The 143,010-nt window shown below is 45.7% G+C and overlaps 2 protein-coding genes, 1 long non-coding RNA gene and 1 other non-coding gene across 4 annotated transcripts; 2 read left to right on the top strand and 2 right to left on the bottom strand.

The window, feature by feature from the left end:
• Positions 1-29,408: 29,408 nt before the first annotated feature.
• TP53BP2 (tumor protein p53 binding protein 2) lies at positions 29,409-83,805 on the top strand. The gene is made up of 18 exons (XM_074351665.1): positions 29,409-29,760; positions 52,681-52,828; positions 58,268-58,381; positions 61,820-61,902; positions 63,002-63,103; positions 65,085-65,259; positions 65,805-65,986; positions 66,344-66,508; positions 66,901-67,129; positions 68,418-68,528; positions 68,829-68,977; positions 69,877-70,342; positions 71,638-72,413; positions 74,132-74,269; positions 75,148-75,281; positions 77,745-77,911; positions 80,614-80,813; positions 82,994-83,805. The coding sequence occupies exons 1-18, from the start codon at positions 29,734-29,736 to the stop codon at positions 83,033-83,035; spliced, it is 3,408 nt and encodes a 1,135-aa protein (XP_074207766.1). The 5' UTR covers positions 29,409-29,733; the 3' UTR covers positions 83,036-83,805.
• Positions 60,661-60,733, bottom strand: TRNAI-AAU (transfer RNA isoleucine (anticodon AAU)). The gene has a single exon. It is a non-coding gene; the product is annotated as a tRNA-Ile (tRNA).
• A 2,209-nt stretch (positions 83,806-86,014) lies between the features above and the next one.
• On the bottom strand, positions 86,015-134,982 carry CAPN2 (calpain 2). The gene is made up of 21 exons (XM_010973974.2): positions 134,606-134,982; positions 130,063-130,132; positions 109,508-109,626; positions 108,869-109,002; positions 107,565-107,733; positions 106,336-106,419; positions 104,823-104,908; positions 103,875-103,949; positions 103,002-103,162; positions 100,914-101,083; positions 99,231-99,242; positions 97,998-98,209; positions 96,057-96,093; positions 95,453-95,518; positions 94,119-94,176; positions 92,143-92,207; positions 91,130-91,198; positions 90,515-90,593; positions 88,928-89,044; positions 88,619-88,677; positions 86,015-86,885 (listed from the first exon to the last, which is right to left on the bottom strand). The coding sequence occupies exons 1-21, from the start codon at positions 134,840-134,842 to the stop codon at positions 86,862-86,864; spliced, it is 2,103 nt and encodes a 700-aa protein (XP_010972276.2). The 5' UTR covers positions 134,843-134,982; the 3' UTR covers positions 86,015-86,861.
• LOC141574756 (uncharacterized) lies at positions 114,839-116,733 on the top strand. Its single transcript, XR_012501812.1, has 3 exons — positions 114,839-114,923; positions 115,036-115,086; positions 116,582-116,733. It is a non-coding gene; the product is annotated as an uncharacterized LOC141574756 (long non-coding RNA).
• Positions 134,983-143,010: the final 8,028 nt, after the last annotated feature.

Below are 143,010 nucleotides of genomic sequence, written 5' to 3'. Positions count from 1 at the left end.
GTTTACTTATTTATTTTATTTTTAGAAGTGGTACTGGGGATTGAACCCAGGACCTTGCATATGCTAAGCATGTGCTCTACCACTTGAACTACACCTTCCCCACCCTGATAAACTTATATATTTCAATATGATTGCTGTTGTAGCTAGCACCTCTATCACCTTGCATAATTATCACTTCTTTTTTGTAGTGGAAATAATTAAGATCTAGGCTCCTAGGAACTTGGATGTTTTTCTTCTTTATTCCTCATATCCGACTGGGCTCTTTCCGCAGCTCTACTCTGTAATAGGTGCTTGATAAATATTTGTTAAAATTTGAGTGGAATTAAGTCCGAAAACTGGAATAACAGGAGCTTATTACCTGTGAGCTGTTGACAGCTCTGATACAACAGACGAAAGTGGAAACGTGAGCGGAGTACCAATGAGTGATTATATGGCTCACAGGCCAGTCCATTTGGTTTTGCACAGTTTACAGATTTTTTCCCCCTCCTTGGTAATTAGATGTCAGCCCTATAAAGCCCACACATTTCTTAAACCAGAAAGTCAGAACTTTGGTTCATTTAAAAACATCTCAAAGCTCAACCACACAATGTTCAATAAAAATGTTTTATTGGTAAAAGTTTTTCTTAAACTGCAGAATGAAATGGCTTTGTAAAAACACCAAGAATGATGATGATAATGCAATCTTCCATCCTCTTTGATAACTGTCCTACAGGTAATTTAGAAGGTTAATAAATAACCATGTTTGTGTTTGTGGACTTGGAAAGCCTCTGTAGGTAAGAAAGTTGGAGAGTGGTAAAGGGCTTTTTCTTGACGATGAAAACAAAACTTCACAGAACATCAGAGAAAGGGGAAAGATTGCAATTCCTTGCAAATCAGAGTCACTCAGAGAGTTCATTGCAGCCGCCTGAGTTTCTCTGCTTCATGGAAGACCATTATGGGAGCAGTATTTGACACTAAATATATTCATGCTTTTCTAAATGGGAGGAGGCAGAGGTAGGAATAACAGCACTGGGGTCTTAACGCCTTTAAATTGGACGCCCCCCCATGGGTGTTTCTGCTAAGAGCCACACACGTCTGTCCAAAAGTGTTTTAAATGTTCAGAAAGAAAAAGGTATATTTTCATTAACAGTAAATTTCTGGAAGGGACAAAGGGTTAGATGTAAATTTCCTCCCCGATCCCCTTCATCCAAGCCCTGCCTTCTTCGCTAAGCTCTGGATTCTTTTTCTGCAACACCCTTTCCCCTCTGAGCCTGTGAACGTATTCAGATGTTCTCCTGTCTAAAACAGCAGCTTTCTCCTTGCTGCATTTCTCTGTTTTCTCCTTTACCTCATACTCAAAACGATAGTCTAACTGTTTGATACAGAGTAGGGCACAATATATTTTTAGAATATTGAATGGATATAAGTTTTGGAAAGACCTGTGAGGAAAAACGTTCTTTCCTTGGAGAGTAGGCACTGACCAGGAAGGGAGGGGAAAGAGGAGTCCTGGTGGTGTTAAAACATGGCCTCCCACGTTCTTTGACCTCCCCCACCTTGAGAGGCGGGGTCCTTTCTGAATCTGGGCTTTGTGACCGCTTGACCAATAAAATGTGGTGGAAGTGAAAGGTGCCAGTCTCTGGGCCCAGCCAGGTCTTAAGAACCTGGCAGCTTCATTCCTGTCTCTTGGTCGCTTCTCCCTCTTGGAACCCAGCCGCCATATGGTGAGGAAGCCCAGGTCACACAGAGACTGTGCTTTGATATTCCAGTGTAAGTTTCCAGCCAGAGGTCCCGGCTGACAGCCAGCATCACCTGCCAGGCTTGTGAGTAGCGATGACTCGAGGTGATACAAGCCTCAGTCATGGAGTCTTTCCAACAGAGGCCCCAGGCTTTCTCGAGTAGAGACAAGCCTCCCCGATGTGCCCTGGCAGAGTTTCTATTCCACAGAGTTTGTGAGTATAATAAAATGGTTATTTTATGACATGTAGGTTTTGAGGTGGTGTGTTACGAAGTCCTAGGTCACTGGAATTTAGCCCATCTGTTCTTTTCCTGATTCACCTCCCTTTAATCCTGGCTGGCAGGTGGAACTTCTTTAACTGGCCTGTTGTCTCTCATGCTTCACATCTTCAGCCTTATCTTGCTTCTAGGCAGAAGCCATGGATCCAAATGACTGCACGGTGTGTAGGGCAGAGTGCAGGAGAGATCCAGATCACAGGACTTTCTGTGATGATGGAAATGTTCTAAACCTATGCTGTCCAATATACACACTGTCTGGTGCATGAAATGTGGCTAGTGCAACTGAGGAATTGAGTTTTAAATTAATCTGAATTTAAATGTAACAGCTATGTATAAAGCTAGTGCCTACCATATACACCAGCACAGCTCGAGACATTAGGTGATAAACTGCTTGGACCAAGGATGACAATTGTCTAATTCCATTGCTTTAGCATTTTTTTAATCAAAGTTTTATTGCACTTAGAGTTTTAAAAATTGCATTAATGGTACTAAAAACAATGAACCCCTGCCCTATCTTTTAATCTCACTCCCCAGAGGCACCACTTTCATTTCATATAGGCTTTACTGCTGGTGTTTATCTCCATATATATAAAGAGTATACTAAAGTTATTTTTTTTGATTAATTGACTTTGGACATTGCCTATTGATTTCCTATTATGATAAATGAAGATTTTTGTGAATACTAGGGAACAGAAATGGAAAGTATCCAGTCTTTTTAGCTTCATCAAAGGGATCCCATCTTTCACTGTATTATATTCTTAATGCTGCTGAAACAAATTACCACAAATGTAGTGGCTTAAAACAACAAAAATTTATTATCTTACAGTTCTATAGGTCAGCAGTCTGAGACAAGGCCAACTGGGCTAAAATCAAGTGTCAGCAGGGCTGTGTTCCTTTCTGAATACTCTGGGGAAGAAGCCTTCTCCTTACATTTTCCGGCTTCTAAAAGCTGCTAGAACTCTTGACTCAGAATGACTCGTGCTCACAAAACATGATACAATGCTCGTGTGAAGATGACGCCTTCCTCCATCTTTACAGCCAACAATGGTGCATGTCTCCAACTATTCTGTAGTTACGTCTCCCTCTGACTTTGAACTTGGTTGAGAAAGGGTCTCTGATTTTAAGCCCGATAATCTAGGATCATCTTCTCACCTCAAGAGTCGACTGAAAGATGAGAACAATGTTCTATAACGATCGAGCTATTTGAAAAAAGGGCAGTGAAACGTAACGTGTATTATCTTTGTAAATCAAGTGCTGCTTTATTATTTGTATTATTTAATAGTAAAATATCCTGCTGTGTTTCTGGAGAAGAATTAGAGAATGTCCTGGGGTAAAGGGGTGGTTCTCAAGTCGTTAAGTATTGAATCTTGATCATTCATATGCAATAGTACTGTATCGGCACAGGGCATTTCCAGAGGAAAGATGATAAAGGGAGATATTATATTAATTGAGGGTGACAGATGGCATGAGTGAGAACCCTGGAAAAGATGAGAGGAAGTAATAAGATTTGTAGGAAATAGTGGTGATAAACCATGAACCAGTAAGATGCTTTTGTGTGCATGTAAAGCTGACCAGTAAACGGTGGTCAGTCCAACTCCTACTTAGCTCTTCTTACTGCGTCTGATCTCCAGGAATCAACTGAGGTGTAATTTTCTGATACAGCCGCCAGGTGGCCTTTAATTCCGAGTGCGCATGGGCCAAGTCTAGCGGGCCAGTTGGGCTGCCCTGGGTGGCAAAGGCGGGACATCAGTAACCCTATGGAGGTATTCTTTCCTCTGCTGGTACTGACCCATTACTGTGCCCATCTGCTATTCCTTGTTCTGCCGTAATGCCTGCCAGGTGGATGGGCTGTTTTCTGAGAACTGAAGCAACCGTTTACTCAAAGACTAATGAACAATTCATTATAAACTGTTTCTATTCCTCCAAATTAATTTTTTTATCTTTGATAATGCCTCTTCATAGACTTTATATAATTATAACAGGTGTTTACTATTTATTGTTCTGCTTTTAATTTAATGTTATTTCACATATTAGTCTACATATATACATTTTAGAGAGCTAAATAATATTTTGATGTATTTTTCATGTTTCCATTATTATGAATAGCATTGATATGAGCATGAGGATTTTTGATCCCAAAGGCAAAGTAAAGGATAAAAGAATGATTTTACAGTTTTGGTTGTCTATTCACAGGTTGCTTTACAGAAAAAAGAAAGTTTTTTTTTCCACTTGCCAGTTTTCCTAGATTCTGTAACTCCAAATGAAAACTGCGTTGCTGGTGGGGGGAGGGTATAGCTCAGTGGTAGTCCTGGGTTCAGTCCGCAGTACCTCCACCAAAAGTAATAAATAAATAGATGAACCTAATTACCTCCGCCCAAAAAAATTTAAAATAAAAAAATTAAATTAAAAAAATAAGTTACTGGTGTCATGGGAAGTTGAAGAATGCCCCGCCTTCCCCCATTTCATGTACCACTTGCCACCTTCTCTTTTTGATTGGCTGTGAACTTGTTCCTTCTGAAAGAGTAAGTCGGATGAGAACTTCAATGTATATCAGCAGATATATATCAACATTATTTGGGGAAAAGAGCTCAGACACCATTCGAATAGAACCATTTCAAAAGTTCCAAGTTTATCGATTTTCTGTTCTAATGTTTTCTGATTTGCCTGAATCTCTGTTTCTTTCATTGCTCGTGTGGGTTGGCCCCGTCCTGTGGTGACGATCTGCTTTCCATTTACTTATCTGAAAATGACTCACCACCTCTGACCACTCATCAGGGACATCTAAGCACTAACTTTGTTTTTTGAATATTTTGTTGATAAGTTATGTTTCCCACCTTCTTTCCCAATTTTCAATTTTCATTCAAATTTTTAAGTTGCATTTTTTCTTGTGAAGAAGCTGTTTTGAAATTAAAAAGCTAATTACTTTTAAGTAGGTTAATAAAATCCAAAAGGGTCAACAGAGTATAAGTGAAAAGTAAGTGTCCACCCTCCACCAAGTCTCCCAAATTCCTTTCCCAGAACCAACCACTGTTACTGATTTTTTTTATAGTCCCCTGATATAGTCAATGTATAAACCATGTGTATACATTTACATTTATATATGTGCTTTTGTTTTTAAACACTTGAGAATGACTACATACACACCATTTTAGTACCTTGCTTATTTTTAAATTTTATGATATTTAATCTTAGAATGGATATGATATTAATCTTGGAAGTCTTTCCATATCAAGATGTATGACCTGTCTCATTGTTTTAACAGCTGCATAGTAGTTCATTGCATGGATATACCATGATCTATTAAACAGTCTCCTTTGGATGGGCCGTCAGGTGATTTCCGAACTTCTGTTACTACAAATAGTAGTATAGGGAATATCCTGGTGTATACATTTTGCATTCACTTGCAAGTGTGTCTGTAAGATAAGTGTTTAGGGGAGGAATTGCTGGGTCAGAGTATTTGAATTTAAAATTTGATAGCTATTGCTGTTTATCTCCTATAGAATTTTTAATTTACATTGTTAACATTACAAGTAAGGTCAGGCATTTTTTTCAATAAATTAAGAAACCATCTGTTTTTTTCTCTTCTGGAAAATATCTACTCTTGTCCTTTGTGTTTTATTGGGTTTTAAAAATTGATATAAAAAGGTGAGGGTATAGCTCAAGTGGTAGAGTGCATGCTTAGCACGCACAAAGTCCTGCGTTCAATTCCCAGGACTGCGTCTAAAGATAAATAAATAAACCTAGTTACCACCACAGTCCCAAAAAAAGTGAATTAAAAATTGATATAGAGGAGTTCTTTAAGTGTTAAAGAAATTAGCTCTTTGTCATATGTGTTATATTTCCTTCAATTTTTCACTTGTCTTTTGTCTTTGCCCATTATATTTTCCTGCAGAATTTAAAGATATGTAAAATTAAAAGACATGTATGTGTATATATATATATGTATTATGCATATCATGAGTTTATATTACCATCCAAATCTGACATCACAAGTTTTTTCCCCACCTTACATTATTCCCTATTATGTCTTCCTTTTTCTACAGAAAACCTTGTTCTGTAAAACATCAGTGAATTTACTCATTACTCTATCCTAGAGTACACACAAAATTGTTTTGGAGCTGTATCAGTAATGCAACTACTAAAAATAAACCTATTAAGTAAAGTTCAATGTAAAACTAGAAAGTTCTTTTATTCTTTAGATGATGTCCCACTAATTATGTTTTGTGTTAGTAATTTCTTTGAATACATCTCTTTCTTTATGTGAAATGGAATCACTTTTTAAAAATGTAGTTTATCAATTAAAAAAAATGGCATCTGGATTTTGTGTCATGTGTAGGATCGTGTCTCCCACTAAGATTATATAGAACTTTCCCCATGTTTCTTTAAGTACTTTTAATTTTTTATTTTACATCCAGCTGTTGCCAGAATACAAAATTTAATAGACTAGTAATGGAGGGAAAAGGTGAATTTAAAAAATTACTGGGGGAGGGTATAGCTAGCTCAGTGATAGAGTGCACGCCTAGCATGCAGAAGGTACTGGGTTCAATCCCCAGTACCACCATTAAACAAACAAACAAACAAACAAACAAGCCTGATTACCTCCCCCACCAAAAAAAAATCTGTAAAAAAAACAAAACCCAATAATTACTAATAAGTACAGAAAATGTATAAATAAGGCAGACTTCCAGTCTTGCAGAACCATGGTAGTGATGACATGAATAGAGTGGGGATCTTGGGGGAGGAAACATCTGACTCTCCCTGCCAGGAGCAGGTGGACAGGTACAGAGCCCTGTCCCAGGAATGGGTCAAGCCTGGGAGATGTGAAGGTTCGAAGCTCTAACAGCTATGATACGATGCATAGGTCTCCTCAAGTCATACTTGGCCAGCTATTAAGAAATGTAGGCCTAGGGGGAGGGACAAATTAGGAATTTGGGATTAATACTACTGTATTAAATTAGATAAACAACAAGGACCTACTGTATAGCATGGGGAACTATATTCAATTCCTTATAATAAGCTATCTGAAAATATATGTATGTATATGTATAACAGAGTCACTTTGCTGTACACCTGAAACTGACACTGTAAATGTGTGGGACCACACTTCATAAAAAATAAAATTTTAAAAATTAAAAAAAGAAATGTAAGCCTGGGTTAGTATTGGATCTCTTCCTCACCAAACTCTCCCAGACAAACAGGGGTTTGCTTTTTCTCTTTATGGGTTTGATAAAGGCATGAAGGCCTAAGTATCAATCCCAATCAACCTGTTACGTAAACCAAAAAAGATGAATGATTTTCAACTAAAAGGAAGAGAAGCCACCACATCAAGCAAAGGTGAGGTCCCAGCTGTGGGGGCTAGACTGGTTACAGGGATATCAATCCATCCTCTTGTCACCCTTGCACTTCATTAAGGGGTCAGCCTTGGCCTTCAGACTATAGGCTAGAAAGACCTTTGGAGGTGGGTGTGCTGTTGGGAAGGTGGTATTTGGATCTACTGTTCCTCGCCCTTTGCATGCAAACCTTTATTTTGGGGATCAGTTTTAGTACTTTTTTGCAGATCAGGGAGGCAGCCACTGAAATGGGCCCCTGGCCACCGACTCACCAGTCAGACCGGACATTTTTATTATATAGGGCTCTAAATTTAGTGTGCATGAAAAATATTTTATTTATGTAAATATTACATTTCATTTGGTATGTAGAGTGTTTGTTTATACTGATACTGACAATTGTTAAAAATTAGATTCTAAATTACCATTCTGTCTTGCATAATTATGCGAAAGATTACAAAAGAGCAGTCTGATGTGCACACTTTACAAAAAGAACCCTGTTTTGGGGTGATTAAGATTGGAGGTAAGTAACTGAATGACTGTGGCCTTATTTCCTGAAAGGCTGAGGTACCCTGCTGTGATGGGCAGAATCTCTATGAAGACTCAGAAATTGGCTCCAAAGTGAGAGGATCATTCATTCATTTGACAAAATATTTAGACTCAATTGTTGCCAATGTAGTATGCTTCTAAGTTGGGAACAAAACCAAGATAAATAAAAAATAAAACCTAGGTTTACCAAGCGTGAATTCTCATGTCTAGAAAGGAGGTAAGCCAAATACACAGAAAGCTGTAAAACGAAGATAAAGTGGCAAGAGTCTCAATGAGAGGAAGAAGTCAAGTGTGTGGGCTCCAGATGACGGTGGGGGGAGGCGGGCACCTTCTTCCTGAAGAACGTGCAAAGAATTGATGGAGGAGGTGGCGTATGAGCAGGCGCTGGAAGGATGGGGAGGATCTGGACACGTGGAACTGAGGGGGAGGGATCCTGTCATAACCCTCAGTTTCAGAGGGAGCTGGGAGTATCCATTCCCGAAGGTGAGATGGACAGAGTAGCAGGAAAAACAACAAAGGTGAGCTCGAGTTGAGAACGAGAAAGTCTTCTGCAAGAATGGAAACCTTCCCAAAGGGGAAATAAGAGGATGCTTACTGGTAGTAGCCAGGGGAGGGTTGAGTGTGTGCTCGCAAAGGGTCCTAGCATTTTAGACAGACTGGTCCTAGATCTGCCCAGCCACTGGGCAGCAGGATTGCTGGGGCTGGGAGTGACTGCTCTCCTTTGCTGCCTCTTGGTGCTTATTCAGTGTCTTAAAGCAAACAGTTCCTACGCAAATTGCTGCCTGACTGCTCCAAGGGAAGGGGACACAGGAGCAAAGTTCTGAGAAAGGGCTGCTTGAGACCTGCTTAGAAACAGTGAGCAGCTCAGTTTGGTGTGCAGCGGTGTGAAGGGAGCCCAGAGACAGGCTGTGTGGCTGTATGCTGTACCCATGGGGAGACCATGCAGGGCCTTGGTCACCAGGCAAAGTACTTGGTTATCTTTTCTGAAGGTAATAAGATTCTTTTAAAGGTATATTTGGTCTGTGCTGGGAACATCATTCCGACAGCTGTATAATAATGACCCTGTCCCCATGCCTTTGACTGTTTTTGAAAGTTTTTGCAGCCAAAAGCTCTCATTGTAGCCACCACTTTCTACCATCACCCTCTTAGGAAGGACATGATCCACACTTTGTAGTTTCTTCATGTCTACATTCCCACCCTCGAGGCCAAGGTGAGAAAGAGAAAGGAGTGGGAGATTTTCTGGGAGCAGGGAAAGGGATTTGGGAGCCATATTCTGGTTGAGCCAGGATGTAACAGGATTATGTTGGTGGCCTGGGCAGGCAGCTTCAGAGAGGAAGCCAAGGGCATACCCAGGAGGACTGTAGATGCACAACTCCAGAGGGTGAGCCGAGGATGGAACGGGGACCCATTGAGTTGAGAGTAAGGTAGATCGAGATAATCAGTCTGACCTGAACAGACTGGGACTTTGCAGCTTTTTACTTAGGCCTGTATGTATGACTTGTGTCAGAGACTGTGGTTGGTATCTTGAACACCCAATTTTGGATCCTGATGCAGAGATATGTTAAAATGGGTGGTAAAACAGGGGGAAGAGAGAAAAATAAGTGTGTATGTGTTACACACACAGTAAGAGAGAGAGAGAGTTCATTGTGGATGGAAGGGAAAATATCATTTTGTGGGCAACCAAATACTTACAAATTATTTCCAAGCAAGACCTTTACTTATGATATCATTGTAACACAGGTGTGATTTCTAAGCATTCTGATGTGTACAATGATTTTTTTGCTGAGGAGGGTAGTTGTCACTGATAGAAATCCAGAGGGTCACACAAGTGGCACCTCTGAGAGGTCCCTGAGCTCAGGGCTCAGCTCAGCCCTTGGATTTTTAGGTCCAGCGCCTGGATTTTCTTTGTCCACCGGTGATAGACTCATACCTGTTAAGCTGGCAGCAGACCGACTTGTTCATTAGAATTCCAGCAGAATGGCTTGCAGCAGGGCTTCCCCTGTCCAGTGACCAGGACGCCTGCGTGTCTGAGCCATGCCTATGGGAAGAGGGCCGTTGTTTGTAGTAGAAGGGCTCTTGGGTGACTGCTTTATTAACCAGAAGGCCATTTCCTGTGAATCGAGTCTAGACAAGAAAGCGTTATGACTGTGGGGAGCTCTTCACCCTGTTCCTGTAAAGGCTGATGAAAACCCCCTTCTCCTCATCAGAGGATACTTCTCCAGCGACAGGGCTGTTTGTCCAGTGATCCCAGGTGCAGGATAGAAATAGATGCTGTTGGTTTCTTTTATCTCTGTGAACCCGTTCTTTCTCCTGAGCTCACCTCCTCTCTGACACTTTCCTCTTTAGATGGCTTTAGTGTCACTGATTGAAGCTACTATCAAGGGCTATATCTGTCGGGCTGGCAGATGATGAAAGTCAAGGTTTTCAGAAGTTGAGGGATAGATTACTGTCTCAGCTAATAGCGTTTATTTATTTATTTATTTTTATTAAAGGATAGTCCACTTACAATGTTGTGTTAATTTCTGGTTTACAGCATAGTGATTCAGTTACATATATATAGATAGATATATATATGTAACTGAATATATATATATATATATTCCTTTTCATATTCTTTTTCATTATAGGCTATTACCAGGTATTGAATATAGTTCCCTGTGCTATAAATAGCATTTATTTAATCAGGAGTTTGGGAAGGATTTCAGCTACTATGAATTTTTTCCAAGTTGACTAATCTGTTATTTGTGTTGGGAAATCACCATGACCCCTTTTCCCAGCAGGCTTGACTGAGCTTTTCTCTACAGCTACAGTAAGAGGGGATACGCCAGACAGATGGAACGTTGTGGCATTGATACAAACTCCTACAACACACCTTGTATTTCCCTTCCCCTGATTTCCTATTTCTTCACCCACAAAAGGAGTAGCTGGCTTTGCTGCCAAGAGTGGGTGCGGACATTTCTCTTGACCATTGCTTCCATTGTGAATCTTTAGTTCATATTGCTCTGACCCTGCTCAGGGGCTTCTAATGAACTCCTAACTTTGAATGCAATTTATAGTTATTACTATTTTTAAAATTCTTTCTCACATTTAAAAAAATTGGAGGTACTGAGGATTGAACCCAGGACCCCGTGCATGCTATGCATGCACTCTACCACTGAGCTATACCCTACTCCCCAAACTCCTAACCTTTGAAACTACTTCCAGCACTCCACTACGTTGCAGGATTACGTGTATGTGTGAATATTTTCTCTATGAGGTGTCCCCTTTCAGTCTCACTGCACACGCCTCCTGGGCACCAGAGAGTGAGCCTGCTGTAGACACTGAGGCAGAAGATCTTTCAAGTGGAAATCCCAGGGGTGGAAGGAGATACAAGTCAGTGAATGAATGGCTCTGTGGGTTGATACCTGGGTGAGAACCAGCGAGGATTAGTCATCTCGGGAAATGTGATAACATGGGTGGAGATGGGAGGTACGGTCACAATGGGCACACTTGTTTTAGAGGTAACTTATTGGTATTGATCCACAGGGATTTAGGCAAATCATTTGCCTCTGTTTTTCTGGAAAACAAACATGGGAAACTCCTTGTAATCACCAGGATGAGATTAAGGGTCATTGACCCAGAGGGAATAGTGCTGACCTGTCCTCTCCTTTGCAGCCTGTGACTCCCACGTGCCAAGCCCCCAGGTAGACTGGGGTTACATAGCAGAAAGACTGGGATTCGGAATCAAGCAGACCTGGGTTTTAATTACAGCTCCACTTGCCCGGTTCACGTTACAGTACCTTTTTGAGTGGTTGGGTTTTTTCCCTTTGTAAAATGTAGATCTAATAACTACTTCACAAAGTTGTAAGAATTTAATAAAATAATATCATAAAAGTGCTCAGTAAGTTGTCAGCACTCAAAGAATGAAAGCCCTCATTATTTGGGGGACCTAACAATGTCATTTTGTTCCTTTAGTCACCTGGGAGAAAAGACATTTGGCAAGACTTAAGGCTTCATCTTTGGTTTTGACTATTAGAATCTTCAGTACTAGATTTCCTATTTATGTCCACATAATTGAACTTAAGTTATAATATTATAGTTTTGCTGGAGGCTCAGAAAACACACACTTTTTTTCTTGCTACTATTTGTTTGCAGGTAAGGATAAGACAAAATCTTGCATCTTCCTACCCAAAGAAGTAAGCTCTACATTGGTTCTATAAAGTCTGGTGCTAGGTAAGTAGCCATGCAGAATTCCACTGGGCATGTGACAGTGGGCAGAGGCCAGGAAGAGGATGTTACCACCACAGACAGAGCCACCAATGGCGCCCATGGAGGTGTATGATATTTTGAGAGCTGTTGGCACCCTCTGGGGCTTTTTTCTGTACTCCCACCTCTTTACACAAATAATAAGCATCTATGACTTAGTTTTTGATGACAAAGGGCAGTGGGATATAGGACGTAAAACATGACATTAATGATTATGGTATATAGTCTATGATTTGTATATATAAATATTGATGTTAGTGTAAATGTTGGTTCAAGGACTGCACAAATTACACATTTCCACTCCACACTTGATTTTTCCTGTCAATGACCCTCAGGTATGAAATTTTGGTATCCTCTTGGGCTCTTCTCTTTGTCCTCTTGACATCCCCAAATGTGCGATCTCCTGCCCAATGAGGTACACAGTGTTTCTATCCCTTTCTCATCCCCACTACCAGCCTGGGTTAAGCCCTCTTTGCCTGGATGTATTAGTGTGGATTTTCCCCAAAGAAGAGCCTGATATGAGGACTGGGCTGCAGGGAGCAGGAGTGAGGGGGATGGGAGAGAGAGAGGAGGAAGAGCCAATACCAGGGCGCATTAGTGAGGGTCCGGATTGCTTTGAGCAATGGAGATGTGATTCCACTGGGACCTTTTAAGAAGGGTAGAGAATGCCTCCCGGTACAGTCCACCTGAAGGACAGAAGACAGACATTTATTCAACATGTCTGTCTCCCATGAGTTGAGGGAGACCCTGTACATCTGAGCTGCACTAGCCCAGAGCCTGGTGGGGTCTCAGAGCCTTAGAGAAAGCCTAGGAAATCACAGGTGGGCTGAGGGGATGGGATGTGGGCACCACGGTGTCTAATTCTCTGGGCACTAGTGATGACTTCCTAATCAGTTTTCCTCCCTCTGTATCTCTGCCTCCAGTCCAGCCTACATATAATGTCAGTTTAGTCTCCCTAACAAACAGCTCTTGCCATGTACTCCTCTGCTGGGAAGTCTTCAGTGTCCCTTCGTGATATCCTGGAGGAAAGATCAACTCCTCGGGATGGCATTCCAGATCCCTGTGAGCTGACAGCAAACCCTTCAACCTTACAGGAAACCTGGCACGAGGGGTGTTATCAGCTGCCCCTTGAAAGCTTTTTAACTCTTACCTTTTGCTATGCTGTCCCTCCCCTCTGCCTCAGGAGCTTTTGCCTCCTCTTCTCTGCATTTTGAAATCCTATCAACCCTCAAGGGAAAGTTCAAATGTCACTGTGTTGGTTTTCTATTACCGTGTAACAAATTACCATAAACTGTGTGGTTCAAACCACCAGTCATTTATTACCTCCCAGCTCCATTAGGTCAGAAGCCTGAGCAGGCTCCACTGTGTTCACTGCAAAGGGTCTCATGAGGAGGAAATCAAGGTGTCGGCTGGGGTGAGCTTTTATCTGGAGGCTCTGAGGTAGAATCCATTTCCCAGCTCATCCAGGTTGTTGGCTGAATTCAGTTCCCTAAAGTTGTAGAAAGAAGGTCTTTTTTTATGCCTGGCTATTGGCTGGGGTTGCTCTGAGCTCCTTCCATGTGGCCCCTTCCATCTCAGCAACAGAGAACCTACCTCATCAAGTCCACCTCACATTTCAAGTTTTCTTCTTCTAGAAGATTCACCTGGTTAGATTGGGCCCACCTGGATAACCTCCCTTTTGCCAAAAAGGTAACATAATCATGGAAATAATATCTCACCATATTCACAGGTTCTGCTCACACTCAAAGGGGATGAGATTATATAAGGGGGAGGGGTCACTGAGAGTCATTCTCACAATTCTGTCCACCATACCACCTTTTCCAGAAAGCCTTTTCTGATCCCTTCTTTTTTGTTTTTTCCTATTTTTTAAAAATTATTTTCTTTTATTATTGAAGTATAGTCAGTTTACAATGTTGTGTCAATTTCTGGTGTACAGCATAATGTTTCAGTCATACATACACATGTACAGACATATATTCATTTTCATATTCTTTTTCATTATAGGTTACTACAAGATATTGAATATAAACTTGTTTTTTAGCTTTTTTATGTATAGTAATTAGTATCTGCAAATCTTGAACTCCCAATTTGTCCCTTTCCATCCCTTTGCCCTCTCTGTAACCATAAGTTTGTTTTCTATGTCTGTGAGTCTATTGCTGTTTTGTAAATAAGTTCATTTGTGTCCTTTTTTTTTTTAAGATTTCACATACAAGTGATACCATATAGTATTTTTCTTTATCTTTCTGGCTTACTGCATTTAGAATGACAATCTCCAGGTCCATCCATGTTGCTGCAAATGGCATTATTTTATTCTTTTTTGTGGCTGAGTAGTATTCCATCGTTCATATATATGTACCACAACTTCTTTATCTAGTCATCTGTTGATAGACATCTAGATTGTTTACATGTCTTGGAATCATACTGCTATTGAACATCTTTTCAAATTAGAGTTCCCTCTGGATATATACCCAGGAGTGGGATTGCTAGATCATGTGGTAAGTCTATTTTTACTTTTTAAGGAATCTCCATACTGTTTTCCATGGCTCTACCATTCTGATCCCTTCTAATGAGAACTATCACCTTCCTCTGCTCTTCACAGCATGTTGTGATAATGAATTCATGGTGCCTCTACTGCATTTACTGTGATCTGTTCTCTCTTCACAGAGAGTGAGAGGCACTGGCCTTGCTTACCTCCCATTTGTCTTTCTTAGTCTTGGTTCTTCAACGTCCCTGAATTACTTTTGTGTCAGAATATAGTTTGGTATTGTACTATATTTAAGTACAGAAAGACACATAAAGGGCAAAATCTTTTTTTTCTCTTTTTTTTTGGGGGTGGGTAGGTAATTCAGTGTATTTATTTATTATTTTATTATTTTTTAATGGAGGTACTGGGTATTAAACCCAGGACCTTGTGCATGCTTACCACTGAGCTATACACATCCATCCAAGGACAAAATCTTAAAATGTTAAGAAATAATGTACAGAGTCATGAAATAAATGAAGTTCTATAGAAAAGGAAGTTCCTGAGTATAATTTTTATGAGAATTTCCCATGACATTTTTAGTTAATGTCTTCTTGGTGGGTTAAGTATGAAATATCCCTCTTTGTTCCTTTTATTGTTAATTCCTTAAATTCTGTAATGTTTTTATTAAGATATTAATTTTCTTTTCATAAGTAGTAAGCTGTAAGTCTTATAAAGAGCATTTAGTTGGAATTTTAAAATCTAATCTGAGAGTCTGTCTTTTATTTGGTGTGTTTTACCGTCTACATTTATCATGATTACTAATATAAGTAGACTTGTCACTGCCATCTAATTTTGTGTTTTCTTTTTTCCATGCTTTTGTTACTTTTTTTCTTCTTTCCTGTCTTCTATTGAGTTAATAAATTTTTCTTTATTCTTCTTCTTATAATTCTGGGTGCAATATTTTTGTGATTATCTTAATTTTTAATGTGCATACCTATTTTTTTCTAACAAAGTTTTAAGTTAATCAGTATTTATATCCTCTTCCTGAATGAAGCAAGAAGTTAGTACATTTCAACTTTCTTGCAAACTCTATTCCTATATGTAACCTGATATTGATATCTGTTTTAGTTTGTTTTTAAACTTGCAAAAACTATTTTTATTATTGCTATTAACGATCAATACAGCATTAGATTTAGATGTATTACCATGCATTATCCATTTCTCTGTGATTCCATCCATATAAAATTCTAGAAAATACAAGCTAATCTGTACTGACAGATTAGCTTAGTAGCCACATGAGGATGGAGGGGGAGATGGAGAGGAAGGAGGTAGGGGTTATAAAGGGGCACAAAGAAACTGTTGAGGGTGATGGATTGTTTTTTATCATGATTGTTGTGACATTTTCACAGGTTTGCACATATGTCAAAACTCATCAATTGTACACTGTAAATATTGCAGTTTTTAGTATGAAATCACAAGGGCCCTTAAAAGTCACAACCCTTTAAATATATGAAGACTTTTCTAGCATTTTCCTATGGAAAAATGTAAACTTATAAAAAATATAGAAAATAATATAGTGAAACCACATGTACCCATCACTTCCCTTTAACAATTATCCACTTCAGGCAAATCTCAGTTCAACTGTACTTTCATCTACTCCCTCCATCCTTTATTATTTTGAAGCAAAAGCTGATATCATATCATTCTACCCATATATATTTCAATAGAATTAGAAAATAATTAGAAGATAAGGATTTTAAAAGGTGGCCACAATAATACCATGATCACTCTTGTTTACAATGATCTCATGATATCATCCACTCTCCACTAACTAATTCTTAAGTGCTAGTTTGGTTGGACATAGGACCTTTTAATTTTTTTGAAATGATTCACATAGATAGAACTTTCTGATTTTTTTTTTAAAGAAAATCAGACACTCAAGAGGTTTTACTCAGTTTCACCTCTTAAGTTGCATGCATGACTAATTTTGTGCATATAATTAGGAAAAGGGCTCACTTGGAAAGCTGAGGAGCCATGTTCAGTTTGGCATATGGTAAAAACTTTATTCAGACTTGCAAAACAATAATATTAAAATTTAAATCTAAGTCCTTTACAGCATTTCCAGTTACCTAAAAGTATGTTATTTTAAATCCAATGAGGGGAGGGTGTAGCTCAGTGGTAGAGTGCCTGCCTAGCATGCACAAGTTCCTGGGTTTAATCCCCAGTACCTCCATTAAAAGTAAATAAAGAAGAACCTAATCACCACCCCACCAAAGAAAATAATTTGTAGCTACATTGCATGAATAGATTATTGGCAATAAAAAGTTTCACTTTCAAAAAAAAAATCCAATGAATGTCTGTTTTTGCAAATGGGTTTTATTAGGTTATAACTTAATTTTTAATTCAGTTTCTTATAATCTGACTGAAACTATTTGTATGATCTTATACCATTTACCAAGTGTTTCCACATCTATAACAGGTATATCCCTAGGCTCTCCGGCCTCTGGAAGCACTCAGACAGTGCTAGAATAATAAATCTGTTATTCCCCGGAGCCATCTTACAAATCACCAAGTCCTGCACATCCGGACTTGCCTCTTAGCTGCCAGGTCTCTGTGGGGTGCCCTGGCTGCCCCCAGATTATCTTAGTATGCAGTGAAGCATCTGTCATTTGCAGCTGTGACACCAACACCCAGAGAGTCTGCCTGCCTTCTCCACGGCCCCTCTGGGTGGAAATCGCCTGTGCCCTGAGGTACAGAGAATGAGCAGCTGGGTGACATCATCCCACAACCTTCTTGTTACCTGTTTGGGTCCTGGTACAGAGCTGGCCTTGTCCTACCCATCCTAGCTTAGTCTTGGGCCATTTTGGTCATGAGGAACCATGTTCTGTTCTCTTTCCCTCTTCCAGTGCTGTGTCAGGTGGCCGCCTCCTCACTGAATTTCACTCACTCGCTTGCTCTTTCCTGGAGAGCACCTTTTCATTTTTTCCCACCTCTCCCCAGCTGCTGGTTCTAGAGCTGAGTCAGTCATTTTGACCTAAGTCTCATGTTTCCCTGTGAGGGTTCACTTCACCTATACATAAATAATAATAATATCCGATCCTCCTGGCAATCCCTTGAAGTAGGCAAAGCAAGCATGTTGATCCTCATTTACAGACAAAACTGAGGCTTAGAAAGAGTCAAGTGGAGCTTTGAGAGTTCCAGTGAAGGAACAGCTTGAATCAAAAATTGCTTGAGGTAAGACTAGAGAGTTACTTTGCTTCACAGCCTTGAAGGACTGGGGTCTCTGAGCCGGGAGAGCCAGGGTCCCCAGACAGAGATATTCAGATTTTCCCAGAGGGTTTGCGCTATGTAATCAGCACCCACAGCCCGTGGTCTGGGGTGGGGAAGGCCTGACTTTGCTACTGTGTAAAAATACTTGTAGCTACCTTACTGGCTCACTATGGGCCAGGTTCTGGGCTAAATCTTTCACATGTACTATCTTATTTAATTCTCATGGTAACTTGAGAGCTAGATAACATTTTCCTCATTTTACAGATGAGGAAACTGAGACTTCCAGAAGTTTAAATAAATTGTCCAATGCCACACAGCTACTGAGGGGCAGAGGTGGCTTTCAGTATGGCCCTCTGTGACACGGAGTCTATGATTTGAGCCACCCCACTGTATTTTCTTACAGGGACTGAAGTTCTTAGACACTAAGTAGGCTTTATTTCAAGGGCAGAGTTAGACAGGTAGACTCAGCCTGTCTCTAGTTGAAGGGACTAATTTCCCTTGCTTGTGGCTGAGAAACGCTTATTTACAGACACTCAGTGACTCTTTGATTTCTTGATGAATCACTCTGTGGCTGCCCTGCAGTTCTTGATAGCCAAGAACCAACATGCTTGGTGAGGCTGAAAAGTCCTATTTATTATTGCCCTGTACTTTAAAAAAAATTTTAAAAAGCAACCATATCCTCAGTCTGACTTAAATCCATGACTTAGGTTGCTGGCATTATCAGGAAGGAGCCATTTACCAGATTACTGTCCACCAAGATCTGCAAACATCTCTCGCCATCCTTAGGTTCAGCTGGTGTTGGGGTCATGGGCCCAGCTTGCCACTTGGTGTAGGGCTGAGATTTGACACATCTCCCGAGCAGCCCGGCCTCACAGGCTGTCTTCTCCGAACCCACCTGCACACATCCCCAGAGATGATGGTGTCCGCCTGCCTGCTGCTTCTCTGTGTAACTGTAAGGCCCCAGTTTTATCCCAACTTTGTCACCTGGGAGCAGTCAGACTGTCATCCGGGTCAACAATTCTATTGGTTAACCTCAAGTCCAGGAAGATACTCCCATATAAAGAACCAGATAGGCTGATCCAAAGAGACTTTTTCCAGTCCTCATGGAATCCTAGGAGATGGTGAAACCCTTCTTGAGGGTTCAGTGCATCAACCTCATCCCAGTGGAACACACTTCAAGCTTTGCAGCCTTGAGCTACTAACAAAAGTGACAGACTTCAGGCCTTGTTCGGGACCCACCGGGTTGCATTGCTGCTGTTACTGCTGCCCTGGTTGCTGCTCAGGTGATCTTCCAAGCTGTCTTTACTTATGGTTAGAAGTGTAAGCTTTCACTTCTGCTTCTGGCCAAGATGTAGTAATTGGTATTAGACTAGCCTCCCTGCCACAAACAAGTACAAAACTAAACAAAATATATGAGGCAACTGTTTTCAGGCATTTAACAACAGACAGTATAGGACTGGAACTGTGGGACACATAAATCAATGGGACAGAGTGGGGAGCCCAGAAATAAACCCACACATATATGATTAACTGAGTTTTGACATAAAAGCCAGGATAATTAAATGGGGGAAGGATAGCTATTTCATTGGAGCAGACTGGATATCCATATGAAAAAAGAACTTTGACCTTATTTCATAACATACACACAAAGTAACTCAAAATAGCTCATGGACCTAAATGTAAAAGGTAAAACAATAAATTTCCTAGAAAAAAATATAGGAGAAGAATCCCTGAAACCTTGGGTTAAACAAGGTTTCTTAGGACACAAGAAGCACAAAACATAAAAGAAAAACATGATAAAATGAACTTGACCAAAATTAGAATTTCTCCTCTTTGAAAGACACCATTAAGAAAATGAAATAACAAGCCACATAATGGGAGAAAATAGTCTCAATACACACGTCTGTCAAGGGATGTTTTCCAAGAATATTAAAAAATTCTTACAACTCCATAATAATGAAACAAACAACCCAATTAACAATGGGCTAAAGGATGGATACTTCAAAGAAGAAAATATATAAATGGCCAATAGGCATATGAAAAAATGCTCACTGTAAGTCATCAGACAAGACCAAGTGCTCTCAAATATGTGGAGCAACTGGAATCTCATACATTGTTGGCGGGAGTGTAAAATGGTCTAACCACTTTGGAAAAGAGTTTGGCAATTTTTTAAAAATAAAAGTTTTTGGTTAGTGTATGCTACACTAACCAAATGACCCAGCAACTCTATCGCTAGACATTTACCAAATAGAAATGAAAATGCATGCTCAGAAAAAGATGTATACATGAATCTTCATTGCAGGTTAATGCATCATAGCCAGATTAGGAAACAACCCAAATAGCCATCAACAGGTGAAGGGATTAACACAAGGGAATGTTACTCAGTACTAATAAGAATGCACTATCGATATATGCGGTAACATAAAGGAATCCCCAAAATATGCTGAGCAAAAGATGCCAGACACAAAAGAGTTCAATGCTATGTGATTTTATTTCTCTAACACTCGAAAACAGACCAAACCACCTTCTAGTATCAGAACGTAGATCAGTGGTTGCCAGGTATGGGAAACATTGATGCAAAGGGGTAGGAGGGTGGGGGGAGTGTTATATAGCTTGATTTGATGGTATTTACAAAAGTTTATACATTTGTCACAACTAAAAGGACTGTTCACTTCAGGTATGTGCAATACACTGTGTGTAAATTATACCTCAATACAGCTGATTAAAAAACAAAGAGCCTAGACCTCGGACAGTAAGGACATCTGTGGTTGGCTTCCCACTAATATGTGACCTTGCACAAGTGACTTACCTAAGTCCAAATTTCTCTGTCTGTAAACTGGGACTGTCAATAGCACTAACTTCATAGAGTGGTTGTGAGGATGTAATAAGATACCACATGTTGTTTCAGGGTCTGGCATGGGACTTAAAATCAAAGGTGGTTCTTATTACTATTATTCATAGATTTTTTCCTAATCAAATCATGAAGGAATGTAGTTCATGATTTCTCTCGTTTTTAGAAGAGCTGCCTCTACAGATCTCAGTGTAGAGAGAGCTGCAGCTTGCCCACCGCCCACAGATCACACAGGCAGAACATGCAAATCACACCCTAGAAAAGCATCTTTTTTAATGCCAACTATTGGCAGGAAAATTGGGCTAACCTTCCTCTCCCAGCTGAACGCTCTGGGTACCTGGTTACAGAGGAGAGTCCCAGCCCTTTAAGACTAAGAGAGATCTTTTGGGGACAGGGCTGTCCAGGCTGACTTGCATTAAAAGGGGTTCATCTGACTCAGCAAGGTGTCAGAAAAACCCATCGCTCTCGGATTCACATGTGGTGTCATATTTTGCTAAGGTTTTCTGCTCTTTGTCTGGGACAGCTTGCCTGACAACTTGAGCCTGCCCTGCCCACAACTTGGCCCTCTGCCACTTACCTGATGATTGTGATCTCAGTAACAACTCCTGTGTGAACTACCACCCTCTCCCCTACGCACACTAGTTTAACACACCTGACCAGCCAGTCCTGCACAGTCTCCTGGAGAACCTCCTGCCCGGGTGGTACCTGCCTGACAAGGGCTCTTCTCTTGGAGCCTTTAGAAACAGGGACCCCCTGGACTGAGCAGTTCTCTGCTGGCAACTGTGAGAAGTGGGAAGAATTTTAACTTATGCTTATCTGAACTCCTAATCTTCAGTATTAGAGCTGCCTCCCATCACCCACCAGGGATCTCAGTCTAAGATAAGAACTGAGGACGCATAATGGGCTGAGATTAAGATCGGGGTTAAATGAAGCTGGGTTTGATGCGGCTTGGGCAATACAACGCTTTTTTTATCTTTGTAGCTCATATCTTTAGGGAAGCCTTTCTGCTCTCAAGACTTAACGTCTTTTTTGACTTTTGTTTCCATATGTTCCTGTTTCTTTGGATTTTCTTTGGATTTTTCAAGTTAACTTAAGAACACTCAGTGATGACAACATGTAGAACGTTCGATTTGTTCCTTTAGGCAATGAGTTTAGTGGTAGAGGTGGGCTTTGGCCGTAGGCAGAGCTGGATTTGATGATCATCTGTGCTGTTTATTGGCTGGATGACTTGGGGGAAGATCCCCTGCTCCAGCCACTTTGGTTTTCCTTTCGCTTATGGACAGGCTCAGCTCACTTCCCCCTCAGGGTCTTGGCATGTGCTGTTTCCTCTGCCTGGGACCCTCTTCATCCAGATTTTTCTGAGGATTGTTTCTTGTTGTCATTCAGATCTCAGTGCAAATATCTCTTCAGACAGAACTTGCCTGGCTGCCATTTCTAAAGTACCTACCCCACTCCGGTCACTGTAACATAGTCTGATTTTAATTTCTTCATAGTATTTGTCCCACTTACTTATCATCTCCATCCTCTATTAGAACAAAAACTTCTAGAGAGAGCAGAGCAGGACCTTATCCACTGTGTTCACCACTATATCCCTAGAGTTCAGAATTGTACCTGCACACACACAGTATGTTCTTAGTAAATAGTTATTGAATGAATCAATGAGTTAGCATCTCTAAGCCTTAGTTTCTCCATCTGTAAAATGGAGATAATAGTACCTCCCTACATAGTCGATGAAGATTATACGAGAGAAAGTTTGGAAAAGGCTTAGAATGATGAGGGGCGATTAGTAAGTGTGGTGTAATTGGTGGGCCTTGTTATTCTTATTTCTACCTGCATTTCCTCCTTCCCCAGTTTATAAGCTAGTCAGGGGCCTAGATCAAGTCTTATTTGTTTATTCCATATTGCTATGCATATAGTGGACCCTCAAGAAAACTGAAGTTTAAGTGAAATAATAAAATTTCCTTCCAGTTGATCATGACTTCAAAGAAATGAAATAGAAAATACACCAACTTCAGGTAGCTCATCTTTTAGACTCAGCTCCTGAGCCCTCCAGAGGGCTTTCCAGACTGTCCTGACCTGGGAGGGTCAGGGGATTAAGTAACGATTCCCTGTGTGGACTTCAACCAAGCACCAGTATGTTTGATTTCACTCATATGCTCAGAGGGACATTTTCCTCTGCTAGGCTGCGTGTGTTCTGAACCTTACTTATCTTTATATCCTCACTGTCTGGTCCCGTGCCCCCAGGCACTCAGTGTAGAAGCACTGAAGGACAGGAGGGCATAAAGGAAAATGGCATCATGGTTAAGAAGGCAGACGCTGGACTCAAAGTTCCTGGGCTCAAATCCTAGCTTCTGCCTCTCATGCACTGTGAGACTTCAGTCAAGTTATTTAACCTCTCTGTGTCTCAGATTCCTCATTCATAAGACAGGATAACAGAAGTACCAACCTCACAATTACTGTGGCAATTAAGAGAGTCCCTACATTGGGAAATCTCCAAATAATGCCTTCAATTCTATATGTGTACCTCATTTCACAAAGAGGTAGCCCAGTTTGTGGCTCATAGTAGACATCCGTAGTGTTTATTAAATTAAACAGAAAAGCTGTGTGTAAATTGGGGGTAAATTTGGGGGTAAATGAAAACATACTTAAGTGGACAGGGAGAACTTGCTAAGGTCTGCCCATTAATTGATTGGGCTTTTTCAATTGCATGTTTTTTCTATTAGATGTGGTAAATGTGAAGTATATTTAAGATGAGATTTATAACTTTTCTCCCAAATCAACTTGTAAACACTTTCAGAGAGCAAATTACTTTACAAAAACAGAATCTTCAGTAGTTACAGCTGGGGACTCATTAATTTGAAGTGCACATTCTCTCTAACCAGATAATACTCTCCTTTTTCAGTTTTACAGTCTTCTAAGTTGACCTTCTCTGTGGGCCTTTTTTAAGCTTTCTCTGGGCCTTAACTGAAGCATTACTGTTCAGCCAAGAATTTTAGAAATGTTAGAAATGAGTGTTCTCAACTGTCAATTAATAACCAATTCAAATTTTACACGTGACTGTTACTAGAAGTGAGTTAAGGACTCTACATAAATGGGGCTTAAATGACAGCACAGAAAAAACCTTCTGATTAATTTCTCCTTTTCTAATTATTTGGCTACTGGGAAAACAATTTATAGTAGTAACATGATGACATTGATTTAATACATAATTGATGGTGAAACATTGTGTGCTAGGCGAAAAGGGATACCAAGAACTTTGAGAACTGGTCCTTTCCCCAAAGGAACTTTGGCCATGTGTCTGTAAAACCAGTGTTTTTCACAGGCACTCTTGAAAAATACTTGAACAAAGCCCAAATTTAACAGTGGTTTTAAATCGTTTGGAAATGACTAGAACTCAGTTCGTTCTGATCTAATAGAGTGCATTCTAATAGAGACCAGAAGAAATACACGTACAGCCTCATAGTGAAATAAAGACCCCTTTGCACAGGGGAGAACAGAAGCCACAGGAGGCTCTGTTGATGGCCAAGTGGCCTTTGTGACACCTCAGCACTTGAAAGTGTCTATTTTCAGTAGTTGAGGCAAGACTTCTCTTGCTTGCTAACAGGGAAGCCTGACTTTTATCTTCTGAAATCTCATCAGGTAGATTTTCTTTCTTTTTAAATGCTGCAGAGTAATTATCAACATAGTTCTATATGGATAATGACATCACAGACATCAGAAGGGCAAGCACTTAGGGTTTGTATTCCAAGAAATGGGTTTGAGTCCCGTAGATTCTTTCATCCTCATTCCAACAGAACCACTTAGAGGCATTTATGAGATGGCTTTTGGGGGTGGTGATGAGTATCACATACGGACAAAGAATTGAGAAAACGTGTAAAATGCTGGCTGTTATGGACTGAACTGTGTTCTCCCCAAATTCATATGTTGAAGCACTACCCCTCACCCCTGCTGCCCAGTGTGATGGTGTTGGAGGAGATAATTAGGTTTAGATGAGGTCTTGAACGTGGGGCCCTCATGATGGGATTCTTACCTTTATAAGAAGAGATATCAGAGAGCTTGCTCCCTCTTTCTTTCTCTGCCATATGGGATAAATGCTAAGACAGCAGGAAGAGACCCCTCACAGGGGAACCAAATGGACTGAGCACCTTTGTCTTGGACTTTCTAGCCTCCAGAACTGAAAAAAAATTCCTGTAGTTTAAGCCACTTAGTCTATGATATTTTTTTACGGCGTCTTGAGCTGACTAATACACTGGCTTTAATCATTTGCATTACAGATGAACAACACGTTTGTGTATTCACTCTTGTTCATTCAATTATTCATTCTACTACTATGTTCTGGGCCCCATGTTAGGTACTGGAGAATGAATGGTAAACAAAGATGAGTAGAAATTGCTACCCTAGGGTTTAAAGTCTTGTGGGAGAGACAGACATTAATTGAATAACACCAGCAACGCAAACGAGTCTGTGATGACACACGGCATGAAGGTGAAGTCCTTGGAGCTTCGCTGCAGCATGTACTGGAGGGAGCATGGCGGGCAAAAGGGCCTAAAAAAAGATGGTTAATCTGAGGCTCAGAGATGGAGGGGGCTGTCATACCTTGTAAGGATAGAGGATGGACAGGGACAGACATACAGGGCTTGGAGGTGATGTCAGGAGAGACTTTAAGCAGTGCTGTCTGTTATGGTACGAGTGAGAGATGGTGGTAGCTTCAACAGAGTGGCCGTGGTGATGGAAAATGGGGAGTTTGAAGACATGTTTAAGAAATAGAATGACCAGACCTGGATGACTGAATAGATGTTAGCGATGAAGAAATACAGTCAAGCACGAATAAGGAAAATCAGTGGGGAAAAAAACCCCACCTCGCTCTACCTAGCAAAGAGAAAAGAGGGCATGGTAAACATTAATTCAGTTCCATCAATTCTACATTTACTGAGTATCTACCGTGCCTGAGGCACAATGTTAGGGCTGAAGATACACAAATAAATGAATAACAGATAGCTTTGCCACTGAGTCTAGTTGGGGAGTCAGATGTGTTTTTTTGTATCATATCGTAAGTACCATAATAAACTATATATGGATATACAATTATATATATGGCTATGGAATATAGATGAGATATTGATTAATTCTGTTTAAGAAACATCAAACATGACTTCCAAGAATGACACTTAGGTAGGCACTTAAAAGATGAGTAGAAGTAGGGTAAGTGGGGAGCTATTCAAGGCAAGGAGAAAACCATGGATGGATGCGAGGAGGCTTAAAACTCAAGCTGCTGCCCCATCTCTGTCTTTTGGATTACTGCTCATTCGAGGGGAATGAAAAATGGAGCATCTGAGGTTTCAAGAGGGAGGATAACTGGTGGAATATGAGGTGGTCCCACATCATCCAGCCCCTGGCTACATCTTCCACCTCCCTTATGACTCCCTTCCTTGTTCACTCAGCTTCAGGCACACTGGCCTTTCTGCTGTTCCTTTAAGATGCCATGCACACTCTGGCCTCAAGCTCTTTGCCCTTGCTGTCCCCCTGCCTAGAGTCTGATTCCCTTGCTTGCTTCATTCCTCGGAGGCCTTCTCTCACTACCTTATCTAAACCAAACCTTAATCTCTTGATCTACCTGGTTGCTCCCCTCACCCTCATACCCCATGGTATTTATTATAACCTCATTCATTTATTGTCTAACTCCCTGACTAGAATAGATGCTTCATGAAGGCAGAGTCTTTGTTCTGCACCTCTTGAGTCTGGAACAGTGCCTAGCAAAATACAAGCTCACCGGAGTATTAATAAAATGTATCAACAGAAGGAGAGGGAAGGAGGGAAGGAGAAGAGAGAAAACCAAGGCTGCAGGATGAGTTGGAAGTGGGGGAAATGATATTGCAGGAGTGCAGGCCCCAGTCACCTTTATTTTATTGGGTAAGCAAGATGGGAGTTCATCTTCTGAGTGGGGAGAGGGAGGTGGGGTTTGGAACACCTGTGGGAAATGGGAAAGAAAGTAACATGGGGAGGAAGTTGGGAACTTAAACATCTGAACTCCAGCCAAACAAGTAATTAATGGTTCTGTGCCTGGGGGTGAGTGAGATCCAAAGAGAAGACAGCTTCTCCGCACCCAGCAGGTGGGGATTTGGTTTATCTTTCTTGAGTTGAATACAGAATTATAGAGGAGGGGAGCCGGGGAGAGGGTCTTGACAGAATCAGCAGGTGAGACTGGGATTGAAGAACGAAAGCAGAACTTGGAAGGGAGAAAACAACTCGTCTGAGAGCTATATGTGAGTGGCATAGAATTTGAAGGAATGAAAACAATGCATAGACAAGCTTTCTATTAAAAAAAAAAAAAAAAGGAAAGAAAGAAAACAAAACAAAACCCTCAACAGAAACATACCTGCTATTTGGCAGCAGGAAACTCTCAATTGGCTGAAAGTGAGTTTCGGGACAAATTGCCAGCTACTGTCCTGCTGTCCTGCTTTCCTTCCTCTTCTCGAGAGAAACGGGCAGTAAAGAAATGGACCCAGGCCATCTTAGTCCAAATTCTTCTCTCCTTTCTTCTGTGTCTGTTATTGTGTTATTAATAAGCCAGGGCTGCCAATGCTCACTCTAAATAAATACTGGTGTGTGTGACCAATTTTTGGATAGCAAAGAGATGTTTTTTCATTGTTGAGAACAGGAGGTTTAGTGACCAATATCCACAATTCTTTTTCTCGATGACTGTAGATCACGATATCTTATGTTGTTTCTGAGTTCTTTGCATGCAAGAAAATGAAAGCCAGAGGAATGTGAGGTAAGTTTTTTTGTGTCATATAATCCCTTTATGAGCTGCAGGTTGCCAAAAAGGATTCCTGCTTTCCACAAATGTGCTAAATTCCAGGATTAGGGTTTCTTTTATTTTTAAGATTCTCAAATTTAACATGATTGCCTCTTCCCTACAACTTGCTCCACTAGGGTCTTCCCTGTCTCTGTAGCAACTTCTGTGCTTCAGGCCAAAAACCTTGGACTTGCCCTTGACTTTTTACTGTATCTCATCTGCTGCTCCTCTTCCCCTCACCCAGTCTGCTTCAGCCCTCCTGGCCTCCTTGGTAACCCTGGAATACACCAAGTAGGCTCCCACCTTGAGGCCTTAGCACTGGCTATTCCCTCTGCCTGGAAGCTTTCAAGAAGGCTGTAGTTCACTCCATCTCCTTCCAGTCTGTGCTCACACATCATCCTTTCAGTGAAGTCTACTTTGACCACCCGATTTAAAATTGCACCAGAGTGCCTCATCCCCTTAACCCCTTTAATTTTTTTCTTGTAACTATATTTGGTAATTTATGTAATTATTAATTATTAATATACTTAGCTATCGGTTTTATTATCCATCCAATTTTTGTTTTCTTCATTAATGTATCCCAGCACTTAGAATACCCAGCACATGACAGGTATTTGGTAAATATTTACTGAATGAATGAAAGGATGAATTCCCTTTAATCAGGACAATCCTCTTAACATCGCTAGACTTTAAACTAGATTTTTGGAGAACTTCTAATCGAATTAGCCATAGTTAGTGTTTCCAGTTATGTAGCTGCGAAGAGTACAATAGGAGTTTGATGGAGATCCTGGGAAGGGACATGTTGGACTAAGAATTGTCCATCCTTGACGCTAGATAAATCCAGGTGCTTTACTCTACTTAACTTTTTGGAATCATAGAGAAAAGTGATTATGAGCTCGCTTATACGGACAGCCTTACCAGAACTGAAGCTTCCTGGAGTCCGGGTTCTCGGAATCTCCCTCCCTGGAAGGTGGAGAGGATACCTTAACCAGCTCTGCCACTCTTTCAAAAGGAGCCACTGCAATTCTCCTAGGCCTTCGCTTGGCCCCTTGCAAAGGGAGCACAGTGTGTACAGTGTACCGTGTACCGTGTATTCGGAGACCGTCCTGAGGTGTAACGAGCACCCTTCAGAGGGGAAATCCAGGACATTCTAGAGCAGCAGAGAAGCACCTCGGAAAGCTGCTTGACACATTTTTACCTTTTTTGATTTTATTTACTTATTTTTATTGTGGTAAAACACCAAATGTACCATTTTAGTCATCTTTAAGTGTTTGCTTTTTTTTTTTTTTTAATTATAGAAAGTCACATAGGAGTTGTAAGGCAGAATTTGGGGGATGGCAAATGAGGAGAAAGGCGACAGCCCGGGGGCTCCTTCCCCGAGGAACTCTCGGAATGCGCTGCGGGCTGAAACGGCATCGCCGAGCTCCATCTTGCTGGGACCGGGCAGTCCTCGCCGCCTCCAGGGACGCCGGCCTTCCAGCCGCGCGGCCGGGTCCTCCCATGAGGTCCGATAGCACGGCTCGGGCCGAGCTCAGCGGCGCTGCGGGGACAGGACCCATCCGGGAGCAGAGTCGCGGCCCAGGATTCAGCCCCTGGCACACTTCGAAACCGCAGGGAGGCGACGGCCGAAGCCCCCAGGCTCCTACAGCGTCTTTCCTTATTCTGTCTTCGCGAGGCGCCGCCTCACATTCCCCGCCCCTCCTGGAAGCGCGCGCTCCAGTCGCTCCGCCGCGCGCCTCCGGCGGCGCGTCGTCCGAAGGCAAAGAAAGAAAAGGCGGCCCGGCCTCCGCCGCCTCGGGTGCGCGCCCGCCGGCTCACCTCCCTCTCGCCGCGGGCCCGCGCAGGCGCGCGCGGCTCCACCCCCGCGGCCTCCCCTCCCCCAGCCAGTCTCGCGCGCCGCGGGCGGGGCCCCGTGCGGGGGGCGGAGCCGGCGCGGGCTCGGCGGGGGCCAGGCCCCGGGGTTAGTTGGTTTCGGAGTGGAGGAGGGAGTCCGGGCCGTCGCGAGCGCTGAGGAGACAAAGCCTCGTCGGGGGCCCGGCCGGGGGTGGCCCGGGGCTCAGTGGCGCCCCAGCCCTCGGGGAGAGCTGTGCGGACCGTCACGCCGCCCCGCCACTCGCCGCCTCCTTGCAACAGGTCCGCCGCCTCCCGGGCGGCCTCCCTCTGCGCTCCCCTCCCCCGCTCCGCGCGACCCCCGGGGCGCCTCCGCTCGGCTCCAGGCTCGGTCTGGCCACCCGCTTCGATGCGATTTGGGTCCAAAATGATGCCGGTAAGCTGGCGGGCTGGTAGGGGGCCGGGGCTGGGGCCGGAAGTGTGCGAGGTCGCGGGCGGGGGTCTGGTGCGCGCCTTCGTGCGGGTCCCAAGTGGAGCCCGGGGGCCGGAGTCCGCGTCGCGGGGGGCCCACGCCTTGTGAACCTCGGGGGAGCGGCCGCGGCTCGTTCCGGCGGGCTCCCCACCCCAACTCCGGCGTGCGGGAACGGGGAGACCCTCACTGAAGGGAGGGGTCCCAGCAACAGCTCCAGAGTCGGTGGGGCAGCCACTCAAACTTTTCTTTTTTCTCTCTGTTTGGGTCCTGACTCTTTGCTGTTCTTGAAGGTCAAGAACAGGGGAACCAGGAATCTTATTTGCTTTGTCTTTAAAGAAAAACCCAACAACAAACAACTTTAAGTTGGAGTGAAATATACATACTGAAAAGCGTATCATTGCTCTATCTTTAGTTGAATTTCGATCTTTGTATCTAATAGCAGCCAAGCTGCTCTATCTCTTTTTGGAAACGGGTTTTAATAAATGCAACCTCAAAGTTTTTGATCGCAGTGAAACATATTTGCCTGGCTCCCTCTGTTTTCCACAGCTTGTTTTAGCGAGACTTATGAGCAGATTAGTGAGTTCTTCATAGGTTCCGTAGGTTCTTGACGTGGCCGCCAGGCCACAGGTGAACAGCAGGTTTGAGACATTTGAAATGCCCCTTTCCTTCAACGGTTGCAGAATCTGGAGGATTGCAGTGGCTCATGCAGGCTTGAGTAGCGTGTTTCTTCTAGGAAGTTGTACTTAAACCTCTCCCACTGAAACGAGATCTTCTTGCAGTCATCCGATGTTTTCTTAATGGCTTCATTTTTTCAAACACAAAAACAACTTTTCTTTTACTTTTATACAATCTGTGGAATCAGTGACCACAGATATGTTTATTTGTAGTCACAGATGTAGGATATAATGTTCTGTCCCCTAACCCCCTGTTTGTGTCATGGGAGGGCATCCTAAAATTTCACGTGCTGGACAGACTTAATTTGTTGGAATTGATAATTGAGTTCATATGGTTTGAGATATCTTGTCCTGCCAGGATGCAAGGAATTTGAAAGTGTAACATTATCCCTCCTGTTTTAGTTTAATACCTGGTTACGAAGTTAGATTTGTGATATGAATGCCCCAAATTAAAATATGAACAATGGATGAGGGTAGGGATTTTGCTGTTAAAATTCTTTATTCCGTGGTTTCACATTTCTTTGCCTTGAAATAACTTCTGCAAGTTTTCTGTGAATTTTTCCTAAAAATAGGAACAAGGCAAGTGTTAGTTGTTGCAACGTGATTTCTTCCTTAAAGATCCATTGTATGTTATGGTGTCCTTTGGGCTTTCTAAATAAACACTTATGAAAGTTTTCCTTCTGCCAACTACAAACCAGATCATCACAATTTATAAAAAGTTATGTAGCTCTTTAGACTGTATTTAATTTAGCAGCATGGTTCTTCTGATTGCCTTTCCTAGTGTCAGTGGAATCTTAATGAGACTCAGTGTGGTGTGCGGCATGTGCCCCAGCTTTGAACAGACTAATGCTTCAGTATTTGCTCAGCTCCTACCTTTATGACCATAGGCTTTTTTCCTTTTTTAATGATTTGTTCCTCAGTTTCACCATCTATGAAATGGGGATGAGAATAATACCTAGCTCTTAGGGTAGTTGTGAGGATTAGAGTGACTGTTTATGAAGCAATTAGTGCCTAATTGCCTTGCTTGGAATGGTGCTAGATAAGAGTTTCTGCTCCTAATTTTGCAAAATTGGTTAAACTGGAGATTCCTATACTTGCGAGACATAAAAATACGAAACAAACTTCCATTTAGTAACCTCATGTTATATGTATCTTTACCGTGTAATATTTGAAATACTTGAAAATAAGGCTATTGTCTTAAATATATTTCTCTTTAGCTTTTTTTTTTTTAAATTGGGTATTGGAGATCTAACCTTGGACCTCATGCATGCTAAGCATGCACTCTACAACTGAGCTGTACCCACCTCCCTCCTTTTTTAGCTTTTAATGTGAATTTTTATTCCAGCATCGAGTGAGATTTCAAATTTATTATTTTGAAAAACTCTAACCAATTTATCAGGAAAAGCGTTATACTTGATATGAGAAAATAGATAGTCTGGGAATGTAGGTAGTTGCCTTGATAGACTTTCTTACTGGGATAAAATGTACATCACAAATGACCATTTTATAACCATTTTTAAGTGTACAGGTCTGTGGCATTGAGTACTTTTTTTTTGATTTGCTTTTAAAGGCTTGCTAAAGATAGCAATTTGCTATTTAGACTGCATTATATTAAAAATGTGCAAATAAATTGTGTTCGTGTGTTTTCTCACCAAACGGTAGAGAATCAAGTGGTTTTCTTTCATGTGGGACATGAAGTGATAATTGGACCCAAAACCAGAAGAGGAGAATGCGTTTTAGCAGACTAAATAAAAATAAGTAGACAAGTGCTGAGAATCACAATAGAGGTAATAATAGGCTACTGCAGGAATGGGTGTAATAATTACGCTCATTTTCAGATATATGTCTGGTTCTGTGATATTTCCACAGCTTGGTGGGGAGAAACTGATTAATCTTTCATACTTGACACCTTACTTTTCTTCATTAAAGAAAGGGTCATTTGCAGTTTGACAGCACGGCTTTTTAGTGAGCCACTCTCATACTGTGTTTGCTGATCAAAAAGGGAAATCATCATTAAAAGCAAAATTTCTCTGCTATTTAAAATTATATCAGATATCTTCTTTTCATTGCTTTTATTTTGCCAAGAATTATATTCAAACAAAAATAGTTTTCTGAAGGAGCTTAGCTAACTCTAAAAGCATTCACTGTTCTTTTTAGATACAGTTTTATAAAAATTTCTGTTTATATCTGCTGTTGAAATGTAAATTAAAAAAATCTAAACACAAAATCGTGCATAGTATTCTGCAGTGCCACGTGGAAGGCCAGAGGACTTGAATTTGCCTGTCTGAATGATAGATGTCGTATCTTTGGTGTTTACATCCAGCTGTGATGGAAATGAGCTGTGTCTGTGCTGTTCGGTATGGTAGCCGCCAGCCAGCCACTGCTACTGCACTTGAAATGTGACTAATGGGACCAAGGAATTGAATTAAAAAAAATTAATTTTAATTACATCTAAATAGCCACGTGCCTGGTGGCCCCTCTATTGACAGTGCATTCGGTTTGAGGAAATAACACAAAGAATAATTTTACATTTAAATCCCATATTTGCAGCTTTATATTTACATTAATATTTTAAATTAGATAGTAATGGACTTCTTATCTCTAATGACTTGGAGAAGAGGTTTTCTGATGATTTAATTTAGTATTCTGTTTAAACGAATTTCATCGTGTAGCCCTAACAGAGGTAATATTTGCAAGAAAATAATAGCTTTATTTTCAAAAGCTCAGTTGAACTAATGATTTATTTTTAGGTTTCTGGCATTTTATCTTTCAGTGCTGCAGAGACATCATAATTATTTCTAGGTGTTCTATGATGCTGTGAAATAATACCTGATTATTTGAGCTTCTAGTTTGGGGAGTCTAGGACCAAAAAAAAGTGGGATCTCTCAGTAGTTCCTTTAGAAGTTTGATACCTGGTCAGTGGGATTTATGCATTAATAAAGGTGGCTATAGGTATCTTGGTCAGCTCCACAGCCCAAGAGCTTAGCTTCTACTGAAATGCTTGAATTATTTTCATGTAGAAGGCTGGTTTTATTTGCACACATTTTCTTAAACTGAGATTGTGTTTTGATATTCCAGACCTTTCAGGTTATAGCTTTGGAACATTGTGTTTGTAGGATTATACCAAGTGCTGAAAGAATCCCTTTTTGTTGTTGAGTGGTAATGGGGTGAGTTAGCTTAGGTTTTATTCCAGAATAAGGTTTAAGGTAGGTTCTCTATAGAATTGTGATTTTCAAAGGTTGTTAAACAAATCATCTATTTAAAAAAATGTGCAAAGTCTCTCACATTTCATGTGTTACAGTGAAGTTTGTTGCCTTGTGATTTCTGCTGTACTAATTAAAAGCTGAAGAGCATTCAAGCATTTTGATAATTTTACCTGATTTCAGCGCAACCAGATTTAGACTTTATAAAAAGACATAGCACAGATGTACACCTGCTTATGTTTAAAAAATTAACTTATTTATGGGGGGAACATGGAGGGTCATTTATTCATACACTGCTTCTAGGAAGAACTATTTTCTCTCTCTCTCCATGTCCCCTGCCCCTAGCAGCAGACAGTAAAAACAATAAAACAAAACCTCTCTTTTCTGGAGCTTTAAGGAATACTGTAGACCTTTCTCTCTTGGTAATCTACCATAGTGTGTGAGAATCCTTGAAAACTCTTTCTAGCGCTGACTTAACACTGAGCCATTCTTGCAGCTCATGTGAGGTCCAGCCTCTCTTCAGCTCAAATAGAGTAACTGCGTACCAGTACACGTTGGTATGATGTGCCATCACCTGGTATAAACCTTGCACCAGCCTTCTCTACTGACAAATATGTAAAGAATAAGAAGAGTGGGGTATAAGAGTTTAGGAATCCAGTGTGTTCTTTTCAGCTCATGCCACTTAAGTCAAACATTATTTAAATACTTCTCTTTTGATGGTGTGCTAGGTACTGAACAGCATATTTGTCTTTAATCAGATGTAATTGAGAAAAGCAAACACAGATGACGGACTGTGTATGAGATGTGTACTTATGCTGGAGTGGTAGGAACGAGTAAAATTTTACATCTTGTTGGGGAGAGCCAAAAGGTCTTAGTCATTAGGAGATCCTTCAGGATCACTGAGCATCAAGGAGGTAGGGATTCTTAAAACACTCTGCATACTGTCTTATCAAAAGAAAACTATCTTATCAAAGAAATACAAACTCCCACCGTAATCAGATTATATGCAGGAAAAGTAGCTTTGCAGACTCAGCAAGTGTGATCATTTTTTGCTTTTTTCTACATAAAATTTATCCCAAAACAAGTTATTTGGTTAATTGGACCAGATTTTCACTGAAAGTGTTCATGGGGCCAGTCAATACTGAACTTTCCCTTTTGAAATGCATACTTCAATGGTTTTTCTAGAAACAAATGTATAATTTAGTGCTATTTATTTAAATTTCAAACATTTCAACTAGAAATCCCTAAGGCACACATTTAGAAAAGCAGTAGAGAACAATAATGAGTAAAGTGTTGTAGAATACCAGTTTAAACTGCTAGTGGTAATAGTAAACATGGCTAAAACAATTTGCTGATGTTCCACAGTGAAATGAACAATTTCTCTGTGAACCAGTGCGCTTGAAAGCCCTGTGCTCCCATTTCCCACCCAGGATGGTGTGGGAGCTTCTCCTGAGCACCCCTCTGTGCCCAACACCTGCCCCGAGGTTAGGCTGCTCATCCGTCTAATCCCATTATGACTCTGGGAGGGAGGCTTCCCCCTCTAATTCAACAGATAAGGAATTTGAAGTGCACAGGGTTTCAGTAACTTACTCCCCGGTCACTGGCAGAAATGAGATGTGAACCAGGTCCACCTGTGAAGAATTGTTCTGTTGGAGACGGCAATGCCCAGATCAGAATGTTTTCATATACTTAACAGTAGTCATGATGTTCCTTTGGCTAATGACAACTTCAAATATTGCTCTTCAGAGCATAACTATAATTATTTTTGACGTAGAAAGAAGAAAACAGAGATATTGTCCCATATTTAAATCCAAACTGGATGAGAAGATTGGTAAGTGGTTCTCTTATCAAGTTTCAGCTGACGTGGAGCTGACCTCACGCTGTGTAAAGTAAATGTCTCTGTGATACTATTTTTTTCTGCCTCTAATACTTCTGTAGAGATCTCAGCTCTTCCACATCTGCAGGGAAAGAAAAGGGGTGTAATGATTATCTTTTTTTCCTTTAATAATTACCTTTTGTATGAGGGGTGTTGGATAGTCTTTCTTTAGATGGTATCTTAAATAGGGCGTGAAGGTGGGAGGAGAGGGTCAGAGTGGAGGAGGCGTGTTGGGAAACAGGAGGACAGGGAGACGCAGCGTCTGCCATGAGATTGCCATCGTCATTCTTCAGTCATTCCCAGGGGCCCGAGAGGTGCAGCAGTGACCTGGAGGAATGCCCACTGCTGGTGGGGTCTCAAGATAGGGTGAAGTGACAGCATGTTCGCTTGCTGCTGCAGGCTTGTCTGTATAGTAAGGGATAGTAATTCAATGTAATCGGATGAGTTTATCAGAAATAAACTAGGGACTGACATTGAGTGAAATCACATCAGTTCATTGCTCTTCATTTTTTCTCATTAACCTGCTGATTGTTTTTGGATGGCGATTTGGGCATAACGTCTGTTCAACAAATATTTGGTGAATATCCATTGTATTCCAGGCACTGTCCTAAGTGCCAGGGATACAAGAAAGAAAAAGACAGATTTCAGGTAGCTTTCCTTTTAAATGGAGTTTCATGAAGGGTTGTGGGGGGAATGTGGAAAATTAAAAAAAATCGTGAGGGTTACGTAGGATCTAAATAACATCGCATGGCTGCGATGGACGGTCAGGGAAGTGACATTTCTGCTGAGACCTGGATGACGAGAAGGAGCTGGTCCTGGGAAGACTTGCGGGAGGAGCGTTTCCAGTAGGCAGGATGCCCGGGGACTGGTGCAGAGGCCCTGGGGAAGTGATTTGGACCGTGAGGCTGGCACTGAGTGGGCGGCCGGGGACCAGGGGTGAGAGTGGCAGGAACTGAGAGGGAGAGGTGCAGTGTGTAGGCTTTTGTGGGCCGGGGCAGAAAGTGTAGGTTGCACGGAAGGGATGGGGCAGCCTCTGGAAGAGTTTTAAGCAGTAAAAGCGATGTAATCTGAGTGATTGGAGAAGATCCCTCTGTCGCTATGAGAGAATGGATTGTGGAGGTGCCAGGGCCAAAGAATTGGCTAAGGTGGGAGAGACTTAGAACCCCTGCCATAGGAAGACTACAGAAAACCACCCAAAAGGAATAAAAGTGTTATCACACTGGGGGTGTGAACTGGATGTGAACTCACACAGTGTGTGACTTGCTTTCGATGTTCATAAGCCCGGGGTGCGAGAAGAAACAGTACTACCTACGCAGGGCTGGGGGTCAGACCCACAGGGCTGGGGAGAGTTGCTTCCATATTCACAAGCTCCCCCATGGGATGAAAGAGAAACTAGATTTTGCAGTCGTTAGAGAGCTCTGAAGAGCCTGAGAGAAAGCCTTCTTCTGTCCGCGTAGCTCTTTAAAACAAAACAGGGCACATCAGGTTCCTTACAGAAGCCAGAACTCGACAAAGTTCCACAACAGCCCTGCCTTGGACAGCAGTTTTGACCACGCCGCCTGGAAGCTTCTAATGCTTTTGCCTGCAAGTTCCTTGACCTATCTTTTTTTTTTTTAAATTAGTAGTATCTTCATTTTATGGATGGATGCAAACCAACCAGTGATCTAGGAAATTCAAGTCAGAGCTGACTTTAATTCTAGGAAGGGTCTCCTCGTGCCAGTGTTTTTCTGCACCACCACATCTTGCTGATAACTGCGAGCGAGGTTGCAATGAGTAGGTCATTTTGGGGTAATTTGTTGATCGCCTGAAAAGGGGGGCTATCCTGGATAATAACTTCTATTTTGAAGGTGGATAGGATCCTCTCTGGTAGGTTTTGCTTGCTGCTTTCAGTGGCCGGGGGACCTGGGTGGTTTCCTGCTTTCCTTCCGTTCTTCCATTTTCTCCTGTAATCGTTTCATCACTGGCACAGACCCTGCTCCCCAGCCCCTGATGCACCTCGTCTGATTTACCCTTCTCTTGCCGGGACTGGGGTCATCCTCTCCTTATTTATCTTCTTACCTTTACTGTTCTTTGCCCCTTTCATCCATCGGCACACCCCTTCTGTGCTGGTCTTTACGAGACAGAAATCTGTGTCTTCCCCCTCCAGAATTCTTCAAGACTGACTTGTTTACAGTGTAGGATGTAAACTCCTTCACTAGATACAAAGTATCTTTATTGTCTAGCCGAGTGGATTTCAGCGTTTTTGTGTCCAGCTGTATTTCCATTCCAGAATATTTAGCCTCTCAGTGGGCAGTGGAAGTGATCGAAAGAGTCAAAACTTGGAAAAGTCAGTACTTCAAACCTTCATGTTTCAGCAATTCCAGCCCCACATGGGGAAGGAGGAAGCAGTGTGAGGGCCTTACACATCGCGCGAGCTGCCCTCCCCACTGCTCACTTGGCCTTCCCTTGGGGTGGTGGTGCCTTCGGGAAGATCTGCTCCCTGCACTAGGACTGACTGTGGGGCCTGATGTTATGTTTTCCTCTTGCTCACAGTAAGTTGCACCCTGTTGTATCTCACTGTCCAGAACCTGGTCTGGGCCATCTGACTTTGCTATAATTCTCTCTGTGTGTGTAAAACAAGTTTTATACATGGCAGTTTTTTTTGCAGCTTGCCTGTGGCTCACGGGTTGAGAATTGACCTGGCCCTTCTGTTTGTCCAGCCTTGCCCCCGCCTTCATGTTTCAGCAGTTCCAGGATTGCAGTGATGACAGCATGCCAGTCTTCTCATGCCTCTGTGGCTTTCCGTGTGATGTTTTTCTGCCTGGATGGCCCTCTTCCTGCTTGTCTTACTCACCCTTCAGTTTTTGGTTCGGTAGTCCACCTTGAAAGGAGTAGTTTTCTCCTGTTCTCTCTGGACGTCACTGGACCCGCCACCAGGAAGTGTGTCACTTGTTTGCGGTGCTCCTGTGTTGCTCTGTGTGCTGCTTAGGGGCGTGGACTGGTTCTTTCGTCTTTGTGTTTCCAACGCTGAGCACACTGTTTGACCCACCATGGGCATTACTGAATATTGTTTGGGTGAATGAATGTTCTTATTTTTGATTTTCCTTGGTGAGAGTAGTTCTTGCCCATTTAAATTTATGCCCATTATTGGGTTTTGCGCCTTCCCAAAGATTTCCACAGAGATGAAATCTTTGAAAATGAAGGGCCAGTGTGCGAGGTAGAAAGAGAAGAACTAGAGGCAGCAGATGGGTTGTACTCATGGCATCACGGATGGATCTTAGAAACACCGTGCTTAGCGAATAATAGTGAAAGGTAGACTGAAGCATGTAACAGCACCTTTAAGTGAAACAAGACGCTCGCCTACAAAACAGCAGCGCTCAGTTTTGAAGAAAGCACAGCAGCGTTAACCTTGGAGTGGTTGGGGTAGGGGCGGGGAATTAACTAGTGGGATGTATATTTTTTAAAATTCTTTTACTTTGGTGTTGTTTATGACACATTGAAAGCAGAGTAGCCTGAAGTGAGCAGCTTTGGTGGATATTTTGGAATTTGAAATGTATCTAAATCAGGCTTCAGGCATAGTTGAAAAGGAGAGAAAAGATTTAAGTTATCCTAAAGTAAGCAGAATGCTGTGTTTTCTTCCTGTGAGACACTGTCTGGCTTTGAGAAAGCCCCCTTGGAAGTTACACCATGTGTTCACGTATAAACGCTTCTTGATTCCTCGTGACGTGGACGTCCTCTGTCACGTCCTGTCTCCTGTTCACTTTTCTGTCTTCTGGGGAGCTTTGAGTCTCCGAACCACAGTATCAACACGTATTACAGATTTGCTCCATGTAAGATACTAAGATAGATACTAAGATTGCATTTTTGGGAGGAGGAGAAGAACTGGGAGGAAGCATTTAATGGCCAAAACCTCTGTCCTGAAGGAATTAATCGACCAGTAAGACAGATCAGACGGGGCTCCAAACAGCTGTGGTGTGAGTGGCTTCTCAGAGAAGCCAAGAGAAAGTTTACTTCTGGCTGGAAGTGTGTATGTGTGGGAGGGAGAAGGTCAGAGGCAGTTTTATGGTCTGTGAATTATTCTAGAAGGATAAGGGATAACTTTGACACTGAGGCGCAAGGTGTAGGAAACAGGTGAACTACCTACCCTGGGGAGAGGAGTGAGGAAAAGCGTGGGTTTTCTAGATTTCTCATTTGGTGATTTGAGGCTGTGACTGTGGAGTGGATCATTTAAAATATGTTTAGGTCTTAATATTTCTTATAATTGAATGGAAATTCCTTGAAATTCAAAACATGCAAAGATTAAATAACCATGATATATGAATCTTTTTTATTAAAGTATATTTGATGAAATATTATATAAGTTACAGGTATAAAATCTGTGATGTTTTGATATTGTCACTGGGCTAACCATTGACATTGTAACGTTAAATATTGTACAGATGAATATGCCCAGCTGTTATCTGTTAGTGAAACAACTACTGCTATATTTCATTTACAGCAAATTACCCAGAAACCTAGCTTCTTGGTACATCCCTGCTTATAACCCCCTAATGCAGTGGTTCTCAAACTTCAGCGACATTGCTGGGCCCCACCCCAAGGTTTTCTAATTCAGGAGGGGGCCTGAGACTTTCGAATTCTGATGAGTTCCCAGGGGATGCTGATACTGTTAGCCTGGGGACCACACTTTAAGAACTCCTCTAGTGACTTTTCCTGCCTTCTTCAGCCTGCACTCCTTCTTGACCTACAAGGCCCCACATCAGCTGCCACTGTTTACCTCTCTGCCCTCATTCACACGCGCCTTTACTCCTGATCCACTGGCCTTCTTTCTGGTCATGGACTAGACGAAGCCCATTGCCATCTCAGGGCCTTTGCACGGAATGTCTTCTCCAGATGTTTCAAGAGACATCTGGCTGGCTCCTTCAGCCTCAGTTCAAACGTCCCTCCCTGGACGCCTTTCCCAACCATGCCATCCTGTCATCACCTCTGTCACTCTCTGTCTTGTCACTTTGTATTCCATGCTCATCTATTATCAGTCTCTTCTCTCTGCCCAAAAGAATGCAAGCTTTCTCATCACTGTATTCCCAGTGTGATGTCAGTACTCAGTGAATCCTAACGGGTGAGTGAATACAAGATGTTGAAGTCAACAAGGAGTTGGGATTGAGAGGAAAAAGAACCAGGAACTTCTTTAGAGTAACTGGTGATGGTGAGATATGACTTCTCCACGTTTCAGGGGAGGTAACTGTTACCTGTTTACGTATATGAAGTGGTTGTGTGATCAGACATCTAAGACCAGCTGTTTTTCAGTATGTAATGAATTTTTCCCTCAGTTAAAGTAACCACTTCATATTTGCTGTGTCATTTTTTTCCCAGAATGGTAATTATCTTAGAAAATGACCGTGTACTCTAGGCAGTGCCAACTGAATGGCTGCGATAGTCCATGTTTGATGACGTCCTTTAATGTTGCTATTCAAATTGGTATTGAGCCTATTATGTCATTGATTTCTAGATTCTACTCACTTGCTATCATGACCAAAGAAATAGTTTGATGTTAAAAAAAATCCATTGAATATGATTTTATAATTTTTTTAAATAATAACTTAAATGTCTGATAGAAACTGATATACTGATGTTTAAATATTCCATGATGAAAAAGCAGTACATTTAGTGTGGAAGTGGTATGCTTAGTGTAGAAGTAGGTTTAAATATCGTTGGTCTTTACTAGAACATTAGTAGATGTAGCTCATGGTAACTGAAGATTTTATAAAGCAGTTTAGTGGCCTCAGGAGTAAACTCTAGGCAGGAGAGACAGCCCAGAAGTCTTAATAAATAGGTCTCTGTAAGCAGTGATCATCTGATAACTGTAACAAGTTTGGACCAATCATCAGGGAGGCTGGAGAGCATCTCTTTGAGGGAAAGGACTCCAAGATGTAGTGTCCCCCCTACTCCTGAAGGAGGCTACGCAGAGACCTCTGTTGGGTGCCCACTTGGAGACTGGGGAGAGGGGTGACGGGGCAGCACACTGAGTGCAGAAGGATGGCAGCGCAGCCCACAGCGAGGGAGCCACGCTAGCCGACCCATGTTCCCAGGGTGCCGTCCCTACCTGCAGAGTGACCACTGGAGCAGACAGCCAGGTCTCCGAGGAGCATGAGGCCGAAAATCCCGGAAGATCGGACTGGTCTGCATCTCGTTGCTAACCCCCTTCCAGTATTGTAAGCCAGAGTTGGGCTGAATGGCTCTGTGTGTTTGAGAGGCTGAAAGACGTTTTGGTCATTATTACTATTTCTTAATTAAATACTCTTTCTCATATCTTAGTGTTAAGAGATGTTTTTCTTGACCAGGTTATAGGAAGCCTAGTAGCAGCATCCTCTTCCTGGAAGTAGTCTGGGGCCTTCCTTCATTCATTCCCTTTCCCTCTCCACAGAGGAGTTACTAAATACAAAACCACCTGGACTTTTCTCTGATCCTACTATCAGATTATTACTCGGCTGTCCCTATGGTGAGTTTCCTGTGAGTTGTAAGATGGAGGACTTATGCCACTCTTACAGACTGTTCTTTTTCTCTAAAGGACAATCTTTCCCTCTCTCTCATATTCTCCCCCCTTAGGTAAACCTAAGCAAATCGAGTTTTTGTAAATCAGAACTCTGAAGGTGTTACTGCAAAGCTTAACTTCCTTTCTGTGACAAGGAACCTCTTACACTCTTGTTTCTTTTTTTCTTTCTGTGGAACTTCATATCAGTTTTCAATCAAAGGAATAAACTGTAGCCTGTGACACAAAGTAAATTTCTTATAAATGCCCTAGCCAGTTTTCTTTCTTTCTTCCTTTCTTTCTTTCTTTCTTTCTTTTCTTTCTTTTCTTTCTTTTCTTTCTTTTCTTTTCTTTTCTTTCTTTCTTTCTTTCTTTCTTTCTTTCTTTCTTTCTTTCTTTCTTTCTTTCTTTCTTTCTTTTCTTTCTTTCTTTCTTTCTTTCTTTCTTCCTTCCTTCCTTCCTTCCTTCCTTCCTTCCTTTCTTTCTTTCTTTCTTTCTTTCTTTCTTTCTCTTTCTTTTTCTTCCTTCCTTCCTTCCTTCCTTCCTTCCTTCCTTCCTTCCTTCCTTCTTTCCTTTCCTTTCCTTTCCTTTCCTTTTCTTTTCTTTTCTTTTCTTTCTGTATTTCCTCTTGGAAAAGTCTTCCAAATTTTAATCTGAAATAATTCCTCTTTGAAATGAATCATTCTTGTATTAATAGCATTAACATTAGAATTGCAGTGAATACATGTCCTGGACAAATGGAACTCTTAAAAATTAATCTATGACCTGTTCTTTTGAAATAAAAATTGTCTGTGACTTTGGAGTTTTGGAAGGGCAAGTCTTCATTCAGGCATGACTTGGGCGTGAATTACCACGCAGTGTGTGTGGAGGTCACCTGGAGTTACTTAATATAAATAGTGTTTACTCTTTCCTTGAATCTTCTTTCTCTTCAGATTAATCACTTTAAGAATCAAATCATATTTACCATCTTCAGGGAAGCAGTTTCACATTCCTTTATCACAGTTTATATTATGGGTACTTTAAAGTTGTAAATTATAATAAAAATGTATTAACCTTGAGATGTAAAAAAATGTAAAGTGACATCTCTACTCGCTCTCCTAACACTGCTGATTTCATTTATGTATTCCATTAAGGTCAATTCATAGGTCCATATATTCTAAATGGTTACAACCTACAACTTAATATTATCGTTTTGTAACTTTATCCTACCATGCATTTAACACTGTTCTTAGAGTAGTTGGTACCTGGCTCATAGTCCTTCCAGAAAGTGTGTTTTAAGTGACTTTTCCATGCTTAACTTGCTGGATATTTAGTTTTTCATCTTCCTGTTTATTGATCTAACACTGTAGTGACAATCTTCATACATCTAGAATTTTTCATAATTTCAGTTATTTCTCTGGGGATAAATTCCCAGAAGGTAAAGTCATGAGGAATACATAAATTTATGGTTTTTTAATACATGACTCATGTTACTTTCCAAATGGGATTTTTAACAATTTTTAGTACCACCGTTATGGTCTTTGAATGAATCACTTTCCCATGTTCTCACCTCTGTTGGATCTTATCTTTTAATTGAAGACTCATTTAATAGTTGTCAGTGATACCTCATTGTTTTAATTTACATTTATTTCCCCCATATTTTATCATCTGTGTTGTCCTATGTGATCTGTCTCTTATATCCTCTGCTTTTAAGTATACTTTAGAGTTGACTCTTACTGTTTATCAGTGAATCTATTCTCCTTGTGGCTCCTAGTATTAACAAATGAAGTTCTTGAAGACTTAAAAGTTGAAAAGAAGGTTGCAGTTTATGTCTATGTCACTGAGAAGGGACAACCTGTATCAAGAGAAGAAGAGCCATCTCCTCTGTTCCATCTAAGCTGGACCTTGTGAGCAGTTTCAGATGCCCCAGCTATTTATTGTCCTCAGAGTCACAGGGGCAGCTGTAAAGGCTGGTGTGTTGTTTTGATTGGATTAATGCTGCACTCTTAATGATGAAAATAATTTATGTCACAAGTTCCCAGGATCCTGTTTGGAGCATGAGTCAGTGAGAATCATTGAGTTTCTCACAACAGCCTCCCAGAGGATTTAACTCTGGGGAACTCCATTGCTTCTGTGTGGGAAAGAAACTGATGAAGTCATCTCTCTTTTCTTAAGAATATAAGAAAAAATTTAAAAAAATCCCAACTCAGGAAGAGATGGCATTTTGGAAGTAAGGTTACTATAGGATTATTACTGTTTTTTATTATTTCTTTATGCTTTCTGTTAATTTATGCCTCCTTGCTGAAACTTCAGTCTACCTCAGATCACATTCATCTTTCTCATTCTGAATTTCCATTTTACCTGCAGCCTTACTCATGTAATTCAGTACCAAGCTGTCCTTTAATTTTTTCATGAGTAAATTTAAGGAAAATTACCGTAAGAGATCTCACATAGTAAGCATGTAGGGGGCATTTTAAATTGTGATGTAATTCACATACCATGAAATTCACCTTGTAAAGTGTATAATTCAGTGATTTCTTAGTATATCGCCAAGGTTATCGCCACTAATTCCAGAACATTTTCATCACCCCAGAGAGAAACTCTGTATCCTGGAGTCACTCCCTATTCCCCCTCTCCCGACACCTGGTAAACGTGGGTCTGCTTTTTGTCTCTATGAATTTAAATATTCTGGACATTTCTTTCTGTGTCTGGCTTCACTTAACATAATGTTCTCAGATTCATCCACATTTTAGCATGCATCAGTACTTTGTTCTTTTTGTGGCTGAATAATATTCCATTCTAATGTAGTGGGCATTTAAGGTGTATTTCTTGATCGCTTGTTTTTAGTGGCCCCTGACTGAAGTTGAGGCAGCATGGTAACACAGAAAAGCACCGGCAAACAGATAGTTGCCTTACAAATCTCACAGGAAGAACCCAGGGAATAAAAATGGCACTTTATGTTTATCTTACTAATTTCATCATTGATTCCTTAAAAAATCAATTTTATTATCCAGCTGATGTTTAATCATTCTAGAAAATTTAAGCATAGGTGAATGCTCCAAAATTCATTTCATAATCTTAATCACCAAAGCATAACTACTGTTAATTTGATGAATTTAATTCCAGGCTTTTTTCTATGCATGTATTTCATATATGTATACACACATTATTATTTTTCAATTTGTATAATAGGATATGGTGAATACTGTTTTGTAACAAAACAGTATATAACTGACACATTCTTGAGAGTTTTGCTATTTGTACTTTTTCTTTCTAAAATGTTTTCATAAAAGATGCTGAAAACATCTAAGATTTAGCTGTTTTATTTGTTATTATTAAAGGTCATGAATTCTCAGCCAAAATTGTTGTTTTCTGAAGGACTTAGTTGATAGAGTAGGCTAAACTTTATTTCTTAAGTTAATTGTCAACATGCTGATAAAACTACTTCATCTCAATGGAATAAAAACAGCTTCACCTTGTTTCTGTTTTATTTTTAGGGAATTAAATTACATTTTGAAGAATTCTTTTGTTATATTGGAGCACAGTACATTTATGAAACAAAGATAAAAGGAAAGGGGCAATATAAAGAGCATGTGTGCTTGCTTTTTTCTCAGGTTAACATGATAAGTTAGTTTAATCAGACCTCTCTTTTGACCCTCTTTTTCTTTTTTCTTTTTTGTTCTTCTAAGTAAATTAAGAAGGAGAGAATTGATACTCATTGAGAAAATACCTGTTTCACTTCCTCTATAAAATTTGAGATAGTTACAATGTATCATACTAAAGCCTATAATTATGGGCAGATTATAATTAAAATGTTTAAAATTGTAAATGATATATGTGTGATATTTAACCTTTATAACTTGGGAACATACTTTAATGCCTGTAAATTTAAAGGTGGGTGAAATGAGTTTTAAAAGTTTATTTCAAGTGATATGGTGCCTTTTTGTTCAAATCATAATTTTCTAGGGGGAAATGTAGCAATTATAGGAATTGTCGCCACCCGTAGCAGCTGGACTGGTGGGTGGTCTCTGTCCCCCACACCCTCAAGGACCCTCAGTTGCATGTGAATTGTCCTACAGTCCAGTCATGGCTTAAGGCCACGTCTTCTGTCTGTATCATTGTCACCATGCTGTGGCGTTCAATTAAGAAACCAACAAGCTTGACAGATTATCTTTGTAACTGAAAAAGTAAAATCATCTCTACAGCAAAGAAAGTAAGTGAGAATGGGGCTGTGGCGGTTTGGCCAGGCCGAGTGGGAAGGGGTTGTGGGTTCTCCAGATGGAGATCACCCCTGGGCAGTGAGCACTGATTTGGAGAGAAAGATTCAGCGACGTCAGCACCATTTCCCCTCCCGACTGGATCATTCCATCCATTAAAATATCCTGTGAAAACTCCATGGTGAAATTATAAAAGCAACAAGACACTCCTTTCACCCTGGGTCTTCTTCCATCGGTGGCTCTGTGGTCCCCGTGTGCTTCCCTTGGGCTCTCTGGGCTGTTCCAGCTGGGCCTGCAGCCTCATCCTCAGACAGCACTTGTCAGGGCGGTGTGCAGCCTCCATCCTGCCAGGTCTGGGCATCAGCCCTCAGCCCTCAGCCCTCATGGCTGAGGTCTCTGAGCTCCATTTGACTTAGTTGAGGCTGCCTTTGCTTGGTCTCTGGTACGCCACACTCCCTGGGGTTTCTTTCTGTTTTTTTATTGATGGGTCCCCCTCGGTCCTTTGTGGACCCTCTTACTCTGTGGGACTTGTAGGTGTTGGATAGCTCACGGCATAGCCCTCAGCTTTCTTTTCCATCTCTGGCTATTCCTTACTGATCTAGGGGCATCCAGGCTTATGGTTTTAAATGCTTCCATTTGCTCAGCTCCTACATTCATCATCCCAGTCAGATGAACAGTTAGATGGCCTCTCCACATCCCAGGTGTAACACAGAGGTCCTGGTCCTGGGGCCCTCCCCCAGCCTGTTCCTCCTTCATCTCGAAATCACACCGCTGTTTGCCCCGTTGCTTAGACAGCAAACCCAGATTCACTCTTCTTTTCTCTCTACTCACACCCCACATCCTGTCTGTCAAGCAAGTCTTTTTGGCTCTACTTTCAAATATAACCCAGGTCCAGCCATTTTTCATCACCTTTGCTGTTCCCTGCTGTCTGTACTACCATTCTGTCTCATTTTATGTGCTACATTTCCTCTTAATTGGTTTTCCATTCCTGTCCCCCTGGAGTCTAGTCACATAGTGGCCAGAGTGATTTTTTAAAAAATGGCATAAATCACTACCCTGTTCAGAATCCTCCAGTGACCTTTTTTTTTTTTTAAATTGAGATATGATTCACATACCACCATTCTGAAGTATCTAATTTAGCGGTTTTTAGGATTATGCAGCCATCACCACTAATTCCAGAACATTCTCATCACCCCCAAAAGAAGCCTTGTACCTGTTAAGAACCACTCTCCCAGCCCCTGGCAACGACTAATCTACTCTCTGTTTCTAATGATTTGCTTCCAGTGACCTCTTAGATTAAAATCCAAATTCCTCGCTCTGGCCTTAGAACAGTGTGGTTCTCAGCTTGTGGTTGCCAGACAAGCATCGGCACCATATGGTGCTTGTTAGAAATGCCCCCATCCCAGATCTGAGTCAGAACTTCTGAGGGTGGGGCCTAGCCATCTGTGATTGACAGTCCTCTGTCCACGCCAGAGTTTGACACTCACTGGCCTCCAGCATCTTGCACGATCTGGCCTCTTTGAATGAATCTCCTGTAATTCCTTCTTCTTGCTCTCTCTACAGTGACCTTCCTCTTCCGCAAATGTGACAAACTCGATTTTTCCTCAGGGCCTTACACTTGCTGCTACCTCTGCTTGGGATATTTTTTCCCTGGACCTTGTGCTCTCATTCTGTTCAGATTTGTTGCTCAGTGGCCCTCTCTAACCACATAGATGCTGAAGTCATTGAGCCTGAGGATGGAGAGGAGGAACATTTTTTGCTTGCCTGTCTCCACCTCCTTTGTGCCCCAGGGGGCTGACTTCTATAAACCACATCTGTGGCCTCCCTTGCCTTTGGGTCCTTCTAGTCGGATTTGTCCAGTAGGCAGTGATGTGACAATGTAAGAAGAAGGGAGCTGGGTTGGGGTATCTATGCCCTTGGCTCCCTCCCTGTGGGGTGACTGTGTCCCTCTCCACACAACTCTCTCTTTTGAATTTTGTACCATGTGCTGTGTTAACTGTTGAGTAAAGGTTATTTCTGCATTAGAACTTAAACCATGAAATAGGTGGTGTATGAATCTTGGATGAATGAAGAGCGTGTTGAAACAGGAGGAGGAGGATGAAGCGTGATACAAGCTGAAGAAGTGAGGAGAGGACACTGATTTTTGTCAGTGTGGATAGCTGGGCTCTGTACTGTCTGCTCTCTCATCTGTCAGTACCTCAAGGAAAACTTTCTGTGAAAATAAATCAGAGGTACATCTGTAAAGTGTGATAACAGCTTTGTTCATTCATAAACACATCCTTACTGTGTGCTTGCTGCATACCAGGCCCAGTGCACGGTGCTGAGGATACCATATTCAACATCTCTGAACTTAATGGAACTTAATGTTCTGTGAGTGGGGAAGATGGGTAATGAAAGCAGATTAAGTAAATATAATATGGGGTATGTTGGTGACTGTGCCAAGGAGAGAAATCAAGCAGGGAAGTGTGTGTGCCCCGGTGAGGGTGGGGGTGGAATTTTAGGCGGGATGGTGGGGGAAGGCTTCCGGAGAAGGCAGCGTTGGAGTGAAGACCTGGGGAAATGCTGGCACATAGGGAAGAGCGTTTGCTGGGGAAGGTCGTCCAGAAGACGTGACCGCAGGTTTGCCCTGCAGTCTGGACCCAGGCATTTGGAGGCGCTTCACCCCTTTTCCTGTCCTTGGAATGTGCTCTCTGCTTGCCCTCCCCAAGCTTGAAGCTACCCAAGGACACAGCCTCCAGACTGAACCTGGTTAAAGCTTCTCCATAAACTTTCTGTTCATCTTGCAGCCACCCAAGACAAGCCTTGTGAGTCTTGTAAGCTCCCTTGCTGATTAAATTGCCTCCTGCCAGTCTGGAGTGGGCTGTCTTTTTTCTTCCTTTTTCCTTTGGTCTCTCCCTGCCCTCTGTGTCTGGGGCCCGTTTTGGATTTCACCTGGGAAGCTCCAAGGAGATTTCAGAGATTTTGACCCAACAACATTGCAAACAGGAACAGCAGGTGCACAGGCCCTAGGGAGGAGGGAGGGGGACAGCAAGGAGGACACTGGCAGAGCAGAGCAAAGAGGGTTAGGAGGTGAGGGCTGGAGAGGGAGTGGGGCCAGGTGTTGGTGTGGGCAGATCACAAGCCACCTAATCCAAACAAAGCTCCCTCCCTCCGCTCCTCCCCTCCCTTACCTGATGCTCCCACGGTCACAAAACAGAGCAACCCTGGTTTTCCTCCTAAATTTACTCTCTCATCATCCACTGAATAGTTCAGTTCACACCCACCCCTGTTTAGTCACCTGATCCCATCTTTCTATTGAATCTCTCCTTTTCCCTCTGTCCTCTTCACCACTGCCTTTATTCAGGTCCCCGCTTCGTGCCTGGGTTGCTGATTTCCAACATGCAGACTGTTGTAAAGATGTTGGCTTTTGCTCTGACACCCAGTGAACACCCAAACTAGATGGCAACTCGTAGGGAACTTAAAGACTCATATTTTGAAGACAAGGAGGCTGAGATTCAGAGAGGTGACATTACTTCCCTAATAATTATTAATGAGTCTGGGGTGAGAACCCAGATCTCCTGCCTGGGAGTCAGCAGCAGCATCACATTGCTAGCCCTCCTTCACGTCACCGAGCTGTCTTCATGTGTGATGGCAGCAGTGGGGTCCACTCGTGTGCCACCATTCATACCAGTGTTAATCTTGAGGGTTTGGGGGGCGGGGAAGTAAGCTTAAACAGAACATCATTTCTTATCATTCATATTTATAATTGTCCTTTTAAATAAACAAAGCTGTTGTTTCCCAGAAAGTAAAAGGCCAGATCTCTATTAAAGTTTGGTTACTGGGTTTGAAGAGAGCATTTCCTGATATTCTTCTGCTATAAGGAACAGCTTAAAGAGTAGAGCATGGAAATAGATAAGCAAAGTCCTACTGTAGAGCACAGGGAACTGTATTCAATAACTTGCAATAACCTATAATGAAAAAGAATTTGAAAAAGAGTGTGTATGTGTATAACTGAATTACTATGCTGTACACCAGAAACTAACACAACATTGTAAATCAACACTGCTTCAATTTTAAAAAAAGAATAAACAGGATCAAAAAAAAAAAAAAAAAAAAAAAAAAAGAAGATGATAAGAACAGAATTGTACCCTCTCTCATTTTGGTAGCCAAGTGTATCATTTCCCTGAGTCTTTTTCTTCATTTATAAAGAGAAAATAACGTCTGCTCAGCTTATCTGAGAGGTGATGTAAGTTTCTGAGATGTGTGTGAAAGATGAAGTATAAAGGTAAGGTGCTATTATCTTATGTAATAGCCTTTTATTTGTTGACACAATTAGTGTTTAGTATATACACAGTATGTTAAATATTTCTGTGATTTAATAAATACCTCCAAGTCTCATATTTACAATGAAACCAGTTACTATGTTTGAAGTGTTAAACTTCAAAGAAAATTTTGGTGTGGGTAGAGAGTATTGAGGACAAGTACTATTTAGTACTAAAGTGACTAAAGTGTAAATTATTTATCTCCCTCCTTAAATGCCCTGTATATGTATCCAGAGCAGCAGTGGGTTGAAAATCTGTTTATTTTGTGTAACAGTTTTAAGTGCTACTCTGTTGGCTAGATTGAGGGCTTGGAACTATGTATCTTTATGCAGCGCAGTTTATCAGAATGTGGAGAACCTGATACAAGTAGCTTGAAAGCTTCTGAGCTCATACTGGGAGACTCTACAGTTTTGTTTTCACATGTTTTATGTATTGTTTCAACAGAAGCCACTTTTAAATTTTTTTCTGGGTTACCTTGTAGATGTAATGGATTATCTTCTATGTTTTCTAGTATTCTGGGTTACTCTCTGTTATACATGTTTATGTGAGTTAAGAGCTTTGGTTGGAGACTTGGCTCACCTTAAGAAAACATGGTTTTAGTGCACAGTGCAGCTGGTAAGCCCTCTGGGGCTGAGCCTGCTGACCCAGTGGGCTGCCTTCTCTTGTGCATGTCTTGAACCCTTACTCGAACCAAATCCTTGAGGCACCTAGTCTGCTGTCTTAGCCAGTGTCCATCATCGTCCCTAATCAGGTGCTGCATTTTTTTTTTTTTTTTTTTTTTTTTAAAGAAGAACCTAATGCAGCTTTCTCACTTCTGGGGTAATGGGAGAAGTTAAAGCTGGATGGGGAGGTTGTATGGTTGTCATATGACATTCCTGTGTCATTGTGATCACAGTGCAGATCCTACTCATTTTGCTTTGTTACAGCCTTAAAACTTAAACTTTCCCCAATGTTTAGCATGGTCTTGGTAATTATTTTTACAGACCGTCTACTGTACTGGTCCATCAAGTTTATGTTTCACAGCCTTTGTTATTTTCTTCCTTTGATTATAATTGTTTTCACAGGATAAATTCTCACAGTGGGATTACGCTTTCAAGTTGTCTGTTTTTTTTTTTTCTTTTTCTTTTTCACCCTGATATACACTAATCTGCACAGAATAGGTACTCACTGAGTGAATGAGCATAGGGGTTTGCTGATTTGCAAGGCCATCAACAATTCATTTGTTGCTTCATTCAGTCTCTTCAGTACTAAGAATTCTAGGAATTAACAATGGCTTTTTGTTTGGTTGGTTGGTTATTTAATAGGTGTGAAAACTTAAATTTGTCAGTAGCAGGTCTACTTTTACTGGGAGAAAGAATGTTAATGAATTTTAGATCTAAATCTTCTGGTCTGTGTTTATGTACAGAGTCAGATCAATTTTAGCATAACAGCCTTTCATTTCTAGTTACATCTTACTGATGAAGATTTATGCTTTAAAGTAGGTATTTAATTGGATTAAAGCATCTTAGGTTTAAAATACATTTTTTTTCAAACAGGTAATATATGCACATGGTATAAATAGTAGATTTCCCTCCTAGTTCTGTCCTGTTGCCCATCCTGCCTTCAGAGGCAATACCTGTTCTGTTCTTGTGTATCCTTCCCCAAAAGAGGCTTTGCATATGTGTGTGTGTGTGTGTGTGTGTGTGTGTGTGTGTGTGTGAGTGAGATATCCCTTGATCATCTTCACAGGACTGATAGGAAGATCTGTTTGTAGTGTGGGTCTGGTCCAGCATACTAAGAACTACACAAGTATTCTTAAATAACATAAATAAAATGTTTATGTTATAAACATTTTATAACATAAATAAAATGTCAGAGAAAGCTTTAATTTGGCCTTTCATGTGCGCTTTGACTGTTCTCGGAGGATCCCTGAGGGTTCTGCGGGCGCTGCTGGTGGAGCAGGGCCGGGGGCTATGGGCAGAGGTCCAGGTCCCTCCCCCGCCCGGGCCACAGGGCAGCCAGACTGACCTGTTGTACGTCTGCACTTCAGCTGAGACTGTCTGGGGCAGGGACTCTAAGGTGAGTAGGAAGTGAATGGCACTAGTGTAGACAGTACTGCTAACTGGTGTTGTTTCTCCTTCTGTTTCCAGATGTTTCTTACTGTGTACCTCAGCAACAATGAGCAGCACTTCACAGAGGTCCCAGTTACCCCAGAAACCATATGCAGAGACGTGGTGGACCTGTGCAAAGAACCAGGCGAGAGCGACTGCCACTTGGCTGAAGTGTGGTGTGGCTCTGGTATGCGTGCTTTGGTTATGCCATCTTTTATTTTATTTTATTTCTCCCTTTTATTATTATTGGTTTTAGACGGGGCAGTGTGTGACACACGTGTTTATCCACGGAGAGACTATAGACTGGGGTGTCTGTTGGAGACAGTGTTCTCAGTCCCGCTTTGTTGTGACCTGTAAAGTCTTTTTGCTGTTTTCTTTCTCCACAGTACACTGAAGACAGTACAGTGTGAAAGGTCAGAGGATAGGCAGCTGGTGTACTGGGGGGAGGCTTCGGGAGTGTTCATGCTAAACTGTATGATGCTCAGGAGGGTTTTTCATATGCTTAGCCTCCACTTAATTAGAAATTGGGAGCATCCTAGTTGTTTTGCCGTCTCTGAGTTTTTGTAGGTTTTTAGAGAAAGCTCATCTGTATTGAGTTACTGTGGTGGCAGAAAGAAGTGGTGAAATCATAGCCATTATTTTAAGCCTTGAAATCAATCCCTTGCGTAGTTCTTTAGAGCTTTAGAATGGGACAGCCCGGTTTCTTTTCAGCCCCTTAGGAGTTTGTAGATTCGGGAGTAATTTTTCATGATTTCTGCCTTGTTCCCGTACTGCCTGAGTGAGCTCCCACTGTTTCCTTTTCGTCCCTGGGGGTGAATGTCCCAGTGCAAGGTTACCCACTGTGTTCACACCGTTCACACCATTCATGGTACCTGACTGCAGCTGAGCGCCCACTGCTTCCCAGGCAAGTCCTTTTATGCATCTTCAGGTGACTTTCCTGCAGGTGGGGGTTCGGGGAGGTCTTCCGCACCTGCCTGAGTGGCATGCTTCACATAGGAGCTAGATTAGACCACGAGTGCAAAGAAACCCCAGTGATCCTTTTTAAAGGAAAATACGATAGTTTGCCTTACCTGCTGAAACTCTCTAGAGGCTTTCTCTTCTACTTAGAATAAAACCCAAACTCTTGATCTTGGATTGTGAGGTCTTTGCTGTCTGTCTTCTGGTACCATTTTCCTCCTTGCCCGCCGCCTGCAGCTTTTTCATACTCCTGCATAAACGAGGCTCTTTCCCGCCTCAGAGCCATTGGCACCAGTTGTTCCCACCGCCTGAATTGCCCTCCCTCCAGATTTTGTCATTGCTGGTTCCCTCTGGTCATTTGGATTTCAGCTAACTTCACACGTCCTCAGAGATGCTTTTCCTGATCTTCCTACCAAAGCAGGCATGAAGTCTATTATAGCATCCTTATTTGATCTCTGGAGAAGACCTGTCTCTGTGGTTTTGTGTGTGTGTTTATTAGTTTATTGCCTCTTTAATCCCTGTAACCCCAAACACACGCACAAGAATGTAAACTTCCTAAGAGTAGAGACCTGCTTGTCTGGTTCCTTGCTGTACCCAGCTCAGGGAGAGTGCCTGGTATTTAGTAGTTGCTCAATAAATATTTACTGACAGAATAAATGAGCTCCGAGCTGCTCTGGTAGCCTCTTTGCATTCAACAAATTTCCTTGCTTTATGCTTTATCGAGATGGTTGAAACCACCCATTGTGAGTGTCCTCAGTTCCCTCCTTCTGCGCTCACCTCGGGTTTCTCTGAGTGTGTGCCTGTCCTTCCTCCTGATTTTCCTAGAGGAAGAAGTGTTCTTTCTTGTTGCCAGGCCTCACTCTCATCCTTGAAACTCTTGATTCCACCTATTTCCTTTCCTCGCTAGTATGTTGCTCACTTGAGTTCAGTAGCCTTTACTGTGTGACGATGGTGTTTAAAGGATTTTCTTTCTTCTTTAATTAAAAAGATAACACTTGAATATGTTCTTTTTTTTTTTTAATGTGAAAGAGGAAATAATGTATATAGAATGGAAATCTCTCCCCCAAGGTTATTGTTGCTTGATGTATAATTGCTTTTAATTTTAGCAGATAACTTCACAGACTTTTTCTCTGCAATTGTAAGTAACTATATAAATAGTTTTGTGTTGTCTCCTTCCCTGTTTTTTCTTTATGTAATAGTATCAACCTCTGCAGTTTACTATTTTACCCATAGCTTGGAGATCTTTTCAGATTAGCATGTGTAAATCTGCACCATTGTATTTAATAATCATGATTTTCCATAGTACTATCACAAACTGTAGTTGATCTAACCATTTCTTTTTTTGAAATGGTTGAAAATGCCCTTTATTTTTTATTGAAGTATAGTCAATTTATAACATTGTGTTAATTTCTGGTATACAGCCTAATGATTAAGTTGTGTGTGTGTGTGTGTGTGTGTGTGTGTGTGTGTGTGTGTGTATAAATTCCTTTTCATATTCTTTTTCATTATAGGCTATTACATGATATTGAATATAGTTCTCTGAGCTCTACAGTAGGACCTTGTTGTTTATCTGTTTTATATATAGTAGTTGGTATCTGCAAATCCCAAACTCCCAATTTATCCCTTCCCACTCCCTTTTCCCCCTGGTAACCATAAGTTTGTTTTCTCTGTATATAACCATTTCTTTATTCACAAACATATAAATGAATTCTCTTGTTTTTATAAATGCTGCAGTAAAAATCTTTGTAGGAGCCTCTTGATCTTGTGAAAGCATTTCTCTAGAGTAGATTCCAAGAAGTGGGATTGCTTGATTAAAGGTTCGCACATTTAAAAGTTTGATATATATTGCCAGATTTCCCTCAACAAGGGCTGTATATGTAAGTTCACACTTCTCCCAGTTATTTCTGAGTGTCCCTCATTAACAAATGATACAATAATATTTTAATTTTTTGCTAAGCTGCTAGCTAAAGTTGCCCATTTTTTCATTTGTCTGTTGGCCAGTTGGGTTTCCATTAAAAATGTTTCTTCATAGCCTTTGCTCAGATTTCTTTTGGCTTTTGCCTTTTTCCTTCTTGATTTTTAGGTATTTAAAAAAAACCTGTTTTTGAATTCAGGCCTGTTTGTGTGTTATTTAAAAAAAAAAAAATCCTTTCTTTACTCCAAGATTGTAAACATATTATCCTAATATTCTTACTATTATGTTTTAAAGTTTCCCTCCACACTTCCTCATTAATTTTTGAGTACTGTGAATTAGGGATCTAATGTTTTACCCCCTAGTGGATAGTGAATTTTTTAAGTGTCTTATTAAACAGTTGGTTTCTTCCTTACTGATGTGAAACGTTGCTTCACATTCTTGTTATATCTCATATGAAGTATGTTTCTGTAAGCTTTAGTAAGTTACTTTTATTTTTTCTTCTAGTTTATGGTAGTACTGAACAGTTTTAATTACTGTAGTTTTATAGTAGGCTGGTTATCTGTAAGGCAAGTGCTTATTTCATTATTCTGCTTTTTCAAAAAATGACCTGAACTATTCTTGAGTATTTTCTTTTTCGGATATGTTTTAGAATTACCTTGAAAGGGCCCATGAAAAGGTCTTTTGGGATTTTGATTGGTTGCAGTGAATTTATACTTAATTTGAGGGTTGTTTGGATGGTGGTATGATTAAGAACAAGGTCTTGGGTATCACAATCTTGTCTCTTTCATTTACTTTATAAATAAAGCTTTATAACTTCAGGCAGGACACTTAATCTCTGTAATCCTCAAGTGTTTTCCATGCAGAACTGGGGTGATAACTGAATCTATTGCATAGGATTGTGGGAGGATCCCAGGAACTCCTATTTGAAGGGGGTTTAGCATTGCCCCTGGCACTTTTAGTATTAGCTCTCAACAAGTTAATAGCTGATATGTTTTCATCTCCCTCTGTTTTGCTAGAAATTGTCCAAGGTGCCCACCCACTTTTAAAATAGTAAATATCTTACTTCCATTTTGTTAGCTTCTTAATTTTCTCACTTCCTTTAACTGACAGTCTTTGAAAATAAGTTGCTTTTTGTTTGCCATCTCCATCTCCTTTCTATCCACTCATTTGTTTGCTGAGAGAACATTTCTTTGGATTCCTATTATGTGCTGGGAACTGTGCTTGATTGTGAGGAATAGAGATGAAAGTCTCCTGCCTTCAAGTAAAAGCAAGAATCAGCAGACATTTATAATACCACGTGATGACTACAGTAATAGATGGATGTGCTCTGTCTGCAGGAGAAACGGGTACTGGGTTTAGTTTTCAGTGCTAAGAATGGCTTGTTCAAAAACAAGCATGGATGTCAGGACAAGGGGAGGGGTGTGGTTGGAGCATGGAGTGAACAGGCAACCTTGAGACTGAAGTGTGTTTCAGTTTGTGCCAGCATAAGTCTGATTTTTTGTCACTGTGAGCCATCAGGACTTTAGCTCCTAGACCTTATAAGAAGGTTTGTGCCCTATTAATAAGTTCTAACCCAGTATGGACTGGAAGTTACTTCATTTCCTTTGAATTCCCTCTTTGCTGCTGGAACCTGGGGATTTTGCTTCTTTTTTTTGAAATAAAATGTTTTTGTGTGAGTGGGTGGAGACTCTGCTCAGAATTTCCTTTGGGAGGGTGTCTACTCAGCTATGGGTTTTTCCTTTTGAGGATGAATCTTAGTTAGAATTTCTGTGGTTTAGAGTAGAGGGGTAGCATGTCAACTCAATAGGTTATGTTAATGTAAATAAAACCAGAAATGTACTTTGTGGCAACCTAGCAGATTAAGTTCAGTGGTTAGTTTACAGAATTGGCTGCAGAATGCTTGGCTGCTCCATTCTTCACCCTGTGTTGTTTATCTAAGATATCACATAGTGTCTTTGATTACCGACAAATGCAATGCATTTAGGTTATTTCGGGATTCTTATATTAAAATTTATATTGACGTTACTGAAGTTATTTGATTTTAAATAGTTGCATCCTCAGTTTTTTAGGTTTTGTATCCAGATCTCTTGAGACTGGAAGATTTTTTTGAGGGAAGCCCAAGACAGTTTCTCCTAAAGTTCCCATTTTTTAAATATTTAGCTGTGCCCTTCTTTTTGTCTCTAGAAAAGTTCTGACAACTGGCAGTCTAACTGGAAGAAGGGCCAAATAGGCATATTTTCTGGACAGTAAACAGGCTTTCGTTTGGAAATGTATGCATCTTTTTTTTTAATATAGATTGTAAAATTATAATTTAAAATGAACAAACCCAATAGATAGTAAGACTTAAGCTATTTAGAAAGTTGTTTTTTAATTTTTCATGTGTATACTTAGAGAATCATAGGACCATTAGAGTTAGAAGGGACCTCAGAGACCATCCAATGGGACACCCATAGAGCTTCAGTGGCATGCCTCGGGCTAGTAAGGAGCCCCCTGAATTAGATCCCTGAGCTCCTGACAGTGGCTCAGATACAGTCTTCTTTCCAGGACTTCCACCCAAGTTTGATCCTGATTATATGTATGGAAAATCGGTGATACTTCATTTTCTAAGGGTTCTTTTAATTAAAGAAAAACATGATCTAAGATGCTAAATACTTTCTGCATTCATAACGCGTAATTTGCATGAAGGATAGACAGCAAGTGGCATGTTTGTCTTTCCTTTACCTGCGGGTAATAGGATTTGTTCATTTCTTTTAGAACGTCCAGTTGCTGATAATGAGCGGATGTTTGATGTCCTGCAGCGGTTTGGAAGTCAGAGGAATGAAGTTCGGTTCTTCCTTCGCCATGAACGCCCCCCTGGCAGGGACATTGGTAGGTAGCACCCTATGAATCCTATCAAGGATCTGAACTTTTGTTTCATGCTCGGGCGTAGCTGGGGGAGAGGTAGCATGTGATCAGGAGCCAGGTAATTGGAGGGATGAATGAGAGGTAAGGAAGTGGGAACAGTGAGGATGGACCACTGTTCGAAGCCCTGACTGGGGTTGGTGGGGAGAAAAGGGCATGGTTCTGTTCAGTTTGTTTTGCTTGAAGACGGGAGAAGTTTGATGACAGTTTTTAATGCTGGTTGTGAGGAGTCAGTAGAGTAGGAGGTCGAAATGCAAGGAGGCAGTGCTTGATGGACAAGTCACCAAGAAGGTGCTTGCTCAGCCGGGCAGGCTGTCTTCTCCCGGCAGTGGGGAGGCTCTTCTGTTGTAACAGGATGGGAAGAGAACTGCGCAGAGGCAGGTAGCTCTGTGCCCGGTGGGGCAGCGGGAGGGGCTTCTCATCTGAAAACATTTGTTTTCTCTGAGGTGGGAGGCAAAGTCCTCTGAAAGCAATAGAGGTGGGTGGCAGTTGGAGCTGTTGTGGAGAGCAGGCAAATGTGCCCCCTAGGGGAGCCAGGTTGCTGGGGTCCCTGGAGGCCAGTTGAGATTAGAGACCATGGGTGATTTTTCCCCAGTGGTGCTCTGCAGCCCAGAGGTTTGTAAAAGGAGAAGATGATTGGATTGACCCAAGATTGGGGTTTGGCCAGACCAGCTCAATGCAAAGGCAGTGAGACAGGGAAGACGAGGATGTTGGCAAGATGTCATCTAAGCTGGGTGGGGAGAAGTGAAGATGGTGGGGCCACAGGGAAGGAGCAGAGCAGGGCTAAGAAACCGCAAGTCTCAGATTAACAAATAGGTCTAGTGAGAGGACATATGATCAAAAGGTAGAAAGTCTGAATTTAAGATTTCAGGGGTAGAGCACTTCTAGTGATGTGGTCCTGCATTGGGTCATGAAGTGAGCCTGAATTAGGGCGGAGACAGGAACCACAGGATGGAGAGGCTGGATTCTGGATGGTGAGGTCATCCAGATTGAAGGCAGGACTTGGAGGGGAGAGAACAGGGCAATCAAGAGGTCACATCTGTGGTGACTGCGGGTTGTGACCAGGGTGTATAGATGACAATAAGGAGAGGGTAGAAGGTGATACATGAAGGTGGAAAAACAGTGGGCTGAAAGCAGCATTAGACACTGGGGACAGGGCCATCCCTGTGACCTTGGAGATCTCGTAGGATGTGGGAGAAAAAGTTTCAAGTCTGAGATCTGTGGGGAAGCTTTGCTGTCAGTGGGAAGCCACTGGTTGGGAAAGGATTACTAGGTATTTCTAAAAATGTTGGAACTTTTAAAATGGAAAGTTGAGGGTTTGTGTTTTCAGTATATAATTCTTGGGAGTAAGAATGTCAGTAACAGAGGTTAATTATTAGATGTCATAAAGTCTCAATTTTATTCCTTTAATAACAAATGTCCATGTGGCACCCACAATTAGAAATTATTAGATTGTGAGGAACCCAGAATTGACTTAGTCTGGCCTCTTTCGCTCTAGAGATGAGAAGTGCTGATACTTAGGGGTTAAATGACTGGTCAGAGGCCTCACACCTAGATGCAGAGCCAGGTGCAACTTAAGTCACCTCACCCAGACTGGCTCACCTGCCTGTCAGCGTCATTGGTTGTCTGTCATTTTATTTTAAATAAACATTTTTTTTTTTCCAAAGCTGTCCTTTTTTGTAGTTGTAAGTTGACATCCATCCTATTTTTGTTTTGTTCTTTATTTACATTACTGCATACATCTTCTTTTAATAAATTAGTTGAATTTTACCCATTCATCTACCAGTTCAAGTATCTTCCTGTATAGTACTGGGTAAATTATTAAATAGCTTCTCAGTAGTGCAATATGCAGTTTTAGTGTGTTTGTAATGTGAGAAATGTAATGTGAAGATGAAGGCGCTGTTTTCACGTTGTTGCAAAACACTAGTGCCACGTAGTGTCTAAACTGGGGGAAAAAAAAACAGGATCGCTGTTCAGTGTCCTTTAATAAAGCAGTAACATTTTTAGTGTAGACTTCTGATTACAGGTTAGGAGACTGTTACTGTATTCTTTCTCCAATTGAACTAGGACCTGTGACCCAGAATGTATTTGAAATTATTTTTAAAGCTCTTGCTTTTTACTTTGATTATGCCAGGGAGAAATTCATTGAGTGCTCTCTCTTTGAGGCAGCAAAGAAAGCAATTATTCTTTTTTTTTTTTTATTTTTGGAGGCGGGATAATTGGGTTGATTTATTTATTTATTTTAATGGAGGTACTGGGGATTGAACCCAGGACTTCGTGCATATTAAGCACATGCTCTACCACTGAGCTATACCCTCCCCTCACAATTATTCTTAAATAATAGATTTTTTTTCTTGCAGAATTATTGTGACAGATTACCTGAGCTATTTTGTGAGAGAATTGAGCAGTATTTAAAAGTAAAGCTAACACACTGGAGTTAGGTGTAAGTGGGATGCCTGGCCCTGAGGATAGATGTGTTTACTTACTGGCAGGGAATTCATGCTAAGCTTCTAGGCAGGTGCAGTAGACCTTTGATTCAAAAGAAATTTTAATCTAAAACTGCTTGGGAGATAATTCAATAATTTTTCTAACTTCTGAGAAGTACAGATATAAGCTTAATTTCATATATTTAAACAGTTCTTTTTGTTGATATCATTTATTTCTTAAACTTCATCAGTTTAAATGAAGATTATTTTCCCTTCATGATGCATTAAGTGGTACTGAGAGCCCCAAATATTTTGGCTTGAAAAAGTCTTTTTAGCCAAAAAAGAACACACAATGGTTTCCAGTTAGTTCTTTCCCCAAACTAAGAAAATGGAATTTTTTTACTCACCTAAATGAGGAAGTGCTTGATAGTACTTAGGAATTACCACAAAATGACCAAATATCTGAAATGCCACTTGTTCTGTTTTCAATTGCTTCCTTCCCATGTGAGTTACAGACACTTTAGTAAATACAGGAATAGATCGATTTAATTTTCACTTTTTCCCCCATAGATTGATTTAATTTTCACTTTTTTCCCCAATGAAACCATTCCTGATTTCACTATGGCGTGGCTAAAGAGAGAGCTAGGCAGAGCAACTGTAAACAAATAGTGTGAATGACCCGTAATCAGAAGTACATTTGTTTTCTTACATGTTCCTCCTTTGGTGTCTGAATCCTGCAGCTTTCCCTGGCAGTAGTTAGCCTGTGACGTTTTCTAGTGCTGACTGTTCACTATTCCAAGTAAGGTTTTCCAAAACAGGCTGAATTATGAGACTTTAACTTCATTGCTATTAGAAAATATTTTAAGTATATTTTCAACTTAAAATATCAAAGAGCAATAATAATAGAACTGAGGAATGAACTGGTACCTGTATCTGTCAGTTCTAGTGTTAATGCCTACTGTTTGAATTTTGTACTCAGTGAGTGGACCAAGGTCTCAAGATCCAAGTTTAAAAAGAAATGGTGTAAAAGTTCCGGGTGAACATCGAAGAAAGGAGAATGGCGTAAGTGGTCCTTTTTGTCCAGGCTGTGTTTACACCACAGTGATGCTGCTTTTTAACCTGTAAATCTCATTCATTTACTTTTTTATTCAGTGGGTTTTTAAGAATGGGCCTTATTTTAAGTTTATTTCATCAAAATGATTAATTCTAATGCTCTCTACGTGGCTGTTGAGTGAAGTTAGATGCTGAATATACCACAAATTCAGAGCAAAACATGCTCAGCAAGTTTGAGAAAGCATTCGTTTTTTGGTGCTTTTATTTGTTGTTAGAATCACATTTAGTGATTAATTATGTATTAATGCTCTTGCTATTGTGTATGAATTTTAGCAAGTACCTTTGGGGTACCTTGTAGACATTTTCTTTTCAGAGCTCGGAATTTCTAATACTGTTAGGGATTAGCTAAATTACCTCTCTTCAGTCTACACTGCTTCTACTCTGCCTTTCCCCACATTCTTCCTGTTTCTCTTTTTGACCTTCTGGTTATCTTACAGTGATGAAAGGCTGATAAAAGGATAACAAAAGTGGTCTTGGCCATGAACAGGATTTCAGTGTCTCTTGACACAATATATCTTTCCCACCGCTGGGTTTAAAAAAAAAATTGAAGTATAATTGACATATAGTAAACTGCATATATTTTAGGGACACACTATGCTGATTGCATGTTTAGAGAGTGGACATTTTGCTTTGTCTCTGAATTTTTAAAATTCTAGTCTCGTATTTTTAAAGGGTTTTTTGATGCCTATATTCTAGGTTTGCTGCCAGTGCCCCACTATCATGTTTAATATGATTTTGTTTAATATGATCAAACACTGCCTTCCTAATTTAAATGAACTACAGAACAAGGTAATTCTGAATTGTTCCATTTGTGTCGCCGACTATTGAAACTATTTAATTTAAATTTACAACCTCAAAGAGCGCTGGTCTGTATATTAGTATGTTTACATCTTAATAAGTCAGTGTGGGGGTATTAATGTTACAGAAGAAAAATGGCTAAATAATCTTGTCATGATTGGTTCAGGTGACACTTGTGGACAGACAGACCTTGGTGGGAGGAGTCTCTGTTCATTTTATACTAAGTTGGATTGTTTGCCATTTTTTGTAGGTTAATAGTCCTCGGATGGATCTGACTCTTGCTGAACTTCAGGAAATGGCGTCCCGCCAGCAGCAGCAGATTGAGGCCCAGCAACAAATGTTGGCCACAAAGGTAACATCTTGCTTTGAAAGACCTAACAGACCACTACCGTTAATGTGTGTGTAACGCTGTTTCCCTCCCACCCTTGTTAGTGAGCCAGTTGCTTCACAGATATGAATTGATCCTCTCAACCCAAAAGGTATCTGCCATGTGATGCTTTCTTCCCTTCCCTACAGCATTTTGTAGGAATCCTTAACTCATCCAGTTCCAGGTCTTCCTGACCTCGATTCTGATCAGTATTACCCATGCTATGTTGAGTATCAGTAAAGCTGAAAAGACATAAAGAACCCCTCAGCTTTGCTAGTAGGAACTGCTCTGGGCTAACCTTGACCTGAATCATTACTGCAGCAAGAGGAACTTTGGAGTCTGCTCTTGCGAATGCTGTCCTCTGCTGCTGCTTAGCACCTACAGAAGGCTGCTTGCCTTTATTTGGGGACATTCTCCATCCACACACTAATCTTAGTCCTGTCCTTGAACAGAGAAAACATGGGATGCCTCTCCGTTACCATCAAAAGCAATGTCACTGCTGTTGCTCCTGCCAACCATAGGATTCCAGTCTAAACCAGATGTTGACAGCTGTTCTCTGTAAAGGGCTGTAAATATTTTATTTAGGCTTTGCGTGCTGTGCTGTCTCAGCTCTGCAGTTATAGCAGGAAAGCAGACGTAGACAGCAGGGAACGGAATGGATGTGGCTGTGCGCCAGTAAAACTTTCCTTACAAACACAGATAACAAGCTGTATTTCACCTTCAGGCTGTATTGTCCGCCAGCCCCTGGGCTGAACACTCAGTATCTGCCGCCGACCAGTCTTTGAGTGACTAAGTTCACTGATGCTGGGGTGGACAGCTGATGGTTTGGGTAGCAAGTGACCCAGCAGGGCTTTGAAGTGATGGCCAGGGATTCTTTAAGGAGGGTCTCAATATGCATTGTGGCCTGTAATCCTTCCTAGGGTTCCTTTCATCATTTCTATTTTTCATGGCAGACACCAGCTTTTTCAAAATCATGTGTATCATTGCATATCAGACTTTAATGTGCATATGAATCACACAGGGGTTTTGTTAAAAATGCGTATTCTGATTCAGTAATTACAACATTTTGCATTTCTAACAGGGTCCCATGTGGTGCTGAGGCACCAGTCCTTGAGTAGCAGGGACATAAATTCAAATAAAAAAGGTGATTGTTAAAACAGGATAAATCTCTAACCTCGGAGTCTTATTTTGAAACTATTTCTGTGTTATTGATATGTTTTAGGTATATTAATCTGTGGCGTTTACCTTTGATTATAAATTGTGTGGCTCTGTTACTCAGTTTTAGTTAAAAATTTTAGTGTAAAAGAAGTAAAGTTTTAGGTTGCGTAATTGCAACCTTCTGAAGGCGCTAGTGCTTTAGCGCTTTTCTAAGTGTACTGAGTGTGCACTGTGTACAGTACTGTTCCGAGAGCCTTACCCTTCGCCTCGCATTTAACCCTCACTGTAGCCCTCTGAGGACCAGTGCCCATCTCATTTCATAGGTGAAGACACCGACTTGTGTACTTGGTGAGGTTCTGTAACGCAGTGAGGTATACACCCAAAGTCTCGTAGCTATTAAGTGGCAGAGCTTAGGTTTGAATCCAGATTTGACTTCAAATCTTATCATTTAACAGCTTTCTTTTACTGTCTCCCATCTCTACACGAGCTCCCTCTTAAAATTGGAGCCACAGTTCATGAAAACTAGTTCAAGGATCACTGCTTGTTTGCTGCACAAGACCACATGGATTAAACATTACTGATTCTTGGATCTTATCTCCCAAGAAATAGGTTTCAGGGTGGGGCCCGGGAGTGTCTGTATTTTACAGACTCCCCAGGTGGTTCTGACAGTGGTGTGGGACAGATGGGGAGACCAGAGCAACGCCACTGGTGCACCTCAGTCTGGCCATCTCAGGTGTGGTTAGGCTGATTGTGGGTTAGTGGTCTACCTGTTTAAGATGGTATGTCTGATGATGGCTTATGTCTCTAGGAACAGCGCTTGAAGTTTTTGAAGCAGCAGGATCAGCGTCAACAGCAACAAGCTGCTGAGCAGGAAAAGCTCAAGAGACTCAAAGAAATAGCTGAGAATCAGGAAGCTAAGCTGAAAAAAGTGAGGGCACTTAAAGGCCACGTGGAACAGAAAAGGCTAAGCAACGGGAAGCTTGGTGAGTTGTTCCCTGTCCGTCTGCTTCAGTGCTGAATGCTGCACGGTAAACCGTCTGGGTGTAAGCAAACACGCTGGTGTAGGAAGTTTCTGTAAATTTGTAGTAAGTAAGTAGAATGAAATGAGACTTCATGTGTAGATCATTTTAAAAGGATTCTTTTTGAAAAGTAGAATTCACTGCAGTTTTGATGCTGCTGGTTCCCCTGAATTAAATTCAGCTGTTGAGTGTTTTAGATGAGGTTTCCAAGTTCCCTTTGGAAAATGTAGTAGTAGTTCTCTCTCTCCTGAAAATTGGATGAAGGCAAGGATTTTCATACAATAGCTCCATCTATTACAGTACCATTTTAATTAACATTTTAGTGATGTGATTTAGAGATATCTCTTGATTTCAGTTGCTTTTGAAAGAAATAGATTGGTTCCAGGACATTTCTGAAATTTTTCTCTATTGTGAGAATGGTCATTGTACAGCCTTGTTGCCTGGGGAGCGGTCTGTTCTCATTTTTCTTTTCAACTTTTCAACTGTTGCATTTCTCGTTCTTACTTTAGTGGAAGAGATTGAACAGATGAATAGTTTGTTCCAGCAAAAGCAGAGGGAGCTCGTTCTGGCTGTGTCCAAAGTAGAGGAACTGACAAGGCAGCTGGAGATTCTCAAGAACGGCAGGATTGACGGTCACCACGACAACCAGTCTGCAGTGGCTGAGCTCGATCGGCTCTACAAGGAGCTACAGGTAAGCTGAGGCTGTGCACGGCTCTCAGTGGAACCTCCGCTCTAGGCCGCAGTGTTGTCCACATCAGGGGCAGAAAGTGCTGGATTCTGGCTTCTTTTCCCTAAAGCTGGGAGGAGGAGGGAGGCCTAAACCCCATGGAATCCAGAATAAACTTTATGGTACCTCAGACAGGAAATCTGAGGCGTTCCTTATGACCACAGCTGGTGGTCTGACACTTAATTTTAAACCATGAGCTGAGACATGTGGAGGGGCCTTACATTTTTAGAAATTATATAATAGAGAACCATGTGATTATCTGTTTGAGAAATTTTTCTTCCTACTCCTTGGCTACTCCCCCCCCCCCCCCATTTTGTTCAGTTGAGAAACAAACTGAACCAGGAGCAGAATGCCAAGTTGCAACAACAGAGGGAGTGTTTGAACAAGCGCAATTCAGAAGTGGCGCTCATGGACAAGCGTGTTAATGAGCTGAGGGACCGGCTGTGGAAGAAGAAGGCGGCCCTGCAGCAGAAAGAGAACCTTCCAGTGAGTGTGCTCTCGGCAGGGGGCCGGGGAGGAGGGGATGATGACCAGCAGCGAGGTCAGCTCCTCGCGGTTGCGTCTTCAGAATCATTGCTCAGTGTGCCCTCAGGAAAGAGACAGGGCCCGCGGCTCCTTGAAAGAGAACCCACAGTTCTTGTGCTTTTTTGTATCATCACCTCCGTAGCTCTGCTCTTCCTTCTGATACTTGTGATAAAGTGTGGGTAAGAGTTCATCATTGTGGGCAGTTTTTGTTTGGGGATGTTTCTTGTAGACTCTGTGGCTAGATCCTAAAAGTGCCGATTTTCACAAAATTAAAATGATGACAGTAGCACAGGCTTTTCTGCGTCTGATCCACCGTAACTTGTAATACTAAAGGCCCTGTGCTTTTTCCGCAGGTTTCATCTGATGGCCACCTGCCCCAGCCGGGGGTGTCGGCGCCGAGCCGAGTGGCTGCAGTCGGGCCCTACATCCAGTCGGCCACCATGCCGCGTGTCCCCTCGCGGCCCGAACTCCTGGTGAAGCCAGCCCTGCCTGACGGTCCCCTGGCCACGCCGGCTTCCGAGGGGCCAATGAAAGTCCAGACGCTGCCCAACATGCGATCTGGGGCTGCTTCACAAGCGAAAGGTAAAGCCAGTCATTTCCAAGTCCTTCCCCCGCTAGCGGCTTCCCTGCTCACCATGATTTTCCCCCAAGTTTAAGTTTTAAAACGATGTCTTCCTGTTCCTTGTTCGTGTTGAAATTCTAAGAATATCCTTGTGTTCTTTAAGGGTTAAGAAATGATAAATAGCTTAGCCCTAAATAATACAGTCCTATTCAGGAAATGAAAAAAAAAAACCATAATATTTTTTGAAAACCTGAAAATTGTTTAGAATTCCTTCTCGTTACTAAGGAAATTTTGATCTGATGTTAGTAACTTGAGAACTTCTCTTTTGGTGTAAAAGTACCCTGAATGTGTTAGTGGTGTCACCTTCACAGAATGTGAGATGGTGAATTCATTCTGTTGGTGAGTGATATTTACTGTTCGTATGTGTGTCTGCAGGAGAATTTGGCTGCTGATAATCTTTAGCATAAAGGTAAACATACTGGGAGATAAAAGTGAAAGAAACAGGCTCCTTGTGTTAGTGATCTTTGCATTCTGTGTGCAGCCCTCAGATACTTGGGCGATGCAAACCAGAGATTTATAATAGGAGGGGAAAATGAAGGGAGAGTTGTAGGAAAAGCAGGGCAAAAGCATCCTTTTATAATCTTATCGTAGATCCCTGGAGAAGAAAAAAATAGCCAGAATTGTCTATTTCCCCTTGTCACTATCATGTGCAAATAGTAGCTGACTTTAAAATTATTTATTATTTTGCTGTAATTACTACTGTGAAGCAATAATGCTACATAGTCTGGGTTTTATTGTAGAAGGAATTACTTTTTTTTCTATAAGGACAAGTAAAAGCTATGGCTTTGGAATTTAAATATCAGTGTAGAAAAAAATGTGAATACTCTGGTTTACGAAAGACTGTGGTCAGAGCCATGGGCTAAAAGTCTGCATTTTTGCTTTTGTTTTGCCTTCATCACTTATGGTGTCGTTATGTGAGATACACCGTAGAGCCCTCCATCTGATACATTGGAAATTGTTTTCTGGGTGTGATGGTGACGTTTTCTTATCCGTGAAGAGTAATGTGTCCTTGCTGCTTCAAGCAGACTTTCTGTTAATCATGATTAATTTTAGCTTGTTTGACTAATCAAGAACACTCTTAAATTACAAGAAAAAAAATCTAGTGTCTTGTAAGTATGTTTACTGGGATTGTTGTGAGTCTGAAATTTAACTCTGTTTTTTAGAAATTAAACTTTTTAGCAGCAAAATGAACCATTAAAACTCCCTTGAGAATGCTGGGTTATTTGTCTTTGCTTTTCTGCATTCTAGGCTCTAAAATCCATCTGCTTGGCCCTGATTGGACTCCTCCGAATGCAGATCTTTTCTCGAGCCAAGCCTCTGCTTCCGTGCCTAAAAGCTCTGGGAATGCTCCAGACCAAGGTGAGGTTTACTGGTGCTGCTCCTGGACATTATGTTTTGGCCATCTAAAGGTCTGTGTATGCTTTTTCAGGTAGTTTATTTTCTAGTGTGTTAAAACTAGGACCATATTTCCAGAATAGCTTCGTTAAGCCAGGGAATTAAAATACTAACATTGTATTGTTGGCTATTCTTTACTCAGTATAATTTAAAAGTAGAAGAGCATTCAGTGGGTATAGATATTAAGGAGAGAGAAACATGTGAATAAGAAATTTTATCACAAGCAGTTTGATTATCGATGTGATTTTTTTCCCCCGTCTTCAGCTGATGATGGGGAGGTTCCGCTTAGGGAGAAGGAGAAGAAAGTGCGTCCCTTCTCTATGTTTGACACAGTGGACCAGTCCTCTGCCCCGCCTGCCTTCGGTTCTCTCAGGAAGAACCAGAGCAGTGAAGATATCTTGCGGGATGCTCAGGTACTTAAGAATGTGCCAGTTTGAAATTTAACGGTAATTCTATATGCATTTTTAGAAGAGATAAAATGAGGGAGAGCAGGAAAAATGCAAATGTATCTGGAAGATTAGAAAATATAACAGTGTTCTGCTATTTTAAATTCCGTTGCTCAAGTATATTTGTGGTCTCAGAATGACTGACACACTTGCTTCTGGGTCATATTTTGTGTGATTCTCTGAAAAATATGGTGCATGGAAGAACATCGTGTCTGTGCTGCTCATTTACCTTGTTTCTTCAAAATTTGGAGCTGAGATTATGTCAAATAATTTGATGGTTAATCTTCTATAGCTGTTGGGATCCCAGCCTTTGACAACTGGGCCACAGCTGCGTGCTCCAAGTTAGGAGGTTTGGGGGTTTTTTTGTTTTTTGTTTTTTGTTTTTTTTTCTTCACTATGTGGCCCAGATTGCATGAAGTTCTGATGAACGAGGATGGTTCCGGTTACTGGTGCTGTCCATGAATATGTAACATGGCAGTTAAAGGTCTTCAAGTGGGCACTTGGAATTGTCCAAATAGGAAGGGGCAGCAAGGAGAACATCATTCAGGATGGGAATTGTATTGCATTACTGAAGTCCCTTTTGCATGTAATAAATTCAGAGATTTAAAACTTTTTTTTTGGCGGAGTAATTAGATTTATTTTTTAGAAGAGGTACTGGGGATTGAACCCAGGACCTTATGCTAAGCATGCCCTCTACCACTTGAGCTATACCCTCCCCCTAAAACTTTTAAATGATTTTACAATGTAGAGCCAGTATTTTCAGTCTGTACTTACATTTGTGAAATTTAGGTTATCTAGAACATCTTTTGTACCCAGTTATACAGTATTTTGACTGGCTTTTTACTTTTATGTGTGTGTGTTTACAGGCTGCAAATAAAAATGTGGCTAAAGTACCACCTCCTGTTCCATCAAAACCAAAACAGATTAATTTGCCTTATTTTGGACAAACTAATCAGTCACCATCAGACATTAAGCCAGATGGAAATCCTCAGCAGTCATCAGCAGCTGTGGCATCCATGGGAAATAAACCCAAAACAGCAGGACAGCAGCAGAGGGTCCTGTTGTCCCCCGGTGTCCCTTCGGTTGGCCAAGCAGACCAAACCCTTCCTCTGGGTTCTAAGCAGGAAAGTCCCCCTGCAGCCGCTGTCCGGCCCTTCACGCCTCAGCCTTCCAAGGACACCCTGCTTCCACCCTTCAGGAAACCCCAGACCGTGGCTGCCAGCTCAATATACTCTATGTACACCCAGCACCAGGCCCCCGGGAAGAACTTCCAGCAGGCCGTGCAGAGCGCGTTGACCAAGTCCCATTCCCGAGGGCCGCACTTTCCGAGCGGTAAGGTTCTTGGTCTCTCTCTCACCCACGTCAGTGTGTTTATGTCCTGCACCAGAGCTGCGGTCTCTCAGGAAACAGCAAAATGACCTCTCCCTGTTTTGGCTGGTGCTTTTCGTCTAAGAGTTCTGTTTAATTGTGGCTTCTGTTCCTAACTGGGAGTTTGATAGGGTTTGTGCTAAATGTCAGCTGCTTGCAGCAGCTGAAGATAATAGGTGAATAAGACAAAATGTGAATAAAACGAAACAAACATGAAAATAATAAATGAATGAAATAGATGAATAAACCTATAGCGAAGACCTAGCCTTTGGCGTTGAATTACCCGTGCGAGTTTGTTTTCTGCTCACGGGTCACTCCTCGGTGAGTGGGGGAGAGTGATCGCCACGCGGACAAAAGGCCGTGCGTGTCTCTGCTGTAGGTCGGGCCAGATGTTTCTTGGTGTATAGAGGATTGGACAACTGTCTCTGTGTCTATTTTTTTTAAATGGTGCCCTTTGCTGTAGCTTAAATTGTTCTAATGTGGACACAGCTACACAGAAAGATTACTTTGTATTAAACGTACATAACCTGGTCATTTGCTGGGTTCTTTTTAAGAGTCAACAGTTTTATGAAACTAGATTAAAATCCACTCTCTTTTAGTTGAATGAAAATGGCCTTCTAGTTATGAAATAAGGGTGTACTTGTGGCCTAAAATGTTATGGAAGTAACTAGATGGCAGAGACTTAGTATATACCCTACATCTTACTGGTTTCTTTCCATGAGTCTTTGGTGAAAACTGCTAATACGATAATCTGGGAATTAGATAATGATGATGTAATCAGAATGTTTAAGGGGAATAGTTTTCGTAAATGTAGGTGGCTACTGATAATTTTGTAAGCCAGATGCTTTCTCACATTGATTGACTTTAGAAAAGTGAGAAGCAGTGGGGTAGTGCGTATTTAGTTTTCATCTGGGCACGTGAAACGATCGCCAGTTTTCACTGATTCTAAATTCTTTTCACATTTTAAATTTGGATGCTGTGCTCAGTGATTTCTTATCATTGACAGCGTTTTCTTTCCTATTGGTACGTAGAGTGATGGTGCCTGTTTACAATCAGGATTTTCATTCTGTAATGAGTTTATTATGCAGCTGTGGAAACCTTGCTTTGTCATCTGTTATTTTTAAAAATTAGTTGTACTGAAGGGTACTGTGCAATAACTATGAAATTAAAAGAGGCTCTAATTGTTGTTAGCTTTGTCTATTATTGGCTAGTTTTGTTTAATTAATACTAATCAGGCCTTTTTTCCTAATTCCAATTAGTATATGGCAAGCCTGTGATTGCTGCTGCCCAGAACCAACAGCCGCTCCCAGAGAACATTTATTCCAATAACCAGGGCAAACCTGGCAGCCCGGAACCTGAACCCGAGCCCGTTTCTTCAGTTCAGGAGACGCATGAAAATGAAAGAATCCCTCGGCCACTCAGCCCAACCAAACTACTGCCTTTCCTATCTAATCCTTACCGAAACCAGAGTGATGCCGACTTAGAAGCCCTCCGAAAGAAACTGTCTAATGCACCACGGCCGCTCAAGAAACGTAGCTCTATTACAGAGCCAGAGGGTCCCAATGGGCCGAATATTCAGAAACTTCTGTATCAGAGGACCACCATCGCCGCCATGGAGACCATCTCCATCCCAGCATACCCACCGAAGGCCGCTTCTGTGACTGCCAGCCCAGAAAGCCCAGTGGAAATCCAGAATCCGTATTTACAAGTGGAGCCAGAGAAGGAGGTGGTCTCTCTGGTTCCTGAGCCAGTGTCCCCAGAGGACTTAGGAAGTGCCAGTACAGAGAGCAGTGACGTGCCAGCTCCTTCTCCGGGCCTTGAGTATGTCCCCGAAGGAGTCCCAGACAGCAGCCCCAATGTCCAGAATAGCTTGGAAGAACCAAACCCAGAGGCTCCCCCTCTGCTGGAAGTGTACCTGGAGGAGTACCCCCCCTACCCGCCCCCGCCATACCCGTCTGGGGAGCCAGAAGGCCCAGGAGAAGACTCTGTGAACATGCGTCCGCCTGAGATCACCGGGCAGGTTTCTCTGCCTCCTGTAAGTAACGTGGTATCTCGTGGTCACCGCATAAGCCGTTTCTCTGGCCACAGCCTTCTGGGTGGTTGATTGTTATAACTCAGTGAAACCCCAGTGAGGACTCATGGCCATTTGCAGAAGAGGGTTTGTGTTTAAATTGCCTTGGCACAGAGTGGATCTCATAAGTGTTATCAAAATTTAATATATTCTGTGTAAAGAACATTTTAATTTTTTAGGAAGAACCCATTTCTTTGTGAAGGAAACAGTTTTGTCCTTATACCTGTAAACACCACGTCCGCTGTTTCTTCTGCAGCTGATGTTATGTGTGAGGGAGGCAGCACTCGACTGGCGATGAAAGACCTGGATTTGGATCTTCTGATCACTAGTTTAGCTCTGCGAAATCAGGCAGATGGCTCGACTTCTCTCACTGGTGGTTCACTCTTTCAACTCTTTTTCTAGCAGTGAAGTTTGTTTTCAATGTACTATTTAGGTGGAACCTCAAACTTGCACCACTGCTAACGGTGGGAGGGTTCTGGACGGCTGGGGGCGGGGAGAGGTGATGGGCAGAGGGAGGCGGGCGCCTCTTCACCGCTTCCTCACCTTCGCCTGGTCTGAAGTCTCTGGGTAGCATGACGACCCCGTAGGTGTCCTCGGGCTCTGACATTAAGTTATTCTGAAGCTTTGTATGTTTTGACTTGGACATATCTTCCTCACTCCTTCCAAATGCTAAACTTTTCTTTGGAAGTTTGTGATGTCACTTTGAAATCGGAGAGAGAATACTGAAACCCCAGAATGCCTTTCAAGTCAGTTTTTTCAGTTTAATTTGAAGTTGTTTTGTTTCAGTAGGATAGCAAGCTCTGAATTTTTAAAACCTGGGCAAAAGCAAAATAGCATAGTGTAAGGGTTTTTTTAAAAAGTGCCTTATATGTTTGATCCCTTATTGCATCTTTTGGATGTGATAGTATTCAAAAATAATGATTATCCAGAGTTGCTTTAACTACTACTTACAATCAGCATTTGCTTAGAAGTTTTATATAGTAAACATTGAAATCTAGGGGGGGAAAGTTTTAAAATAGAGGTTAACATGTTTTGAACAACTCTTTGCTGCTAAGTCCTGAGGCATGATTCTCTTTGCGTGTTAAACATGTAAGATTCTGTCATTCTCTTCCCAGGAAAGTGATTTACACATTTTTTCCTTCTTAGTTCAAGTAAAATAGAAGCCATTATTCCTTACTTCTGTTTGAAAGTGGGTATGACTGTACTATTTATGAGTTCTTTGATCACAGTCATGTAATGTTTACACTTTTCTTTTTTTCAAGCAACAATAACATTTTAGCCATTGCACATTTGTGCAGTACATTGATTCCAACTTACTGTTTTTCAAAACTCAGTAGCTTTCCACATCTGAAATAAAATAAGGAAAAGTATGTCTTGACTAATTTTGATCCTTGACAGAAAACCAGCCTGCTTACCACTGCAGGCTGTACCCTTAGCTTAGTGTTACCCAAATGTAACTTCACTAGGTTTTAAAAAATTAAGTTCTTCCCACTTTGTTACATGGGTGTATTCACTAAGCTGTGCATTATGATGTATATACTTTCCTGAATAATGTTATACTTCAATAAGATGTGCTAAACATACATATTTTTAAAGTTCTTTTTACTGACTCTGCTGGGATGTTGTTTTGGTTTCTTTTACTTAGACGAGGGTCCTTGATTTTCCATGCATTTCTTCTGCAGGGCAAGAGGACAAACTTGCGTAAAACTGGTTCGGAGCGGATCGCTCATGGAATGAGGGTGAAATTCAACCCCCTTGCTTTACTTCTAGATTCCTCTTTGGAGGGAGAATTTGACCTTGTACAGAGAATCATTTATGAGGTATGATTGAAGGTAGTGAATTTCTTAAATACGGCCTTGTATTTAGTTTTAAAGCTCTAATCAGAAGGCTACTTTAGAGAAATTGTGCTTTTAAGTTACTTTCTTTTTAGGGGAAGCAGGGTTATTGTGAGGAACTCTTGATCATACTCCAAAACAGGCTTTGCTGTTTTCAAGGTGTGGCTATTAAACTTTCCATAGTGCAGAGTTTCAGCTTTCCCTGGGGGTGCTTTTCGTTCTCCGGGAGATCATGACCCTCCTTTAAAAAGTGCTCATGTATGGATTTGTACTCTACAGTGTTAAATTACAGATGTGGTCTCTACTTTTCAGAAGCCTGCTATTTAAAATATTTTTAGTTGACCTTTTTTCTTTTCCACGGCAAGTGTGACTTCCCCTTAGACACTAATTTGTGGTGGGAAGTTGGAGGATAAATAAACAAAAATGACTGTAAGGATATAGTTTCTGGGACTTCTTCAACTTTTAAGAAATCTTTTTATAGTGAGTGCCTGCTTGATGTCTGTCTTATTCCTAGAATTGTCCTTGGTATAGTGTTCTTGGCTCCTGTAGGTTTTAATTCTGATTTAGAAAAAATACTTCAAGAATCTATTTTTGTTCTGTTGATGTCAAGAGCCAGTTAATAGTTGGCATTTTCAGGTGACAAGAAATTTGAGTGATGGTCACTCTTCTTCCTTTTTAATTTTTTTTTTTAATTTTTACTTCGGGTGCAGGGTATGTAATTAGGTTTATTTTTAAATTTATTTTTAATGAGGGTACTGGGGATTGAACTGAGGACCTTGTGCATGCTAAACATGCACTCTACCACTGAGCTATTCCTCCCTCCCCCTTCCATTGGTTACCCTTCTCCTTAATTGGTGTTCCAGGTGGATGACCCAAGCCTGCCTAACGATGAAGGCATCACAGCTCTTCACAATGCTGTATGTGCAGGTCACACAGAAATTGTTAAATTCCTGGTACAGTTTGGTGTAAATGTCAATGCTGCTGACAGTGATGGATGGTAAGGTTTTCTTTCAAACTCCATTCATGCTTCAGTTGTATCTGCTGTGTAGCAACCGAGGAGCCATGTTGTTGGTGCTGCTGGAAGGGAAAGAAGTCTGTGAGGGCGTGTTTTCAGGCTGCTTGTCGTCTAGAAGGAGAGACATGGTAGACGTTTTTAAGGAATTAACGTCCTCATGTATCAGTCATGTAATAGATGGAGTGTTAGAAATTCAGTAGTTAAATAATAAAAATAAGAAATGTCGCAAAATGGTACACAGTTCATTAGCATGTCTCAGCAAATCTGAGAAATGCTCATTTAAGCAAGGTCCCCCATCCCCTGAAACGTCTGTGTGTCTCTAAGAGGGAATTATAATTTGTAACCTTTCCCAAATGGACCACAGAATCCTTTTTTCATGGAGCATTTTGTGGAACTGGTATGTGCATAAAACACAGGCAATAATATTGCAAATGATGAATATTATTCTTCTTAGGATAATGTATTCTTATTACTAAGTAATAAGAAAGGTCCACATAAGTTACTGTCACTCTTGATAACTATAATTGAATGGACAGTAAAGTTTGTATTTTTTTTTTGAAAAAATAAAATTTTTAAGTTATGATATGCTTTTTGGGGGGAAAGCACAAAACATTTACTTCTTTGTGTATGAAAAACATTTTTAAAATTGTAATCACAACTTTGTATTTACTCACTTGTATTTACTCAAGTATTTTAATTTTATAGTCTATTTTTCTCTCAATATGGAGAATAGTTATAATATCAAATTTACATGTACATGCATAGAACTTGCAGGTGCCCACGTGCATAGATTTGAAATTGCCTCATCTACCATGTGGCTCTGGTTCATTTATCATGATTGTCTCTGTCTTTCTAGACACTTAGGGTGTTTTCCAATTTTCTGTTTGTTATAAATAATGCTTAGAAAGAAGCATTTTGGTTGCAATTTTAAAAAGTCATAAAAAATAATGTGAACCCATTGTGGAAAATGTACAAAATAGAGAAATGAGAGGAAAACAAGCCATCTGTACCCTACAATTAGAGGTAAACACCATTAATATTTTAACATATTTCCTTCAGGCGTATATAAAAATATATATATAATTTTTATGCCCTTTTTTTTTTAGTTTAGCTCTCAATAGGATTTTTTTTTAAATTTAGGTACAGTTGATTTACAATATTAGTTTCAGGCATACAACATAAGAATTCCAAGTTTTTATAGATTATACTCCATGTAAAAGTTATTGTAAAATATTAGCTATGTTCTCTGTGCTGTACAACATCTCCTTGTAGCTTATTTATTCTATACCTAGTGGTTTGTACTTCCTATTCCCCTACCCCTATCTTGCCATCCACCCCCCACCCCCACTGGTAACCACTAACCACTAGCTTGTTCTCTGTATCTGTGGGTCTGTTTCTGTTTTGTTATACTCGTTCATTTGTTTTATTTTTTAGATTCCACATACAAGTGATAACATACAGGATTTGTCTTTTTTATGCCAAATTTTTTAGTTTACCTTTCTAGCATGAGCGAAACAGATTCTTAATGTGTCACAATGTCTTTGTTTCCCTAATATTGGGAGTCTAGATTATATATAATTTTTCACTTTTAAAAGAGCCATGCAGTTTAAAAATCTGTAATAGTATTCACCAAACTATTAATGATAATGTTCCAGGATGGGGGGTGGGGTGGGGAATGAATCTCTGAAAGGCGCAAGGGGAATAAAATGAAGAGCAGAGGGAAGAAAAGGATAAAGAAACAAAACTTCGTGTACTTCAAGTCCTGATGAGCATCCTCAATCCCGTCTTTGGAATCTGGGCAGTGGTACTGGCTCTGCTTCCACAATTACTATGAATCTGGAGTTACTTATATTTCATTATGAAACATTTGAGATGCTGGAGGAGGTTCTCTGTAGTGGTATTCCTAAATTCCTGCTAACATAGATTGAAACGTGAATTAAATTGACAGTTGTTTTTCCAATTAAAATTTAATTCAGATTTAAAAACACATCGGATAGAAGTAGCTCTCTATGTGCAAATTAATTCCCTCAGAACTGGTGGTGATAAAGGGATATTTAAAGGCTCACGCTTTGACGAAGGCCTGTAGTTTAAAGACATGTCCTCCACCCTGGCAGAAATAATTAGGCTGGGTGCTCCAGAACATAGAACTAAATACTTTTTATCCTGCTTTAGACTGTTGCACAAATTTCATGTCCTTTTGCTCATTTCCTTGATTCCCTTCACCCTCCACTCTAGCCCCAGTGTAGTCTGGTGCCCCGACTTTTACCTTTGTGGCTATAATTCTCTGATGGGCTCAAGTATCTATGTTTAACTGATTTTTTAAAAACTGTGTAAGAGGTTTTTCAGAAGAAAGGGCTCGGTGGATGACAGGCTTGAGAACTTTCTCAGCAGGTGTCATTCAGCGTAGGGAGCCAACTCTAGCTCTTGCTGTGTCCTACTCCACAGGACCCCACTGCATTGCGCCGCCTCCTGTAACAACGTCCAGGTGTGTAAGTTTTTGGTGGAGTCGGGGGCCGCCGTGTTCGCCATGACCTACAGTGACATGCAGACTGCTGCCGATAAGTGTGAGGAGATGGAGGAAGGCTACACCCAGTGCTCGCAGTTTCTTTACGGTATGGAGCGGTTAGATTTTCGTGTATCAATTATTGCATTGATTTATCCCACATCTCTAGGGTATAATCTGGTAAGCGTTTTTATTATTTGGGAAAGCGTATTTTGTGTTGTACGTAGTCCTGGGCACTGAAAATAGGGCAGCTTCAATCCCAGATGTGAATGCAGCTTTTGTGTGTTTGCCTAGAAACAGCTATTGTCAGGGGCATCTTCAGCTACAAAAGACAGTGATGCAGCATTGGATCTAGCGCTGTTAATGGCTTTTGACCTTCAAAAGTTCTCTAGTAAGACGCAGTGCTTAGCGTGTGATGCTGCATCTTTGCAAATAAGTAAACAGAAGGGAGAGGCTCAGGGAGAACCACAGACCACAAGTCCTCTCATCTCTCGGCTCTTAGTTTTTATCGTTGATATTTATGATTACTTTATGTTCTGAACTCTAGGTCAAAGAATGATTTTGATACATTAACCGATTTTAAAATTAATGTGATATATTAGTATGTACTTCCTTATATTAAATGTATTGGCGATCAAGCTGTATTTAAGTATGGAATATGATTTTTAAAAACAGCTACGGACATTTGATTAGAGATTTTTAACTATGGAGATTTATGAACTATATCATGGACACCAGGAGTGTTTCTGACATAGATGTGCAATTTAAGTAATGATGACAGTAGATTGAACACGGAAAAACCCACGTGTCCATCTTGGGAGACAGAACCTTCGCCCTCTCTGACATCATCAGAGACCCTGTCCTGATGTCGTGCCTCACATCCGTGGCGACTGCCACCTTGAATTTTATGTTTCTCGTATTTGTCATCCCATGCTTTTTAAAAATAGTTCATCACCTCTGTATAAATCCTATAACTAATATTGTTTAGTTTTGCCTGTTTTTGACCTTTACATAAAAGAAACCATACTGGTGATTCTTTGGCTGGCTTTTTTCGTTCACCATCGTTTTTGAGATTCATGTGTTGTTGCACATAGCTTTCGTCTCTTTTCACTATGCTGCACTGTCCCATTTTAAGATCATATCACGATTTGTCTTTCCATTCTGCCTTTGGTGGACGTTGGCTTTATATGCTTATTTGTTCAATGATAAACGCAGCTCCGGTGACATTTTTGTCCTCATCTTCTGGTGTCCGGCTAGACCTAGAACTGCCAGGGCACAGGGACGCACGTCGAGCAGAGTTCCTTCTGCTCCGTGTTCTCTTAGACCCTTGGTGGATTTGGAATCATATCTCACTGTGGCTTTAGTTTGCATTTCCCAGATTGCCAGGGATATTGAGCATGTTTTTGGCCCCTCAACATTTTTTCAAACAGTAATTCATAGGTCTTAGTTCGGTAAATAGCAAAGCAGTGACAAATTTTCTTCCATTCCTAAAGATTTCTTGGAAATGAGATTCGGGTTCTTATTTTGAGTACACAGAAGTGTCCAGAATTTCTCTCCTACCACCTTCCCCATTCCTGTCCCAAACAGGTAATGAGTCTGGCCAGCTTTAAAACTCTGTGGAATTACAGTTATAGCAAGTCTTACCTGTCCTCATGAATCTCACTGTCAGGCTTTGCATGTCTTGTGTAAAGAGGAAAGTGGAAAATTTACTTGTCCTCATTAGTAGAAACCTGACTCTCAAGATTGGCAGAGTCTTCCTTTGGAACAGAACGATTTCATTTCTCGTTTCATTTTGTGCAGAGTGAGACACTGCATGCTGCATCATATTAATTGATAGAGGAAAAGTAAGTTCATAATTAATAATTTAGGTTCACATAAGCCAAAAAACCTGACAATTCAAAAGCGGGCAGATACTTTCCTAGCTTTTCTAAAAAGGTGAAAATAATAATGAACTCTGAATTGCTCAGAACATTACTGTCTGTTTCCTTTCCTTCCCCCCCCCCACCCCCGTGTTGCCTGCTGTCGCTGGTTGTTCCTGCTTAATAGCATTGCCCTGTAGGGTGGGAAGGTGTACATGGGGAAGGGCAAAGCCTAACGTCATAGTTAATCTGCAAATCTGTTATTAACTCTGGTGAAAAGTGGACGTTTGGGGATTATTTTCCCTCCCCAGTGTGGATTTCAGTATCTTTTAGAATTCTGATTCCAGTTATTTTAGAGTTGACTGTATGTAGACTTTTATATCATGTCTAATGTACCTGGCCATATTTCTGCATTCTAACATTTTGGGTTTTTTTTTTTTTCTTTTATTTTTCCCCATTTAGAAATTGATAGAGACCACTTTAAGAGTTACAACACTTTTGGTCTTTTTTCTCTGTAAGGAACAAAAATGTTTCCAGAGTTCCTTGGTCACTTACACTTAGGAGCAGGCTGAAATTTGACAAATGCATCATTCACTTTTTTAATATCCTAGACACAAACAGTTCTTTTTTTTTTTTAATTCCTGGGCTTGTGAAAGTTTTTGTATTCTGAGTAAGACTAGTTTTGAGGGCTGCTTATAAGGCGTTGGTTAGTTTTTAGAGCTGGTTTAAAGATGACAGGGTATATGAACTTGTCTTTTATGTGTTGCCTCTGCACGGCTGGCCTTCCTATCCTCCCACAGCCCTGAAAAACTTATTTATCGAGCATTTAATGAGGTAGTTCTGCCATTCCGGCACATCCCCATTTCTTTTCGTCTGGTCTCATAGAGCTAGAAGTTCTTAGCATGATGTACTCTGAGTTGCTTATCCTGTGCTGTACCTTACATGGTTTCAGGAGTTCAGGAGAAGATGGGCATAATGAATAAAGGAGTCATTTATGCACTTTGGGACTATGAACCTCAGAATGATGACGAGCTGCCCATGAAGGAAGGAGACTGCATGACGATCGTCCGCAGGGAGGACGAGGACGAGATCGAGTGGTGGTGGGCCCGCCTGAATGACAGGGAGGGCTACGTTCCACGCAACTTGCTGGGGGTAAGTGAATCTTCGATGCGTCGGGGAGGGGCTCTGGGGAGACCGTGTGTCCTGGATGCAGGGCAGCCTGGTGCCCTTCATTCATGAGACTCGGGATTTCACATTTCTGATTGTCTTAGACTTAAAACCACATTTTCAATGATTCCTATTATGATCAATAGCACATGTACGTGTTTGCCAGCCCCCAGAGGTCGGGGTCCTGTCTCCATTTATAAATGGAGTGAAGGGACCTGGATAATGTGATGGAAATTGAGCTTGTGACATTGGAACTAAATCTTGAATTTGTTTAAATCAGGATTTGTCAGTCTGCTACCGAGCTTGAACAGGGCACTGGAGACAAGATTCTTTGTTCTTTCTCTATTGCTGGGTTTTAAGCTTCATAAAAACCAAGAAAACAATCAAATCGTATAAGCACATATAAACCGATAACACATACATCTTAGTATGAAGGACCCGCTGCCATCAGGCAGAGAGTCTCAGGAGTATTTCAGGAAAAGGCTGGTATAGTTGGCGGAGTCTGATGTACAGCAAATGGGAGATACTTTTATTGTATTTTCATCTTCTGTTGGGCAGACACGGTCTGTGCCCGCAGGGAGCTTCCGCGTCATGTGGAGGCCGAGTGCCCGGGCTCCATCTGTGAGCGGCCCGCTGCCTGGGCGTCAGTCTCTGTGGAGTCTGTTAAGAGGGCGCCAGTGTTGGGACCTGGCTGCCTGGACTGTGGCCAGTGTCTCCTCCTGATTCCTCCTTCTCCTTTGCGGTTGGTGTGATGTACGGTGTACACGGCTTCACACGTCCCGACTGCCGCCTTCCTGGTGGCAGAACTTACTAAGTAAACATTTGGGATTTGGACAATATTTCTTCATTTGATCATTATGTAAGTTATAAAGAATAATGAAAATGAAAAAAAATTAAGCCATGGAGCCCTTTGAAAAAGCTTTCAAATTACCAGGCAAAAGTAGAAATATAAAGGTGGCTCCCTTTCGAGCCCTCCCGTTCGCCTCTACGTCTTCAGCTCCAGAGAAGTAGACTCACGTGTCCTTCTCTAGGGAATGTCAGGGCAGCAAGCACGTGTGCTGGGAAAAGCTCTGCCTCTTAGAAGTAGTTGCTTATTTGAGTCTTATTTTAATTTTCTAACGAAGTGGTCTGGTAGCTAATGAAACACGGGGAGAATGATCTGTTCCCGAGTGTGGAAGCAGCTGGTCGGAGGCCAAGCTCTGCCTCCCGTGTGTGGCTTTCCAAACAGGCTGGACTGAAGGTTTTCAGTTAAATGCACCATCAGTATTCTTCGTCCTTTGGAAATCTCTCCTGGATGGAAGTGACCTCTATGTAACTTCTTTGGGTTTCTTTCGAGGTTTGTTTTTTTTTTTTTTTTAAAAAGGAAATTGCATAAATGTTGAAGTTTTAGGCAGAGGCTCAGATATGAGTTTAGAAAATTATGTTGGCTAAATATCTTTCTTCCCGGAGAAAAATGGCCCTTTATATAACTCTGATTCGTCAGTTAGCTTTTCAGTCTTGGCTGGAAGTCTGATCGACTTTCTTCAGTGAACTTTTCCCCCTTTGTCTTGGGGAGCATGAAGAGGAGGAGGGTTTTGTGGAGTTTGCCAGTTGGATTAGTTTGACTTGCTCTTGGCTTTGGGACTCCTCCCCGGCTCTGGTCATGGGAAACACAAAACCAAAAACTCCACCTGTCCTTCCTCAAATCTGTAGACTTTTAGTCTTGTGGCATTTCGTTACTGACAGCCATCCATCCCATCACACAATGTGACTTCCACTGTGAATGAAGTAAAAAGAAGACTTTTCAGTCCCTCTCTTTTCCCCTGGAATGGAAGCTCCACATGCTGGAGCTCAGAGCACGTTGCAAATCACCTTGAGTTGTTTGTGGTCCTTCTTAGACTTGACTTACAGTTCAAGTCAGTAGGCTGTGCCATGGGGTGATTGCTCAGAGATGCCATGGATTATATATCGTCACCATGGCATTGTCCCTGTCAAGGGACCTGTGACCTTGGACTGTCCTTTGGATCTTTGGGCAGCTCTGGGTGCTTCACATCGCAAGTCCTTTCTTTGGTTTAACCTCTTTCTTGTGACATCAACACCTGCCCCCAGCCCCCTTCATTTCTTGAAATTTTGTTTTACTCCCATGCCTGTGCAGTATGTAAATATTTAAAAAATTCTTTTTACAGCTATACCCAAGAATTAAACCAAGACAAAGGAGCTTGGCCTGAAACATGGCAGAATTTTAGTTAATGAAGAATTAATCTCTGCTACCACTGAGAAGAAATAATATGATCATTTGGGGCAAAAAATTTCACGAGACTTATTTTAGTGACAAAGTAACTTGAAAGCCATGAAGAATGCACTCTGGAAGCAAATGAAGGGCTGGAGAAGTCAGTCCCTGTTCGCAGAAGATGTTCAGCACGAGGGAACGGAGCTCGCGAGGAAGATGACCGAGCTGCATCAGGGCTCAGTGTTCCATGTGGCACTCAGAAAGATGCACAGCGACAGCCCTGTCCTCTGCTAGAAGTAGGACCACTTATTAGGCTACTGGGAAATCAGCGTCACGTCCCGCCTTTTAAGTTGGTGTTTTCCAGCACCTGCCCCCATACCTGTCCTCCCTCCAGCAGTACCAGGGCCATCATGGTGCCATCTGATGTCCCCCAGCACCAGCAGGCCCCCAGGGGACTCGTGTGAAGGCTTGAAGGTGCCGCACAGGTGTGTTGTCTGTGAAGAACTGTCTTGGTTGTCAGTGAGCAATAACTTTGATATGAGTTCTTGTAGCATCTTAAGGATTACACGTTATTTGAAATACTGAAACCATGCCACACTACAGGTAATTAGATTTAGAATCTTGTTTTTAGGCTGAAATTTGAATCTATATTTATTGTCTTTTGTATCTCAGAAATTAGAGACTTGCTATAGACTCACTCATGATATTTGTCAAGATCATAGCTGACTTTAAAAACAATTGTAATAAAATTAAACTTTTTGACTTTAAGCTTTTTACTGGCTTTAGTTTTTTTCCTAGCTTTGTTTAAAGTTCTTAAGCCATTGGAACACTGTACCCAGGTGAAAAATAAGAAGTATTTCTTTGCTCAGTTTTGCAATTTGTGAGTTTTGTGGTGGTCTTTGCTACAGAATTGAGTTTTTTTTTAAAGACCGTGGTGAGAGAAACTCGTACCTTTACCTGGAGCCTCTGATAGGCTGTTCACTGTCCTCATTTTGTTTCAAATTCTTCACAGAGTTACATACGTTGATTTATAGGATGGAAACTTGTGTAGCCGTGGTCCTGCACATCATTTTATTAATATGTTACCACATTTGTGAATTGTTTTGGAACTCATCTTGCTTAATGGAACTAGTTCATTTAATAGAAGAGACAAGTGAAAAAACCAACGGTTGCTCCTATTTCTATAGAAATATTTAAAGGTGCAGGAACAGGTTATGAAGCAGATGGGGGCAAGGACCACTGTGGACACGGCAACTGTGACCGACACTCGGGCCTGTTTCTTTCTGGTCTCGCCTATGACCTTCTCTTCATGTAGCTGAGGGCGTACTGTTTAAACAGTTCCGTGTTCTCCTGTTTTATGCTCCACGTTGCATCATAAACATAACTTGTAACGACTGTATAGCACTGTCGTGTAATTTATTCTGTCGTACTGAACACATGGCTGTCTTCCAGTTCTGTGTTGTAGCTGATGCTGTAGTCACGCCTTCAAGGCAGCAGGGTTTTTAGGAGCGTAATGTGTAAACCTAGCTTTGCTCAGAGTCCACAGCAGTGGAGCCACTGAGGAGCCTGGGCTCAGGGAGGCGCGGGACACCGCAGATGGCGGGTTCCCAGGAGAGGAAGAGGGAGTGGGGGGGATGCGAGCCGAGAGGAGGATGGCTGGTGTGCTTTGTAGGATTTGGCTTTGGAGTAAGAGGTGACCCTGGGAAGCAGTTTTAGCAGAGTGGCCGGGCCACTGACCAGACTGTAGAAGATGAAGGAGTTACTGAGAAGGCAGAACTGGGGATCTAGCAGGGACGGCTGCGGCTGCTCAGGAGGCCTGGCTCTGTGGAAGGAGGGGAGGCAAGATGCGGGGGTGTTTGGTGTGTGACCGCGCGGGGAGCTCTTGGGCCTGAGTGAGGGCTGCGGAAAGAGAACGTGCAGCCGGAAGAGAGATGCCTGGCTGACAGGCTGAGGCTGCAGGTCAGAGCAGAGCCTGTGGAGGGCTTTTCTCCTGGACTCGGCACGGGCAGCAGAGAGGGTTTAGGTTGCGGTGACTTCCTACCGGCTCAGAGGTTTGGGGGGGATTTTGTTTATCTTCAATTTTTTCCCCTGTAAAATGTCTCCCATTCTCTTCTAAATCTTCTTTAGATTTGCTATGGTAAGCATATACCCTAACTTTATTTTTGTTTTAACATTATTTCTTATCCTGTGACTGAAAGAGAAGTGGTGAACTTTGAGCTGCAGATCAGAGTGCGCCTGGAGGGGCCTGCACCCAGCGCAGCAGCCCAGCCGGAGAGGTTTGGGGCAACCTCTGTGGATTGGGGGTGCCTACCTTTCTCCCCCCAGTTTCTCCTGTCCCCTCCCATATTCCAGCCATGTCTGTCAGCACCCTCCTCTCCCTCCTTCCCTGGCCACACTTCCCTGCCCCCTGGAATCCTGAGTCACTGGAACATCTAACCCTCCGGAACCCAGTACTGCTGGACAGAGATCGCCTACCCCAGGGCACTGCTGCCGGTTCACAGTTGCCACCGCCTCTGGGCCCTCAAACACTTAACCTCATGTGAGCTGAATTTGGGAAATCCATCTTCCTATCTTTTCATGAAATAGGAGCCAGCGTTTACCTCTCTCAAGTCATCTTTCAGCTTTCCCGTCTTGCTGATTCCTCAGCTTAGCTGCACGTCTCCCTGGCTCCCTCTGGCTCCCTACACCAAAGTGACACGTGGGTGGCAGGCAAGGCAGGAACCTGTCTTTGCCTCTTTAAGAGACCAAGAAGCCGTAGACATTGGAGCCACAACAAATTTATGGTCAATTATCAGAGCTGCTGGATTGGATTTTTTAAAAAGTTTTATAGTTCCACCTTGAGATGATGGGTGAGCTGCCCTTTCCTCCCAGGACGGGCACTTGCAGAGGGAGCGAGCACGCCTTGCTAACATGGAATAGGCTGTCGTCAGGGGATGCTTGCCGCAGAGCCCCTCCAGGAAGGACAGTGGACATGTGATTGCTTGGGCAACTCTTTATTTAACAGTACATCTGGAGGAAGGTAAGGCAACAAGGCAGTATTTTTCTAACGTTGCTAGCATTTTCCCAAGGAGAAGCCGGGAAACAAGCTTGCGTCGTTTTCACAGATGGTCCTCTATGACCGTCCCCGGACCCATGCACAGATGCGAGCGGTGGTGAAGTTCGGGGAGGTCTGAGGCAGGTGCCAACAGCTGTGGTGTTTTATCGTAAGGGGCTGCGGACCCGACGCCCGTGTGGGTGAGCGAAATCCCTTTAGTACTCAGAACGCGCAGTGTGTGAGACCAGATGTGCTCAAGGACTTGAGTTAAGACATACTGTTAACCAGTTTTATATAAAACCTGTCTCTTACTTAACCCAAATGACAGAGCTGTGCTTCTCACCTGGCTTCTTCAGAAGCCTTCGTGATGTATCGTGTTTTTCTATTTTACTCAAGGGAGATGGTGATCCCTGGACTGCTGTCCGTTAAATGCCACAGCTGCATTTTTTTCCTGATTTAATATTGCTATAAATGGGAAAGTGTGTAAAAGTAAAAAGTGTGCATACTATGTACATCTGAAGGTTTTCTCTAAGTTTATCGAGCGTTAAGCGACTCACTTGTATTTAGTATAACACTATGCAAATCTTTCACTTTCATAATCAAAATAATGATACTTTGATACCTGGAAGTTCTGCTTTCTCAGGTGGACAGTATCATTATTTTCAGCTAATTATCAGTTTAAGTAAATGTTCCCATAACTTCAGGATCCAGATAAAAAGTTTCTCTGTGAAGGGTTAGTCCTTGGCTGATTTTCCTTCATGAGAAGTCTTCAGGCAGGTTAGTTAGAACTTCAGAGTACTGAAAAACACAGCCACTGCGGGAGGAAAAAGCAAGTCAGCTTAGTGACTACTTTTAAAATTTAAAAGTCTGTTTAAGTCCCTGTGGATTATCCTGAAAGACTGACCACTGTACCAGAAAAGCTGATCAGGGGTTAAGATCTCAAGTGCACTAACTCACCTTTTTTCCTACCTGATTTTTACAGGTCTAGCTTTTTACAGGCTGGTAAAATCAGGTAGTCATAAATCATACCACAGCGTTGACTGAAACACATGAAACTCAGACACCATGAACCAGCAATTTCACGTCTCTGCCTCCGAGTCACCTCAGAGGTCGGTTTGGGGTGTGGAGAGCCCTTAAACTAGTGGTTCTCAACCCTGGTTCTATATTGGAGTAATCTGGGGCCTTTAAATCAGATTCTGGTTGAATTGGTCTGGGAGGGGACTGGACAGCAGGACTTCTGCAAAGCTCCGCAGGTGATGTCACCTGCAGCCAGGGCTGATCGTCACTGCAAACTGAAGGGGAGACCTTGCTGTCGCAGCCTTGGCAGAAAAACAGTGGTGTATGGGGAACTCATGGGACCCGTGGAAGACAAGGCTTAGAAAAGGGGGGAGGGACAGCCGGTGGACAAGATATTGCTCAGAGGAAGCGGGGAGAAGGACTGAGTAGGCCGGCCAGCACAGAGCAGTGGGAGCTGGGGAAGAGTAAGATTTCCAGTGGGAATGAGGAGGAGGCTGGTTTCCTGAATTCACAGATGGCATGTTCAAGTCCCAGCTGTATTGCCTCTACCTTAGATGGCAGTTTTGGGGAGGGGTATTTCCTAGGCTGCGCAGAGTTCTAAGCAAGTCAGTGTTCTTTGTGACTACCTAAAATTTATGTTCATTTGGCTAAAGTTACTTTAACATAACAGAGTGAAACAGCTGTTTAATTGCTGGGTTCCTCCTGAGTTCAGGTTCAAGGAAAGGAGTTGTCAGTCCCTCACATTTGTCCTTCCTACCACTCTGGTCCATGGGACATGTCATTCGCATTCAGCACTGGCCACCTGACCCCGCCCTTTGTCACCTGTGTGCCCCAAGCTCAGCTGCCCCACGGACAGAGGAGGTACCGGCTGGAGGCAGGTGAGGATGAAAGTACACCCCAGCTGGCTTTCTCTGAAGTGAGAACTTTCTGTCTTCAGCTGACAAGAGAACATTTGCGCTCTGCTTTTTGTGGAATTGGTATAGTGACTGGCTTTGGATTGGTGATCATTTCAGAGGTGGGCATTGCTGGGGTTCCGGGCACATGAGTACAGTCATTCTATTTGGCAGCTTATTTACTATTGATCATTTTATTCTGAAGGGGAGGGAGTAGAGAAAAGTCACTTGCTCAGAAAATATTTTAAGTAGATCTAAGAACGACAGATCTTCCCAAACCCACTTGAACTTCACCCACAGGGTTTCTTTGCAGAGCACCTTCTCCTGGGCGTGCTAATTAATTAGCAGGTCATTTTTCTAAATGGCATCCTGCAGCCGCCCTCCTCTTATTTTAATCTTGTGCAATTCTCAAGGCAAAACTCATGGGAGGAGAAACCGGGTGTGTTTCTTGGACTTGAGAATCAATAGGTAGTTTGGAAACGCCTGCAAACGGCCGTGCACTGTGGGACCTGATAAGCATTTACAGCCCGTCCCCAACAGACCGAGATTCCGGTCAATAAGGCACGGGTCTCTGTCGCCCGAGGAACAGCCCTCCTCCCTGTCCCCTTGGGGCGCGGCTGGGATGCCGCAGACTCACAGAGATCAGGTCGAGCTGGATGGTCCCGGTGTCCTCGGGATCCAGCTGCTTGAATATCCCTGTGGGGCAGCCAGAGGGTGTGGGGGTGAGTGAGCGGGAACAGCAGGTGGCCCACCTCCCCAACTGGCAGCTGACTTCACTGGACGTCACAAGCTGTTATTTCTCCCCGCTGTCCCCAAATTAAAGAAGGATTTTCCTTCTCAACTGGGCAGACCCGTCTTGGGCTCAGGTGGCTTCGCCCGTGGTGAAGGGCTGGCTGCTTTAATCCCCAGGGCGCTGAGCTGGATCTTTCCCCAGGTAGGCACTTACTGAATAGTGTTTCCAGTCGAACCAAACACCGAACAAAATTGTCAAAATCGATGATGAGCTGCTCATCTGCAAACCGAGCGACAACGACCTGGTGGAGCTGACAGGGCAGCTTGAACCCTGCGGTGAACATGCAAACCGATTGCTAAGAGTTAGGCTGCACCCTGGGGCTCCCTCCCCCTGGGTCATGTGGAACGGGGATGGGGGGAGGGCGGGGGGATTTAGATCACAATCAGAACTGCTCTGCGCCCCACCACCCCCTGCTCTGAAACTTTATTTTACAAAGCTAGTGCCTTGTGCCGATGCTGTTTCCACACTGTTCACCTCTACCTGGCCTCTCTCCTTACTGACTGACACCTAAGACCCTCCTTGCCTCTTCCTACTACTCCCGTGGTCACACAGCTTCAGGCTGTCAACCACACCTCCTTTTCTGTTTGCTTAGCTCTGAATCATCTTGGAGACTAGATTCTTCCTGGATGTATGTGTCAGAAACTGTTCAAGGTTAACTGATATTAATTCTTGTAAATCAACTGTACTTCAATAAAAAAATAAAAGATCTATTTAGTTTTAAAAAACAAATGCATATAATGTTGAAACAGAAAAATTTTTTCTTCTATAGAATATAGGTATATAATTTTTCTAGAACAGAAATATATTTTCCCCTCTAATATGATGAAGAATAGAATTTCAAGAACACCTGTGCTTAGAAATATACATATATATTAAAATGTTTCTTTAGAAAAAAAATTATTTCTCCCTTTATCCATAGTGGTAGAATTTTTAACAAGCCGTGGCTGCTGAGAATCAAGGCTGCCTTTCCCAGCTTCCCTTGCAGTCCCACTGCCAGGACTTAGTCACAAGGCCTGAGTCCTGGCAGGGGGACATGTGCCCTTAAAGGCAAGAAGCCCCTCTTTCCCACCTCCTGTCAGCCCACTGCTTGAATGTGGCGGTGGCTGCAAGCCATCCCACTCCTGCAGATAAGGGCAATGCTCTAAGGGCCGGTGACAGTATGATGGAAGGAGCCTGGGTCCCTGACTGCAGGAGGCACCATCCCAGCCTTGGATAGCGTGAGCTTGAGTTGTTCTGTGAGAGAAAGATGTATCTTGTTTAAACCACCGACTTGGGGTCTCTGCTGTGGCATTATATCCAGCTAATGAAAACCTCGTGTTGTCATATTTGTCCCCTAAGCACACAGGCTTCCACTCTGCTGTGTCCCCCAAGCTGGTGTCCCTTTTACTGACATCACATTCTGCTAGGGACTCACCCAAGGGTGGAGCTGGACATCCCATTTCTGCCTGACCAACCCTGTGCTTGAGAGGAGGGTCTGGGTGGGTCTGCTGAGAACTGCTTTGCCTGTGACCCACCAGGGCTCTCGGAGGGAAACTGAGATTCAAGAAGGCTTAGGAGGCAGAGTGTCCTGGACTCCATTTCATTTTACCAAATGGTCTTTAAAAAGGAGAATGAAAAGGATGTGTTGGTATTGAACCAGCACCTACTTCATTTCATACTTTACCAAACTTTGTATCGTATGGAGTAAGTTTTCACATACTCTGCAGATGGAAGAAAGGAAATACAGCTAGGAAGTGTTACCTGCTTCTTCTAGTGCTTTCCGCATCTCATAGGAGTTCATGGTACCGGATCTGTCCACATCGATTTCCCGGTAAATTTTCTGGAACATGCAAAATAGAAAACCATGACCCAAAAGGTGGCAGGTTACCTCTGTTCTGTGTGCTCAGTGGGGCTGAAGTCCCTCCAGCTCCGTGCTTCTAGTTTGCCTTGGGAAGAGTCACCCATTTCTGCCTTAAGTGTTTCGCCTCTCTCCGTGAGCTGGTTTATAAATATGCCCATCAGACCCGCCAGCCAACCGCATGAGCCCCTGTGAGTGTCTTCTATGCTTTTTGTACCTGAGCTGCCAAAAATCTAAACCACAAGGGGCTCCTCAGGCTTTCCAGGAAACTCGGTGGCTTCTAGAAGACCCTGTTTCTAGCCAGTCTGGCAGGGAGGAGACAGCCTAACTTGCAAAGTCTTTGCTTTTTCTGTTTGCATTTGCCCAGCCCTGTCTTCACACATCCTGAGCGCCATTATGGGTGCAATCCCCTCCCCTGGGAAACGTTCCTCCGCTGTCGGGGAGAGTTGCTGCATCCGGAAGTCCACGGTCCCCACACAGATCCCCCGCCCTGGCCACTGGGTCCCCCGGGCTCTTACTTGGTATTTTTGAATCTTCGTCCAGAGAATGTAGAACTCCTTCAGGCCCAGCTTGCCACTGCCATCCGACTGCCTTCGGTTAAGGAAAGCTCCTGGAGTCTGGGCTCACGTGGGCCGTGTCCCCTGGTTTGTCGTCCCCCCTGGGGAGCCTGGTAACCACCACTTATTCACGGGGGGCCCTCACAGGACCCTCTCCTGCTCCTCCTGTTGGCTACAGCTCCCTCGAAGGGTTGGTGAAGGGCCGGATAGAGACCCGCTGGCACCCCCACCTCTGCCTGCTGATTGTCTCGGGTGCCCTGAAGGCCCAGGTCCTGCTGAAGATGAGCTGTCGGACGATATCCAGGGGTTTCAGGTGGCTTCTAACGGCTGGGCCCTCACCTACTTGGGGAGATCATTACTTCTAAGGGGTCTCTTGTGAGGGGAGCTACACAGGGTGCCACACACCCAGAGATGAAGCATCACGCAAGTGTGACCGGCCCTGCCCCACGCCCTCGGGAAGCATCAGGAATGGGGGGAGGGGAGAGGATGATTAGTTGGCCTCAGGTGAGTGGGGCCTGGGGAGGAGCCGGAGAGAAGAGGACGGAGAAGGTACTTGGAGGGTGGGGCCCACACCTACAAACCAGGAAGAAAATCATGACAGGGAAAGATTCCCATCAGAAATATGGTTTAGGGGACACTTTCCTAGAGGAGTAATGGAAACACCGTCACTCAGGAAGCAAATCCAAGCTGCCCAGGGCAGAGACCAGTGGGCGGACTGGTGGGAGCGCCTGGAAGAGCCCAGGGCCCAGCTCACCAGCCGGTGCGGGCAGCCTGGGGGTGTGACCTCTCACTTGCCCTCATGTGAAGTTGTGCCAGTTTTCCCTAGTGAGGGAGGTGAGCGCTGACAACAGGCCTACAACCCAGCAGCGGTCCAGCCAGCAGCTCTGAAGGGGAGATGGTGAGTGTGTGTGTCCGCCCGGAGCGAGGTTTCAGACTCCTCCAGTCTGTCCTCCCGGGCACATATTAAAGGATACGTCGAGCATGTCAACCATGATTTTGCAGGTCTCAATGCTGAAGCCGTCTGACTTGATATCTTGGCCTAGAAGACAAAATAAGTGACAGGGAAACGTAGAATGGCTCTGCCGGCAGAACTTTCTGCGATGACAGGAGTGTCCTGTATCTGTGCCTCATACAGGAGTCACCTCAAGTTATTTCAAATATCCAGATGAGGCTGGTGGCCACCACACTGGGACAGTGCAGAGGATGTGGGACATCTGTCTGACTTCTCTGTATGTTGACCATGGGCATATACGGTTTTAATCAATGCTTTTTAAATAAAAGAATGATAAGAGACCGGGCCTTTCAAAGCTCACAGGGTACAATAAGTCACCTGTGGTCATCAGGCAGGGACAAATCAGAGGCCACATGTGTTCATTCTAGGCTGGGACCTGTGAGAGGAAGAGGTTGACCTAACTGTCCGTCTGCAGGCATTTCTGGAGCCTGTGTGTCCCCGGCTGGGTAAGCACCCAGTGGGCCAGAGGCTGTCGGAGCCCCCATGCTCTCATAGGTGAGTCCTGTCAAGCTGGTGGTTGGCAGGTTGGATGACAGCCTTGTCACAGACATGACTGTTCCCAGACTTCATGGGAGCCCACGCTTTCCATCAAGTCCTTGTAAAAGGTTATGACTGAACCTGTCTCAGAGTAGCCATTCTGGGCTCTGACCCGTCCCACGTCTGGGCGTGAGGCGGCCTGGGGCAGAAGACAGGAGTCGCCAGGCACGGGGAGGCCAATGCTGCACCCCCGCGAGGAGGAGCTGAGCCCGCTCCCCCCTCCTCCCCGCTCCTGTGCATTAACAACGAGGCTTAGTGTCCTCATGACGGCCACACATCTGGGGAGCCCGATGACCTCACTTGTGCCTGGCAGCTTCAGGGTAACACCATCTTCTTGTTACCCCCGGCCTGGAGGAGGGAGGCTGAGGATGGGACCTGCCCTGGGGACGCTCTGGCCTGGCCGTGCTGGCCATTCGACCCCTGGCCGGAGCTCTGGGACTCACAGAAGCTCAAATGCAGTGCGGTTCTTGGGACAATTTGGGGGGGAAACGTGTGTGTGCGTGTTCTCCCCCACCATCCCCTCTACCCAGCAGTGGTGATCAGCAGTGCGGAGGTGGACAATCAATCCTTTGATATTTTTCGCTTTAAGAAACGGTTACCAGCTGGAACAGTGTGGGAGAACCACGGCTCTCTAGCTCCTTAGCTGTGTCTGTTCTCTGAAGCCCGTCAGCCTGGGCTGGGAGCGGCCATTTCTGAAGACTTGAAGGCATCTGCCCGGCCCATCAGCTCAGCTGAAGTGGCTGACCCTTCTCCCATCCACAACTGGCCCTGCATGAGGCTCACTTAAACACACACTTGGGAGATGAGGCTTTTTAATGTCATTCTCCTTCGTTTGAGTGAAAGAGGGACCATTTCTTTCTCCATTCTGGCTGATCAGTGAGATGTCGTCACTCTGTCACTGGCTCCCTGCTACATCCAGCTGGGATTCAGGGATGGGGATGCTTTCCGGCTCCCATCGTCTGGGCTGACTCAGCTTTTTTTTTTCACCAATTAATCATCTTAATAGCCACCGTTTATGGAGCCTTTGTGCTAGGCAGTTCCTACACGTCATCTCATTTACGACGTTCAACCCCTCTTAAGAGGTGAGTAAGAACACGACTATTTTGCAGATAAGGAAACAAGAGTCAGAGAGGTTATCTAACTCGCTTTAGATCACAGTTAGTAAGTAGTAGAAACCTGGGTGTGATCTTTGACCTCCAGACTCCAGAAACCTTGTTTTAATCACATGGAGGAGGAACCTCATTCACCCAGTTCCTTAGCGATGGCGGCGGCGGTATTTACGGGGCAGCAGGTGTGGCGGTTCAGCCACAGGAGCCAAGATGTGGAAGGGGAAGGACTCCCGCGTCCTCTCACCTCCCAGCCCCAGGAGCAGGATGAGGGTTGTAAGGAGGGGATACTTACGCTTTGCTAGAACTCTTCTCAGGATTGTCTGCAACTCAAAGGCAGAAATCTCTGCATCCTGCGGACGTGCAAGCAGAGCATCGTTAGTGGCTCCCTGGGGGCCACAGGTGGCGGAGCAGCAAACATGAAATGGTGCCTGCTCCGGCCACGCCCTGTGAGGTGCGTGAGTCTGGGGTCTGCATTTCTCACAAGCCCCCCGGAGATGCTGCTGCTGCCCCAGCCCGCACTGCCACAGCCCGAGTTTTAGATAGTGTTTCGCTGTGCAGTGTGCTCTAGGCAGAGCTCAGCCACCGCTCCTTTGCTGTAGGGAATAGAGTCAATTTTCCGCTCCACCCATGTTTGTGGTCTTTTGACTTAGTTCTCGACTCCATTCCTCCCACCCAGCCACCTTCCTTTACACCCCAGATCCGGCTTCCTGGAAAGCTGGTTAGAACTGGCTGTCTCCAGGAGCCGGCCCGGCGCTTTGTCTGTGGCCCCTTAGGCCAGGGCTCCTCCCAGGTGGTGCAGGTGCCTCTCCTCACTCACACCACGTGGACCTGGGGGACACGCCCCGTTATTTACGACCAAAATTGACTGTAGTCATTTGTTCCTTCTTGAGGTATGCGGGCATGTGGCGGGGTGGGGGTGGGGGGGTGAGTGTAAATGTCCCCAGTTGGTGGGGAAGTCTGTCTTTGTGATGCCCCTTCCCCTGAGAAACCGGGGAGGGGGGCGGGGGTGGGGGGGCAGGCAGGTGGAGGTGTGCAGTGGTGGCATGTGCTTCAGCATGCTGATGAGGAGGCCCAGGTGAGCTGGATGGTGAACACCGGACAGAGCCAGAGTCCTCCATAGAATGGAGGAGAATGACTTTTTAAAGTTGCTGGGAAGAAAGAGGCTGGAATAACTTTGTAGCAGATGGAAGCCTAAATGGCTGAGGTTTTTGTTTTCTTTTTAAGAACAGGGAAGTCTAACGTATTCTTGCTGCATCCATGATTTAAAGTCCTCCGTCACCTCAAATAGTTTTGTGGAAATCAAGAAGGGGCCGAGTTCCATGTCTCAGCTGCAGTGGAACAGAGCAAATAACAGCCATATGGTGAGGCCCAGGGGTCCCAAGGCCAGAGGAACACAGCGCTGGAACCCACCAGAAAATGGAGGCCCCTGGCCAAGGGCAGAGGTCCTGGGGTGGGGCAGGGGACAGAGGCAACGAATCTGAGCAGAAATCCTGGTTACATTTGCAACTCCTCTTTGCCGTCATTCAGTTTGTTTCCTTTCTCCCCTTAAATGGAAGTCTTCAGGACAGACTGTCTTCCCCTTTGCATCCAGCAGGGTGCGTAACACTGAGGTTTGGGGACACTTACCTCCCCTGCCAACTGGGCAAACAGCCTCCGGAATCCATCATCGATGTCGTCCTCACTGACGTCGTTCTGGGAGGCGAGGCACAGATGTGAGACGCAGTGGACCAGCAAGGTGGCTTCCCCCTGCCCACAGTTACCCTCTCCCCCTCTCTCGGGCCTAAATTCTATGGTTACTGGGATCGAGACACAGGATGGTATGAGGAATTAGTAAAAAAATTCCCGAGTTGTATCTCTCAAAGCCCTTCAGGATTTACTGCTGAGTCACAACTCCTGGAACTCTAGGGGATCTGAGAAATCTCATCACCCAGTGCTTCCGTTTGATCGATGAGCAAACCCACGTCCAGAGAGGGGAGTGGCAAGAACCTCCACTGATCAGTGCAGCCGGGTGTCTCATCCTCCACGGCCCCCACGTGCACATGAGTGACCTCCCAGGGACCGCACAGCCAGGGCAGGAGCTCCAGACTCCCAGGCCAGGGCTGCATCCTTCGTTTCATGCTGTGTTCATCACGTCCTAGGGGCCTCCTAAGCCCTTGGGATTATTTTCTGCTTCTCTGCTCCTGGGTTGTTCAGGACAGAGTGTGGGTAGAATTCAAGGGGTTACAAGTACCTCTTCAAGGTTGGCCTCGATTTCATCGTCGACAGCCCTGGAAACAGAAGGAAACTGTGGGTTACTGGAAGGGAGGGGAGGGCGCAAAGGGAGTGTTGCAGAAGTCATTGCTAAAATGGATCTGTGACATTAAACCCAGCATGGGGTGGGCACAGGGGTCTTCTCTGCATAGCAAGTGCCTGTGATAACATGTCCCCTGCAGCAGAAATAAAGCAGAAACGATCTAAGGAAGTGTCGTGGCTGGAACAATCTGCAGAGCCCCGCGTCCCGCAGTGCTGGTGCCCTGGACGACTCACTCAGTTCCTGGCTTTGAGGAACAGCTTTTAGATTCCATTCGAAACACTCTGTGCCATCATAAATGTCCACACTGAGGACCACGCAGTGCACACTGCTGCCTGCTCACTCTGCTGAGGGCTGGAGAAGGCAGGCGGTGGGGAGGCCATGGGTGATTTCAGCTGAAGCTTGGGCGGTGGTTAGTTTATCCCACACTCAGTCCTGTGTGCAGAGCTGGGTCCTCTGCTCCCCAGTGAGGGAAGTAAGGTTCAGGAGGGTCTTCCTCAGGCCCCCTCGGATCCCAGACTAGGCCACCCAGAGACCCCTCTGCAGTGCTGACACCTCGCAAAAAGGGTAAGGGGACTTCTTGGTGCCGCTAGCTGGACTCAGCATTCATATCCTGGGACAAGGAAGGAGACAACTTTGAGGGGCAGGACAGGATGTCCTGTCGGGGTCGGGAGCTCCCCCGGCCAACAGGAGAGCTAGGGGGGCTGAGGCCTCCCTGGGACGGCGGTGTGGTTGGCAGGGAGGGAGAGGACTGAGGCTGACACAGGACAGTGTCATCCCAGTGTCACCAAGTCCTGTTCCCATTTCCTTGTCAGTAAGGACTGTAGGCTGAACACACCAGGCTCCCTCCAAGGATCCTTCTGCTGAAGCTTGCCACGGGGAAGGGCCGTGCTCTCAGCTGCAAGCAAGACCCTTCCCATGATAAGCTTCAGCACAAAGAGAGAGCCTGTCAGAGGCAGGAGGGCTGCAGCCACGAGGCAGGGATGCTATAGGTTTGCGGCGGCCAGGCGCCATCTCCTCGCCTTAACAGCACCCCGGTTTTCTTGAGGGAAGTTATTTCTCTGCCGTGTACTGTGCTGGACCATGGGTAACCCTGCTCCTCCCTCCCCCCCACTGCCCCCTCCCCACTCCAGACGGGCTCAGAGAGGCCGTGGACACCCTCTGCTGGGTCTCTGGATCTCAGCTCTGGGCCCAAGGTCAGAGGGGACAAAGCAGTGGCCATGCCCCCTGCTTCCCACACCCCGGCCCCACAGTGAGTCCTTGGTCCCTGCTCTTCCTCGTCCTGCCACTCAGCCTTCCATCAGTTCTAGACAGTTCCATGGCCTTCCGGTAAATCTGCTGCTTCAGTTGCCCAAGGCTGATTATCAAGCAGGCAAATGCCCTACTGCAGAAGCCATGTGAATTGAGGCCGTACTGACAGTGGTATCGGCCAAAAAGGGTCCCCAAACAGCTGGGATCCAGTGAGGAAGGGGGAGGACCTGGAGGCCTGGTGACTGTGACGGAGAGCGATGCTAGAAAGCTTTGAGGGGCCACGGAGACCGTCACTTACACCCGTGGCCTTGCCCGGCCACTGGACTGGGAGGGCAAGGATTCTGCCAGCACTGCCCCAAATGACAGGCGTTCCAGCTGTGAAATTAGATTCTGCATCTTGCTTTTCAACAACCCCTTTCTAATCAAAAACAGCCTGAGTGGCTCTTTTCTTGGCTCACCTGAGTACAACACTAAAGGTCTTCAATGCCTCAAATGCCCACACTGGGCCCGAGAAGCGGGCAGGTGGTGCAGAGAAGGAAGCTGAGGTTCGGGGCAGTAAGGTCCCGGGTGGGCCAGGGACGGGTGGGCAGGCGGGACGAGGGGTGGGGAGGAGGGGGTGGAGCCACCTACTGGTAGTCGGCTTTCTTCTCGGAGAAGACCCGGATGCAGAAGTCCCCGTCCTTGTTGGGCTCAAAGGTGGACGGCACGAGGATGTACTCGCCCGGGGGCAGCTTGAAGCGGTTGAGCACCTCGCGCAGGTTGATGAAGGTGTCCGACCGCTCCCGCGCTCTGTGCGTCAGGAAGAAGTTTTTGCTGAGGTGGATGTTGGTCTGTCCAGTCAGCTGGTGAAGAAACGGGAACAAGTGGGAGGGGAGGCCAGAAAGGGCTCCAGGGCCCCGTCCTTTTCACTCATCCAGATAAAAGGGCTCCAGCAACAATGTCTGGACCGTCTGAGCTAAAAAGCAAACTTTCTACCCCAAACAAGAAATGCCCACTGAGGAACTAGGCGGCACGGGCGACGGGGTCCCCGCGTCCACCTGCCACTTGGACATAGGTCCTCGGCCTTCCTCTAACCACTCAGGGACATTATTGTGCGTCAGGGATCCGCTCAGTTCCCTGTGGCGTAGACACATTGACAGAGCAAACTGCACCAGAGCGAGAAGGGGGCTCTGCTTCCAAACCCATGCACAGTCTGACCACGGCATCCACAAAGGCCCAGCAGGCCACCATCCGCGCTGTCCTGGGTGTCAACTTGAATAGCTGTGGCCTTTAAAGACACACACCGCTACTGTGCGTCTCACCTTATCGGTTAACCCTACCTGCGGGCCTACTAAGTGCTCTCACATAATTCAGTGCATCCCAACAGCTTGACAAGGTGGATGGCTGACCAGTTATATGGAAGAAGAAACTGAAGTACAGAGAGGATAGGATAATTGTCCAAGGTCACACAGCCTGCAAATGGCAGAGCTGGGAATTGGGTCCAGGCCTCTTCCTTTGTTTCCTCATCTCTGTAACACAACCTGTGGGCTCACCATTTGCCTTCAGGCTTGTGGAAGAGCAATACAGGACTCCGAGAGGAGCCTCCTGCAGTCCCGGACCATGGGTCCTCCGCCCGGGACTAAATGCGGCCCTGCTGGCCCCGGGGAAGCAGCTCAGACCCCAGGGACTCCCCAAGGCGCCTCACCCTGAGCTCAGACACCAGGATAAAGGACCTGAGCAACCTCCCTGGGCCCAGAGTGGGTGGGGACTCATCCTTCATGGCCACCAGCAGGCTTCACAAGACCCCTGAGCCAGCAGTCTAAGCCTTTGACTTGTTGGTGAACCTGAGCCCCCAGGGACGAGACTGACTCGTGGGAGACGTACCTCCTCCGGAACCTGCAAATAAAGGAGAACACGCTTAATTCAGACTCTGGAAAAGCTCCAGGAAGAAATGTCCCCACTGAGGTGGTCTCCTTGGCTACTCCCCTTTCTCTGCAGCTTTAGCAATATTAACTAAGCTTAGGTAGTAATTATTTTCTCAGGAACTCAAAGCATTCCTACATTAAAAAAAAGTATGATCCAGTAATAACGTAGATGAACTCTTAGTAATATTCCTAATTTATAGAGCATGAAACCGAGGCATGGAGCTGTGAAGTGACCTGTCTAAGGTCACCCAGCCACCTGTAGCAAAGCCCCCCCCCCCCCGGGGAAAGCAGGTCCATGCCATTGGAGGAAGCAGCACAGGGAGGTGGGTGCACTCTGGGCTAGGAACTAGCAGGTGTTGGGTCTAGGCTTCCGTTGGCCACATCTGTGTTTTCTCGGGCAAGTCATTTCCCTTCCCTGGCCTCAGTTTCCTTGTCTCTAAAATGGGACCAAACCAGCTCTGAAAGCTCCTGGGTGGATTTCCAAGCCTGTGAAGTGGTGGGAATGTTGGGCTGTGTGTCACAATTCAGTCTGCATAATCCTTGCAGCTATGCTGTCCCAGATCTGAAGTCCTCAGCTCCTGTTTCAGAGACTGAGGAGCTTGGACTCATGTGCATTTGGGGGAGTGCTCCACTTCTGGGTGGGTGAACAGGTAGATGGTTGGCCCATGGGTGGCAGCCATGTTGCCCTGATGAGTGAGCACAGAGAGCCTTCTCCCCTGACATTGGGTCTGACTCCTATGTGGTATGCTGGGAACCCAGCTCTTGGGATCTGGTGGGAGCCCTGATCTGTAGTATTTGCTTATTTCCACGGTGTAAATACTGCCCCCTCTCTACCATGGTCATTTTCAGGCTGTCAATGTGCCCTTACTGAACGTGGGGCTGGGAAGAGTGGGCTAACTCTAGTACAGCAAAGTGAACCCCACTTCGGTGGCTTCTCCCACTGCTCAGCCCAGGCCAGGAGCGGCTCTTCGCTGTGCTGTGGGAGTAGGGAGGGTGCCGGGCCCCGCAGCATGCCCCCGGGGGTAGACGTGGCAGTAATGTCGCTGCCCTCTGACTGCGGCTGAGCTGGGCTTTTCTTCAATTTGGTTCAGACTGAAAGGATCTGTGGGCAGTGAGTGTCTGTATGGGGAGCGGGGCTCCAGCCTACAGAGCCCTGGGGGGAGCCTATGACCAACCGTTCCGCTGCCCTGAGTGCTCCACCATCCAGACCAGCCACTCTGCTGAGCTCTGACCAGCTGGACCTGTTGCCCCAGTTCCTGCCCTCACAATGGCTCCTGAGGTGGTCCAGTATACTCTGTACTCAGCTTAAGTCTCTTCTGTTCTTTGGAGACTGGTGGCTAATCAGAGTGCTAGGTCTGGGGGACATGAGACGGGACGTGGAGGCCATTAGAAAGAGTAGGACTCCCAGGAAGCTGGCTGCAGGGGAGGCAGGGGGCTCGTGGTGACACAAGCCAGCTGCAGGGACCTCCTTGCATGACTTCTAAGACTGGCCTGGCCTGTGGCTTTGCTCTTCCTTGGCCAAGCTCCCGGTGTGGGGTCCTATTTCTGGGTCTGCCTTCAGGATTGGCCTTCCTTGAGGTGCTGAGAGGAGCCAAGTAGGAGGGGAAGGTGGAGCCCATGCCCCGTGGCTGCCCTCCGGTACCTCGTAGATGCCGAAGCCAATGGTGTGCATGTCCTCGCCCATCTTCCTCTGCCGCCGCCGGTGCTTCTGGATGAGGCCCACCAGGAAGGTGCAGCCGCTCTCCCCGTCCTCCTGGTCCTCGTCCTCCTCCTCCAGCTTGATAACGTACTGAGGGTTCATCCAGAAAGTATCTGCAGCCAGAGAAGGGCCAGGGTCAGTCACCCAGCACGCAGGAGCCCAGCCCGAGCTGGTGTGCACAGGGAGGAGGCGCTGAGGCGGCCCTGGTCTCAGGGGCTGGAGGCTGCCGGGGAGGGATGAAATGGGGACGATGGAGTGGCGAGAGGCTGCGGCACAGAGGAGCCAAAGGCCAGGACTATCAGTAGCCTGTCAGGAGGGGAACAGGCAAGGAACAGCGGAGGGCTGTGGGCTTGTCTGAATCTCAGGGGAACCGAGATTTGAAACTCCCCTTGGCCCATGTTCAGTTCTCTCCCACCTGCCCTCAGGCTGGCTGGGCTCGGGGGCATTTCTCACCTGGGAACAGGGGGCTGGAGCTGAGGGGCAGGTCCCCTTTGGCTCGGCTGCAGCGTCTCATCATGGTACCCTCTCCCACCAGGCTCTAATGTGGGGTCAGAGATGGGCCAGCCGGCCTGGACAGGGAGACTGGAGACTAGCTCCGCACCCTTCTCAGTGAACCCGGGGGCCAGGAATATCCTGTGCACAATTTCAACCTCTTGTTCTGTGTCCCTGTCCTTTTGGGCCTGTCCCCTTGCCCGCTCCCAGGTGTCTCTGCCCTCCCCACTTTCAAAACCTGTTTACAGGATGAAGCTGAGATTCATTCACGTTTAAGGCTAATTAATGGGGTGACATTCTAATTGTGGAAATAAAGGCATCACCTAGTACAGGGATTAGCAAACGATGGCTCTATGGGCTGCTGGCTCCCTGTACTTACACATAAAGTTTTATTAGAACACAGCCACGTGCATTCATGTAAGTACCGCTGCCTTCAGCTACAGCAAGAGTTGCATAGTTGCCATAGAGACTGAATGGCCCACAGAGCCCAAAGTGTTACTATCTGGCCTTTAAGAAAGAGTTTGCCGACCCCTGATCGAGTGGGGAGGGGAGGCAGTCGTGTCTGAGGCAGATCACCACCCCAGCACCTCTGGAACTTGCTTGGTGGCTGCACACTTGAGGTGAAGGATTAAAAGCACCAGAGCTGGAGGTACCAGTCAGCTAGCCCCAGTCTGCCTACTTGCTCTGTGGCCCAGGCGTGCCACTTAGAGCCTCAGTCTCCTCATCGGTAACAGAGAATCAATATACGACCATGACTTTTCACTGTAATACTGAAAGACTGATTCCACAGTCAGCTGCCTGGGTTCAAATCCCAGGCACAGCCAAGGCTGTGCTGCCTTGGGCAAGTCACTTAATCTCTCCAAGCCTTAGTCCCCTCATCTTAAAGATGGAGATGATAATAAAATGCCTGCCCCAGAAGTCTTTTGTGAAGATCAAGTGGAGTAATATATTAATGGATCACTTAGCCCAGCTCCTAGTGCCCAATGTATGATCCATAGTTGGCCCATGTCATCACGAGGAGATAATTTCTGAGGAGGAGAGGGCAGGGAAGGACTGGGCCACCAAGGCAGAAGAGTCAGGGGGAACCAACAAAGGATAAACCAGAGGAGAAATCCTCACCCCCATCTGAGCAGGGCCCTGTCAACATTTGCTGAGTGAACGGAGCACAAGAGGGTTGCCAGGCAACCACCAGGGAAGGCCTGGATGTGCAGAGGCCCAGGGGGTGAGGTCTCCCTGCTGGGTAGCCTGCCTGGGCTTCAGGGGGATAAAGCAGCCCACGGGCACAAAGCGGGATCAGCACTGCCTCAGTGGGTGTGGCAGATGCTGCGGCATCAGTGAATCTGGGGTCTGGAAGGGACATCACAGAAACAGCACATCTTGGGTTCTGCCCAGGTAGGAAAGCAGGTGGTGCAGAAGAGAAGGGGCCAGGGGACTCAGAAGGGGGTTGAGATGGAGACTCAGGGAGAGGAGGCAAAGGGCCCCAGCAGGCAGAAGCAGCTGGGCTGGGGTACAGCACAGCAGGGTGGGGCGGGGCCGTACTCGGGTAGTTCCTGCAGCCGCCCGCGGTGGAGCCCCGCCTCCAGTTCCCGTCCATCTTGCTGAGTTTCCACTTCTTATAGGTGTCACTGGTGAGCGTGTCGGGGGTCAGGTTACAGATCTCCAGGCGGGAATAGTGCCTCAGGAAATCGCTGAAGGACATCCTGGCAAAAGCAGGGACCCGGCATCCTGGTTAGCAGAGGACACGCCGTTGAGCCTGGACCTTTCACCCAAGGCTAGACCAGGAGCCGGTCGAGGCCGGGCAGAGCAGCTAGGAGACAGCACCTCGCAGCCACATGGCCACCAGGTTGGCAATTGGAAGGCACCAATTCCAGCCCTGGCGCTGCCACCTTCTAGCTGCGTGACTTTGAGCAAGTTACTTAATCCTCTCTGCAGCTCAGAACTCTCATCTGTAAAGACAGGAGCCATGTGTGTCAAGCGAGGCAACAGAAAGGACCTCATCTGGTAAAATGCCGGCCGTGTACAGACACAGGGGCTCCCAGAGCGGCACAGATGCACCCGCCTAGGCCCGTCACTGCTCTCTAACGGACTGGGTTCTTGAGGCGTTGGGATGACTCTAGGAACGGGTTGAGAGGAAGGCCCTTCTTTCCCTTGTTTTCTTCTGGGATCTGAACATGACTGCTAGGTTCCTCTTAGCCTTCTCTGTGAAGCTGCTTGGCTTTGAAACCCCATTGTTGAGATAGACAAATCGAAGGGGTTCAAGAACTTTTTCTGTTCAGGGTCTTACAGTGAATTTAAGGCAACAGCAAAACCAGGATCCCACGCCCCTGCGCCCTCAACATGATAATCTCACTAATTTTCTAGTAAAGATCACTGGGGAGACACCTCTTTCCTTGAAGCCTCCAACAACCTTACCAGAACTCCCCGTCTTCGTGACATCTGGTCAGCGTTTCCCTCACCTCCGGGTCGATAGTGTTCCAGTTTGGGCAGCTGGAAAACCAAGCAATGGGAGAGGCATTAGAAACTAGTGTAGGGGGAGGACTTCTCCCCAAGATGCCCCCAAAACCAGGACTGAGGACACGCTCCCTCACTGGAGGGCGCAGACCCCAGTCAGGGAGGGAAGCAATGCACATGTGCCTAAGAGATGCAGGGAGCAAGGTGAGAGGATACGTTATCCTGGAAGACAGTGGCCAGGAAGAGCCAGGAATGAACACAGCTCATCAGAGAGACATGGGGCAGCACCAGTGGCCTGGACTGAGATAGGCCTGGTAGCTCTTTTACGAGCTGATTGAGATCTGCTGGGGACCCACTCCTCTTGGTCTCTGCAGCTGACCTGGAGGCCCTGGCGGCTCTCTCTGTCATGGCAGAGGCTGCCTGGGAGTTGGCCACAGAGAGGGTGGAAGGATGTGGGTGCCAGGCTGTGCAGGAGGATGGAGGAGAGGAGCAGAGGAAGACAATGAGAGAAGCCCTGGGAAGCCCCACTCAGAAGCCCTGGACATCAACAGAGGGACTTCTGTCCGGTCTCAGGCACAAAGTTTACACCCTTGGAACAGAAGGAGTGTCCGGGGGAGGAAGGGTGTATTGTTCCCCTGAGGTCCAATAGCAGATGGACTCTGAGCTAGGGAAGGGGTGAACCATGGGGCGATGAAAGGAAGAGCATCTCAGGAGCCCCGGGTCTGGGAATGGCACCCAGATGGCTGTAGCGCACTGGTTAAGTCTGTAGCGGGGCCACCTGCTCCCACTTGGGGCGGCCTATGCTCTCAGGTTTACTCCTCAGCGCAGCCTCCATGCCCTCTCTCCTCACTTCCCCGGAGCCTCCCAGGCAGAGCGCCCCAGCCCAGGCGCCAGCCCCACCCTCCTCACTTGTCGTTCCACTGCCCGGTCCACTCGACCTCTCCCCAGGGGTTCCGGATGCGGATCAGCTTCTGCAGGCTGCCTCTACTTTCAACCTGAACAAGGGGTGGGTGAAGGAGAGGAGGGAGATGCTGAGTTCAAGCCAGGCCTGAAGGTTCTCTGGTGCAAAGCCCCCTTCTCCATAAGCCAGGGGTGGAGGGCGTCAAATCCATGTTATAAGAGGGATCACCAAAGGGAGAAGCACTTGACCCCAGACTCTCAAAGCTGCTCAGCTTTGGCAGCTCCCAGGATCTGGGCCTCGGAAGACCGGGGCTCTTTAACCTCTGTCCTAAGCCTGAGGCACAAATGCACTTGTTCCAGACTCTGCATTGGGTCTTTGCCTCCGAACCTCAGGTTAACTGACTATAACAGGATGTGCTTTTGTTATGAAGATAAACACTGGTAACAATAAGCAAATACAGTGCATGAGTCTCAACTGAATCCTGGATTGGGGAGAGGAGGGAGTGATATAAAGGACATTTTGGAGCAACCAGGAAAATGTTAATGTGGACTACATATTAGATCACATTATTGAACTGTTTATTTCTTCAGCACGAAGACAGTACTGGGATTAAGTAAGAGAGTGTCCTTATGGGTAGGAGACAAATGCTGAAGTATTTAGGAGTGAAGTATCATGACATTTGCAATTTACTTTAAATTGCTCAGGAAAAAAGACAAAACAGACGTGGAAAATCTTAACCACTGCTGAATCTAGGGAAATAGTAGTTGGACGTTTACTATACTATTCTTTCAACTTTTCTGTAGACTTGAAATTTTTCAAAATAAAAAGATGTATGGGGGGTGTTGAATAAAACAAAGATTCAAGGTTAAAAAAAAAAAGAACACTGGACATGTCAGAAGACCTGGGGTCTCGTCTGGGTTTTGTAAGTAACAGTGAAAGTAGCTGCTTAATAATATTCATAGTAGTAACAGTAACAGCAGCGCCAAGGACCCGCCTGCCTGAACAGCGTGTCAGGTGCAGTCTGAGCGCTTTTCATATATTAACTTGTTTGAATCACCATAACAACCTTACAATGGATATTCTTATTGTTTCTAATTTGAATTTGAGGAAACTAGGGGGCAGAGAGGTTAAATAACTGCCCAGGCTGCACAGCTGACAAGAGGAACATTTAGATTTGAACACTAATTGGTGCACTATAATGCTTTTGTGAGCTCAAATATGAAAGGATAAAGCACTACACAGATGCAGAGTGTTGTTCCGCTGTTTCCAGCTGGTCCTGAAGAGTGAGGCAATTCTACAGCCGAGTGGAACAGAGCGCCTGGGGCCGAGCCGGCGGCCAGCAGAGGGCAGTGTGCGGCGGCGGCTCGGGGAGTGCCGGCCAGTCGCTGGCAATGAACTTCAGGAATGCGGGGCCTGCTGGGGAACATGGGGGCCCCACCCTAGGCAGCCAGGCAAAAATGTGCTCCCCGGGCCACCGTGTGCAGGAAAGAAAGACCCCCGAAGATGCCTGCCGGGCGTTACCTCCTCGGCTCCGGTGACCGAGTACGCGTGCCCCTTCACCAGCTTCTGGAACGTGACGGCCTCCGAGTCCGCAGCGCTGGTGATCTGGAAGGGCAGGAAGAATCAGCGGGGCACGCATCCTGCCTCCTCCCTCCCGCGCTCTCTCGGGTCCTACAACGGGGCCCTGGCCTGGGTCAGGAGGGCGGACGGCGTTCCTGCTGGCAACCGGAGGACCTCCCATAGCTGCTTTCAGGTGCTCACTGTCCATTTACAATCAGACAAAACGCTGAAGGCAGCCCTTCAGGAGAGCAGCGCTGGGCTCACGTGTGCACCGCGCAGACACAAACTTCTGCAGGAAAGGGCACACCACGGAGAGGGGGCTGCTGGGCACCCAGGCAGCTCAGGACACACCTGGACGGCGTCCAGTGGCCCAGGGCGCTGAGCTCCCTGAAGCTGGCCCAGCCCAGCTGCAGGGTTTACGCTAGGACAGTGCTTAGTTGCTGCCTGACTTCAGAGTGTGCCTCTGCTTTGTTAGAACTTCCCCAGTCATTCCTTTCCCCATCTAATCTGATGGAGGTTGTTATTTTTGTCTCAGTAAATGTGTAGAAAGGGTCTTTGCCTCAACACGGTCTGCAGAGAATATCTGAGAATCCCTGCCTGGAGTCAGACAGAGACTTAGGGTCCAGGAGCCAGACTTAGTAACTCTGTCCCCATGGGGACCAGTTCCTGGATAGGACGGGGCTCAGACATTGGGCCCAGCCTTTGCCTGGAGGCTCCTCAGGGACAGGACATCGGGCCCACCTCCCTTCCTCTGGTGAGGTTTGCCTGCAAGGCTAGTATGAGGGGATGGTTCTGTCCCTGGCCTTCTGAAGTCTTCCTACGGGCCCATCAACCCTGCAGCAGTGAAGGGGAAGGCTGTTGGGCTCCAGGCACAGGCCCTGCCGATGTGACAGAAGATGTCTGGGGCGGGGGCCCTCAGGGACCCTGGGGTCTGGAGTGGGGATTTACAGGAGGCTGAGGGTTGTAAGTGGGCTGGAGAGGGAAGGGATGGAGTCACCGTCACCCTCCACCTCCACCCCAGATAGCCTGGCTGCTGCCCAGCCACCCCTGGGTTCCAGGTGATGCACAGCACTGTGGGCAAAGGATGGACTAATGGTGTGGGAAACAAGGGCGGTGGGTTCTTGGGCACTGGTGGAGGCTCACTTTCGCTGGAACAGATGGGGGTTGGGGTCAGGGAGGCCTGGACTTACATCGATGGAGCAGCCAAGGAGAGAGCCCTTCTGCAGAGCCTTCTGGATGATCCTGAACAGGTTGGGTGGGGCCTTCCTTAACTCATACCACTCAGCGATGCCTCCGGTGAAGTCCTCGAAGCCCTCGGTGGTGGCACCCCCCGAGAGTGCTTCGTAACACCCATTGATCCTACAGGAAGGGGAAGATGCAGCTGCCACCCCAGCCGGTGCGGACACTTCTGCTTCTGAAAGTGTCTCCCCGCCCCCCGCCCCATGCCTCCTTCATTGGATGCTCCAGGGACCCTCTGCTTAGTTTCTTGGTTTGTCTCCAACTCAGGGAGCCCATGAGGGCAAAGGACTGTCCCCACAGTTACCACTGCCCCGGTACTTTGCGAAGGTTTTGGAAAATCTCACAGAACCTGAGAGTTGGAAGGACCTGGGCGATTTGTCTGGTACATCCTCCCATATTGATTCTTTCTACATCCCAACAGGAAAGGGGAGGTCTGCTAATTGGCTGTTTGGCATTTATAGCTTAAAAGAAGACAACAGTTCAGTAATGTGAGCAGCTTCCCTGCTGCAGGCACTGTGTTAGGAGGGGCTGGTCGCTCCTCACACTACTATTTAAGTGTGAGACTTAGAAGCAGCTCTCAGGCCCCAGAGTCTCACAGCTGGGTGTGTGAATCCCGGCCCTCCTCTCTGGCAGGGGCTGGCAGGACCAGACATCCTCCTGGTGCCTGAGCTTTCTTTTTCCCAGAGGACACGCAGGCAGCACGGCCAGGACAAGGCCCTTCTGCATCGGGGCTGCTATGGGTGTCCTGCTGAGAATGGGCAGTGCTGAGTGCAGGACAAGCTCGACTCTGGGCAGCCTGGGCGGGGGGGCGCAGCTGGGAGGGCTAGAGGACACCATTTCTAAGCAGCGACACCACATATTCTGGGCAAATTTCCATAATTTTCACATCTCTGCAATGGACAGTTTTGCCCATTGGCAAAAGCTCTTTGCTGTATTTAGCTGACAAGAATGTAACATTATCTGCTAAGGACCTGCCAAGGAAGTAGAGTCCTTCTCAAGGCCAGCACGATCAGTACCGTGGCTTGTTCCTGTGTGTTTGATTAAAAATGGCAAGAGCTGTCATTTATCAGGGCCTAATGGGGCCAGGCACCCTGCATGCAGTATCTCCTTGAATTTAGAGCCCAATTTTGGCCAAAGTAGTCCTTTTATAGAATAGGACTTCTACTCAAAGTAGTCCTTGAACAGTTCCTGTTTTTTTCCCAGAATCCAGGCCGTCTGGGGGCCGGCTGCCCAAGGGAAGGGTGCGGGCACTTACTTGGCGTAGGCCTTCTCCAGCAGCGCGCTCCAGAACTCACTCCCCTCGGCCGAGTGCACGAACAGCAGCTCCCCGTCCTTGGTGGGCAGCCTATCGTCCACCACCACCTCCACCCACTCACCGTACTGCCAGAACTGCGGGGCAAGGGCGGGAAAGGGGGGCCTGGAGGAGGAGCCGGGGGCAGCATGGGGACCCGAGCCTCGGCTGCATCTGGCTCCTTCCTGCCCACGCCCCTTGGCATGGGTTCCACAAGCCCATCCTGGAGGAGGGTCCTCCCTCCCACCCCCTCCTGCAGGTATATCCTCTCTCAGAAACCAGCACAGAGGCCATGCCTACCTCTCCAGCACTCCCGCACCTTATGCTTTTTAAAATACTGCTTCTCATTTACCAGCATAAAAGGAGAAGAGTGAAAGTACCTTAACATTTTTTCTCAGACTCCAAATAATAAACTATTTTTTAAACTTGGGAATTACTTCCTGAGTAGTGCTCTGCCTCCATCCTCCCCACTGCTGTCCTGACAGGGCCCCACATCAGCAGCGGGCCAGGCAGCTCCGTGTCTCCCAATGTCCTTGGTAGAAGAGCATTGTTCCTAGCCCCCAGGGCCTGCTGAGAAGAAGCTTGAGCCAACCTCTAAGTTACCTGGAAGTGGAAGATCCCCGCATAGTTCTCTTGGAAGCTCTGGTCCAGGGGGACGACTCGAGCCAGGATTTCCTCATTCAAGGTGAGGGAGGCGATGGCCGCCAGCAGCCAGCAGTCACCTGTGGACACAGCGCCAAGGAGCTCTCATCTGAGGGGTCCCAGTGCCGGGAGGATGTTACACATCTTATCCCTGCCTCTGGGTGTTTGAAGTCTACCAACACCTCGGTGGGGGGGGGTGTGGGCCCCTTGCAGGCAGGGACAAGGACGGGGGCAGTCAGATGGGCGCTGGTTAGGCAGCCTGGCCTTCCCTGAGCCTCGGAGCCCTCCTCTGTGACCCGTGGGAAACTGTCCGGTAAAGCGCACACCCACTTCACGTGGTCAGAAGCGAGATGGGCGTGGTCACATTTGCCACAACAGGAAAGGCCCGACTGATGGGGAGCCTAGGATGAGGGTGAGGAAGTTTACTCCATTCTTAGGGAATGTAGTTTCCCACAATTTCCCGTGACAATAATAGTAAATAGCCTTAGATGAGTTTGACTTCCATGGTTCGGTTTATTTTTATTCATTGGCAGGTCTATTAAAAATGCTATTGAAGTTCACTGCGATCTTTGAATTCTGCAGACTAAAATTAATGTCCTGACAGCTCTTGAACTAGACCGTCCTGTTAACACTTAGAAATAACAGTCTGTAAATGGCTCTTTGAGGCTTCTGTGCGCTCACCACAACCCCGTGCTAAGTGGAGACACATCCCTCCCTAATCTGCCAGTCAGTAGCCAAAGGAAGTTAAATCCCCTTGCTCCTTTAGTTAGGTGGGGGCTGTGGGTTCACCGTCATTTTCCACTCAGTGGCCATCTCTTTCCTCCTGGCACCACCAAGGACCCTTGTGAGCAGCCAGCTTCCCAGCCTTCTCAGGCTGTGGGGTTTGGGTGGTGTGGACCCTGCCCCCAGTCCCAGAGGTGGGCCCTGCAGCAATCTAGACAGCATGTTCCCTGGCATCAGTGATTGGCTTGGAGAACTTGCTGGAACCAGCCATAGCCAGGGAAGTGTGAGGACACCTTTCTTGGAGCTTTGGGGAGAGTGGAAGCCCTACCATACTGCATGGACTCTATGATGATGTACAGTCTGCTGCTGGTAAAACCATCTTGCTGCTGTGGGAGAGGCAACCTGTCTAAAAGTGGAGGCAACTCAAGAGGAAGAGGGGCTGAGAGCTGGAGAGAAAGAAACTAGGTCCTGGTATCATTGCTGGAGTCCCTGGATCAAGCTGTACCTGAAGCCACAACTGCCTTGGACTTTGCAGTTACATGAACTGATCACTTCCCTATTTCCTTACCCATTAGGCAGGCTACAATTTCCTGCCACTTGACTGCTAGGGGAACTTGGGCAATAGCCAATAGCCATTGGAAGGTTTATGAGGCTCTCTGTGCCAGCTAAGAGCTCTTTGTTCTAAGAGCTATAAGTTCATTATCTCACTTATTTCTCACAACAGCTTTGTGAGGATGGTGCTCTTACCATCTCCATGCTGAAGCTGAGGATAATAAGGCTTAGGAAGTTAAATGCACATGGCCAACAGTAAAACACTACAAAGAAGAGTTTAAAAGGTGTGGTGTTTCTGTTTGTCAGATCTCAGAGACAACCTTTTCGGGTCAAGTAGGTCTTTATATAAACCAGAGACTCTTGGACATGTTGAGAATAGGAGCTTGCAGAGAAACTTAGTGGGGAGAGTTTTTAGCTCTGGCCGTGGGGAAGGAGCCAAGGAGCCCCTGACTGGTCGAGATGGGAGTCTATGCAGAGGAGCTTTCCTGGCTGGATTCCACATGCTGCCTGGTAGGAACCAGACAGTCATGAAAACAGATGACCTTCAGCCCTTCTCTGACCACCCACTGCTCTCTCACTTCCACCTTATCCTACTGTCCATCCTGGAGGGTGATTTCACCAAGTGTCAACTGCTCCTGGAGTCACAAGATCCTCCTTTTCAATCTATTCCTCTTCCTCCAACTTCACATCTTCTGACTTGAGACCTTCTTTGAGAACCTGGAGATGTCTCTGATTCTTATTTTTCTTGAGCTTATTTGAGATTTTCTGGGGATCTTGGAAAATGATTTTGGTCTATCAACACATAGAGGCAGAAATATGGGATAATACGGGCCCTAGTGTAGGAATTTCAGCGACATTAGTCCTGAAACCAGTTACTCCCACGGTTTCCGTGGCTCTTCCATCAAATCCCTGAGCAACCTCAGAAGAGCTGCCCGGTCCACCTGACTCCAGAGTGGCCATCTTACCACCCTCCCAGTTCTGTTTCTTTTGGTACCAAGAGTTGATGCCTTTACATTGCGCGCGTGTGTAGGCATCACACAAGTGTGTCTGCGGGGCTGGCTAGTCGCTGTTGTAGTGTTGGATGTCACAGCTGACTGTGCTGCTATTCATGGGACAATGACTGAATGTATGATGGACTGGTGCCATTTTCTTCCTTTTTTTCTTTTTTTTGTGGGTTAGACATCTAGGTCAGTGCTGGCTGCACAGCTGTCTCAGATTATGGCTCACCATCAGACCTCTCTTGCCACATCCCAGAAATCAGTGGTTGAGCTTCAGGGCTCCCTGTTTTCTTCCTTTGAATCCCAGAGGCATTTATCCCGGTCACCCTGGGAGGAGCAATGTCTCATCTCTCCCAGCCCTTTGGAGAGGACTGATTGCTTTTTTCATCCCCTCCAAGTTAGATTGGAATCTAACTTGTTTCCTCTGAAAGGATTCATAATCCTAGAATCTTTCCTAGATGACAAAACTGTGCCTTTAAGAGATTAAGTTACTTGCTTGAGGTCAAAAGTCCCGGAAAGGGCAGATCAGAGACCAGAATCTGGACTCTTGACTTCTAGTCTGTGCTCCTTCCACCAGAAGGAATAAAAGAAACAAGTAGCTAACATTTTGTATAAGACTTTGCAGTTTACAAAGAACACGGTACACACTTTATTTGATCCTTACAGAACTCTTATGAGGATAAGAGTTCTTATCCTTACTATTATCACCTTTTTTGGATGAAGAAATTGAAGCTCTGGAAATCTGTGTTCTAGACAGCTGGCAAGTTTTGCATGCAAAGCCTCTGAATCCAAATCCTGTGTTTTGTTTAAAAATCATGCTTTGCTACAAATTCCCTTTGGTTAAGAGTATTTGATTCGTTTAACTAGGGAAAGACCTCACTAGGAAGATCCAACTGCAATTCACATTTAAAACTAAGGGGCAACAAGCTGGCAATTTCCTGAAATCCTGTATTATATCTTAATACCCTAATATCCTTGGCTCAGAATTATTAAAACATGTCACCTATCCAATGCAATGTAATTCCCTAAGGCAGCAGGAGGACAGATGGCCTGTCACTGCACAGCAGTGACCCCGGCACTAAGATCACAGCACAGGCAAGAAGAAACAAGAGTTAGATGTATTTCACAGTACTTTTACTGTAATTAAAAAAAAAAAAAGTAAGGTTCAAAGTTTTTCATCAGTTCTCCAAATTCTGGAGTTGAGGGAGACAGAGCCATTTAGAAGAACGTCTTGATTTCTAATAAGGTGGAAGCATTTGAATCCTATTTTATATTTCTGATTTCTTAATTCTCTCCCTCATCCCAAGCAGCGAAATATTTTTAACTAAGTTGAGGAGCTCCCTTACAGAGCCCATTTTTAAAGTTTATTTAATATTTGCTCATATAAGCTTTCTCAGTAGCAAGACCTGAAAATAACAGTTACAGTAGATTACAAGGATGGAGACATACTACGTGCAGGCACCCTGTGCTAAAATGCTTTACATGTGTTGCAGACAAGAAAACAAAGTTGCTTGCTATTTCAGTAAACAATGAATGTTGCCCACCATCAAGCCATTAGCCACTGCAGTGCCGCACCCCAACCCCACCCCCAGTACACCCCATCCCACAGCACATCCTCAGGGGAATTCAGCGTGGAGAAAAACAGGATACTGGCCATATCTAAGGTACATATCTAAGAAATAATTTCAATGAGCCCAGACTCTTGCATCTTCCCACACACAGAATGGTACTACGTTAGCTTGAGATGTCTGTTTTTTCTGACGAGCAGTAATCTTTTGATGTTCAACTACATGTTTTTTTACTTTTGTTTTTCAGCAAAAACTCCTACAGATCCTGCCCCTCCCTTACCATTTGGGGACAGTTCCTCAGAGCTACCTGAGAGGCTGTCTCCCAGGCTATCGTCTCAGTAAAGTCCCCGAATAACTCTCAGCTTCTAGGTTGTGCGTTTTCCTTCAGTCAGCAGTATCATGAAGTGATCTCATTTCATCATCACAAAACAGTTCGAGATAGGTGGGTACAGGTACCACCCTCTGTCACAGGTGAGGGAAGTGAGGCTTGAAGAGTTGGGAAGCTCACCTGAAGGTCCCAGCTAATGAATGGCCATCAGGTTGGTCTGAGCAAAGCACATGCTTTTAATGTATAATCTGAACAGCCTCCGTTCCAAGTTGGTGTCAATTTCTAATTCACCTGGTTCACAGGACACTATCTTGTGGACTTATGTCCTTGAGAGGTGACGCCACTACATTTCAGGATCTGGGCTGCACCGTGTTCTCTCACCAGCTTCCTGCTGGCTCCGCCTGGATGGCAGTGCCTGCATGAGGGTCTTCTCCCCACGTGGAAACCTGTTCTACGCCCTCATCAGTTGTAGACTGCTTCTGTCCCACCCTTCCAGGCTGAGGGTTCAGGTCTACAGTTCTCCCTTCCAAGGTCAGAATCAACCCTTCCTAAAATGATTTATGAAAACCTGTCTCCTGGGGGAGGGTGTAGCTCAAGTGGTAGAGCACATGCTTAGTGGGCACTAGGTCCTCAGTACCTCCATTAAAAAAAAAAAACTAATAAATGAATAGACCTAATAATCTCCCCACAAAAAATAAATAATTGATTTTAAAAAAAAAGAAAAAGAAAACCTGTCTCTTCTGGATAATCCCACGGTGACTTGCTCTGGCAGAGGTGACCTGGCTGGAGAAGTCACTGGTGTCTCCTCCCAGCGCACCTACTGGGTCTGACACACCCTGGACTGGATAACACCAGGCCGGCCTGTACAGGCCAGGCCAGACGACCCATTCACCTCTGAGGCTCCAGACCGCTTGTGGTTCTAACTGGTTTTAGAGGGTCCCCTCCAGCGACCAAGGCCTCTCCTGGAATGTTGCCATGTGGATGGGGCTTGAAAAAGAAAGATCCGGTATGTGGTTTTATAGGTTTTTAAGTTATGTAACTATAAGAGACTCTGGACTTTCAAACATTTTTTTCCCTTGCGCTCATTTGTTTGTTTGGCTCTGCTCTCCAGTCACAGAGGTGGCAGAGGTGAGGGTAGGATGGCCACTCAGACCTCCAGGGGACTGTCACTGAAGAGTGGATCATGAAACTCCTGCCTTCCTCTGCTGGTGGGTTTTCTGGTTGTGACATGCTTTTGGCCCTCCTGCCCAGGAGCAAAGCCTTCTTAGACATGTCACCTGTTGATAACCTTCTACTCTTTATTTGCTCCATTTATCTCAGAGCAGAAATAATTGTCTCGGGGACCTGAGTGCTGGACTGCGTGAGTTAGAGGTGAGCGCTGGTACCTTCTGGTTGCCACCCCACACCCAGCCCACAGCCTTCTCCATCCTGCTCTCTGCCCCCAAGCTGACCTCAGTGGGTGACATCGTGGGCTCCCAGGGCCTCTGGCCTCTGGTAGGGTTTGGCCACTGGGGAGCCCTAGGGACAGGAGGAAGAGAGGAGAGTGAGGTTAGGGTATTTCTTCCCTGGCTCCTTCTTTGTGAGCTCGGCTGGAACTGTGCCCTTTGACTGCAGGACTGTGCTCCTTCAAGATGGCATCTAGACATAACCCAGGTCCAGAATTCCCAGATCAGGGCTCTCTTCTGGGAGGATGGTTACGCTTCCCCACTTGATTACAGAGGATTCCGACCACAATGTTTATGCCCAACAGAGTTCGAGACTTCACTGACTAGTGTGCTCTGTCCTTCTGTTCACCCTTATAAACTGACTCCTGCCCGGAGAGGCATACACAGTCATTTACTCAATTTAAAAAGTGGCTCATATGCTTGGCTAGAAAGATTTACCATCATAAAACTGCCACCTTCTCTGGCCAGTCTATAAATTTAATGCAATCCCAACAAAAATAGCATGAGGGTTTTCTAAAAATTCAGAAACCCAGCTGATTCTAAAGTTTACAAGGAAAAATTAAACAAGATGCCTAGCCAGAGAGAAAAATCTAAAAGGGAGGAGAATTTAGCTCTATCAGATATTAAAACACACACAGAGCTATAATAATTAAAATTGTATAGAACTTGCACAGGAGTACACAGAGTTACATAGATGGCACAGAATAGAAATTCCAGAAACAGTTCCAAACACAGAAATTTAGTAAAGATAAATTATTCACAAATGGAATTGAAAACAACTGAGAAGACATCTAGAAAAAAATCAAGTTGTAGCTCATCTTGTCAAGGGGGTAAAAACCTAAATAAAATAATATTTATGTATAAATATAGCATTGTATATCTTAACTGTATGTTCTAATATATTATTTACACATTATACATAAATATAAACCTAGCCATTTGTATTATTTATATATTTTATGTATTCACATTATAATATATAGTATTACTATAAATCCATAAATATTCTAGAGGACATGATTGGAGAATTCTATAAAAATCTTATAGTGGAGCTAGGCTATCAAATTGGTACTCGAAAGCCATCAAATTTTAAAATGATAAATTTAACTACATCAGAGTAAAAAAAAACACTACATGGTAAAAAAAATCACAATAAGCAAAGTCAAAATGAAATTTAAAAAAAAATAGAGAAAAATATCTGTTATTCAGATCCCAGACCAAAAGTTATATATAAACCTTTCTAGTATTTAAAGAGAAAAAAATTGAAAGCTCAATAGAAAAATGGGCAAAGACAGAGTTAATGGGAAAAGGAAAATTTAATGTCTCTTGAACATATTAAAAGGCACTTCCCCTCACTCATCATAAAAGAAGCATAAAGTAAAACTATACTGAGACAGTTTTTCACCTTTCACATTGCAAAGATCAAAAAGTGTGATCATCTGGAGAGACTGAGGGGAAATGTACACCCTCGTATCGTGTCGGGGGCAGAGATCAGGGCAATCCCGACAAAGGCAATTTGAGGATATCGCTGTGCCCCAGCAATTCCACATCCAGCAACCTGCCCTGCAGACACACTCACAGAAGAAGATGATGTATGAATAAGATTATTGACTGCAGCACTGGTTGCAACAGAAAAGACTGGAGACGAGGTAATTGGCCACCCACAGAGCACAGGTGGAACAATCTACGGTCCCTCTACAGCGCAGCCACAGAAAGATGCTCTCTGTTGATACAGAATGATCTCCAGGACATGTTAAGTGAACAAAGCAATGTATGGAACGGTATGTGGTATGCCAACAAAAAATAATGGGGAAAAACAAAAAAGAAAAAAGGGGGGAACATTATATTGACCTTCTTTTGTAATTCTTCAAAATCTGAAGTTATTTTTTGGATGATTTATTATATAGAAGAGCATATGTGTCCTTCTATGTGCCTAGATTGTGGTTTTATTACTATAAATTCTAGTTTATTGCCCTTAAGAGATAATTAGTTATGTCAGTACTTACAGCAAAAAAACAAGTAGCTTAATATCAGTTCTTCTAAATGAAAATGATTATTTTTGGTAAAAGTCTTCCACAGTAATTGGCCTAAAGTCAATAAAAACAAACAGCCAATCAAGCCCCTTATTCCGGTGTCTCCCAAAGTGCATTCTGTAGAAACAGTTCCTTAGAGTTAACAGATATTCCTTGAGAAATGGGTTCTGCGGTCAAGTAAGGAAAATGCAAAGCTAACCAGGTCAGGTGTGGACATGTCTCAGACCCTTTCAATAATTACTCGTGGTGACGTTCCCAGGAGCGAGGGGGGAGGAGTATGATACGAATGTTTCCCAAACTTATTTGACCCCAGAACCCTTCCTATTGGCACCTCGCATAGCCAGGGACGCCTGGGGCCTGCCAGACGCCGGCTTACTGAGTGAGGGGCAGATCTGTGGTGGGTTCACCCTGGCAGGTCTCCAGGAGCCGGGCTGCTCAGAACCAGGTCTCCCCGGGGGCTCGGAGAGTGGCTGTCAGGCATCAGCGCTAGTGAGGGCCCCCTCCAGCAGCTGACGTCCTTTTCACAGCACCCATGTCTTTCTCTTTCTCTCCAGGTTTTGACATCCTCTTCTTTCTGGATTATCTTTAGAACTGTTTTTCTTCACTGTATGCTTTTTTTTGGAGGTGGGTGGTGGTGGTGGTGGTTAGGGTTTAAATTCTAAAGAATGAGGTGGGGCGTATGTAAATACTAACACATTCTGACTCACCACCTCTCATCTGCCTTCCTCATCGTGGGAGCCTGACACCTGTCTCAGTCTGTCCAGTGCCTTAGACATGGGCTGGGACAAGTGTCAGAGCTGGGTCACTACAGGTCCTTGACCACGCTGGCTGCCTGTGGCCTTTCCTCTCAGCAGGTGGCTGCTGGCCACGTCCAGACAGCAGACAGGGCCCTGCCCAGAGGTTCCTGAACCGCCCACTGAAGGCCTGACCGCAGGCTCGACAGACTGGCTGTTTCCGCATCCAGGCTCCCCCAACACCCAGGTAAGTTTCAGCCTTTCTGTCTTGGAAGACACTCAACCTGCACAGGCCTATGAGACTGAGGGATTATCGACCCTGCTTCCTATCCTGAAAGCTCACCTGGGCGAGCCAACAGCTCCTGCTTAGTCCACCGGAGCTGCCTACAGGAGTTGCTGCCCCTTTCCTCTGAACACCCACACTACATGAAGACAACTCCCGAAACAGAACAGTCCTCAGGAGATGGGACCTAGAATGCAAATAGCCATGGGAAAGGGAACCTTGGGTTTAAATGCCCTAGTGTTAAAATGACCGAAAGGAAATTTGTGGGGACATGGGAGGAGTAGGGTTCTGGGAGCCTGGGGTGGGGTGGGGAGAGGCAGGTAAAAAACATGATGGAAAGGAAATCACCCAGGGGAGGTGGCCCAGGACCTGAAGCCAGACGTGCCCCTTGATCTCGGACTTAGGTGGGCACTGGGATTCCGGGGCCTCCCCAGTGGGGACCCTGGATCCCTGTAACAGGTGTGTCCTGCCAGAGGCTGCATTCATGCCTGATTCCTCAGGAAGTTCCACACCCTTCCCCTCACCTTCCCATACACCTTCCTGCCTCCAGGCACTGGGAGGCCCTGCTTCAACTCCACCTGCTCGGATTCGGGCTCTAGGCTGCCCTCTCAGTCACCCTTGGCTGGGCCTGTCCCTCCAGCTAGGCCCCAGAGATCGCCCTTCCTGCATGGTCCCCTCTACAAGGTCACTCTATGTTGTCCCAGGCTTCTCTCTGCCAGCACCAAGCTAGAAGGGGGCGCACAGACCCACAGGCAGGGTGCCGGCCCACCGGGAGCGCTGGCCTGGAGGGCTGGGAACCTCGGGGGCCGGTCAGCTGGGCCTGCCGGGCTGGTAAAGCTGGGGCTGGGCTGGTGTGCTCTCCTACCGATGGGGCTCACGGTGAAGGGGCGCCTCAGCTGGACTTCCCCAGCCACAAGGCACAGGGCAGTGGCTTCAGGGCTCCCACAGCCACGCGGGGCCATCAGTTGATGCCCAAACCAGAGGGGAAGGACCCTCTGGATAGACTGAGGAGGCCCAACTGGATTTGAATCCTGATACTGCCACTTCAGACTGTGTGAACTTGCGCACATGTCTTACCTTCTCTGAGCCCATGTTTTCTCAGCTGTGGAAGGGGGTTAATACTCACATATCCTCAGAAGGATGCTAGGATCAGATGAGAAAGGGAAACTAGGGGTCCTGGATGGGCTTCAGTGACCTGGAGCCTAAAACCTTGGGTGCACACTTTGCATGTATGCAAATACATGCATTTTTCTAGGCATGAGTCAGGTTTTCCTCCCACTCATACCCGCAAAAGTTAGGAAACACTGGAGCCAGCACATGGAGTTCAAATTCTGGCTAAGTCACGGCACACAACTTTCTGTGTCTGTTTCTTTGCATATAAAATGGATTTCATAATAGTCAACTGCCTTACAGAGGTGAGAATTAAATAATGAAATGGGAGAAGATACATAAGCATTTAGAACAGTGTCCCTAAGTGTTTGCTGTTCCTATATTCTGAGTTTATAGGGGAGAAAACTGAGGCCCAGAAGAGGTGACGTCTCGACTGAGGATGAGTTATGCGCCAAACATTGGCCACATTTAGTGGTCTTGTCCCGGAGAGGGTGACAGCTCAGGATGGGGGTGTGGGGAGATGGGAGAGAGGCGGGAGGGGAGCCACAGAAGGATGGGGTGAGATGGGGAAGTCTGTGACGTGCAGAGCGCCTTCGGGGCCTGTCTCATCATCCTGAGCCCCTGCCAACTGTTCAGAAGTGAGGGAGTCCAAATAATGAGTAAATAAAAGTAAAGCAGGCGCGCAGAGGAGGTTGTAGACACAAACGCACTTACTTAAAACCCAAGAGCGGCCCCCGCGGTGATGGAGCCCCTCACCCCACCCTCACCCCTGCAGAGACCTCAACCCGGGACTGTTGACCTCGCCTCCTCCCCTCCCAGCGCAGGACCGGGACCTGAGAGCTGTGCTCCCGGGGCCGGGGCCGGAGGCTGGCTCTGCAGCACTTCTCTGCTGTGTCCCCCGCACAGAACATGAGGCAAGAGGGTCCTTTAAGAGCCAAACTGCCTCCTCCTGTGTCTGCAGTTTGATAATCACTTTCTCTCCCTTCATGCCTCAGCTGTGGGTTTTCAAACAAAATTTTTACCCTTTTTGTGCCCATGGCAGAAGAGTATTCCTGTGTTAATTTGTTCACTTATTCCACGACTATTTAGTGACACTCTCTCTGGCCCACCCCCTGCACCTGCTGAGATTACTTAAGCCACTTTTGCTCAAGGGATCCCAGGGAATCTCCTCCAAGTCCAAATCTCCCCCTCACCTTCTAATTTGTTTGGATTTTTGGATCATTAAGTGCAGCTGCCTCGCCCTCCTGGACTCGGACTCAGGCACCCCGGGCCTACCTTGATAAAAGGTTTGACTGTCTCCAGCTGGGCTGCCCCCGCCCGCTCCTCCTGGGCCTCACCAAGTACACACAGGCTTCCTTCCCCAGACAACCCAGACCCCCACCCTCTGAGGAAACAGCACCCCAGGCAGATCTTCTGAATGGCTCTTTTCAGCTCCAGACCTCTCTTCTGAAAAGAAAAATTCATGTAGAGCCATGTGAGTAAATTTCCAGAGCTGTGCTCCCCGCGCCTCTGTGTCCATATCCTGAAGGTCACCTCTGTGCACAGGCCAAGGTCACCCAGGGCCCATTGTGGGGACGGAAATGTGGCTGGGTGACAAGCATTATATTTGCACTGCTGGAAGTTCTTCCAAGAGGGGAGCATAATATTTGCTGTGTGCTTTCTCCTTCCTTCCCTTCCACCATCACTCTTTCCTTCACACACAGGGAAGAGGAGCAGAGAACTCGGGCTACGCTGGCTTCCGTCCCACCTGTCCTGCTGCACTGCATCACAGGAGTGAGCAGCGGCCTGTCCACAGTCCCAGGAGAGCGGAAGCTCTGTGAGGGCAGGGACCATGTCCCCACGTCACGGTGGACAGAGCACGTGGTCCATGAAGAAATATGGGTTGAGGAAGTTCTACATTTTGGAGAAAAGAGCAGACAGAACACGGAGCCCCAGGCCAGCCTCCCAGAGCTCTCCGCGGTCCCAGCAAGTCTCCCGCTGCTTCCCTGTCTCCTTCCTCCCATCTGGACTCAAATTTCCCTCATCCCTCTGTGCCTGGCCGGTGCCAGGTCCAGAACGGCTAGCCAGCGCAGGGAATGACTGGGAAACACAATCAGAGAGGGGAGCGAGCACTGGGCCTCAAGTCCAAGCAGGGCAGATGGGCCGTAGTGGGCGGGGTTCGAGGAGGCAGGGCGTAGGCTGGTCCTGAGAAAGCGGTGGAGGTGGGAGGGACAGGGAGGGTCAAGTGCACACACCAAAAGGTGTGGGGGTGGCCCAAGGACGCTGGGGTCCTGGAGAGGGCTGAGGCTGCAGACGGGTTAAACACCCGCAGAGGCTGAACTCACCCTCGAGGGAATTTACGGGAAGGTTCCTTCTCACCCCTTCTTCTGCACAGACCCTTCAGCCACAAGGAAATACCACTTGCACTTTCCAGAATGAGCCTCTTCCGGCTGGGGAAGTGCATACTCTGCTCTGTTTCCCCGGCCAGACGCCCTCCCTCCACCCCTCTCCTTAGTCATCCTAGAGACTCGGTCCCAGCCTTTGAGGGCCTCTCTTAACCCCAGCTGTTCCCCTCCCATGTCCTCCCCCTGCACCCCCGCTGACCCCTATTATAGCATGATCAGAACTAATATTTAATTTGTCCATTTAACTGTTTCTACCATGGGGAAGTCACCTCCCCGAGCTGACCACCCTCCAGCCCAGGCACCAAACACATGAGTGGGAGGCCTTCAGGTGACCCAACCCCAGTCCCCATCTGACTGCAACCGCCTGAAAGTCACCCAGCTGAACCCAATCATCCTTCAGAACCACGAGAACGAACAAGAAAATGACTGCTGTTGTTTTAAGCCTTTGCTTGTGGGGTGGGTCATTACACAGCAGATACTGGTGTAATGAGACAGGGATATTCCTGACAGCTGTGCCTGGCTGGGGACACTAAGATGCACCTGCCAACTAACAGAGTCTGGCCCTGGGGGTGGGAACAGGCCAGCAAGAGAGGAGTCAACATGGAGCGATGCCAGTGTCAGGACGCCGCACCCAGATGCCCAGTCACTCTGTGGTCCCCGGGGCACCCCAGGACCCGAGATACACTGCACACACCAAGTCCAGGAAGCTGCTGAGACAGATGGTCCCCCCAGGGGAGCAACCCAGAGAAGCAGGGAGCCCGTCTCCTCCTCTGCTGCAGCAACTCACCAGGGAGGGTTGGAGCTCCTCTCCCACAGGGTCAAACACCCCAGCAATGCTGCTCTTACTGTTCCCTCCTTCCTTATGATGACTCCTAACTGTGCTGGGTTAGGGGAGGCTGTACTGGAAGTGTGTGGAGTTTGTCTTCCGCAGCTCACCTACCAACTACCACTCCCACCGCCCACTCAGGGTCCTCCTCGCTGGCCTCCCTTCACCAGCTCCCGGCATGGGCATTACACCCCAGATGCCCTGTGATGACCCTCTGCCAGCCCTGTGGTACTTAATGCTTCCAGAGACCCCTCTCTCCCCAGATCTATCTCTGGTTTCCCCCTAGGAAAGGGATTTTTGGCAATGTCTGGAGACATTTTTGGTTGTCATGCTGAGGGAGCGGGTGCTAATGCATCTAGTGGGCGGTGGGGGTGTGTGTGTGGCTAGGAATGCTGGTCCACAGCCCACAGCACAGGCCCCCACTATGAAGACCCCAAATACCAACAGTGCTGAGGTCGGAAAACCCTGCTCTGTCTCAAGTCTCGCTTGTCCTGTGTTTCATCCTTGTAGTGCTTTGTTCCTTTGCTTTCCATGGTGACAGCTAGATCAGTGATAAATGGTCCAAGATTTTCAGGCTCTTCTCACTAAATTTGACCCCTCCTGGGACACTGGTAATTAACAGGCTCCAGAAGACTCGATACCCTGCCCGACAGGACTTCTCTCTCCTGGCCTATGCAGCCTGAGGAGGAAGGGAGCCTACTCTTGGAAGGGCAGGGAAGGAAGTCCTGGGGCTGCCCTGGGAGCTGGCAGGGAGGGAGTTCCCCAGAGAAAGCACACACCCTGTCAGGGCCCAGCCCTTTGAGATGGTGGCTGATGAGTCACACTGGGTGTCTTTTTTATGCCTGCTTCATGGCCTGAAGCAGCCCAGAAAAGGGTACCCCCAAACCAGAGTTACGCTTACACACAATCAGGTCTCATTGCATCAGTGGCTGTCAGCAGAGGTGGAGGAGATCCACTCTGCTCATATCCCAATCCTGGTTAATGCCAGGCCTTCAGCCTCCTTCCCTGAGCTGCACACAGAACCATAGCAAGAGCAAGTGATCCAAACCATGTGTCCACACCTCCCTCCTTCCCCCTGCTGCTCCTGTGGATGGGGGCCTGGAAGGAGAAGGGATGGGGGCCAGGATGCCGAGGCGCTGCACACTGACTGGACTCTCAGAGGGGAAGCCCTGCCCCGTGTGTGCTGCCCTCAGCCATGCCCTGGACCAGGAGGAAGCAGCCATCTGCAGGGGTTGTTTCTGCTCCCCAGTTCCCTGCAGCCATTGCCCCCATGGCTACTACCCAATATCAGAGCTCCCTGCCAGTCCTCTGAAGCCTTGTGCCTGCCTGCTTGGCATGGTCACAAGCACAGTGCTTCCTCCCGAACCTCTGCGCCCACAGACCCCTGCAGGAGAGGAGGAGAAGCCAGCCCTGGCCCTAGTTCCTCCTCCTCAGAGCTTGACCTCCTCACCTCCTGGAGGAACCAGCAGGGAGGCAGCTCCTTTCCTGACTTCCTGGGGGCCTTCACAGCATTGAACTAAAGGCAAGTCTCACTGTGGCTGGGGCAGCAAAATGCCAGGAGGAAACTCACATTGTGGGTTGCAGTAAGAACGAACGTTACAGATTTTCTGGCTCTGGTCCTGATCCCTAGAGGGAGAGAAACCACAAGGGGCCCTGGGTTCCAGTGGCACCATTCAGCCACAGTCTTAAGGTTCTCCACCTTATGGGAAAAGGAAGGATGCCAATATCACCTTGTTCCCATCTCACAGGTGGGTAAGTGGAAGCTTGAGGCTGAAAGGAGCAGGGGCCCTGCGGGCAAAGCGTGTGCTGGGAGAAGAGAGGGCCAGAGTGGAGCCAGTAAAGAACCTCCTGGCCTCTTGGGGAAACATCATGGATTATGGCCACCTCCTGACCCTGAAAGCTGGGGCAGGAGACTTCACTGAGTTTCCTGAACTGTTCTCTGAACAACTAGCTCCTTTCACCCCCTCTCCACAACTTCAGTGGTCGTCAACGCCAAGTGCTAGAGCTGGGACCCCATCGGATATTCAAGATGCGGCCCAGCGCGCTCTGCCTCACCTCCCCAGCCTCATTTCACATACTCCCCTGGAGCCACACGCCCCCCAGAGATAACTTGCAGTATGTAGCTATTAAACCCTTACTAAGTGTCAGCCTCTGGTGCTCCGAGCTTTCCAGGCATGGTCTCATTTCATCCTCATGGCCCGCAGAGGTAGGTAGTATCATCATCCCCATTTTATGGATAAGAAAACTGAGGCTTGACGAGGATAGTGATTTGCCCCACATGACAGAGCCAGAAAGTGGCAGGACCAAGAAGCCAACCTCTCACTGCAGGCCATCCAGGTCCTCCCTCTGGCCCCTGCTCTTTACAGATGGTTATCGATACATGTGCCTCGCTTGGCTCTGTGTGGAGACACCCAGGCCTGTGAGGACCAGCCCACCTTGGAGAATGGCCGGCTGATCCCCACACTCAGTTCTGCTGTGCCGTCCACTGCAGTGGCCGTAGCGTACATGTGACTCTTTACTGAATTAAATGAAAAACTCAGTTCCTTGACTGCAATAGGGACAGTTCAAGTGTTCTGCCTGCGGCTTGTGGCTATCGTACTGACGGTACAGAACGCTTCCATCACTGCAAAAAGGTCTGCTGGCAGGGTTGGTCTAGAGTCTGCCCCCTGGCATACCTGCTGGCCAGGCCCCCCGATGCTGGGCCAGCCAGAGAGGACCGCCCTCCTCCTGGGGCTCCTTTACTTGCACTGCTGTGGCCCAGAACCCCACCAACCTCACGGAATGCTCAGCCTTCATTTCTGAAATCGCCTGGGTGGGGGCTTCTCTGTGTTTGATCCTGCCAGAGATGATCGGAGCAAGGGTCTCAGACCTTGGAGCAGAGACATTACTGCTCAGCAAACGCGAGCTGAAGCCCGGTGAGGAGGGATGTGGCAGGGGAGCAGAGGCTGCCGGTGGAAGTCACAGCCCATCAGGAGTGGTGGGACCTTAGGAACCTGGAATCCCATCCCCTCATCTTAGAAACAGACCACTAAGGCCACACAGGGATGTGGCCTGGCTCCTGGCTCGGGGGGACCTGCCCAAGTGAAAAGTCACACTCTGATCCATGGGCCACAGGAGCAAAGGAACCGTGTAAACTCCTTCTAGCAGTTTCCTCTGGCTTCAGAGCACAGTGTATGCGACAATGGAAGGATTTCCACTGCCTCTCCTCCCTGGGGAGAAGAGGTCAGGGACAGCCAAGGAGGGATTTGCCCTTCTGGCCCCAGATGAGGCTGGAACTCGCTGTGTGACTGCCACGGCTGGGGCAGCCAGGGAAGGACAGGGGCCTCTGGGGGACTCATCCCTGCCTTGTTTGTGGGACTGTCTTAGATGCAGCAGGAAAGGGAGCAGGGAGCACCAGCAGCGGTCACAGGGGAGAAAGGCTCTGAAAGAGCATTTACAACCCGGAGAGACCAGAGAGGAAAGGATGACTCAAGGACAGCGCATGTCTGCTCCCGGAGGCTGGGAGGGGCCTCCGGGCTGAAGTGATTGTTTTCAGAAAGAAAAAAATGTATTTACTTTCTCCATCAAACCAGCCAACACTTTTTTTCCTAGTCCTTTTATTTTTAAAACTACATGCACTGTTTTTTAAAAAGATACCTGCAAATGCCAATAGCAGGCATCCTACAAAATCCCCAACCAGCACTCCTGAAAAGTAGCAAGGTCATCAAAAACAAGTGGAGTCTGAGGAAGTGTCATAGCCAAGAGGCACCTAAAGAGACCTGACAACTACATGTAATGTGCTGCCCTGGGTGGGGTTCCTGAACAGAAAGAGGACACCAGGTAAGAACTAAGGAACGCTAAATAAACGTATGGGTTTTAGTTAATGATAATGTACCAGTATTGGCTCATTAATTGTAGCAAACATCCCACACTAATGTAAGATGTTCATAATAGGGGAAACTGGGGGTGGAGTGCATGGAATTCTCTGTGCTACCATCTCAACTGTTCTGTAAAACTAAAACTGTTCTAACAAACTCTATTAAAAAATTTTAAAGGCATTTATTAAAATGGCTTTTAAAAATTACAATCTAAGAATCATTTAAAAATTACTTACAACATTTAAAAATGGGGAAAAAGGAAGATGTTGAATTTATTCATGATTTGTGTTTGCCTATATTAAGTGCATTTTGCACCACAGCCCTGGGAATGGAGTATTACCATTATTCCCATTTTACAGAAGAGGAAACTGAGGCCCAGAGAGCTTGGGTAACCTGCCTGAAGTCACCCAGGCAAGACAACAGGAACTGGAAACCTCCTTTCCGTGTGCTTTTCCCACTGGCCCTGCCACTCCCTACTCTCTGCTGAGCTGAGCCCTGGGGAGGGGCACCCTATAGACAGACACCCCCAGCAGGTGCTCTGGGGGCCCGTGTTACTCTTAGGGGTAGAGGCAAAGTGATCTACTTCTGAGGGGCCTGGAGAACATGTGTCAGGTTACAAAGAAGTGGGGCTGTGCAGTTTCAACAGCTCTGACTGTGCAGGTAGCCTCCGGCCCTCCCCCAGGAAGCCGAGGGCCCATGGGGGCACCGGGCCAGGATGGCTGCCTTCCCCTGAGAGCCGTGGGCACTGTGGGGGCCCTGGGGCTGTGAGGGGCCATGCAGGGGATTAGTGGTGCAAGCTCAGCAGCAGCCCGTGAAAACCAAAGGCAGGAGGGGCTCAGCTCTGGGATTCCGGGGCCCCGGGGGCCACTCCAAGTGGCAACCACTTGTAGCAGAGGCTGCTAACAGCAACCCCAGAGCCACATTTAGCTGCAGGGCCAGCCTGGCCGAGGCTCAGCTAGGTCTCCAGCCCTTCCTCCAGATGGGCAGATTTTTCTTCGCTGACTCAATGCTTAGCACACCCAAGGTCTGCAGTGCAGGTGGCTCATGTCAGAGCAGTTCTGCAAACATGGTGGGAGTTACTCTGGTGAGGCTTCGAGCTGACCCCTCTGGAAAAGAGGGTGGGAGTCTGAGGATTAACCACTGCCTGGCAGCCCTGTGAAAGGAGGCTGGGCCTTGGAAAAGGTTCCAGCCCAAGGGTGGCCCCCATCCAGGTTCACTGGTGAACTGAGTCTCAGGGTAGAAAGTCAGATAAAGTTAATTGTGCTTTGAGAATTTTACCCCTGCAGTCCCTCAACACAGCATCATGGCAACTCATGATGGGAGTGAAAAGAGACTGGAAAAATTTTAAATCAGATCAGGGTTCTTTCCTTTGACAACTTTTAGCTGTGTGGCCTTACATGTATCCCCACCTCTGCTTCAGTTTTCTTATCTGCATCATGGGGGTGAAAATAGTTACTTCAGAGACGGGATGATTACATGAGATAACAATGAAAACCGCTCCAGGAAGTGCACACTGTTCAACAGGTGGCAGGCGCTGCCATCACTCCTTACCTGAGATAAGAGGTCTGGTGGGCGGTGCTTTAACCCTTGCACAAGGTCTACACTCAGCATCAGACATGAGGAATGACTTTAGAACAGCTGAATGCCCCATCTGAGGGGATCTCTGAGGTCACCTCACTCCCCCTCCCCCCTCCCATTTTTAGAAGAAACTGAGGTTCTCAGTGATGACTTGTCAATAGTCTGCCACCTAAGAGCTGAGCCTCAACTTGTATCTCTGTTCATGTGGCCAGGGGTTGCTGCCACAGCCCCCGTTCCCGATGCCTCTGAACCTGCTGGGACCTGGTGACGGTCACCACTCCATCACCACCCTGTGCCCGGACGCTAGAATCAGGGTGAGAGTTCAGTCCACCACATTTCACTGACTGTAATCGAACCAGGATCACCCAAAATAAAAGGTCAAGAGAACAAAATGACTAACATGATATAAAAAAAAAAAAAAAGCCCTAGAAATTATAGACCAGTTTTTTGAGAAAATTTTAAAGGACTTACCCTTAATCTTGTTTCTATTTGATTTGGTGCTTATCATAGGGAATTTATGCTTTGCCTGTCTCCTCTCCAAATGGTCTGGCAGTACTTAAAGGATTTAAATCTTGCAACTTGGCCCTTAAGATGTCATTAAACTTTGAAGTAGATGTTCAGTCCAGGTGTGGAATTTAGCCCAGGTGTGACAGTTGCTGTGTTTGTTTCCAGATTTTCTAAAGCCCCCACAGTTGGTCGAAGTTGCTCCATCAACTTCTAGCCCTGTTAACAACCATATTCTCTAACCAGTGGATTTCCCTGGAGCACCCACCTTAAATGCCCAAGGGCCCCTGGACTTCTATCTTTGTTGCGGAGAGAAGGTGGGAAATGCGTTTTCTACAGGTATGAATGTGCTCTGGCATCTCAGGAATTTGAGCATAGAGGCTGAGGTCAGACAGCGGGGTGTGCATGCCCAGCCCTGGGTCACATTCTCTCGGGGAGGCATTTCCCAAGGGGCTCCCAGTGTGCCCTCCCAGTGATTCACACAGTGGCCCTGACATCCCTCAGAGGTTGAAATTTTTCCATGTCCCTTTTAGGGAGTCTAGCTCAGGGGTTAAACACACAGGCCTTGGAGTCATTTGCATCCCAGACCTTCACTTCAGCTGTGGGATGATCTGAAACAAGTTACTCCCAGGATGGAAACTCCGCTAGGTGGGCCAAGAAAGGAGGTACAATTCAATTTGATCATTCTTGTTGCCGATGGACTAATCTGGAGAGAAAGTTGAAAGTGATGGCAGGAAACAATGGTTTATTGCCTCAAATAATCTGCTCCAGTGATCATAGGCCTGTATTTATTATGAGTAAAAAAAATGAGCATGGATTCTCTGAGAATCTTAAATAATGGTCTCAGGCCCCACTGTTGAGACCTCTTCATAGGAGCCTTGGGGGCTTTCATGCCAAAGCCGGAGACCCTGCAGGTTCCAATCTCAGCAGGCACTGTACCCAGAGAATCAGAGCTCGGCTTTAGAGAGCACAGCTTCAGACCCTCCCAATTCAGCCACTCCAGGTAATCTTACTGAAACAAACATTACAACTGCCTGTGACAACGAGCACCGAGTCCACTGTTGTGATACCATGGTGAGCTCGTCTGGCAAACACTGAGGACGCCCCAATATGTTAACTTCCTCCCAGCAGCAACTATGAGGATTTCCTCTTCTTTCACACTGAGTCACCATCCCATCCGCAAACCCCAGAGAACTGATGTCTCAGTGCTACAGCTGGCCTGGGGGAGTCCTCCCACCCGGCCCTCAGCCCAGAGCCAGACTATTCATGAGCCACTAGTAACGCTGGCCCCAGGAGGTACAGGGACCAAGGTCCAGAAGCGCCTCCATCCTCCAGTGGCAGTGTCTTTATAACTTCAACAACTCGCCCAGTGCAGGGGACACAGGAGGCCTCGCTGCACATCTGTGCATTTGTGTACTGCTGCACAGGGCCCTCAGGCGACAAGAAATTCCAGGGAGCTTCTGGAAATGGAAATTGCCAAGCTGTCTAGCAAGGGAGAGAAGCCACAGAACATCCCTCACCCCTTCCACCCACACCCTTGCAGAGGCCCCCCCTACCCCCCACCCGCAGCCTGCTTCAGAGTCCGTCACTTACCCAGGGCTCCTTGGCAGATGTCTGTGCGGGTGGCTCCTTCAGTAATAAATTGGGGATCACTGCAGATCTCCTGGAAATAAGACCCACAAAGTGCTGTCAACCCACCAGGCCTGAATTTTTACAGTTAGGACATCTTGGCTCCCAAATGGTACATCGGACCCCCTTTCCCTGTTCCCCACCCCTCTAGGGAAAGTTCTGCAGTTACAGTTAGACTGCCATGGGGTCCTTCTCTGACCTCTGCTCTGGGGGTCCTGATGGGTGGGTGGGGGCACCACTGCTCCACTGGCACTCATCACCCAAACTGCCCAGAGTCCACTTCATCATGCTACTTCCTGGGGCCGGGGCAGCACCAAGTCCAGCCTCCTCTGGGGGCCTTGAAACTGTCTACTCTGTGGAACTGCCCTACCCACCACGCCAGCCCCTCTCCTCTCTTCCTGCGTGTAAGCTGTTCTGCCTGCAAGCTGTTCTGCCTGCATGGAATACTTCCCTCTCCCACCCTGTTCTCTCCTTTTCCACATGTTACCATATCTCAAGACTCATTGTCACCAACTCCAAGAAGGCCTCCTTCCCCATCCAGCCCTCACCCCTCCCTTTGATTCTGAGTCCCAGCGCATCTGTACTCTGTAATTTAGTATCTGGTTGTGCGCTCTGCCGCGGTGCTGACAGGTGTCACTGTCTTCCTAACATTCACACTCTTCTTGAGGGCAGGGCCATGTATCCAGCCTTCTGAACTGGCCCACTGGCCGTGGTACTTGGGGCAGCCACAGACTGTGCGCCTGCTGTCAATACCGTGCATGGTGTCTCATCTCAGGCACCCCCTCAGGAACACAGATGTGCTCCGACCCCGTTTTACAGGTGAGGAAACAGGCTCAGAGATAAAGCAACTTGACTCAAGTTATATCACTCATAAGCTGTAGACAGCACGGGGATCTGAACTTGCTGGTGTTAAACCACATACTCTTTCCCCTGCTGCGCTCCCTCTGACTGATCAGACCAGGCCTCGAAGGGCTGTCCACGTCGCCTGACTGAACAGTGCTAGCTTGGTGGCAGCTCTCTCTGTGTAAGTTTCCTGATTCTGAAGAGCCCCACCCGACAGCCACAGAGGAAGTCAGGCATGAATCTGGGCTTCCCTCCGCCGGGGCCCCTGGTTTGCAGGAGCTCCACCCGACAGCCCCCGGCGGGCCCCTGTCCGTCCTGCCTTAGATGGTGGAGGCTCTTCCAGAATCTGCAGCACGACACCCTCCTTTCCTGCTTTGCACAGTCCCTTCCCTGCTTAGGCTGGCCTGTTTGGGGGATAACAGAACCAATGAGAATGTTTTTCTGCTGAGCCAAACGAAGCTAGCTCTGCCCAAGGCCTGCCAGGCAAGCACTTATCCAGCTGACAGAATAGACTGGGCCTGGTGCTGGGAGCCCAAGAACCACGCTGATAATCCTCAGTGCACCAGGCACTTACCCCAGGAGGATTTTTCCATTATGTTTGAGAAACTTTCTCTTTTGGCAGCCTCTCCAAAGAAGGCAAAGTTTAGAGTGGCCCTCAGAGATGCTTCAGGAAATGGAAACTTGTTACAACACGAAGAACACTGAATTAAATACAGAATGTCAGAGTCCGAGGAAGCGGGTGAGGGCTGGGGCTTTGGAGTCAGACAACCTGGGCTTGAATCCTGGCCCTGCCACTTCTTATATGGGTTCTATGACCCTGACAAGTTACTTCCCTCTTTAAGCCTCAGTTTCCTCATCTCTATAATGGGGATGGTGATGACATGTGCACCCACCACACAAGGTTCTTCTGGAGGTTGGATGAGATAACTATGTAAGAGTGCCTTGGCAAGCACGCTATTACCTACTATTGTTATTACCAAAGAAGTTGATGATTATAATCTCTGAACTTGGACACAGGAGATGCAGGTTTGAGGCTGAGTTCAGCCAGCTGAGTGTAAACACTCAGGCCTTAGATGTCTCAGGGTAAAATGGGGACTGACACACCTGCCCTGGCTCCCAAGGGACTGGTGCCATCCTTGGATGGCCAGTGTGAAGGCCCATCCAGTGTGACTTCAGCCATGCCCTCCTCAGCCCCCTGCCTGAGCCCGGAGTCCTCTGTAGCCAGTGTGGGACATCCTCTCAGAGAAGGAGCGGTCCCTCAGCCTGTTCCTGCCCGCCCTAATTTCCCATCCTGTTTCACCGTCTCCTCCCTGCTTTTATCTTCAGTCCCTTCCTCTTGGTGACGCAGAACACATTCCAGATGCTCCCATCTGATACAACAGCCTCTCAAACCCCAGGTCCCACCCTCCCTGCCACTCCTCCTCCTCTCCTCTCACAGGCGCCCCTGCCACATGAGGTGAGCGCACTCTTCATTTCCGGTTCCTTACTTTGGGGTCTGGCTTCCACCGCACTGAAATTCTATCCCCTTGCAGTTGCTCTGTTAAAGTCACAATGACTTGCTTCCATCCAGATCCAGGGGACACATGTTTGTTGGCCCTGCCTGACCACAGCAGTGTTTGGGAAGACAGAGGGGGCGGCTGTGAGCTGTGGGCTCTCACATCCACAGGCTGGACACAGCCCTGCCTCCATCCCAGCACACCTGCATGAGCAAATATTTAGCCTTCCCAAGCCTCAATTTCTTCAACTGCTGACTGGGAATATAATAGCTACCCCCTGCCTTGGTTGTGCAGTGGACAGACTGTCCTGCACTAAGCAGGGGACCTGGAATGGCTCCCGATCTCTATTTCCCCATCTGGGAGTCCTACAGGCATTTCCAGTTGCTGGGTGACCTGTGTCCCCCACTAGCCCTTAAAGCCTTCAGAGGCAGAAGCCATATGCACTGTGCCTGGCATACAGTAGGTGTCCAATACATGTTTATTGCATGAATGAAAGAATAAGTAAAGAAGTGTGTAAATTCACTTTGTGCACTGTAAAGGGCTATACAAGTGTAAGGTGAATACATTATCTTGTTCATCACTTTCACAGCTGTAATTTCATTTGAGGCTCATTACAATCTTGTATTCATTCATTCATTCCACAAGGAGTCACTGTCTGTTTACAGATGTATCCCAAGCATTTAAGACAGTGCCTGACATGTAACAGGCACTCAGTGAACATTGTTAAATGAATGAATGATGCATGGATACTGTGAATGCACTAGGGATAAACTGTTGAATAACACACACATGGTCCCTGCAGTGCAGTAGGAAGGACACACAAATTATGTAGTTATATTTACAAACTGTGAAAATGCTATGAAGGAAATTAGCACAGTTCATTGAGAAAGAATACAAGACGGGAAGGGGGCTGCTAAGAAGATCAGGAAGGATCTCTTTGGGGAGGGGCTATTTAACTAAGTCCCAAAGAGTGAGTGAGCCAGACTCCAGAAAACCAGGATAGGGTGTCCCTGGCAGGTGAGGCAGGAAAGAGCTGGGTGCCCTTGAGAAAGTAGAAGGTGCTCAGCCTGGTGAGTCAGTGAAGAGGGGAAACTATTTAGGAATAACTTCTTTTAGAGGAAGAAACGGAGGTGAAACGGCTCTTGCAGGTTAGCAAGAAATGAACTCAAGTGCTCCGGGCCAAGGGCACTACCTACTGTACTTATCGCCTGTGGGCTGGGTTCAGGGTAACAGAAGGTGACTGGAGGATGCGGGGGCTCGGAGGAGTGGAAGCAGGGCAGGACTGCTTATTTTCATAACAGGAATCTAGAGGTTGGATTTCCCAGGGAGCCTCCTTGAGGTTTGGTGGGGGAAGCTTGGGGAGCAGTCACACAGGAGGTGGGGCCAGCAGGGCTACCCTGGGAAACAGTATGGATGATTGGAGTAGGGAGCAAACTGTCCCAAGGCCTTCCAGGGCAAGGGGGACAGAGACCCAGCGCGCGGGATAAGGGAGCTCAGAGGGGCCCCTGAGACTCCAGGGTGAGGATTCTGGGCCAGAGAGTGAGGGGCAGGCACTGGCTTCTTCTCCCCGGTCCTTTGATAATCACCAGGTTCAATGTTAAGGGGAGGTCTCCTCAGCTCCCATTTGTTAAAATAAGCAGGAAACTGACTGGATAAATCTAACCATCACTGCGTGAGACAATCCTCAGTCACAAAGGACCGGGCCGTGAGGAGACTTCCCCCCTCCCCGAAGCAGACAGAACCAAGTCAGAGACCGACTTTCCCCGGTTAAATACTGCCCCCCGCATCCCGCCTCCTTTCTCCGCAGACTCTTCCCCACTTCCCACCATCTCCTCATTGGAGTCCAACTGAAGTTTCCTCCAGGTCCCTTTATGTCACCCGAGTATCTGTGCGGTTTTGCTGGCGGGCCTGCTTGTGGGATTGAAGGGCAGTGGGCGCCTCGGCCCGTCCTGCAGAAGCCGCGGGTGGCAGAGGGGACGCGGGCGACCCGGGAGCCTCCCTCGACCCCGCGCCTGCAGAGCCCCTGGCTCGGCTGCGGGCTGGGCTCCGCGCGGTCCCCGAGCGCCGAGCGCCGGGTCCTGGCTCTCGCGGGTCAGGAGGCCCAGGAGCCGCGCCTCCGGGCCCCGAACCCCGCCCGCCCCGCCTCCCGCCTCGGGCGCGCTCCCTACCGTGGGCCGCTTCCACTCGATGCCCCGGGTCTTGCTGGAGTAGGGGCCCAGCTCCTTGAAGCCCAGGGAAGACGGGAGGGCGGGGAAGGAGGGGTCCTGGAAGAGCACGCCGGCCTCCAGGCACTCGTCCCGCAGCGCCGCGTAGTCCTGGTTGAGGTACTTGACCGCCCTCTCGTGCGAGCCCAGCCCCTCAGCCGCCTCCCGGTCCTTGGCCAGCTTGGCCGCGATGCCTGCCATGGTCGGGCCCGGCGCCGGCGCTGCGGCCCAGCGAGCGAGCGAGGGTCTCGGCTGCTGCGCGGGGCGCGGCGCTCGGCGGCGGGACTGCGGGCGGCTGCCGCGGGCGGTGATTCACCCGGCAGGGAAAGCACCCTCCGCCCGGCGGGGCGTGGCCTGGCCGCTCCCGGCCTGCTCGGCGCCCCGCCCGGACCCCGCCGGCCGGCGGCCTGCGGCCTGCGGAGCAGCGGCGGGACGCCGGCGGCCCGCGCGGCCGGTGCTGCCACCTGTGGACGGCACCCGGGATGGCCCCGCTGGCCGGCGCCGCGCACTCGGGCGTCCGGGTGGAAAAGTCGGGACTCCAACCGGACCCCGATGGCCGACTTCCCACCTGCGGGGGAGGAAGGCTGGGAGAAACCCGAGGCTGGGCAGTTGTGATTCCCGAGGAAACACCCTGTGAGTCACATCCCGGAGAGAGCTCGAGGAGATAGTATTAGCTCTGTAAGAAGCTTGTCCTGCTAGGGCCCCCATTTTACAGATGCGAAAATTACGCATCAGCGAGGTTAAGTGACGCTACTCTATGTCGCACAGTCAGGGGCAGAACAGGGATTCTGTTACCAGAGGCCGCGTTATAATCAGGATGCTGCGCACCACTATGAGTTAGGTATATGATCACAGATAGGGTTGCCAGATTTGGCAAATAAACATACATCCTAGCGGAGGGAGGGAGGAGAAGTACACCTCAGTGGTAAAGCGCATGCTTAGCATGCACAAAGTCCTGGGTTCAATCCCCAGTGCCTATATTTTTTTTTTAAAAAAGTAATAAACAATAAATAAACTAATCCCCTCTCCCATTACATCCTCCCAGTTAAATTTGATTTTCAGGCAAATACCAGTGATCTTTTAGAATAAGTATGTCCGAAATATTGCATGGGGGCATACTTCAACTAAAAAATTATTCATTATGTTGGGGAGCAATCTTTGCCTCCCCCAAATGTCTCTTTGGCATATAGATTACTTCAAGCTGAAAGTAATCAAGACAAAAAAGGACCTGACCTGGAAACTGCCTAAAGAATTTAGATAAAGTGCCCACTCCTGGATAGAGCCATGACCAGAGATATCTGCGAAGAATAGGGGCTAGGTGTGGAGGTGCGAACTCAAGCAGGGCCTAGAGATCTGATTCCTCTGTGTCCCATTGTCTCTGTGTGGGCCCAGCAAACATTTACTCGCCAGATATTTGTTTTCCCAACTCCAAGTCAATCGCCTTCCTTCCCTTTGAAGTCCCAACCCACTACCACCAACACCCTCTTTTGTCTTTAGCTAAAGATGGTATTTAAGGAGAGGGCTTTAGCCATTTTGGTGAATTTTTACTGTTTTTCTGGGTCTCTCCCATGCATCCATGTTATTAAACTTTTTTTTGATTTTCTCCTGTTAACCTGTTTCATGTCCATTTACTTCTAAGACCAGCCAGAAAAAGCTAGAAGGGTAGAGGAAAATGTCTTCTTACCCAATAGCTGTTTATCTGAAACTCACATTTAATTGGGAGGACTGAGTCCATACTGGTAGGACATTTAGAACCCTGTGACCGCTCGGTTGGGGAGACAGCATGAGATTCTCAACTCATACACTAAGAAATGTGTGTGCCAAGGAGTACGGTGCTAATATGAAGTACTTTTATTTCAGTGGAAAGCTATGCATTGTTTCAAGCAGCAGTTCCTAAGCAGCGGGTAAATTTGCCCTCTCCTCCCCACCCTGAGGAACATTTGACAATGTCTGGAGATAATTTTTTCTATGACTGGAGGATCGGGGGGCTTGCTACTGGCCTCTACTGGGTAGAAGCCAGGGATGTTGCTAAACATCTTGAATGCCTAGGACAGCTCCCCACAGCAAAGAATTCTGTAGTCCATGTGGACTGAAAAAAAGAAAAAAAAGCACAATGTGAGAATTGTGAATTAAGTTTTATGTGGGGCAAAATGAGGACTATTGACCAGGAGACAGACTCAGACAGCTTAGAAGAACTTCTCCGGAGACGGGGGGAAGGCCAGTATATATGTGATTTTAGTGAAAGAGGGACACGTGCAGTCAAGCACACATTTTGGCCGAAGGTTGCTGCTAGTCCTGAGGAGCAGATGTCTCCTTTAATGATTTTAAGTGCGTTTCTAGACAGGAGAAGATGCAAGAAATTGGGCTCATAAAAAAATCTCCTGAAAATATCTAACTATCTGAAGGCCTGTTCTGCCAGTTTTTCCCAGAGCACAGAGGGCCTCATTCCTGATCTCAGCCCTGAACCCCTTTCAGGGTGTGCTGAAGGTCAGTGACTGCAGTGGCTGGTGACTTTGTTCCTGTAGAATCAGACGGCAAGAGACACTTTTTAGCTGGCATCCAAAATGTCAGTGACCTCAGTAATGCTGAGGCTGAGAAACCCTGGCTTAGAGCACCTCCTTCCAGCCTTTCATTGTTTTTGAGTCTTTTTACACTCTAAGTTGTAGATAACTGTAGCAATGCAAAATGATTTTTCTATATACAAATTAATCCTGTCCAATGGAGGGGACACACGTTTATTTTATATTTGTATGAGAGTCCTTATTTACTCTTTTAAGAAAGTATCTTTTAACAGACATTTTGTGGACAGGCCCTGCTATGTCATGTGCACATTATTGGCTCTTAGTGGGTGATGGCGAAATAAATAAAATGGGTGAGAAGTATTCAAAGATCTCCTTGGATAAGAAAATGCATTTTTTCTTGGATAAGAGAAGGCTACTGGGCACTTGGTACTAACTTCAAGTGTTTACAGGACTGTCCTGGAGAAGAGGAAGTGTATTCATTCTTTGTTGCTCCACAGGGAGGATTAGGACTAGGACTAGTGATGGACTTAAAGGGGCACAGATTTTAGTTAAACATAAAAAAAAAATTATATTGTGGCTGGAGCTGTGCCACGTTGAATGGGCTGCCTTGTGAGGGTGAGAATACAGCACCACTGGTTGTGTTCAAGGAGTCAGGGGCTCCCCAACTTGGTTGAGCATCGGAATCCCTTGGAGAGTGTGTTCAAAATACAGATTCTGGGCTCTGCAACCAAGATGCTGGTTCACTGGAAGAGAAAGCGTTTGGTCTTTAATGATTGATAGTCAGCCAGTTTGGGGCCCTACTGCCAGAGGAGCCTGTAGAGCTGGAGGCTGGTGACCTCTGGGGTCCTTTCATAGCCAAAGATTCCATGGCCTGAGGCTCTTCTGGCAGGTGGTATGAGCCAGCCCTGTAGGTACATTTCCATCATCATCAGGGTGTCAGATTCCTCTTAGCTTTAAAGTCAACACTGGCCTTGTTCTTGAGGGCCACGCACCCATTTTATAAAGGGGGACTGCATCTGAAGGAACTTGTTAATTCTCTGCCCCTTAGAATCTTTTGGGGACTGCCTATTGCTCCTTACTTTCTAAATTTCCCAGATAGGAGAAGGAGTCATAGTACATGTGAATTGCATTGGCAACCATGGGTATTTATTCAGATTTAAGAACTGAGCCCTTTGCACCAAGTGCTTCAGGAGTGGAATTCCCAGGCACCCCACATCCATGGAATCAGCCAATATTTGGGTTTGGTTTTGTCTTCACCTGTTTTATTCCTCCTCCCTGTGAATGAAAAATATTGACTGCCATATCAGCAAACAAAGAATGTTACAGCCATCAAGCCATCACATTAGAGCCACCTCCACATTGAGCCCTGAGGGAACTCAGGATGGAAACAGGATACTCAGCCAAAGCAGCCACCCTTAATGGTGCCCCCTGAGGAGACTCGGGATGGGGAAGCACGAGGCACTGGCCCTAGATGGGTGAAGTGCACATCAAAGGAATAATTTCAATGAGCCCAGACTGTTGCATCTTCCCATACACAGAAAAGCCTAAATTCCTTAACTTGGGAATATCCGATTTTCTTTAATTAACACTAATCTTTTGGGGGTAGGTATAGCTCAGTGGTAGAGCACGTGCTTAGCGTGCATGAGGTCCTAGGTTCAATTCCCAGTACCTCCATTAAATATAGAGACATAAATAAATAGATAAATAAACCTAATTAGCTCCCCTCTAAAAAAGTTACAATAAAGTAAAAATTAAAAAAAAAAAAAAAACAAAACAGTAATCTTTTGATATTCCGACTATCTGTTCTTTGTTGCAAAGACTCATATAGCCTGGCTCCTCTCTTCCCTTTTTGGAGCAGTCCTTTAGAAGGATCAAAGAGGCTGCCTCCCAGTCTTGAAGTTTTCAGAAAATCCGCCAAATAAAACATACCTCTCAACTTTAAGGTCGTGCATTTTTTTTTTTTTTGAGTTTTTAAAAAAATTTGGGGTGGTGGAGGAAAGTAGTTAGGTTTATTTATTTATTTTAATGGAGGTACTGGGGATTGAACCTAGGACCTTGTGCATGATAGGTACGCATTCTACCACTGAGCTACATACTCTCCCCCTTGTTGTGGATTTTTTAGGCTGACATCCCTCATCTGTTCTTGTCCTTGGCCAGGTGTTTGGTGGCCCATTTCTTACACTCTGCTTGACCAAACTTCAGTCAGGTTTCTCTTTCCTACAAGCCCCTCAATGCTGCTTGCCTCCAAGCCTGAGGAAACACAGAAAAAGTGGACCCTGTGTCCCCCTTATCAGCTTCTGGGAATCTGCTGGCCCTGACATGACCCTTTTCCAGTCAGGCACTTCCCCTTGTTTGTTTGGCTTCCTCTCCAAAGATTCTGCTTATCTCTGTTGCCCCTATTCAAAACAAAACAAAACAAAATACCCAGTCGACTGAAGTAAATGCGCAGCCTGAAAGTTGAGAGTTATGTTTTATTTGGTGGGAGGACGCGAGCCGGGATGACAGCCTCTCAGATCGCTCTGAGGGGCTGCTCCGAAGAGGTCTGGGAGGAGCTAGGATATATAGGAGCTTTACAACAAAGACCAGGTAGTTGGAACAATAAAAGATTGCTTGTTATCTAAAGAAAACCAGGCATCTCAAGTTAAAGAATTTAGTGCTTTTCTATGTATGGGAGGAAGAAAACATTTGGGCTCATTGAATTCATTCCTTTGACAAGCACCCAGCTATCTAGGGCCAGTATCCTGTCCTTTCTTATTCTGAGTCCGCTCAGAGGGCACCATTGTGAGTGGCTGCAGAGGCTGGGCTGCAGGCCTGTCCTCACTGGGGGGAGGCGGCAGCCGCTGAGGACTTGGTTTCAGCATTCTTTGTTTACTGATATGGTTGCAGTATTTTCGTTCACAACCCAAATCATTTTCTGTTTGGTTTTGAGACACTTGCAGCTTTCTGAGACTGGAGAACTCTCTCCATTGTAACAGCCTTTCTTTCTGATTAGTCCTCCCCACCTAAGTCTGGATGTGTTTTTACTTGACCTCTTCCATCTCCAGTTTACACTGCCCGAAGGACAGTACCATTGCCACCACCAGGCTCTGGATGAAGTGGGGGACACAGGTATTCATTTCTAGCTCATGGGTTTCAGGTGCAAGGGTTTTATCAAACCATCACAGTTGGGAACAGAGGACAGAGACAACTCACCCTGGAAGCTGTTAATTTCCTTCGCTGTCCGATTTCCATGGGGCCCACCCGGATTTCTTCTGAGCTCTGGGCTCTTGGGAGAAAGCCTGTCTACCTGTCCAGGGTGGCCGAGCAGCGGAGTGCTCAGACTTCTCCTCTAGCCAGTCTCCTCAAGGACAGCCCACCCGAGGGAAGCACCTCCTCCCAGGCGAGTGTCTGAGGTTCCCCTCCCCAGTCCTCTCCGTGGCAAAGGACTGGGCAGCCCAGCCCTAACAGAAGCTTCGTGCAGCCCTTGGCAGAAGAACCTCCTGGTCACCCTGGACTGCCTCCCCCGGCCCAGACAACGGCCTCTTCTATGTGGCCCTAATTGGTTGATACTCCAGCCTTCAGGGTGTCTGCACACAGGGCTCTGCTCACCAAGGAACTCAGCCGTCCTGAGCTACTCAGATCACTTGTGGTTACACACAAAGATGAGCGCCCCCGCCACTGGACAAGCTCCAGTTTTTTAAACCTGAGAAAACACCGCTCTTTATACTCTTCGAGGCCTCTCACATGATACTATCTTGCTGGATCCGGCAGCATCTCATCTCTCTGACCACGCCATCCCTTTCACAGGAACACACCAGTGCAGACAGACACACACTCCATCGGTCTTACGGTGGAGAACCTTCCTGCAGTGAGTCACCCAGCCTTGAGATCAGTGGGTGAGTCAGAGCAGCTGGGATTACCCAAAGCTGCCTGGGGGTGGGCCACGGCCCTGTGTGCCAGCAGTTGTGTGTGTGTGTGTGTGTGTGTGTGTGTGTGTGTGTGTGTGTCAGAGAGAGAGAGAGAGAAGGAATGTGTTTGTCTTAGAGGGCCACAGCAAGGTAATCTTTTTTTGCAGCATTTTTTTGTTTAGATTATTTTCTCTAAATAAGACATCCGGGTCATGCAAACTCCACGACCCAGGATACTTGAGGTGTCAGAGGTATGATCTGCAGGTCCCGGAGATACTCTTCCAAGCCACCTTCTTAACTGAGACCCTCCACAGGCCAGGCTGAGCTTCACCATTGGTCAAAGGAGATCTTATTTCCTCATTTCATAGATAAGGAAACCAAGGCCCAGCAAAGTGGCAGCTGACGAAATGTGTGCTAGAGGGCGCCTGGCCCTGATGCCTGGGGCCAAAGTCCTGTCCACCCTCTTCCTGGCCTAGGAGGGCAAAGCGGGTGACAGGGGGCCTGCCTCGTCCCTAGGGCTGAGGTTGAGGAAAAGCCGGTTCTGCCTTCACCTCCATCTCTCAGGCCTGTGATCAGAATCCAAAAAAGAGCAAGGGGAATACGAATTCCACAGTGTTGTAACAAATGGCTCTGTTTTAGAGGTTTCTCCCTTATGGAGCGGTTACAAGTCTCATTCCCTCCTCCCGACTGTAGCGAGAAGGCTGGAGGGCCTGCTGGATTCCACCAAGAAGAGGGGGATGGGAAGGGCTGTCCCTGGCGCTGCAACAGATGGGAGGTGCTGGGAGTAGGAGGAGAGAGGAAAACTCCAGAAAGAGAGCTTCAAAAAGCCCAGTTTCCTGGGCCCTTTGATGATTTTACCTGTCAGCTGGAGCTCAGGATATTATATCTGACTCTTGCCAAGAGGCCAGAGAGAGGCAGGGCTGCTGCCCCTCACCCACCGAACACCATCTCTGGGAGCAGTTTTCATAGAAGGGTCCCCTAGCGACAGCTTGGCTAATAATAAGTCACATCTTTTCTTTGTGGGATCCTTTGCAATTTTCAAACCCCTAGCCCTCAATTCCCTCAGATCTTCAAATGGGGAAGTAATATCTACTCTGCAGAGTTCACAGAGTTGTTTGTAAGCATCGAATCACAACATGTGTGAGATGGCTGGGGCTGGATCACCTGGGGTACAGCCTGCACACCTTTTGTCTAAAGGCCAGGGAGTCCTTGACGCGTGGGGAGCGACTCCTCCGTCTTCCCACTGCCCGCTGCAGGGAGCCAACCCAGGGCAGCGTGTTCCTCCTCCAAAGGAAGTAATAAGCTCAAGTGTCTGCACCACGGGTGCCAGGAGAGGCTCTGGCCCACCCATGATTTCCATCAGCAGAACCCCAAACTACCCCCTAATTAGGTTTCTAAGTAGAACAGGGGGTTTACTAAGCAAAAAGCAAAAGCCTTAAGACCAGCTCCAACGCACCTGGCTTCATTACCATCAACATTTTCAGTCCCAAGTCCTTCCCACATAGAATTTCTAGAACTGTTCCATATATGTGCTCAAATTCACAAGGTGAGAAGGCCAAAGTGGCACTTGGCCCCCTCTGCCTTCCTGCTTCTGCGGTCTTGGTGGTCGCTGTGCAATTTGCACTCTACCCCGACCCCTGCCGGCTGGGGCAGAAACCAGTTTCCCCAGGACTGTTAGCTGCAGCTGGAAAATGGTAAGACTCACCCATATTTATTCACACTGCAATTTAGGTAACCGCATTTTGAGAAGCATGGTTCTATCTGTCTCTTTATTTCATTACTTCCTCCAATTCTATTCCTTTTCTCAGCCAATCAGTTAACAGGCTCGTTATCAGGGGATGAAATTGAAACTAATAATGACTGTGGCCCCCGACAGCCACTCATTGAATGGAAGGAGGTGCTGGTTCTGGTTGAGTTAGGTGGTGATTCTATAGTGTGTCGATTGGGGTGGGGAGGGATC

Source organism: Camelus bactrianus, chromosome 23 (genome assembly GCF_048773025.1).
Source record: "Camelus bactrianus isolate YW-2024 breed Bactrian camel chromosome 23, ASM4877302v1, whole genome shotgun sequence".
Classification (NCBI taxonomy): Eukaryota; Metazoa; Chordata; class Mammalia; order Artiodactyla; family Camelidae; genus Camelus; species Camelus bactrianus.
This window is presented reverse-complemented; position numbering and strand designations above follow the sequence as displayed.

Coding starts and splice junctions, on each gene's coding strand:
- TP53BP2 (XM_074351665.1), top strand. CDS start 29,734: ATGCGATTTGGGTCCAAAATGATGCCG. Junction 29,761..52,680: donor TTGGGTCCAAAATGATGCCG/GTAAGCTGGCGG, acceptor TTCTGTTTCCAG/ATGTTTCTTACTGTGTACCT. Junction 68,529..68,828: donor TGGGAATGCTCCAGACCAAG/GTGAGGTTTACT, acceptor CCCCGTCTTCAG/CTGATGATGGGGAGGTTCCG.
- CAPN2 (XM_010973974.2), bottom strand. CDS start 134,842: ATGGCAGGCATCGCGGCCAAGCTGGCCAAGGACCGGGAGGCGGCTGAG. Junction 109,627..130,062: donor CATCTGCCAAGGAGCCCTGG/GTAAGTGACGGA, acceptor CTGTGTCCACAG/GTGACTGCTGGCTGCTGGCG. Junction 106,420..107,564: donor TCCTTGGCTGCTCCATCGAT/GTAAGTCCAGGC, acceptor CTGCCCTTCCAG/ATCACCAGCGCTGCGGACTC.